The sequence below is a fragment of the Ptychodera flava genome, chromosome 6 (assembly GCF_041260155.1).
Source record: "Ptychodera flava strain L36383 chromosome 6, AS_Pfla_20210202, whole genome shotgun sequence".
NCBI lineage: Eukaryota > Metazoa > Hemichordata > Enteropneusta > Ptychoderidae > Ptychodera > Ptychodera flava.
The window spans coordinates 30,584,427-30,728,605 of NC_091933.1; the positions used below are offsets into that span (position 1 = coordinate 30,584,427).

A 144,179-nucleotide genomic window follows, 5' to 3' on the forward strand; every position below is an offset into this window, starting at 1 on the left:
GATTCATCAGCAGTTATCTTTAATGTCCGCTATCCAAATTTACATAAACAAAGAGTTCTTTATCAATTCTCAGTATTTTATATCTAGTAATATTTCAGTATCATCTTGCTTATAGTTTGCTGTGCAGAGAAACGAAAACTATAGGTCCCGAAATGTTATAACACTGCATGAAAACGCAATAATACAGATAAATTCACATTAATGAGTTGCCTGTATTATGGAATAATACACGTGAATTCACATGAATCCACATGAATACAGGCTTTCTGAATACAAGCAATGGATTATTAACTGTATTCACCTGTATATGCACTATTCAGCTAAAATACAGGCAATAATTCATGCTAATACAGTAAGTATTATAGCGTTTTTATGCAGTGTAAGGGGATTAAAATAGTTGGCATTCCAGCATTTTATCAGACTGTGTAATTACTTAAACACCATTGCAATGACTCACAGCCTTACGGTAAGCGCCATGATTGCAAAACATGAATCAAAAAGGAAATATCGGGAAATGATGAGTTCCGGTAATCGGGAAAGTGATAAGTTTTTAGGAAATTCCGTAAGCCAACGGATGCCTATGCATAAGACCATTTATCGCATGCATCAACTTTAACATATCGAAACTCTTCTAGGAGACATAAACGACGTAACTTGTTACTGTTGTAATGAATATACTGTAAACTTACGAACACATGAAATGATACCAACCGGTTTGTATATCGCTCTTTATCAATATGAATCAACCATACAATCTTAGAACTATTCAATAGGCATTACCCAGGAGTTAAAAAATATACTCTTTGGATCACTAACACAGGAATTCATGGTGGTTTGATACTAATGCCACATCATATCCCCATCACATTTAAAAGTGTTACAAGCAAAGTATTTGTTTGTGTAATATATAATTTAAATACGTGTGTGTCAAAAGGACTGACATTACTTAATTGTTTGATGTTTTACTCATGTTCTACCCATAAAAGTGTGTAGATATCTACAGAGGTCAAAATAGTGCGATACTGTACGCTTGTGATACATCAGTGGAACAGATACGATAAGGTTAGGACTAGTCATGTCCAAACGAAACACGTTACCGTTCACAATACGCACAATCAATAATTTCAGGCCCCATCCGATGGGATTGCCTCCCGTGTGCGTAATGATGTTAAATCGACGGGAAACTCATTGCAGTGAATGATGGTGATGGCAAGAGACACATTCAACGAACAACTAAGATGCGAAGACATAGGTAACTAGACTGTGGTCTCTTTATCATGCAATCTTTCTGAATGACACCTATTTGTATGCTTCCACGAAATTAATCAATTGATATTACCGAGAAGCGAGTGATTTATAATGCGCAAAATACACAAATAGGTGTGACCATAATGACCCATGTTTTGGCGCACATGTGACACATATCGCATACCCTGTAATTTTGTAAATTTGCATTGATGATTCGTAGTCTGGGCTTAGCCAGAAGGGGAACGTCCCTCGAAACCTTACCTGCGATTTTTACTAGAAATAGTGTCCCGTAAATGAAACACCTGTTGATTCCTTACTACTGCATTAGTTGCTGGTACCCTATCAGGGATTGTGGCAGTAGGCCATGTTATCCATGCGACCTTTTAACTTTAAGAAATTGTAGAAATGTTTTACTGCTGTAAACATACTAAAAGGAGAATGTCTGTCCTTTCCATTTACGTTTGAACTGATGCAAGGATGCACGAGATGAAAGAAATGTTGCCAATAATTGCAGAGAATAAGCACATCTGATGGATTCATCAACAGTTATTCTGAAATTTCCACCATCAAATATACATGAACAAAAGTTCTAAAAAAGTTTATATTGAAAAATGTTTAAGTTTTGTCTTGCTTACATTTTGCTGCAAACAGAAATGAAATGTAAAGTTCCCCCGAAATGTTATTAGGGCATTTAAATAGTTGGCATTCCAGCATTTTATCAATATTGTGTGCACATCTTTTTCGATGAGCTATGCATCAACGTCGACTCGAAGTAAATCTTAGTTTAAATAATCGAAGAACAGCCAGTGTACAGACAACACTTGTCTACCAGCAATGATCTAAAAGTTATACAACTAATGAGTATGCTGTGACTGTGTCGGGTTGCTGTTATCACACGATTTGACAACAGCTTAATTGCACTATATGTTACAAGAAGGTTTGTGTCGTAAACAGCTTTGTGAATAAATTTTCTTTCGCTTCCGGCAAAATCTTATCTCTTCTCCTAATTTTAATTCTCGTATAGGTTCAGCAATTAACTAAATTCAAATGACAGAAAGTCATAGAATGTGTGAATAAGCTAATAATTACAGTGTCACACTGGCCACACTGTACGAATAATTAAACGCAGTGTGATCAATGTACCCCAGAAATCTGATCTGATCAATATACCCGAGAAGTATGATTTAAACTTACTAAATACGCAAATGAACTTAACACACAAAGAGACGCAGACATTGTGACCACATCAAATACCGTATTGGCCCCGGCCCATGGTGTCCCAAAAGTACTAGTATTATAAAACTTTGAAAGTCTGGATAGCTATCCCCGAGACGCGTTCTATTTTTAAAGTTCGTAAATAAGTACAGAGCCAAAACAAAGCATACTATAAGTGGTATCACAGAGATTATGAACCGTCATGTCCCAATAAACACGTCACAATACAGAAAATACACAAGCCGTACTTGACATTTGATCTCCCGTAGTAGTACGTACATGTAATGTGAGGTCACATTTTTGCAAGGATTATTACAAAAAAACATACTTCCCATTATTTTCCTTTTCCTTACTTTCTTCTTCCTCCTCCTCCTCCTCCTCCGCCAGCCTCTCTCTCTCTCTCTCTCTCTCTCTCTACACACACAAGACAAAGCAAGGCTAGAAGTATTTATGTTTTATTAAGATTATCTTGGCCTGCCTGCAACCACTGATTATTTGATGTACTATCACACGTGCGAGAGCGTCTGATCTTTATTAACGGGTAGTTACTTAATTACCGATGCAATTACTCACAGTCATACGATATGATTCGAGAACATGAATCTATAAAGAAATGATGAGTTCTGGTAATCGGAAAAGACATAAGTTTTGTAGGAAATTCAGTTAGCCGCTGCATGCCTATGCACGAGACTATTTATCGCATTCATCAACTTTATGCTTGTAAATGTGATGAGGATATGATTTAGAACTAGTATCAAACGGTAGAGGCACCATGGGACAGTGGCTAGGGTATCGGAGTTACTATCGGAGGATGGTCAGTTCGAGACACGGTAGGTCCAGAGTAGTGGACTCACTGTCAGAGGGTGGTGAGTTCGAGACTCCAGTACGGTGTCATGCCCTTGAGCACAGCACTTTTTTCTCCTAGTTGATTCATTGCTCCATTGGATAGTGAGTTACGGGTACCTCATCTTGTGATGGGTTCTCCTTTTGGATTGAGTAATATGATAAATTAAAAATAAAAATAAAATAAACCATGGAAACTCTTCAAGGAGACATAAACTTGTTTCTGATGTAAAGAATACATGACACGAAATTATACCAACAGGCTTGTATTTCGCCCTTTTTTGTTTAATGAACAAGCCATACAATCATAGAACTATTCAAAAAACATAACCAAGGGGTTAATTGGAATTACAATTGACAGACTGTATGGATAACAAAAGTAGGAAACCACGGTGTTTTGATTCTAGTTCCACATCATATCCCCATCACATTTATAAGCACTACAAGCAATGTGTAATCACATCGATTTTAGACATGAACTCGTTATGTAAATCAGCAATCACCCGATGGCGTATGCGAAAAAGAACTAGTATAGTAGACGAAAGCTAACAAGCGTACGTATATAGTACAAAATAATAGTAAATATTACATCAAAGAAAATGAAATGACCTATGTCACAGTATCTAATACAATAAATATTCAGTGGAATTATCTATGAGTAATCTGAAGTTATTGATATTCTTATCTAATGTTAACTTTAAACAACTAACCCTTTCACTACAACGACCGAGTTTAACCCTGTTGTACGGATTAAAGTACCAGAACTCTATCGATATACATGAAAGTTTGCAAAAATAAAAGAGTGTCTGTGTTTATTCATAAAATCTTACGTAATACAATAAAAGAAAATTAAAGTCGGTGTCGTATTTACATAACAACACGATTGGAACTAATTTAGGATAATTGGCTGGTGAAGTAATGTCGATTTAATCTACAAATGTTATCTCATCTGCTTTCCTTTTCATATTACACACTTGTTTTTATAAGTAATTTGCGATATTGCGGCATTCATTATATGGCACCTAATACTTTTGAGAAATTTGCAAAATATGAAAATCCAATTATCCCAAATTAGTTCCAATCGTGTTTAACCAGCTTAACATCTATTACCGTAATGTTAAATGTACATAGTTATGAAGTTTGATGTATTTTGCAGTGTTTTGTTCTGTCTTAAGAACACGGTGTTTTCGGTCATTCCATATTCATGTCAACATACATGGTTTTCACCTTGTTCACAAAGCCATGTAATGTCAGTCACATTAAAGTATCATCGTATATAACTGAATTCTCGTATGGACTTGAATTCTTTTCCAAGTTGTCTTGTAACGGAAATACCTTGTATTTGAACACAGAAAAAAAAACTGTATTTGTCTCGAAAACAATAATCATGATACAAAATACTATCAAAATGTCAGCTGTAGTCTCTCTAAGGACAAATCTTTCCTTTGATGAGGTACCTATCGCAATAATTATGACGTTACTGTGCTATAACATCACGATATGATGGCAGTCCCATCAACTAAGAGACCGTTTTCCGATGTATTTTTCACGGACTGTAAAAGACTCTAGACCCCTCCATCTAATACCTTTGTAAATTTTGGATGTAGTTTTCTTGCTACAGCATTCATATATGCCCATACCATCGGACGCAACTACACTTAAAGACTGACCTAGTTTAGTAATCGGGCTTTGAAATCTCTCATTTCGAATCAATGCATGTCTAACAAACCACATGAAATGCAAACAAAATGCGTCCCTTGAGGGATTGAGTATCTTCTCGTTTCCAGGTTTCTGCAGACTCATTTACGCACGTTCATCAAAATTCCGACCCTGTGTAACAATCATTTTAAAATCTATCTACCAACATATCTATCTATCTATCTATCTATCTATCTATCTATCTATCTATCTATCTATCTATCTATCTATCTATCTATCCGTCTGTCTGTCTATCTATCTGTCTGATAAATATACAGCGCCTAAAATCCAATGGTGCTCAGTGGCACTTTTAGTGATAATTAATGTAATGCTCCCTGAAATATGTGCGTTAAAGCGCCTTTTTTTAAAGTGTTGACATTTGGAGATGTCTTTATGTCGAGGAGTACAGAGTTCTAAAGGACAGGAGCTGCTGATGAGAATGAGCGGCGAATGTAGAAATTCAAATTCCGTATAGGTTTGTGCAGAAGGTACTTATCCGACGAGTGAAGAGTCCGTAAGGAAGAACAGAGTGCAATTTAGTTCCAGGGATATTGTGGAGACTTCAATATCCATACTCTCAGCTGACAAGGAAGTATGTGAAAGTTTATGCAGTCAGTGTTACACATAGAACAGTCTGTTTTACGCATCAATTATGTATCATTTTAATTGCTAAACTAAGGTCTATTGTGCCAACTTGGATAACTGAACTCTCGTAAGAACAACTTCTTATCTCGACCTGAGACGATTACAGATCCACTGTGTTACCATTAACTTTAAAGTAAACTCAGTCTCGTACCTGTTTAAGTTTAGCCAACGACTCAATAAAAACCATACACGTTTGGTTTTCTTGAAGCATTCTGTGATTATTTAAATTGGTATGTATTCCAATTGTCCAATTACATATTATTGTTCAAGCCTGTTCACCTTCTACAGAAATTCACTATGTGCTTTATTGCAGCTCATGGCTGTGAAAAATCCGACGGTGATGGACACACCGACAGTGGCCAGGGTAATGAAACACAGCTGATCAGTTATGATAGCTATTTTCTGCCAACTGTTGCACGTGTACTCTTCATCATCGTAATCTTCTTTGCTCTTCAAGTGTCTCTCGACGCGTTCGATGCCGAGCAGAGTCTGCCTCATGCTGCTCTGCAGGTCGAACGGTGCCTGCATGGAATTGTCGCTAACCCCGAACTTGCGCTGCATTGTCGGTGTGCTGTTTAAGGAAGACGGCAGGGACGGGTAACTCAGAAGTATGCTGTGCTTGGCCAGGTTAGAGCCACATGACGACTCCCCTCTGCTCGAGCATTTTCTGGACCCCTTAACCGGAACATACCACACGAAGCGATGCAACCCAAAGCGACCGAAAAACAGACGATGGACCAATTTGGGCACCGGACTTTTGCGATGATATATGTTCAATACCAAGACAGTCAACAAACAAGAAGTCAGCACAAGACATATTGCACTGAAATAGAAAGTACCTGTAATAAAAGTAAAAAAACGCAAGTATAAGAAAATTTGACGAATATTGAATGATTGTTTTATTCGCTGCATGTAGTTCGCATATATTGTACTTTCTCAAAAGGCGCAATTCCTTATTCCTCGTTTTGTCAAAGATACTTCTTCAGTCGTGGTAGGAGTGTTTTCATACTGTTGCATCATCATAGCTTACGCCAAATAAAAAATATGTGTGTTTCCAGTAAACCGACCTATCTTATATAATTCCCTCCGACTCTAAAGATTTGCACTTTCAACAATCGATCAGGTATGATTTTACCGAATTTTGCGAGCTTTTTTTCTGTGGGTAACAACCAGAGATAACCTGCCTACAATGTTTCCTGACGGACGGCATATCAACGGAAACACACGATATTTTTATGCATTAAGAATTCTCCTAGCAACCATAATTTTGGTTGCTCTATATCACATTCCCATATCTCAAATGTTGTTACAGAGCCGAAATGTGAAAACCCGATCAATGACGAAGATGAAACAGTAGAATGGTATATATTCGCACCGATGGTATGTGACGCATGTGGGATACATTCAATGAGAGAAACATTTACAAATGTGCGCAAGCCCTCTGGTCTCGGATAACATTCACGTAAATTACTTTGGTAACATGCATAGTATCTTTACATTGTGACCATCACATCTCAGTCTTAAGGTAGAAGGCGCCTCGGGACAGATATTCAGACACTAAAATTTCTACAATTCTTTCCATATCTACCACTTGAGGGGTCTCATTTTAAAGATATTGGAGAGAGAAAAACTTTCAACGTCTTAGTTTTTCGAAAATCCGAATTTGAATTTTTCCCCATAGAGTTAATACAGGGAGGGCGGCCATTTTTAATTTTAAATATTGCAAAGTATTGGGCAATGTTTCGCTAGTTCCAAACTTTTCATGGTGACCCCCTCCCGATTTTTATTAATGATTTGGTAAGGGAATGGATGAAAGTTTCATTTAGGAAGGTCTGAGCAAACGTTTAAGTCTTTCACGTTCGAGGCGCATACTTCCTTTAATGGAACAGTTGATATCAAACTACAACTCACTAATCAATGGAAATCTTCCATCGGCAGTTGAAGAAACTCTACTTGATACCCCTGTGTAGAACATTATTAACGTCAGCAAGTTGGTGATTCCAAGCGACATCTTTTCTCCAGACTCCACAGGTATTAAGAAGACGAACAAGCTCAAGCAGGAGATTAGTATGAACGGTACGACAATGAACAACAAGCCGAAACAGGGGCGGCGTTTCAATGCGAGAGTCATCATAGCACCGCTCATCTCGAACGGGTTGTGGGATATCATGCTCTCGAAAGCGTCGATCTCTGCGCTCAGCAACTCCCATTCTCCGTGCTCTTGGTAGTGGTCGAGGTGTACAGACGTGTTGACGAATTCCAGCTGTTTTCTCTCGTAAGACCACGACGAGAAGTGTAGGTTACACACCTGGGTGTCGAACGGGACGTACCTGATATTGAACTTACAGCTGTTCTGGAGGAATACTGGAACTGTCCACAACACGTGGCCGGTATGTGCCACGACGACGTTGGTGTCGGACTTAATAAGTCCATCACTGTTCTGTGCACTGCAATGAGAAAATGCGCGGCCATGTATTATCCAACTAGGATGATGATAATCGCCGAACATTTGTCGTTTTCCAAGATGTAATTTTGAAATTTATGCTGAAGGATAGTCATCCTTACGACAAGAACATTTCTTCCCGTAATATTTGATTGGACCGAACTTCATTTTAGCGGGATAAAAACATAGCAAAATGAATAAGGAATAAATAAAAGATACGAAATCTTGCTTATCATCTTTTTTCGATCAGATGATATGGTGATTTTGTGGAAAATTGTGACAGTACGTTTGCTGTCATTATTTCATTAATTAACTTAATTACTTTACAATACCTATTAATTTAGTATTTTGAGAAGGTTAAATAAGCAAAAAGTCATCATTTATGAGCGAGGCTGGCTGGGTAGGTTTTGTTACAACAACGAAAACACAGTCTTGCCAAATATTAGCTCTGTCAGACTGACTATTGATTTACTTTGATGTCAAAATGCCTGACTGAACTTTTAAATAATTATTAATAAATACGTGAACGTTTGGGTATATAGTATAATGATCTTTTTATCGACTTCACTTCGTCCATTTGGGCCTTCAATATGTAAAGAGTTTGACATCATACCTATTGAGAACGGCCGTATCGGGTAGCCAAACTTTGTCAGCTGGAAATCGTATTTCTGTAATACCGTCGTAATCTTCAGGGTTCCAACTGAGAAATTTATCTTGCCAACGCTGAAAAGTAAGAACATCATTTATGAAGAAGGCTGCTTCTTGAAACGTTTAAACATTTTCAAGCCTACAAAGCTTGCTACATGTAGGGGCATTAATATTTTTTTAAAAATCAAGTTTACTGTACATCCAAAAAAATCAACTTTGCTGTACATCCATTGTGCCGAAATGACTATCTGAGTATAGCCAATAATAGTATGGAAAATGTATCCCCATCGTTACAGAAATTAGAGAATGCTTTATTCTCCCCATTTCAATTTTGTGAGATACTCGAGAACATTAGTATTTGAAATAATTATTGTTCAGGGACTTTCCAAGTTTAATTTCGAACGATTTGTTTCGATTTGTTTCACCGATCTATCGTCACAGTGTTTGGGGAAGTTGAGATCAAAATTTCGTATTTCTAATTTTTGTACATCTAACTTTTGCTCATATTTTAGAGAAAAGTGGAGGGATTGGAAGTCTACGGTAAATAATTTCGTTTGCATTGTTTTCTTATCTACCGTACCATATCTCTGTGAAAAACTGTGAGAAGGGTGGGAACTGAAGTATTTACCTGATTTATATACGCCGTCAGGGTGATCATTTGCTGTTTCTCGTCCTGGAAGATAAGATAAGAAAACAAGACATCCATCAAAGCCTTGCCAGACTCCAAGTGGTCATTGCTGATCTATAGACGGAAAGACCCTCGATGGTCTCTTGTTAATCTCAGACACATATATTGTGCTTGGTAAGTTTGACATTTTACGTCTACCTTTCACAAAAGCGAACATGCACTGCACTTTTCCATCATCCCTCTATGTCTGATACAAATAGTATCATAACGCAATTGTAGGAAAGTTAATTGCACACGCAAACAAATAGACAAAACCCACCATGTCGTCAATTCGGTGTAAACACACGACGAATCCCAGAGCCAATGCATCTGTAGCATTCTTCACCGGCAAAACGTCCGTGTCGTAGTCTTGTAACAAGTCACGCGACAAACGGCTGAACGGGCTCACATCAGAAGCGCGTATTCCTGCAGATGCCAAATTGAGTACACAGCAGTTCATTAGATACGAGATCGCCACATCAATTTGTACTGAATTTATAATGTCACTGTCCATTCTGGGCTCTATTTGTACTAAATGTCAGGTCAACACAGATGATTGCTGTTCGGCCCTACGTCTCGTGCACTTAAGTAACGAGTTACCTGCATATTGATAAGTTGACTTTCGGTTTCCCTTATGCAAGTTTGTGTACTTGAGAGAGAGGGACAAGATATCGATGTGGTGCAGCTCTTGCTATTATTCTATTCTTTGTTTTCTGATCCACATGTCAGTACAATGTACGACAGACATAATGATAGGACAAACGCTAATTAAAATTCTGAACATGGATGTACAAAACGAACGATCCTAAAGTATACAACAAAAAAGCATAATAGCAATGATGATGCTGCTTTCTCTACCGACCAATACATGCATATGAGAGAGAGAGAGAGAGAGAGAGAGAGAGAGAGAGAGAGAGAGAGAGAGAGAGAGAGAGAGAGAGAGAGAGAGAAGGGAACTTCCCCTGACATGCGGTAGCAGAGAAATAAAGTGAAATTAGTTTGTGAGAATACTAGCCATACCTCTATATGGAAAAGGGAGTTGCAATACTTTCTCCGTGCATACGGTCGTTCTACTCGTAAAAGTTCGTAAATATGTACAGAGCTCAAACAATGTAATACGATACACTTGTGATATATCAATGTAACAGATGGGATTACAGAGGTTACGATTCGCCATGCCCCAACTAAACACGGTACCGTTCAGAAAATAAGCTTACACAAACATCAGTACTTTCACTTGCGCTCCGGCGAGTTTGTTATTCTAGTGTGCCATAAAATAATATCAAATCGATGGGAAACTTACCACAATGGATGATTGTGATGAGAAATGCTACATTCAACGAACAACTCAGTTGCGACACCATGATTCACAGCTTGACTGCCGTCTCTCTATCCGGTATTTGCCGTGTGCGTTGCCACCGAATTCACCTTTTTGTATGTTTGCAAATATGTTAATGAGCGGATAATACCGAGAAGTGAGTCATGCATGGTGCATTATAAACAGAAATACGAGACCATGATAAGCCATGTGTCGACACACATATGTCACATATCGCATACCCTGTCATTTTGAAAATTTGCATTGATGATGTACAGCAAAATTATACGACAATAGAAGAGCAAAATTGATGTACGTATTCCAGACGAACCCGCCACAAAAATAATTTAGTTGAAAATGTTTAGAGGTAACTAATTCTTCGTAGCGAAAATTTGAAACATCTGGTCTCGAGTAAGAATGAGCTTTCTGTGAAACGTAGAAACCGTATGCGAGGTCGGGGTCGGAGGATTAGATAGACACTGACAAGAATTCGTGTATTCACCTACCTTGGAGGCAATGCGTTTCAACAACAGCAACAAGTCATCTCGCTTTTCGCTAAGACAGAACATGAAATTTGTGGTATGACATTGTACGTTGTCATGGATACTGTGATCAGTGCATTAATCGATAAATTGGTAACATACATGTAAAGTCAACAACAACAACAACAGCAACAACAACCCGATATTTTTCTTTTACAATTTTTACTGGTACATTTTTCATCACAGCACACCAGCGCGTCCTCAAAACACAGGGTCCCGGTTAAAAACAAAATTTCATAATTATCCTAAAATTTCATATCCTAAAATTTCATATCCAGATTTTAAATACAATACTGTCGGTTCTTATCGACTTTCTGAATTCATGATGCATGACTTGGGAAAACACTATGAAAAAGGGACAAGTCGCGCCGTTTGATTGTGCTATTGTGGAATTAAAGTGCACTACCATGCTAATCCTTTCATGGAATAAATAGGGGACATAGAAATGGAGTATTCCTGGAACAATATTCCAATTTTCCTAGAACGAAAACGTATGATGTATTGGTGGTCGAGTGTGTGACAAATATAGTATATTCTCATTCTGCCTGTTCGAGAATGCTGTACACCTGTTACCAACAAATTTCCGGAGGCTAAGGGTCTGCGCGCTCTCTCCCAGTAAGTTTGACATTTTACATATGACTTCTTTCACAGCAGCTCCCATGATGTGAATGTTTCATAATTTTATACCACTCCAGGTCATGTGACCTATTGTTCTTGCCATCCATTTATCCCTGAAAACACGACTGAAACCTATTGTTCTTATGCAAAAATAAGTAATCAGTCATAATTTTATTCATATGTAAATAAGTAATCACCACACTTTCATGAAAGAAAATCATTATCATATCAATAAAAGTGTAGTGATTACTTATTTAAATAAGAAAAAAGTATGACTGATTACTAATTTGCAAGAGAACAATAGGTCAAGCCGAGATGTCTAAAGCATTCACACACATTCAATAACAAAATGAAGACAATTTGTTCAACTGATATGTTATAGCATCACATTTTATAATTCAATTTTAACTTTCTTTGGACCATGCTCAATGTAAGCAACATGATTTGTTGATGAAGACTGTCCATCTTTAGATTCGGCGTCTTCTTGGGTTGGACCAATCTTGTCTGTTTTGTTACATTGTTTTGTCGTAACTTGAGAAACTGGTTTACTTACAGATTCCTCTGATTTAACACTAGATGGAGGTGGTAGTAATATATTCGACACATGCTTTTGTTGTACAGTAGACATACATTTGAGGCGCGTAAACCGTCATCTGATCTGTGACCTGTTTGTTCTTTGATAAGCTGCTCATCGAATCCCTGATGGTACAAAGATGTTGCCACATTCACCTGAAATTATCAAACACAAGACATATGTGACAAATAGCATGGAAATAAGTACAGCCTTTTTGTAACGTTTGTGGAATAGTCGAAAGAAATTTTGTGATACTGCCGCACACACAACAAATTGTTTTGGTCAATGAATTTAATTTTATAACTTTACAGAATTCGTTTTGTGTATAAATATTTTAGTAAAGGAATAAATTACCTTGCCAGAATATCCAGTGTGCTGGCTGTCTGGCCAAGCCATCTTGCACATTTGCTTTGTGTAAAGACGTATATTTTCTGGCAGGAGAACTTGATTATCCCTTGGCAAGGGTCATCGATAGTACAATCCCGTCCGGTGTTATCATCGCCAAGTACTTTTTTATAAGTTGAAGTACACATCGTGGATTTTATACGCTCCGTAGTAGCGGCTGCTCTCATAGGGCAGTTTGCCCGTGTAAAATCCTCTTTGGTTGTTTTTACATGGCCGTCCATGGAACTCTAGGAAGTCTCTTGGGTCATCAGATCAGACAAGTTGACAAGGTCCATCTTGACCAGTCGAAAACACGAAAATGGTATTGAAAGCCTGATGCATCCACGAGGCAATCACATGCATCTACAGATTGAATTCCTTCTCGCTAGCCAATAGCCAACAAGATAGAGTAAGGCAAGCCATTTTATTTAACCAATCAGACTAAAATAGTTTCCTTCTACACAGGTGCATTATACCACTCTGTAGCTCTTATTCAAATGCAGATTTGCAGTTGACCAGAGCCCTTGTCCTACTTGTCTGGGATAGGTCATTCTCCCAAACTCGCATGCCAGGTGCATAATGACCTCTGTGAACCTTTCGACGTACAATGGGTCACTCCATTCCATTGTGGGTATTAACATCAAAAGTAGACGATTTATTGACAGTAATTTTCAAATTTTAGAGAAGATTGGCCTGTTTTTCGTGGTATAAGTCGTTAATCACACCTCGTTGGTGAGCTGTTACAGCTGTTACAGTTGTAATCACCACACTTATGGTCAGTTCCTGACCATAAGTGTGGTGATTACAACTGTAACAGCACACCTACTCGTGCAATTAACTATACTTACCGTCTGTGTCAGCATATCGCGTTGTCTCACCCAAGTGCACGTCTCTGCACAGTCACTGATATGAAAATCGTAATGTACGTGTGAATTTCCTGACCTTTTAACTTGAATTCGTATCTTATCAAGTGTTAGAGACTCTTATTTTATCAGGCGCAGTGCGATGGACAATTCCCATTACCACAATTTATGTGCATTTTTTTTACAGAAAATATTGGATTTTTAAAAAAGATCCATTCTGACATCATGGCTGTTACACTAAATACTTGAAGCGAGCACATGCTATAGGATGGCGCTCTTGTAAATATCCAGGTTGAAAATAACAACATCTCCTAGGAGGAGGAAGTGTTATTAATTTGTTTTCTGTAGTGAGAGAGGGAGGGAGAGAGACAGACAGACAAACAAACAGAAAGACAGACAGAGAGTGGGACAGACAGTGAGTCAGAGATAGACAGACAGTGGCAGAGACGGAGAATATGTTTTTAATTTCTTGATCAATACTTTTTATTGCAGTATTGATAGTTTACATCATAACAAACAGAAGAAGCCATCTGTGTCTCTTATCCAGCATAAAACTGTAATAAATAGTTGCTCCGTCAGCAGTCTGAGAAAAAAAATGTGTAGGTATCAAGTATACCTCACGATTGATTTCAATCTAATTTAGTAATGGAAGTTCATGTCATCAGTCTAGCAATGCGACCTGTATAGCCATGAAGGTCAAACATATTCTTCGAAGAGAGAGAGAGAGAGAGAGAGAGAGAGAGAGAGAGAGAATGAATCTTATTTTCATATAGCCTGATAAAAAATACCGATATATCAAGGACGGTTTTTATCCAATATATGATACAGTACGATTTTCATCACTTTGTGACCAAATATGTCAATGAAATCGGTAACAGAAGTATCCCTTTAACGTAAACGCGGGGTAAACGCTATTTGTGTATAATGGGGAAAACAAACGTCAGAGATAACTTGCCTGTAAATAATAACACACTCAGATCCATGGGTTTTGCTAATTTGCACATCAGCTTGTAAAACTAGGACTTTCAATATTTTTCCACTTGCAGAATCGAATACGGCAGTACATATGTAATAATAAAGATTACACATAATTGGGATCACAATATTTATAGCAGCCACACTGAACACTGTTTGTAAAAACAAACAAATTGAAATTCTATGCATCACGGGGTAAGAGTGAAAGATACCAAGGCAGAACTTGCGAATTTCGTAAAAAGTTGAGTCCGGCTTATTACTCCAGGCCACTTGTAAAATGGCAGTAGACACATTATAGGTGGATTTCAGTTCAAACGTCTCACGCACCTTGCATACGAACTGCCCAGAAAGAATAAATGGTGCCCCGTCTTTAAAGTTCCGAGTCGTTCTTGAATATGTCATACAGCTCTTTTTTCTGTGGTGTCTAGTATGCAATGTTCCAGTTACTTCTAATCAGTCTTCTATCGCGGAGAAACACACCTGTTCAAGAAAGTAAAAACTGCGTGAATCGTCATTTGCCTCGGGTCAAATTTAGGACTTAGGATCGTGAGAGTAATCTGGTATTAACAAAAGAGGCGATTCGCTGTAGATGGATTGATAATCTGCAAACAGATACTGACACAATTCGATGAAAGTATTCCTTGTGCAAGTAATAGCCCTGAACTCAATAAAAAGGGCCTATCCATTTTGGGGGTTTTACAGTTTACTGGATTAAACATGAAAGGCAATCTAACATAACATTTTAAGGTTCCATATGGTGCAGTCATCGACAAATTTAAATGTAAAGCGTTGGAGCAATATTTTGAATTTCACCCTCTTCTTTTATCATAGTTTTACCGTGACGGCTCGGCGAAAAATAGATGGGCGAAACCAAAAATAGATTTGCGGGTGTTCTTTCTGCGAAGGGTTATTTTTCGATCTCACTCTATTATTTTTACACATTTTGCTTTTGTTTCAAAGAAAGTATTTGATATCGAACGCAGAAAAAGTAAAACGCTCCTTTTTAAGCAATTACGTTGAAAACGTACGTTTTTCGCAAGCACACTGTGCTGTTATCGTGGTAGGGTTTGAAAAATTAAATTGGAAACACCAAGAGTTTAGTAACGTCTTCCTCTCTAAAACGAAAACGCATTGCTGAAGGTGTGAAGACAAACGTGGAAATGAGCTGAACTTGACTTACGAATTCTTGCCATACCAGTATGATAATATTTTACATGAATACTTATGTTTGCATACGAATTATATCAGTTATAAACATGTAAACAGTCCGACCATAGCCTTTTAGATAAAAATGTGAATTTGACTTCAATGAAAAATGATGATCAGAGATATATACTTCCGTTTGATCCATGAAGCCTGAACATTGTCCATTTTCAATACATCTGCACTGAGAACTATTGACCTTAATGTTTACAGAATCATCGTACACAATTTTTAAAAAATGCCGTCTAAATAAACCCAAGTAAAAATGGCAAAATGGCTGACGCAGCTAGTCTAGATTGACTTATCTCCTTTTTTTTACAAACAGGGGATTTGATGGCAAACGCAACCAGTAACTGGTATCCACAGTCTTGTCGTCGCACTTTGTCAGTTGCGTTATACCGTGATATATAACCTTACATTTGCAATGTTATTGGAGCGGTGATGTTACTAATTGCGTCTCCAAATGAGTACCTCATATTTTAACGAAATCGGAAGCCAAGCTGAAGCCCCATTCAACACAGGTACAAGCACTATAGGGAAAAATTGCGAGACTAGAGCGGGAAAATGACGCTTTCTCGCAATCAGTGAGAAGGCTGTTCTTATTCTCATCGCTGTCGGTGAGAAAATTTTAATCTCCACTGGAGATTGGTGAGAAATGCACTCCTTGGCGAGAATCAAGAGTAAGAACAAATTCTCACCGGTGATGATGGAAATTCTCACTAAGTACATTGAAAACTGAAATTCTGATTCTTGCCAATGAATGGGGAGTCTTGCTGATTCTCGCCAATGAACGGCGAGTCTTGATGATTCTCGCCAGTGAATTTCAATTCTCACTGTACTTGGTGAGAATTTCCATTCTCAACGGTGATAATTTGTTCTTACACTTGATTCTCGCCAAGGAGTGCATTTCTCACCAATTTCCAGTGGAGATTAAAATTTTCTCACCGACAGCGGTGAGAATAAGAATAGATTCTCACTGATTGCGAGAAAGTGTCATTTTCTCGCTCTAGTCTCGCAATTTTTCCCTATAGTGAAGTGCAGCCAACGAAACTGTTCGTGAACATTTTTTTCAGCGGGCGGGAAGAAAAAGGCAATTTTCACCGTGGGGGGAGGATAGAAACGTCAGTTTTTGCAGTGCCAGTGGGAGGGGAGTAAAATCCTTGCAGTGCGTACCGGAAATAGTTCAAGGGAGGCGAACGTTGTGATGGATAGAACTTTGAGGTGTCAGTGGTGGGGACTCAGGGTAGTGGGTTGGGAAGTGGGGAGCGGGCAGACCATGGATACTGCAGGACAGTGGGCATTATAATTCTGCGGTTGGGCATATTTTTCGCTTATGATAGTATAACGAAAGTTTCGAACAGCTTTACTTTCCCCTCCAAATTATACGGTCAAGATCACGTGTAAAACTAGTAACATCAGTTAAGAAGCATGTTTTGTGATGATTTTGAAAATTGACCGAATTTCCAGTTGTTTGCACCTGCAACGTGTATTAAATAGAAAAGAAAAGGATGGCAAGTGAGGGCGCTTATCTAAAATTTGACCTTTTGAAAGTTCAGCATTTGGTAAAGGGAAAAGATTGTGTTGTCGCTAAATCAATGTGATGACTGAGCGTCAGGGCTAACAAACCTAGAACAATGCTGTTCGCACAATGTGGTGTTTTTAAGTGATTTCTTGGAGGGTAGGTGGAGAAAGGAAGGCTGGAGACGCTTCTTAAGTCATCGGTGGAAGGGGAAAATTCTACCTTTTTTCCATGACGGGAAAGCTGTAAAAAGCGCGATGGGGTAGGCTGCGAGCGTGATTTCATTGTTGACCGGATTTGCCAACGGTGAGGGCAAATTATATGGCAGGCAGAAGGCAGTCAGTTTTTGTGGTGAGAAAAGGGAGAGCAGGCGGGTTTCTATTGTCAGGAGTGGGGAAACTGAGAAGACTTGGGAACAAATTAATATCTTAATTTCTAATTTTTGAGTGAAATCAACTCCATACACGTATTGCCTGCTTGATTGCCCCTGATACAGTACAAGGCTTTAACATCAATTCCAGTCATACAGCACCATTGACACTATTCCAAATGAAGCATATTAACTTACTTCAAATTTTGTAAAAAATGTCATTTTATTATACATTAAGATATTAAAACATTTGATTAAATACTAAGTTAAGATGATTTGATTTCATTTTTATCACAGTTCCTCCATGGAGGGGTGGTATTTTTATACAAAAATGCTACAAACTAGTGATCTGTAATCATTAAAAAACCCCAGCTGTCATAAAATCATAGTTTTCCTGTGACTGTATATCAGGTAGTTGTGAAGAAATCTCAAAAAGACCACTTCTTCAGTTTTGGCAAAAGTTCATGTGTTATTTTCATGCGCTTGATAAAAATTGTGGAGTTTAGTTGGATTCACATGGTTTTGCATGATACATCACATAAATGATAAGAAAATTCACTACACTACCAAAATTACACGACCAGCTGAACAAACTTACGAAATCTTAGCATGATTTTCTTTTGATACTGATATATTAGATTTTCCAGATTAATAACAACAGCCTCTGTAAAATCTGTCGTGGATAACACTTGCGGAAAAAAACTCTACCACATGTAGAAATGGGAAAACCTATATTAAAATGTTGGCAGCATGCTTCTAGGATAGTTATGTCGTTATTAACACTACTTACAAGCTCTACCACCGTTCTATAACCTGAGTAATACCAGCTGATTAGGGATTGACTATATGACTCAAAGGGGTTGTCAAAAATGTAAACACAAATTCACAACATAGTTGCTAAAAGTTTTGAACACCTCGCTGAAATTGCAAACAAGTTCAAACAACAATGAAAGAAATGAGTGGAATTCTGGGATAGAATCATTGTTTGCCACTTCCAAAACAAAACAAAACAAAACACAAAACAATTCTGTAAATCTTGAAAGGCAATAAAAAACATTGATCATCCCTTACCTATGTCAAATAGTCTATCCCTTCTAGGACCAATGGAAAATTATGCACATTTTAAAAAATTATCACAGAAAGTGTCTTTTGAAAGACTTACTAGTATCAGATTTACAATTGTCATTCTCAATTCCAGAAAACCTCACATCACTTTCACCACCACTGTTAAATCACTAAGTCAGTAGAAGAAGCTTGCCCCCTAAAATTTGGGGCAAGCTAAAATATGATAAAAGAAAATCCTCACAAGATTATGTCATTTATTATATTCATTGCAATGTAGTCATGCATTCATTTGGTGTTAATTATGATTATTTTTAAAAGAGGATTTTAGAGTGAACCTTTAAAATTTGCTGGTACAACCTTTTTCAACAGACACAATGATCTGACCATATCAATACATACACACACACACACACACACACACACACACACACAAACATATATATATATATATATATATATATATATATATATATATATATATATATATATATATATATATATATATATAAACACATGCATATAGATACACACTCACTGACATGTAGAGACAGTAAATTGACATTACATAATAGAGAGTTTTCCCACTTTCCTGAAAATATCAAATGCTATAGATAAAGTGTTCATCAACCAGTTTTCAGATATTTTTTCTTCATCTCTCCTATTACTATTTCTAGGCAAATCTAATTGCAATTAAATTCAAGTATTGGTACCTGAGAAGATAGGAATGTGCTGCAAAGTGTAGCCATGACTGATAAATCCAGTGCATGGTAATTTCACCCTTTCAGCACCATGGTTTGGCCCAAACCTATTGTGCTTGTGGATCAGTTCACAAGGAGTCAGTTGATACACAATTAAACAGTTGAGGGTGAGCCGTTATTGACAGTGAAAACTTGCAAAGAGAAACCTGTATAGTATGTACAGTAAGTCTTGGGAAAGGCACATGTCCTTATTACTGCACTGTCCATAGTAGGCAGCTAAATATATATTCAACCATTGGCTTATTACTAGTAACAAATCGATCCCTTAAACAAGAGTTTCCTGATTTATGAGGGTGCTGGAAGTACAGATTTTTGTACGGTGTGACTCACAAAGTATTTGCCACGGACTAAACACAGAACCAAACTCACCATTTCTTATGAACAGCTGGCAGAAAGTGAATAAACTAATTCAAGCTAAAACATACAAATTATGTGAACACTTGTTGTGCCCTGAGTAATTCATGATATGTTAGGGATTAGTAAGGTTAAAAGACCAGTAGCTGTAACTTTTGACGAATTTGTCATTTTTTCATTATTTTTACTGTGAATGTCAAGTTCTTGTTCTACTCCAAAACACATGTTGAGAAACATGCACATAGCGTTAGCTCATAAACTCAGCCTGTGCAGCAGTAGACTGCATTGTAATTGTTGACAAGAGATTTCTGGTCCGGACTAGAATTCAAATGTCAACAATAACAGTGCATTTTACACCTATGCACGCTGTGTTGACAAGCTGAATATTTGGTATTCAATCGTGTTTCAGGGAGTAGAACAAGAACTTGCTGTTGACCTACAAAACAAACATTGTGAAAAGATCACTAAAATTTACAACTTCTGTTCCTTTACATGCTAAATACAAGCACTTACATAATTGAGATCAGATGCCAGTGACCAGCAAATACCAGATAACCGTGCATCAATATATACATAAAAGAATATATTTACAGCAACGTCAAAAGTTCAATGAAGGATAAAAACTTAATTCTTTTAGTTTGGGGGTGGGGGGGGGGTTTTGATCGATTTAAGGTAAAAATTTTCAGGGGAATGAATATTTTGAAAAAAGAGCAGAAAATGCACACTTTCGTGTTGAATCCAGCGGAGGGAGTTGTTTTAACACAGTGCAGAGCTGCACCTGGCCTAGTTAGTGTAAACAATGCAGGCTGTTGGCTTCTGTTGCACCATAGACGGTGGTTTCTCTACTGCAGGGCTCGAAAATTCTCGCCGCCCGACGCCCGTGAGAAGTGAATTTCTGGTTGCACTCGGAATTTATTTTTAATTATATCTTGCTACATTTCTCGTGCATGTGTAGTCCGCCTGAATGGAGCAGTGTGAACTGAGTTGTTACAACCACCAGGACAGATGAGATAGTGTTTATGCCTCTGGAAGGAGAAACCTGGACTTTATTGTTGTTGTTCTGTTCATTCATTGATAAACTTCAAGTTTGTTGTTAGTATGTTGTATTTACATTGGATGAAACACAAAGTGTGTTCCCAATCTTAAGCCCCACTAGCTGTATCTTTTAGCATTATTTTTATGATTTTACTTTCAAACTAAAATAAGTTTGTGACAATGTAGTCATTTAGGTCTGTGTACACACTGCTGGGGCTATATATGCAATTTTGAACAAGATAAAGATTACACTGCTATTAAATGTTCGCCCAAACATTAAATCACAGCCCCATGCAGAAAAGCTAAAACCCTTGATACTATGCATATCTGCATTTAAATCTTCATATAAACTGCACAGAGTAGTCCAATGTAATGCATAGGGGTGAATGTTTTCAACTATGACATTGTATATTCTGATTCCTTTTTAATATTACCAATTTTTGAAAATGCCAGGAAATCAAAATGACCGTTAATAAAATTTTAATTTACATGTCAAATGTTTCTGAAAGGAATGGTTTCCTAATGCAGTAAAAGCTCATATCTCTTCAGAGGGTAGAATTCAGAGAGGAGAGAATAGGTAGATAATTTAGGTCAACAAATTTCAAGAGTTACAGCTAGTGGGGCCTTAACGATGCGTTACTTTATTTCACCCCTAAATGGACTGATCCTTAGCTTCGCTTTACATAGAAAGAGCCTGGCAACAGGTTCAATATAAGTCAATTAAGTTTCTAAGGGGGGTGGGGGGGGTGGGGGGAAACTAAGGGAATTAAGTTTTTTATCCTACTTGAACTTTTGACGTCGCCCCTTACATCCTTATGAACATCTGACCACCAGCAGCTAGCGGCTAAGTGAAAATCTCTTGTGCTAAATTGCAGAACAAAGTCCCTGTTACTAAACCTTTCCTCTCTTCTTTGCATAAAACCAATATCAAGCAGCTTATGCAGAAATGCATGGAAGTTGAGTAAAGATATTATATTTTTTTACTTGAGTCAGTTTTATTCGTAATACAAATACTCTTTTGCATCAACTACTTTTCTTCACTTAGAGAAACATCTTTGTAAGTTTCTCTGCAAAAAATTGGGCAAAACAGATCATTCGGATATCCCCTAGCCCATAGGCTGGTGGCCAAAAACATCACATATGTTAGGTATCACTTAAACATTCAAGACACTGTAGAAGCAAAGAGTAGATAGTCTAGTCGGGTAAAAAAACTACTGTTCGGTGACAATACTACAATTAGCTTTGTCTCTGACAAGACAGGGCAGTAATTCCAATAGTTACTGTTGTGAATTGCATATGGTACTAATCTTTGAGTTCCGCTGACGGATAAAGAAAGCCATCTTGACTGATCAGGTCCAACTGGATTCCCACTAGGTCCATACTCATTACAGTACAAATCAATGCTTGGACGTTACAGCTTCCTTTATGATGTAAAAACAACACAAGGGATTGGGATGTGATGAACTGTATTGCAGCAAGTTATCAGTCAAACATTCTTCAGTCTCACCACAAACTGACTGTTTTAAAGTTTTTAGGGAAGATGTTCATAGCAACATAAAATCAGATTACTGCAGGCAGAGAAGCACTGATGATGCTGCAGTTTCATCTCTGTTTGCAGGACTGCCAAGGACATCACACAGTTTGATTTCCGTCTCCAGAGGGAGCACTTTGTTCAGTTTGATCTCTTTGGAGATCTGTGTTTGAATTGCCGCTGTAAACGGCATTTGCCAGCGGACTCACTATAGTTTCGTATGTTGGTGGTGGGGTCAACTGGTCATCACAAGGGTCATGACCTTCTAGGAATGCACCATAGGGGCTATTCCTAGCTGCAGGCACTGCATCGGTATATGATGGAGGGCTGTCGGTGAATGGTGGCAGGCTGGTTTCGTTATTCACAAATACAACTTGCGCCGCGGTGACAACGGTGGTGGATGTATTATTGGCAGTTGCTTGCTGGCCACAGCGAGATCTTTTCAAGCATACGATACAACCAGTGAATACGACAAAGATAACGACCAGCGGAATCAGTATGGTAATAAGTCCAGAGTCTGGTGACGAGTCATCACCATACTCATATTTATCTGTACAGAAGAAATATATGTAAATTTTATGCAGAGAGATGAAAAACTAAACTGATGTAATGTGCTAATTTCATGAGAGTCTGTGACTATTATAAAATGTGACTACCTTGAACTTCAAATCCCTGAGCAAACGACGCAAATTTTTCAAAGATGAATGTTTATCTTTAAGGACATATATAACTGACAGACTTGTACATCATTTATTTGACCATGAAAGCAGATGATGTGCTAACACATTAAAGAAAATTGAAAATTGTTGTAGTAGTTTCAGAAATCAGCAAACAGTGTGCATTCTGCATTTGGTTTCACACATTTTCACACAGTCCGAAGCTTTGATCTTAGACTACAATAACGAATATATCAAGATTTCATACCATGCAAACTAACATTCGCATCTGTCACCATAATATTCCGATGTGCAGTAACATTTATTGCTGTATCTGCTGCAAGTTGCTCCATGTTGGTAGTCTGGATCACATTCTGCAACAAAACAGACCAGTTTTGGCTATTTAGAAAAAAGAAAACCATTTCAGTAGTTGCTACAACCTGTTTAATCCAAATAGTACAAAGGCATTGATGAGAAAAGCAGTGAAATGGATGTTAGTCTATGCGTACAATATCCATATGCGAAAAGTCACTTTTTAATTCAAGGACTTCAAGAAACAAGTTTCAAGGACATTTCCAGGTCAAAAATACTATTTTACATGCATCATTGTCATTAATGTATATCATTTTCATTTGTCATTTTCCTTATAACAGAGATCAGAAAAGATGATTTGGTGATTTTTGAAAATAGAGGGAGATCTTATCAACTTTCCAGAAATTTCCAAGACTCAATATCATTTTAAGGACTTTCACAGCGGTTTTAAACTCAAGGATTTCGAGGGCTTTACAGGAGAGTACAGTGACCTTGTTTCTAATTGCACTGTGTCAGAAAAATCTGAATGTGATCATGCTTTAAGTAACACCTGGGGCTCATGTCCTCATCATATCAACTAACCAAAAATACAGCAATCATGGGTGACCTGAAGATCAACTATGATTTCTGAGCAACTGTTTCAGAGAATAAATGCAAAGTTGACAGCAGAATGACAGATGCCGGACAGCAATTGAGATCAATCAAATCTCGATAGCTCCATGTCACCATGCACCAATGGAGCTAAAATGAACAGATTTCTATGGAAACATTATGAAATGATTGTCAACAGTTGCAGGTATCGTCCCTCTTAAGTTTCCCAAGAATAGCAAAATTATCAAAAATCGATCCTGACATTTGGTCCTGCAGCTATTTAGTAATCATAGCAGACATTTTGAGAGGGTAGCAACTGATACACAAAGTGGCAGATATTGTGGTGAAACACGACACACCATGTGAGCCTATGGCCCAAAATTTAACAGGGAATTTTTACCGTGTACATGTTCACAGAAGTCCCCATATGCTCCAGATATAAATCCACAGTCACATCTATATAGTCAATACATGTTCCATCATGCTGACACTGCCAATCACATCCTGGGAAGAAAAATAATTGCACTAAATTAGTCTGAAACCGCATTGTTTGCTTCCAACATCTTGGTTTTTGAAGCTCTGAGACAATTCTATCATTTTGTCAAGTTATTGGCATAAATGGCTTCCATATCTGGGAATTGGTGACCATAAATATGCAGTTATACGTTTATAAATTAATTGATGGTTTGACAGCAGTGAAATCAATCAAAATACAAGCCAAAATATTTTTGAAATTGATGCATTATGTATGTGACCCTGGTATGAGGTCACATTTTGATGGATACTTTGTTAAAACCACACTGAAATATTTATATACAAATTCTTGAATTAAAATTTCCTGAAATTTACCAACATTTGAAATTCAAAATGGCTGTTATATTCTCCTTGCAAACTGTCTGGTAAAATATTGCATTTTTTTATTTAAACAAAAACGCTGATACTGGAAAACTAAGGTGGTTTCATGAAAAATGTTAAGTCCTTTCAGCATCTGTAATATGTCCAGGACATGCAAATGCAACCTCCCTTGAATTGCCAGATTATTTCTCTCCATGATCAAAAACCATGTTATAAATTACATGTACCTTGTATTTCATATTCACATTTGTCTCCACTGTAGCCATATTCACAGTAGCAGAACACCTTATACCGGTAACTATCATAACAATCAGCTCTTTCAGATAAACATCCATAGGGTGGTCCAGATGAGCACTGACCTGTGTAGATCATCAATTTAAAATGTAAAAATATCTCCCTTCCTCCCTCCCTCCCTCTCCTCTCTCTCTCTCTCTCTCTCTCTCTCTCTCTCTCTCTCTCTCTCTCTCTCTGCATATATATGCATATATGCTTATATATATAATATGCTTATATATATATATATATATATATATATATATATATATAATATATATATATATATATATATATATATATATATATATATATATATATATATAAAAACTGTAGGAATTCAGGTGATCCCCAGTGGAGCGTGGAATGGGGTGAAGATAGAAGAAACTTGGGTTGAAACACACTACCACACCTGGTTGTTAGGTTCCAAACGTATTTATTATACCTCAAACACAACGTTTCGCTCTAAATTTAGAGCTTCTTCAGGTGTTTTCTACAATAAAAAGTACGAACATGAAAATTACAATGGTTGAATTGTGTAGGAAAACGAGCAATGTAGAGTTATAAGTCTGTGAAAATCTGGAAATGTACATGAATGACAGGAGAGACTAAAAAATTACAATGGTTGAATTGGATAGAATAACGAGCAATGTGGAGTTACAAGTATCTGAAAATCTGTAAATGTACATAAATGAAAGGAGAGAGACTAACCTCGAGGTTGTGAGTACGGTCAAAACTGTCTGGACCTACGCCGAGAGCTGGAAATTGGCGCGCTGAAGTCCAGGGGGGTCCCTTTAAATACTCAAAAGCTGGTATGTGGGGCGCTGTTAAATGCTATGTAAATTTTGGGCGAATGTTTAGGCCAGCTGGAGACAGTGTGTCAAGTTTTTTGATCCATTGTGATTCTAAATGTTTGCGTAGTTTGTCATCCTCTCTCCTTTCATTTATGTACATTTACAGATTTTCAGATACTTGTAACTCCACATTGCTCGTTTTTCTATACAATTCAACCATTGTAATTTTTTAGTCTCTCCTGTCATTCATGTACATTTCCAGATTTTCACAGACTTATAACTCTACATTGCTAGTTTTCCTACACAATTCAACCATTGTAATTTTCATGTTCGTACTTTTTATTGTAGAAAACACCTGAAGAAGCTCTAAATTTAGAGCGAAACGTTGTGTTTGAGGTATAATAAATACGTTTGGAACCTAACAACCAGGTGTGGTAGTGTGTTTCAACCCAAGTTTCTTATATATATATATATATATATATATATATATATATATATATATATATATATAGAAGAAACTTGGGTTGAAACATATATATATGTGTGTGTGTGTGTGTGTGTGTGTGTGTGTGTGTGTGTGTGTGTGTGTTTGTGTGTGTGACATAAATTGCTGTATTAGATATTCATAAATTCATGTCACTCATAAATTGTTGTGCTAGCTGATGCTTATTTTTCTTTCCATATATAACACATTGACTACATACCCTCATCTTTCACACTGTGTCCTAGATTCTGAACAACATATAAAGTGTATGATGCATTGCGCGAAGACATGAGGGCAAACATTTCTACGAAACTAATCCCTTTGGAAATACAAAATTTAAGTCTATTTATGTAACAGCGAAAGGAAATGGTATGAAGACATAGGCAATAGCTCGGACGGGAGACAAATCTTTTCCGACTGTAACACACAAGATTGCTCATACCAGGGGACAGTATATCGCTGCTTGATTGGCATTTTTGAGAGATAAGCATTTCCTGATTTCAAAAAAGGTCCAGTGTGTACGAAAGTATTTCTGAAAAGAGAAGTTATCGGACTATGTTGCTTTGGAACCACACGGATATCTTTGACAATTGATTCAGGCCAAATGCAGCTAGACAGCTTCAAATGTTTATTACAAAAATGTCCGAGGCAGTTATTGAAACCAGTTTGCTCAAGTAGAACAACTTCTCCAGTAACTCGTCGCAGTTGTTTCAATAGGCCTTTCCCATGAATTGACCTATTCCAGCTGATAATTTGATTCGCAAAACCATCTTCAGTGTAGGGTTTGACTTTGGGTTCAAGTAAAACCACAGGGTAGCCAGGAAGAACAAACAAACAAATAAACAAACAAATAAATAAATAAACAAAAACTATGCAAACATACAAAGAGGCAAACAAATACATAAATAACAAAGAAACATACACACAAACATAAACAAACAAACAATATCATGAATAAATAAACATACAAAACAGATAAACATCTATTCATATCTGTATCTATCTATCTATCTATCTATCTATCTATCTATCTATATATATATATATATATATATATGTGACCCCTTCCGTCGGTTCGGTTGTGTTCGTCGATGTTGTCTAGCATTGCGTTGTGTAGTTTTAATCCAAACCCTCTAGGGTGTCACTTTCATACACTGACTTACTCGCAGACATGGTTAAACACTGCAACTTTAATGCCTTTATTGCCTTTCAGTCAGCGGCTCCATCCGTCCATGGCAGTACCTACTCAAGGCAGCCCTACTCAAGGCAGCCATGTTAGCAAAGAGAGAATTACAATACTTATTTACACAAGTCGACAAAATATGTATCAAAAATATCATTCTAACTTCAAGCAAAACTTACAGTCTCTGTTCAAAAACGCATATCACAGCAAACAGAATCATATTGCGGCACGTTTCACAGTAACTGTACTGACGCTAACAAAATGAATTGTTTCCAAACTCGTCAAAACTGTTTACAGAAATTCTGGGAAAGCAGAGGATATTACTTAGGTTACTGAGCATCAATGTGTTCAAGGCTTAAAGCTGAGAAAGTTCAAATAGCTGACGGCAGCAATGACAAATATGACAAACAATAGCTCGGCCATAGCACTACAATGCAACATGTGACTATCAATAACAAATCCATCCACTCAAAAGAAATGCTCAAAATTCACGAAATCCTAAACATCCTTCATAAATATTACAGTTGAGAGTTCTCTAGACACTAAATATCAATTCCATCTCAGTAATAGACTCGGGATGTCAAAGATTACACATTTTTATGAGCGATTGTAAACAGTGACAGAAAGTTACCAACCTACTCAAGGCAGCCATGTTAGCAAAGAGACCGATGTCACCTCTCTGCCTCGCGAGGGCGCCTTACAATGACGTAACAGTTTTTGATATGCATCACAAAGAGAATGCATGTTGCTGATAACTACAATGCAAAAGAAACTATACTTTACATTGTATCAAAAATCTTGGTCACATACTCCCCCAGTATGACGGCCCGTCATTTTCAGCAATTTTCAAACTGATACAAAGGTTTACGAAAATCAAACTGCTGTTGCTACTTCACTCATTAAAGACATAAAAAATCCATATCTCTCTGGAGGTTTACGTTTTCTCAATGGATATCTACGAGAAGGTATTTCAATAGATTTATAAGTTACATCACACCCTCGTTTTGCAAATTATCAGAAGTGGAGGAAATAGTATGGGTGAATGCACTGGAATCCAATGATGAAATTTCTGAGGGACGTGTTGGCATTGTGTGATCATGTGTTATGTGAGTTCTGGGAGTCTGTGTGGAAACAGTACCATCTGCAGAAACACCATGACTAGACTGTGTCGATGCACTTGACGTTTGTGTGATTTGGTGAGGCAATACTGCATTGTTTTCTGGGATATTAGTTGACACTGGTTTCTCGTGTTGTACAGGTCCTAACTGAACTACCGGCATTCTGGAAACAGCACCATCCTCCTCCTGGACTACAACTTTATGCAGCACTTTAGGAATATCATTTGTAGAAACAATGAACTCTAGGGCATCACCCTCTTTACAGTCCATGATTTCAGTTTCATCTCTCTCAACAGGTTTCATAACAGGATCACTCTTAAAGTCTCTTGTTTCTGAAGTCTCCTCACTTTCAACAGGAAGGAATGAACACTGCTTCAACATGTTCCGGTGCAAGACACGTTCTGTACCTCCTGACTCACTCTTAACCACGTAAACAGGAAGGTCTGGCCTCTTTTCTACAACAAGATAAGGAGTCTTTTCCCAGCTGTCTCCAATCTTGTGTTTACCAACTTCTTTTACACCAATACACGATCACCTACTGAAAGAATGTCCGCCTTTGCTTTCTTATCATACTGGTCTTTCTGTTTTGATCTGGCTTTATTTGCCTGGTCACAAGCTTCTCGATATGCAGTCTGTAACCTTTCACGAAGAGCTTGGGTATATTCACTGTAATCCAAGTGGTCTTTTGTCTCAGATGATGTATTAAAGATGACATCTACTGGAAGACGAGGATTTCTTCCAAACATCAAATAAAAAGGTGCAAAGCCTGTAGATTCGTGACGCGTACAGTTATATGCGTGAGTTAAAGCATCCAGATGCTCTTTCCAATCACGTTTCTGCGATGGATCCAATGTTCCTAGCATATTGAGCAATGTCTGTTGAACCTTTCAGATAATCCATTGCCTTCAAGGTGGTATGGTGTAGTGTGGGACTTGATCGTATTAGTAATCTGACAGAGTTCCTTTATGAGGGCACTTTCAAAATTCCTTCCTGGTCTGAATGCAATCTGAGAGGAAAACCATACTGACACATGAAGTTTTCCACAGAACTTTTGCAACTGTTGTCGCTTTCTGGTTTAATGTAGGATAAGCCTGGGCATATCTCGAAAAATGATCAGTAACAACTAGCACGTTTTCAACACCTCCTTTTGAAGGTTCCAAGGTCAAAAAGTCTATGCACACTAGTTCCAATGGCTCCGATGTAGTGACACTAACTAAGGGTGCTCGCACGGTTTTGGTTGCAGCTTTTCTGAGGCAACGTATTTCACACTGGTCACACCAAGTTTTCACTTGTATGTACATCTTAGGCCCATAAAGCGTGAACATATGAGATCCAAAGTTTTATCGAATTCAAAATGACGCATTTCACAATGAAGTTTCTGGAAGACATCTTGTCTTTATTTGAGTGGCAAAACGAGCTGAAATATTTCACTTCCCTTAGGTGGACAAATCGTCCTATAAAGAACACCATCTCGAGTAACCAACTTTCCCACTGATGTACAAACAATCTAGCTTCTGCTCTGAAATCTTTCATTTGTCGTCTTCCTGGTTTCCTAGAAGAGCGTCTGGCTTGGATAACCTCAAAAATTGAAGAATCCTGCTGTTGACAAAATCTCAAATCCTGTAATGTCATACCTGGCAGTGTGTCTGAATACGAAGGAACAGTTTTTGTACCATCTTCATTCTCTGTCATGGGATTTGCTTCATCTGTGCACTTTGACACATTACATACTGCCTTCAGAGTTTGAGCAACATCTTGTTTAGGTATCCTTGACAATGCATCTGCGTTGGCATTGCTTCTGCCTGGTCGATATTTAATGTCAAAGTCAAACATAGCAAGCTGTGAAACCCAGCGTTGACAAGTGGCTTCTAACTTGGCAGACGACATCACATATACCAGAGGGTTATTGTCTGTAAGCACTGTGAACTGATTTCCATACAGATAATCTCTCAGTTTGTCTGTTACAGCCCACTTTAAACAGAGAAATTCCAATTTGTGTGCTGGATATCTGGTTTCTGGTGGTCGTAATCCATGACTACAATAAGCGATGACTCTATCTGTACCATCTTGTTGTTGAACCAAAACTGCTCCCAATCCCTGAGACGATGCATCAATCTGCAATGTGAACGGTTTGGTAAAATCTGGATAGCCAAGGACAGGTGCTGAAAGGCTTCAAACACTGGAATGCGTCCTCACATGCTTCACTCCAGATAAACGGTGGCACATCTTTTTTTAGACCATTTCCTTTTCGACGTCTACTAGGATCTCCAGAGGTGAGTGTAAACAATGGTGCAGCAATCTTACTGTAACTTTCAATAAATCTTCTATAGTAGCCCATAAATCCAAGGTACTTCAGTAGGTCTTTTCTGTTACTTGGTCGAGGCCAGTCCTTCACCGCTCTTGTCTTTTCAGGATCTGTACTGATACCATCTGCAGACACCACATGGCCGAGGTAATGTACTTCCTTCTTAAGAAGATGGCATTTCTGTGGCTTTAACTTTAGACCATGCTCACGTAGTCGATCAAACACTAGCTGCATTCTATCAAGATGCTCATCAAAAGTCCTTGAAAAGATGATGATGTCATCCAAATATATCAATACAGTGGAGAAATGCTGATCACCAAGGCATGACATCATTAATCTCTGGAATGTAGCCGGGGCGTTTTGTAGACCGAATGGCATCCTGTTTGCCTCATACAATTCCATAGGAGTGGTGAATGCTGTCTTGAGCTTATCTCGTTCCTCAACTTCTACTTGCCAATAGCCAGCAGTGAGATCCAAAGTTGAGAAATACTTGGCACCTCCCAATGATTCTAGAGCATCATCAATGCGGGGTAGAGGGTAAGCATCACGGATAGAATGCAGATTCAATTGTCTACAGTCCATGCATATTCTAGGAGCACCATCTCTTTTCCTAACGACAACAATTGGACTTGCATATGGACTTTTGCTCGGTCTGATAACATCCGCGGTGCCATATCTTCAATGTGTTTCTAACCTCTTGGTACTGAGCAGGAGGAATCCGACGTGGAGGTAGACGGAAGGGCTGGCTATCAATTAATGATATTTCATGTTTAACTGTTGCTGTTCATCCATAATCGAGCGAGTGCTTTGAAAATATGTCAGAGTTCTCAAGCAAGACTTCCAACTTGTGTAGTTGTTCTTGACTTTTAACTGCAGAATCAGTCAAATCTGGGAGAGAATATTTACTTTGTTTCTCATCCTTGATGATGTTGTGACACTGAGAAGATGGTTGGATTTTAACTGGAGCATGTTTCCGTTTATGAATCTGTCTCATTCTGTTTTTCTTCCTTCCTCTTTCTGTTACATCAGGAGTTGAAGAGACTGTGTATTGCCAGTCTTCTCATCAGGTTGACTACTCAAGACAGGAAACTCCTCTTCATCAATCACGGCATGTACTTCAGCCAGATATGTTTTTGGCCAAATAGTTACTGGTCTGGTCAAATAGTTGAACACTCTCACTTTGGTACGCCCATCTTGAACATCATTTAAAACTTTACCAACAGAAATTCCATTTGGCAAATGCTTTGATTGTGGCCCTTCAATAAGAGCTGTGTAGGGCACTCCAGCTGGACCTCTTGGAGCACGACATGGAATGTGAGTTTCTTCCCCTGGTTGAATTACCATAGGACGACGACCACAGTACTTAGCTTGACCAATTCTACCTGTCCTCCCACCAAGTTCAGACTTGCCGAGTTCTCTGTAAGCAGTATACCATACATCTGAGGCTCTTTTGACCTTGCTGTGAAAACAGTGACCATGAAGGGCTCTCAAATCGTTCTGACTTGTACGGATTACATTAGTTCCAACAAGCAATGGTACATCTAGACGATACTCTGTATTGGGAACAACAAATGCTGGCACCTGAGTGTACGTTCTTCCAAGGAATGTCAAGTCCAGGCGAATCACACCACCATGTGGAACATCATGACCTGCAGCCCCTTCTATCAAAACATCCATTTATCTAATCGTCTCAAAACGGACGAACTACGAGCAGACCTACGAGCTCGTACGAGCGAAGTACGAGTGACGTAATGTGCCGTACTTTCAAAGTACGAGTGACGTAATGCAGGTCCCAAAATCGACAAAGTGAGCGTCAAGCTGAGCGTGGGGAAAAAAAAAGACAAAATAGGATTCGAAATGAACGTAGAAACATGCCAAACAGAATGTCAAAGAGGGGTTCTGAGTACGGGTGCTAAAATATAGCAAATATGCGAAATAAACACGTAATGACTTGACTGATTTCAGCTTGAATATAGCAAGTACGGGAACGAGTTCAAAACGTCTTTCACGTGGGTAGGCCCTACTACTGACTTTGCAGCACTATATTTATAACACTGTTGACAAAATCTCAACAACAATAAATTGTGGGTTCATCGTAATTGGTATTGCATGCATTAGTGAATTTTCAAAAATGACATTCATAATTGCATATATTTCAACTTGGGTAGCAAGAAAACCGACGACTCTGAGTGACTGGCATTGGGCGTTCGTTCGTGTGCAAACATCGCGTGCAAGTTACAGACGATGGGCTGTACGGTGGGGTAGGCAATAATAGCGATAAACAAAACGGCCAGTTTAGCCTACCCGGGATATTGTAATACATACGTCATCCACCCTCTGATGTGATTTTCCTCTAATTAACGCCAAATAAATAAATATATTTGTAAAAATACATTATTACGTCGACGCCGACTTCATTGACGTCGACAAATCGACGTCAGCATTTATACTACGACTGATGCCTGGAACTTATCTACCGAACTGAGTGTAGCTAGGTAAGTTTGGAATGTGATGAGTTGGTTTTGAGTGATGTTTTTTTGTTGTTCAGGAGCACGAACGAACGAATTAAATATAGAAGTATCGAGCATCGATATCTTGTATGGCTTCTGCAAGTTCCGCGATGACAAACAGGAATATTGACCCCACAGTGACCTGACTATACCATTATTCAATAGGCGGGGCCGTATTCTCAACAATACACACCAATAATAGTGTGGTTCCGATAATGTGCTTTTTCAAAACTTCAAGTTGAATGCGAGGTCAGAAAAATGTTAGTCTTTAAAATCATTGTTGAGTAGAGGTCATTTTCAAATAGACTGTACAACATGAGGTACACACGGGTGCCACAAAAACACACGCCAACTCATAAAATCCTTCATATTATTCATTGTACACTGTGATTAACATAATGTGGTGATCAGATTATTTCGAGGTCATAAGCTGACTCGCGAGCCACGCAGGTTTTATGTCTGTGAAATCATTGCACTTTCGAATTCGAGAAAGTAAAAAAGATTTACAACGGCGGTAGGTTCAAGTGCATTATAACCAATCGAGGTCTCTTCCTTGATGTTCGGACATTGCAACCTCTTCTTTGGTTCTTCTTTAACAGCTTAATGTTACAATCCACGTCTGCAAAAAAGTCTACCATCGTGGCGTATAATAAGTCAGAGAGTGTCGCGTCGTCTCCAGTCTTGACCCGTACGTACAGACTCGTCCGAAAGTTAAAGCCTAAAAGTATTCCTCCGCGGGGCACTGAACCCGCTCTCACGACCAAAAAAATAATCATACGAAGTTCACACCCGCTCCTACTTCCGAGTTTCGAATATACACAGAAAATGTGTCTAAGCGTTTGTTTGTCGTAAAATCCTTTCACATAAACAAAAATCTTTCATCCATGGAATACAACATAGTCCTAGGCGTATTCATAAAAAATTAGGTCAAAAGGCATGTGTGACTTATAGCTTGCATACGTCACTCGTAATATGAAAGTACGAGCCAGTACTTCTGCTCGTACAATGTCAGTTTCGAGACAATTACATACCTCAAACATCAGTAGATTCAGGTGTCTGGCTTGCAAGTTGAGGATGAGTTGTGTAGAAGGATTCTGTTACTGTAGTCACCTGAGATCCAGTATCTATAAGTGCCTTACATGTAACACCATTAACCTCTACTTCAGTTTGACTTAGTGGTCCTGCAAACTGTTTCACCACTTCACTCTGTTGGCCAGAAGATGAATCAATCTTTATTATGTGTTTGGGACTGCGATAACTTCCACCTGTGAAATGTCCCGCTTTCACAGGCTTTATCCTTTTAAAGACTTGTCTCCTTTGTTTGACTGATCAGGTAGTGGCTTAGAACGGCAGCCTTTTGCTATATGTCCTGGTTGACCACAGCGATGGCAGACATACTCTTTACTACTCTTCTTGACAGTCACTTTACCTTCCAGCTCTAAGATCCTTTTATTTTGCTCCTCTTGATTCATGGCAATTGTTTGTAACAACTTGGTTACCTCTGACAACTGCTGACTATCTTGGGATGCACTATCACCTGCCTTTTGTTTAACAGATGCACTATCACCCTTTGTCACATGAGGCTGTGCTTGACTTTTCCTAGGTTTGGTAAAACTGATCCTTTCCTCTCTTGAAATGTATCGAAGTTCATTTCGCAGCTGACCAAATGTCATCTCACGCACTCTCATAGGTGCTAATCGCTGATATATCTCTTGATCACGCAGACCTTTCATAAACTGATGAGTAAGTTTGTAGTCTCTGTCTGGTAATGGTCTACCATTGTTGAGCTTACTTTCCACTTTCCTGAGTATATCTTCTAGAGCAATTGCAAATGAGCGAGGAGATTCATCAGGGCGCTGTACTCGTTCATAGAAATTTCCCATGGGATCTACTGACCATAAACCATCACCATATTCAGCACGTAGTTCATCAAATGCTCGTTGTACTGTTTGTAAGTTGAGGTGGTAAGTTGAGGACCAACTTCCTAGCTTCACCACTTAAATGTCGAATAACCGTGGAAAACTTCAAAGACTCTGGCATTGGCCCAGCTTCAAACAAGTACTGAATATCTCTAATCCAATCTTCCACCAAGACTTTGCCATCTGGACTACCACTGAAGATTGGTACACCACGTACTTGATGAGAGGATGTAATTCTGTATTCAGGGCATGGCTGAGTCTGTGGATATGATTGTATCTGTTGATTGTATGTGGGCATAGTCTGTGCACGTGACTGTAAAGGAGGTTGCAAATGTGGAGGGCAGTAATTAATCTCCCTTTGGCCTGGTTGTACACCTACATTTTGTTGTTGACTAGCATACACATTTCCACCTGTCATGTTATTTGTTATAGGCCTGTATTGTGTTGATGTTGCACTGGGCAAGCCAATATTTTCAGATGGTATAAAGGGTGCTGAGCTGACATAGGCATTTGATCATAATAAGTCATATGAGGAACATGTTGACTAGGTGGTGGTAATGTGGACTGATTATTACTAGGTGGAGTAATACTGGAATCAGGCCCAACTAAATCAAATGTTAACAAATCATCACCAGGACCTGGTGTATACTACATTTTGTCAATGTTCTGTCAATAAACACTTCAAATATTTTTGAAAATATATGAAAATTTACAATACAAACTCAACCTGAATGAAATCAGATGTACAGAACAATCTTTCAATTGTATTATAGACACTTCAACTTAAGGCAATATAATAGCCAGTATAGCCTTAATATACAGAGTAGGATAATACAGCCTTACTACAACAAAATAAACGGCGGATGTTATCAATTCAATTGTGTAAGAGACACTTTCACCTTAAGACAATGTATTAGCCAGTATAGCCTTAATATACACGTAGGATAGTACAGCCTTAATACGACAAAATGCACAGCAGATGTTATAAACAGATTGCAAAATCAAACTTGAGTCTTGAAAAGTTATACTGGACAACCAACCAGTGGTGTAGCAAATGAAATTTACAGGAAAGAAAATTAAATTCACTCTAACAAAACAAAAACTCGTGAATAATGGAACAGATTTTGAATCATGAAAATGAAAACTTGTCTTTTGTATTTAAGTATTACAATTCTCAAATTCACTCAATCTGTTCAAAGTTTACAACCAACTTCTATTTCAAAACTTTCGAATCAATTAATTCAATCTGAGAACATTCTTACATTGATTATCCATAGCAAAAAAAAAATTGTCGAATGGCTTCTCCAGGGATGTCCGTCTTCAAAGAGAATTAACTTGACTGCGGTAATGTCCAAACCATCTCATCCATGAGCAGATAATTCCACTAACCAAAAAGAATACAAGGACATCCTGGTCTCGGCACCAATGTGACCCCATCCGTCGGTTCGGTTGTGTTCGTCGATGTTGTCTAGCATTGCGTTGTGTAGTTTTAATCCAAACCCTCTAGGGTGTCACTTTCATACACTGACTTACTCGCAGACATGGTTAAACACTGCAACTTTAATGCCTTTATTGCCTTTCAGTAAGCGGCTCCATCTGTCCATGGCAGTACCTACTCAAGGCAGCCCTACTCAAGGCAGCCATGTTAGCAAAGAGAGAATTACAATACTTATTTACACAAGTCGGCAAAATATGTATCAAAAATATCATTCTAACTTCAAGCAAAACTTACAGTCTCTGTTCAAAAACGCATATCACAGCAAACAGAATCATATTGCGGCATGTTTCACAGTAACTGTGCTGACGCTAACAAAATGAACTGTTTCCAAACTTGTCAAAACTGTTTACAGAAATTCTGGGAAAGCAGAGGATATTACTTGGGTTACTGAGCATCAATGTGTTCAAGGCTTAAAGCTGAGAAAGTTCAAATAGCTGACGGCAGCAATGACAAATATGACAAACAATAGCTCGGCCATAGCACTACAATGCAACATGTGACTATCAATAACAAATCCATCCACTCAAAAGAAATGCTCAAAATTCACGAAATCCTAAACATCCTTCATAAATATTACAGTTGAGAGTTCTCTAGACACTAAATATCAATTCCATCTCAGTAATAGACTCGGATGTCAAAGATTACACATTTTTATGAGCGATTGTAAACAGTGACAGAAAGTTACCAACCTACTCAAGGCAGCCATGTTAGCAAAGAGACCGATGTCACCTCTCTGCCTCGCGAGGGCGCCTTACAATGACGTAACAGTTTTTGATATGCATCACAAAGAGAATGCGTGTTGCTGATAACTACAATGCAAAAGAAACTATACTTTACATTTTATCAAAAATCTTGGTCACATATATATATATATATATATATATATATATAATATATATATATAATATATATATATATATATATATATATATATATATGTACATATATCAGCATATCGAAAAATATTAGTAAGAGACAACAGCATATCGCAAAAAAAGACTGAAATAATTGACTGAACCGCTCATGCCACATATTCTACCACGGCGTTATCACTCTTCCCTAGAAGTATAGGGAAGAGTGATACCGCCGCGGTAGAATATGTGGCATGAGCGGTTCAGTCAATTATTTCAGTCTTTTTTTCGATATGCTGTTGTCTCTTATTACATATATATATATATATATATATATATATATATATATATATATATATATATATATATATATATATATATATATATATATATATATATATATATACACATACACACAAACATAAACAAACAAACAATATCATGAATAAATAAACATACAAACAGATAAACATATATTCATATTTATATTCTATCTATCTATCTATCTATATCTATCATGTAAACTAAAATCACGGTCCCTCTATCACAAAATGAACCAGAACCATTTGTTTCACATTAATTAAAGGCAGGGGGCCACCCCTTCTGCGGCTGTGCGACGTTCTTGTTAATAAACATGTCTACCCGGATATTGGCGATGGCTATAGTTCAAAAGTGAAGCAAATTCTGTATCTGATACATGTTTATCAATACTACTAGTTATGTAATTTTCCAATCACTGTAAGACTTAGCCAAATAAACTTTGATTTTTTGGTTGTTTGGTTCATTTTGTGATAGAGTCTTTCAATTGAGGCGGTTTATCCTCTCTCTCTCGAAAACGTCAATTTTCAACACATACAGCGTGCTTGTATCTCATAATGATCAGTGTTAAAACTAAGTTTTAATCTGGAATAGAATTAATTTATCACTTACAAAATCAATTAAAAATTAGTTTTGTATTCGCAAGCTAGTGATTTATATTTAAATGTATCTAAGAGACAGGACAAAACGAAAGCCTAATCGTTTGAAAAACAAAACCTTATAAATGCAAAAATACTATCGAAAGTTACAGATATTGCCCCACTTAAAAGTTGCAAACTTGTAACATTACAATTATGAAAATATGATCGCAGTCCCATAAAGAGGGACCATTTTCTGATGTCATTCACATACTGTAAAAAGCAGCCTCTTCTCATATATATGTGTAACAACTATATTTTTAAATGATACTTTGCCCTATTCCTACGCAATATATACAAATCATAGAAACGGAAGAGTGATCTTGGTGAAGTATCCATCTGCACGACTCAACGAAACCTACAAAATTAACCAGACTTTGAAATCTGGCTTTAAACTTTATCAATATGCATCGAAACATTTCGCAGAGATTTAAACGAAATGTTCCTTTCAGAGTTGGGGTCTGTCTCGTTTTCAAATTTCTGTCAACCATACGCACTTTATAGTGCAAATCGTGACCCATTTTAAACTCTCTCCTGCCATCTTGTACGCTCGCTAGTGGGAGCATATACATATATATCTATGTGATGTACATAGAACTGTGAGCTGTATGTATCCTTAGTGTGATATTCTGCTAGACAAAAGCTTAAAAAGTTAACTTGGTCAACCTGACTCATGCAAAAAAGATAGCTTTAACAACGACTTCTTATCTCAACCTGTGATCACGGTTATTGATCAATAATTTTACAAGTTATATTATTAATTCAATCTAAATTCAAAAGCCCTTATAGGTGTTAAAATTTAGTCACTGACTTGCTTTTGGCCTCTAAGCATTTTGCATCTTGGTATGTAATTTTTCAATTACGTGTTCTTAAACCCCTCCACCTTCTACAGAAATTCACTATATGCTTGATTGCAACTCATTACTGTGAACAATCCGATGGTGACCGACACAAAAACTGTGGTTAGGATGATGAAAAACAACTGATCCATTATGATAGCTATTCTCTGCCAACTGTTGCACGTGTACTCCTCGTCATCACTGTCTTCCTTGCTCTTCAAGCGTCTCTCGACGCGTTCGATGCCGAGCAGGGTCTGTCTCAAGCTGCTCTGCAAGTCAGACAGCGCCTGCGTGGAGTTGTCGCTAACCCCGTATTTGCGCTGCATTGTTGGAGTGCCGTTTAAGGAGGACGGCAGGGATGGGTAACTCAGAAGTATGCTGTGTTTGGCCAGGTTAGAGCCACATGACTCCCCTCTAAGATATTTTTTGCAATCCTTCTCTGGAAAGTACCACACGAAGCGATGTAACCCGAAGCGACCGAAAAACAGACGACGGACCAGCTTGGGCACAGGGCTTTTGCGATGATATATGTTCAATACCAAGACAGTCAACAAACAAGAAGTCAGCACAAGACATATTGCAATGGAAAAGAAAGTACCTGCAATAAAAGTAAGAAAAGCACACATGAGAAAATTAGACGTCTATTGAATGATTTCTGTATTGACAACATACATACATTTTCAGGTTTTTGTACCATCATGACAAGGCATATTTCGTGTTTCCTCTCGGCTTTGAACATTGAAAGTTGAGAACAAGACTATACTAGTTAGCCATTAAAAATGTGTATTTTTCGTGTTTACTTCCCCTTATCTGACATGTTGTTACAATTGCTTATAAAGACCCAAAGGAAAAGATCAAGCAATTACGAAAGATGTAGCGTAAGATGGTGCCTACACTGATTGTAAGTTGAGCATTTGGGGGAAAATGAAATTTGAAAAATGATATAAACTTTTACAAATATGTGCATGCTCTCCTGTTTCGAAAAAAAACATAGTATACGGTTGATAAAATTTATACATATAGTATCGTTGTTACCATCCCTTCGGCCATAAATTTGTCATAATTAATAAGTGAGTCTGCGAAAAGCGTCACTCACCGATTAAGGGAAACCCTCCATCGGCAGTTGAAGGAAGTGTACTTGATGCCCCAGTGTAAAACGTTATTAAAGTCAGCAAGTTGGTGATTCCAAGCGACATCTTTTCTCCAGATCCACAGGTATTAAGAAGACGAACAGGCTCAAGCAGGAGATCAGTATGAACGGTACGATAATGAAGAGAAAGTCAAAATAGGGGCGGCGTTTCAATGCGATTGTCATTGTAGCACCACTCATCTCGAACGGGTTGTGGGAAATCATGCTCTCGAAAGCGTCGATCTCTGCGCTCAGCAACACCCATTCTCCGTGTTCTTGGTAGTGGTCGAGGTGTACAGACGTGTTGACGAATTCCAGCTGTTTGCTCCCATACGACCACGATGAAAAGTGTATTTTACATACCTGAATATCGAACGGCACGTACCTGATCCTGAACTTGCAGCTGTTCTTGAGGAATACTGGAACTGTCCACAACACGTGACCGGTATGTGCCACGACGACATTGGTGTCGGACTTAATAAGTCCATCACTGTTATATGCACTGTAATGAGAAAATGCGTGGCCATGTATTATCAAACAATGATGATGATTATGATGATGATGATGATGATGATGATGATGATGATGATGACGTGACATTTGATCGCTTTCCAAAGATTGCATTGCTCACAATATCACCGTAAATTCCTTTTAATGCTGAAGAATAGCCATTATGATTCTTAAAACAAGACCATTTCTCTGAGTAATAATTTACGGAACAGAAGACTGTGACCGAAAAATATAGCAACAGTGAATACGGAATTGGCAAATCATGGAAAATCAGTGCTGGCCATCTTTTTTCAGTGGGATTCTATGGTTAACTTTCTGTGAAAAAATATGGATCGTACCATTGTAACGGATGAGACGTTTGATATCATTGTCATATTAATAAATTCATTAATTAACCTAAGAACTAATTCGTTATTTTCAATAAGAGTAAATATGTCAAAGTTCGACATCTATCGCTTAGTGTTAGTAATTTTGTAATGAGAATGAAAACAGATGTTTGCCAATATTAGCTGAGATTCGTTTTGTTTATTTACTGTGAATTAATAGCAACCATACCTATTTGTTATCCAAAATTATGAGTCTAAAGTCATATTACACATTCAAAGGATAGGATAAACGCAGTATATCACAAAGTACCGAAACACAAAACGCAGCTAGTAAAAGCCGTGGAAAAAAGATATATGGACCCCTCGTTTAGGTAACAGGACAGTTGCCCCGGGACATTTAGTCCCCGGAACATTTCCAACGTACCATTTACCCCTCCCCCCCCCTTGGCTATTAACCACGGGACACTTACCACTCGGACACTTACCACACGAGACATTTACCACCCGGACAATTACCCCCTCTTGAAATTTATTTTAAAGGACGTCTGATCCATTCATTATTTTCCAACAGTTTTAACTTTGTTTTGACATAGCATAGACACTGTCTATGATTCAAACAGCCTTATGGAGTGTATTCTATATGTTGGTGATGACGGAATTAGTAAATATTTTGTGAAACATCCAACTCACATTCTACCCCTAAAACATAAAAATTGAAGATGTGTGTAACTTTCGATGCAACCCGGTTTTGACTAAAAAAGACAAAAAAGGAAAAAGAGACAAATACTATTAGTTACCTCGTGTTAGGGTCAAGGTTAGGTTTAGGGTAAGCCAACTAAATGATTCGTATACAGACATTATTTTAGTCCGTTAACACCATATAGTTGTTATTTCAATGTCATTTACTATACAATGTATGGTTTGACATACAATGTAAAGTTCAAAATTAACTTCATTTTTCAACTGACAGCCACTGGTGTAGTGGTTAGGATGGGGTCTTAAACTGGCTGTCCCGGGTTCGATTCCCTGATAGGCATAAGGTAAAATTTGGAATGCATAGTATATTGTAACATTTGCGAGGCATAGTAAATCATGTGTCGTCCAGCAGGCGACAGTACTTTAAAAGATGCACACGCAGTGTTTGCGATTGTTCGGCAACCTTTTTTTCATCATTTCTCATTTGACGTCATTTTCGACGAAGCAGTATTGTCGTTATAAATAGTGTTAGGGGTGAATATACGGGTGGTAAATGGCCGTTGGCAATTAGCCGAGGGGTTAATGTCTGGTGGTGGTTGTCCAGAGGGTATTTGTCTGAGTTTTAACTGTACTACAAACCTGGTTAAACAACCAAGAAGTATATCAGGTGTTTCGAAGGGGTGGGCACATCCTGCTCCATATTTGGCATTTGTCATGTAGCAGTCTGTTAGACAGTCCAAATAGGAAATATTTACAGACTGATGTTTTTAATGTCATCAGTGATCATCTGTCTCCGAGACATATCACACTTGTACAAAAGTCCATGATACCTGCCAAAAACGCCTGATATATTTGCAAGAGAGGAAGCTATGAAATCAATATGAGTGATTGGACTTTACATATGTCAGCTACACGAACGTTTGGATTTAGAGCATGACGTCCGATCTTTACATGGAAATCATTTTTGTATAATTGGCCTCTAGATATGTAGAACTTTTCACACATACCTATTGAGAACGGCCGTATCCGGTCGCCAAATTTTGCCAGCTGGAAATCGTATTTCTGTTATACCATCATAATCGTCAGGGTTCCAACTGAGAAATTCGTCTTGCCATCTCTGAAAAATAATAACATCATCTGAGAGGAGGGCTTACCTCTTAAAAAAAGTTTAAACAAGCTATAAATGCAGCATATAGATATGCGCCGAGGCAAACATCAATCATATTTTCATATTTCATAGAGGAAATGGGAGGGGGTTGAAACCAAACGTAAAAGATTCGGTTACTCAGCATATTTATCACCTACGTCACCTTTGTCCCACCGTCATAACTCTAGTGAATTGAATGAGAATTAAAATATTTACCTGATATAGATACGCCGTCAGAGTGATCATTTGCTGTTTCTCGTTCTGGAAGATAAGAAAACGAGATCTCCATCAAAACCCTACAAGACTAAAAGTGTTCATTGTAAATCAGAGTTACGTCTGTATAGTAAGTTTGCTATTTCTTTTGTCGAATTCTCGCGAAAGCGAACATGAACTCCACTTTCCCATCCATCCTTCCATGTCAAATGCTTATAGTGTCATAACACAACTGTAGGAAAGTTAAGTACACACGCAAACAAATTGACAAACCCACCATGTCGTCAATTCGGTGTAAACACACGACGAATCCCAGAGCTAATGCATCTGTAGCATTCTTGACAGGCAACAAGTCGGTTTCGTAGTCTTTCAACAAGTCACGCGACAAACGGCTAAATGGACTCAGATCTGAAGCGCATATCCCTGCAAATTGAGCATACAATACTTTATCAGACGTTTGATCGCCACGTTTACCTTTAAGAGTGGACAGTGTTACCATCCAATCTGGCCGTGCGTCCTAAATGTCCAAAGGTCAACAAATACAATTCTTTTAGATTCTCACTCTCGTGATCAACAGTAGTCTTTTCAATCGGGTTTGAACCCACAACCTACGGTATCAGTCAGCTAGCCGAGAAGCAACAGACAGAACCGCTCGGCCAAATCCGCTAGGTTGTTACATTTTTTTCTGACTGAGACCTAGACTTGGTTCAAGTCGGTGAATTTAAAAAAAATAAAATCATTTATAATAGTTTCTCCTGTGTCTCTCCTATTTCGTACAAACCTATCCGGAATTGGCAGCTCGCGCCAGGTTTTCCCAGCGATGAATGCGTCACGTTTGAGTCTGCGCAGTAGTGAGTTAGTTTCTGCCGGATTCCGGGTGAAACTCCGCTGTATAGCGTTCACTCCACTCATCGCGTTCACCCTACTCATCGCGTCCACTCACGCGCGCGTTTCACATGAAAGCAAAATACAAATCATTGCGTTCACTCCACTCAAACATTCACAAATCACAGACTTGAACCAAGTCTAACTGAGACCCCTCTACACATTGTAAAGTTCAGAGGCACTTACGTTCGCACGTTCGCTATCACATATCGCACAAAACTTTATGGAAGCAATGAATATACATCGCTTAAACTGGGCAATAGACAGCCTCGGGGACAATTCTGTCCACCACAAGTGACGCGGAGAGTTGAATGAGGATTAAATGAATTAAAGTTTGAATTATGCGAGAGCACTACACAAGAGGGAATGCGATGTCGACAAGCACTCACTATAGTTCTATTGTTTAAGTTGCTTTCTGATCGATATAGTGGTATGATATACAAAATAAATTTCGAGAAGATCAACTCTAAATCCTATGCATTACTTCGAAATTACAACGTTGCTCTTCCTCTTTGTCTCTCTCTCTGTCTCTCTCTCACTGTCTCTCTCTCATACAGACGTATAGATAGATAGATAGATAGATAGATAGATAGATAGATAGATAGATAGATAGATAGATAGATAGATAGATAGATAGATAGATAGATAGATAGATAGATAGATAGATAGATAGATAGATAAATTCGCGCTCACCGGGAAGTACAATGCACAGTGTGGTTTCGTAGAACAGTATGTATGCATACATGCGTATAGAGAGGGGGGAAACAGAGACAGAGACAGGCAGACAGGTTGACAGACAGACAGACAGACAGACAGAGACTCGAGTTCGATATATCTGCAAGAGGAACGACGTAAACTTAATAATTTGTAAGGTCACCAGGGACACCTTCAGACGAAAAAATACAGTAGCGTTACTTAATTTTCATGCTTTTCGAGCATTCTAGCCTTAATAGTTCGCAAATATCTACAGAGCCCGAACAAAGCGATGCTAAACGCTTGCGTATAACATCAGTGTAACAGATGATTTTACAGAAGTTAGGATTGGTCATGTCCCAACGGAACACGATACCGTTCAAAAACACATAATCAGTAATTTTTAGGCAAGCTCCGGTGAGTCTGCTTCCAGTATGCCGTAAAATGATGACAAATTGATGGAAAACTCACCACAATGGATGATTGTGAAGAGAAGTACTACATCCAACGAACAACTCAGTCGCGACAACATGGTTAACAGTTAGACTATCGTCTCTCTGCCGTGCGTTCCTTCTGAAGCACAACTATTTGTACTTTTGCGTAAAATCATTGAGTGGATATTACCAAGAATTGAGTTACGTATCATACGCAAAAATACACAACCAAATAGCTATGACCATAATAAGTCATGTATCAGCGCACATGCGTTACATATCGCATACCCTGATATTTTGTAAATCTACATTGATGATTCTTAGTCCTTTGTCACATAACCTACGATTATTACCTTTAAATAGCCTCCTCGCATTAGGCACCTGTTGATTCCCACTACAGCTTTAGTTGCTGGTACCCTATCAGGGATGATGGCAATAGGTCCTGTAACCCCTGACTTTATACTATATAGAATTACAGAAAACGTGTACATAATGGAAAGTGTCTGTCCCTCCCATTCACGTCTCAACGGACACACGAATGCTCAGTAAGAGAGAATAGAAAGATTGCCGACGCATATAGAGAATCAAAACTCATCTGATGAATTAATCGACAAATATTCTTTAATTTCCGTCATCGAATTTACATGAACAAAAAGTTCTTTATCAATTCTCGGTAGTTTATATCTAGTAATGTTTCCGTATTATCTTGCTTATAGTATGCTGCGTAAAGAAACAAAAACTAAAGTTCCCCTGAAATGTTATAAGGGATTAAAATAGTTTGCATTCTAGCATTTTATCAGATTGTTTAAAGGCACTGTTCGCGATCATTGCCTTTGTTCTAGTCTGTAAGAGGATTACAGAGGTGTGATGGCCTTTTGTTTCCCATTGAAATTGTAATGTAGTGGGTAAATTTTTCTGTTGAGACAATCACACAGGCCTTTAATTATATACCATTGCAGTGACTCACAGTCTCAGTCTCAGGTATGTGCCATGATTGCAAAACATGAATCCGTGAGGACATATCGGAAAATGATGTGTTTTGGTAATCGAGAAAGAGAGAAGTTTTAGGAAATTCTGTTAGCAGCCATTGCATGCCTATGCACAAGACCATTTGTCGCCTGCATCAACTTTAAACTCTGAATATTCTTCTAGGAGACACAAACAACGTAATTTGTTGCTGTTGTAAAGAATACATGACTATACATGTTGTAGAATTAAGAACACATGAAATGATACCTACCGGTTTGTATCTCGCTCTTTATTTGTTTCACCCAATATGAATCAGCAATACAATCTCAGAACTGTCCAATAGACATTACCCAGGAGTGAAGCAATATCTTAAAATGAATGCATTTGAGTTGCAATTGACACACTGTATCGATCACTAACATAGGAATTCACGGTGGTTTGATACTAGTGCCACATATCCCTATCACATTTACTAGTGTTACAAGCAAAGTTTTTGTTTGTGTAACCAATTTTGGACATGAACTCTTTATGTAAATCAACGATCAGCCGATGGTATTATTACTGCTCACCGTCTCCCTTCGGCAAATTGTTGGCGAGAGGACTGTATGATAGTGAAACAGAATAGTGACTCAAAGATAATATCGTTTATTTCTTATACTTGGATGATGCATATTCTAGGTGTTGTCCGTTCTTGTAAGGTATTCTTAAACATACCTCCTATATATACAGTGGTTAATATATATTGTTAAATGTAAACTCATCATATCATCTATTATACATGTGGATATAATGCGTAATCAGATGGTCTCACAAACCTTCGTCAATATCATTGTCTTTTTCTGCTTTTTTATGAGTTCTTGACTTTGGGTGGTCACTATAAGCAAAAGGTAACTTGTGTAGTTTGTGTAGAACAAGCGTACGAGTTAATACGAAATACAAGCCAAGATGACATCAACGAAAATGAAATCTCCTCTGCAATAGTATACGATACCATATATATTCAGCGAAATAACGATGAACAAACTAAGGTTTATTAATATTCGGGTGCGATGTTAACATCGACCAGCTGAGTCATTCACTTCAGCGATCGAGTTGTACGATTATAAGTATAAGTATACAGATGTCCTCGTGGGAAATTACAGTGCTCGATGCTAAAGCCGAGCGTTATAAATAATAATACAAAATTACTTCAAGTACAAAGTAATGATATCTGTTACTAAAGTTTCATGCATCCTGCAATCATCAGACTGAAGATTTCCTAACGTATATATATAATATATATATATATATATATATATATATATATATATTATATATATATATATATATATATATATATATATATATAATATATATATATATATATATATATATATATATATATATATATATATATATATAAAGGACTGTCAACAAAACGAGGTACCGTTCACATAACACACAATCAGTACTTTGCGGCCCCATCCGGCGAGTTTGCTTCCAGTGTGTAAAATGATGTTTATAAATCTATGGGAAACTGACCGCAGTGGATTATGGTGGTGACAAGTGTCACATTCAACGAACAACTAAGATGCAACGACATAGGTAACTAGCCTGTGTTCTCTTTATCATGCGTTCCTTCTGAATGACACCTATTTGTGCGTCCATACAATTAATAAATGTCTATTACCTAGAAGCGAGTGATTTATAATAAGCAGAATATATACATAAATATGACCATAATAAGCCACGTGTCAGCGCACATGTGTCACATATCGCATACCCTGTAATTTTGTAAATTTGCATTGATGATTCGCAGTCTGGGCTTAGCCAGAAGAGGAGCGTCCCTTGAATCTTTACCTGCAATATTTACTGGAAATAGGCTTCGATACATTAGGCATCTGTTGATTCCTCACTACAACTTTAGTTGCTGGTACCCTGTCAGGGATGATGACAGTAGGTCCTTTTTCCCATACAAACTTTTAACTTTAACAAATTATATAAATGTTTTAATGCTTTAAACATAATAAAATGAGAGTGTCTGTCCTTTCCGTATGTTTAAACTGACACACGGATGCCTAGTACGAGAGAAAATTATGATTGCCAATGATTGCAGACAATAGCACATCTGATGGATTCATCAACAGTATTCTGTCATTTCCACCATCTCAATATACATGAACAAAGAGTTCTTTATCACTTATAAATATTTTATATTGAAAAATGTTTAAGTGTTCTCTTGCTAATAGTTTGCTGCAAACAGAAATGAAATCTAAAGCTCCCCCGAAAAAGATAGCTTTAACGAAGACTCCTTACCTCGACCTGCGACGATTATTGATCAATAATTTTACAAGTTATATTTTTATTAATTGAATCTAAATAGAAAAGATCCGAAAGGTGTTATAATTTAGTCACTGACTTGCTTTTGGCCACAAAGCATTTCGCATCAAAATAGGTATGTAATTATTCAATTACATGTTCTTCAACCCCCTCCACCTTCTACAGAAATTCACTATGTGCTTGATTGCAACTCATTAATGTGAACAATCCGATAGTGACCGACACACAAACTGTGGTTAGGGTGATGAAAAACAACTGATCCATTATCATAGCTATTTTCTGCCAACTGTTGCACGTGTACTCCAAGCCATCACTGTCTTCCTTGCTCTTCAAACGTCTCTCAACGCGTTCGATGCCGAGCAGGGTCTGTCTCAAGCTGCTCTGCAAGTCAGACAGCGCCTGCGTGGAGTTGTCGCTAACCCCGTATTTGCGCTGCATTGATGGAGTGCTGTTTAAGGAAGACGGCAGGGATGGGTAACTCAGAAGTATGCTGCGTTTGGCCAAGTTAGAGCCACATGACTCCCCTCTAAGATATGTTTTGCAATCCTTCTCTGCAAAGTACCACACGAAGTGATGTAACCCGAAGCGACCGAAAAACAGACGACGGACCAGCTTGGGCACAGGGCTTTTGCGATGATATATGTTAAATACCAAGACAGTCAACAAACAAGAGGTCAGCACAAGACATATTGCAATGAAAAAGAAAGTACCTGTAATAAAAGTAAGAAAAGCATACATGAGGATATTAGTCGTCTATGAATGATTGCTGTATTGACAACATACAATGCGCATTTAAAGGTGAAGTGTACTATCTTGACATTCCACAGTCCTGATTCCTCACCGTTTTCATCATTAAGCGTCGAGAACAAGAAAAATAAACCATTCAAAACTATAGATTTTTCATGTATGCCTCGCCTTATCTGACATGTTGTTACAATTGTTCATAGAGACATATAGAACAAGATTGATCAATTACAAAAGATGAAAAGCGTAAAATGGTGCCTGCACTGATGAAATGGTATGCATTTGGGAAAAGTGAATTTTGAAAAATGATATAAACTTTTACAAATATGTTCAAGCTCTCCTGTATTGAAAAGACATAGGTTGCGTTTGATAAAATCAATACATATGGTATCGTTGTGACTATCGCTTTGGTCATAAATTGGTCATAATTAATAAGTGAGTCTGCGAAAAGCTTCACTCACCGATTAAGGGAAACCCTCCATCGGCAGTTGAAGGAAGTGTACTTGATGCCCCAGTGTAGAACATTATTAACGTCAGAAAGTTGTGATTCCAAGCGACATCTTTTCTCCAGAATCCACAGGTATAAGAAGACGAACAAGCTCAAACAGGAGATCAGTATGAACGGTACGACAATGAAGAGAAAGTCAAAATAGGGGCGGCGTTTCAATGCGAGAGTCATTATAGCACGTCTGTGAAGACCTCAAAGTGGTCCCCGACTTCAAAGTGGTCCCCGTCCTAAATGTCCGGTAAGATAGGGGGTCAAACTCAAGTCTGACGACACCTACCGCATAATGGACGCATTTGTTGTCACATGGACGTTTCTGATGAAATATCAGCTGCTATTTTAGTATTTAATACCTAAAGTTGGGAAAAAATAAACAAAATAAGGGCGGAGCATAGAATTAACAATAGGGAGGGCTAGTGTCTATATCAATCATGACTTATCTATAAATTGACTCATTTGAAGTCATATCGACATTTGGAAGTCATTCTAATCGCTGCTCTTAAATACATAAACGGGTATGAAATACAATTTGCAGCAGTGCTGTGGCGTATCAATCGCACTTGCGGGTCAAAAATTCATCGCCACAAGCCAGCCCATAGACATTTTTGGTAGTTTACTTCGACCGGTACTATAACACTGGTCGGTTCATGACACATTGTCTACTTCTGCTAGCTTCTTCGATAATATAAACATGTATTTTCAACTATTTTCCCGTGAGCCGACGTCCACGAACTCTGCAACGTTTGCCCTCTCGCGTAAAACGTATTGAATTCTTTTGATCTGTCAAAAGTTCAGAACCGAGCAGAAACAGTTGACGGCTCTTAAAAACGGTTGAAATTAGATGTTGCCACATTTGACATAATTAGCGGAAGTAGGAGATGAGTCATAGACAGTCAGAGATAAAGTAGGTACAGTTCATTTATTCAAAGACTAAGCTGTTTCATTATTTTGCGAGGTAAAATAAAAAAAGAACTGATTGGTGTCGTAGTAAACTACGGAAAAGGTCTATGGACAGATTAACAGCGGTTCTGAAGCGATATCCTTTGACACGAATGCGATCTATACGCCTCAGCATTGTGCTACGAATGCACAGATATGAAATACAAATGAGTAGGACTCGGGGCAAAATTTTTAAGAGTGGGTATTTTTCTTTATATTTTTTTAAATATCCATTATGTACCATAGAAAGTCAAGCGATTGAAGTAATACATTACCTAAAAAGTTGAATACAGCAGACGGAGCGTAAAATTATCCAAATTTTCAAGGAGATACTTTGAAGTCAAGAGGACAATTTTGAAGTCATACTGATTGTCTTTATTCAATACTAAAAGTTGGACAAAAAAAGGAAGTGTACTCTTGTCTTATTAATACCTGATACTTCACAGGTCGCATGTTACATTTTTCAAGTCATCACATTCTTTCAATAACATAAACGATGATCAATACAGTAGAGAAAGTGTAAAATCATCCCAAGTATTCGGGACCACTTTGAAGTCAAAAGGACACTTTTGGAGTCAAACTGATTGTGAAGATCAAATACTAAAAGTTGACAAAATCAAAGGCAGTGTAGTAAAGTCCTATTAATAACCTGATACTTCACAGGTCGCATGTTACATTTTTCAAGTCAACACATTCTTTGGATAACATAAACGATTATGAATACAGCAGAGAGAGCGTAAAATTATCCCGAGACTTTGGGGACCACTTTGAAGTCAAAAGGACACTTTTGGAGTCAAACTGATTTTCTTTATTCAATACTAAAAGTAGACGAAAATCAAAAGAGGTGTACTATAGTCCTATTAATACCTGATAGTTCACAGGTCTTTGTTACATTTTCAAGTCATACACATTCTTTTAATAACATAAACGATGTTGAATACAGGAAGAGAAGGCATAAAATCGTCCCAAGTCTTTGGGGACCACTTTGAAGTCAAAAGGACACTTTTGGAGTCAAACTGATTTTCTTTATTCAATACAAAAAGTAGACAAAAATCGAAGGAAGTGTGCTATAGTCCTCTTAATACCTTACACTTCACAGGTCGCATATTACATTTTTCAAGTCAACACATTCTTTCAATAACATAAACGATGATTAATACAGCAGAGAGAGCGTAAAATTATACCGAGATTTTGGGGACCACTTTGAAGTCAAAAGGACACTTTTGGAGTCAAATTGATTTTCTCTATTCAATACTAAATGTTGGACAAAAAAGGAAGTGCACTTTAGTCCTATTAATAACTGATAATTCACGGGTCGCATGTTACATTTTCAAGTCATTACATTCTTTCAATAACATAAACGATGATGAATACAGCTGAGAAAGCGTAAATCATCACTACTTCTTCGGGGACCACTTTGAAGACAAAAGGACACTTTTGGAGTCAAATTGATTTTCTTTATTCCATACGAAATGTTGGACTAAAAAAGAAGTGCACTATATATAGTCCTATTAATACCTGATACTTCACAGGTCGCATGTAAGATTTTTCAAGTCATCACATTCTTTTAATAACATAAACGATGATGAATACAGCAGAGAGAGCGTAAAATTATCCCGAGACTTTAATTGGGGACCACTTTGAAGTCAAAAGGACACTTTTGGAGTCAAAGTCATTGTGAAGATCAAATACTAAAAGTTGACAAAATTCAAAGGAAGTGTACCAAAGTCCTATTAATACCTGATACTTCACAGGTCGCATGTTACATTTTTCAAGTCATCACATTCTTTCAATAACATAAACGATGATGAATACAGCAGAGGGAGCGTAAAATTATCCCGAGACTTTGGGGACCACTTTGAAGTCAAAAGGACACTTTTGGAGTCAAACTGATTTTCTTTATTCAATACTAAAAGTAGACGAAAATCAAAAGAGGTGTCCTATAGTCCTATTAATACCCGATAGTTCACAGGTCTTTGGTTACATTTTTAAGTCAACACATTCTTTTAATAACATAAACGATGTTGAATACAGGAAGAGAAGGCGTAAAATCGTCCCAAGTCTTTGGGGACCACTTTGAAGTCAAAAGGACACTTTTGGAGTCAAACTCATTTTCTTTATGCAATACTGGTAGTAGACAAAAATCGAAGGAAGTGTACTATAGTCCTCTTAATACCTGATACTTCACAGGTCGCATATTACATTTTTCAAGTCAACACATTCTTTGGATAACATAAACGATGATTAATACAGCAGAGAGAGGGTAAAATTATACCGAGATTTTGGGGACCACTTTGAAGTCAAAAGGACACTTTTGGAGTCAAACTGATTTTCTTTATTCAATACTAAAAGTAGACAAAAATCGAAGGAAGTGTACTATAGGCCTATTATACCTGATACTTCACAGCTGGCATGTTACATTTTTCAAGTCAACAATTCTTTTTAATTTTCCCTAAAAGAAGCTGAACATAGCAGATGGAGCATGTAATCAAGTGGAATTTCCGTGGACACTTTGCGGACATTTTGTGTGTCATATGTATTTTTTCAATACAATACCAAATGTGTGATAAATCAGTAGTATTGTAGAATAATCCTACAAGTAACTCTGTCTTATAAACTCAATGCTCATACATACATACATACAATGGACGTTGAGCATTATTTAGCCAAAAAAAATCTTTATTTAATTGTACATAAATTTTAACAGTAGAGTAAAGCACAAGAGCAGTTTTTCTCTATAAAGTAAAATAACTACTTTCAATAACCGGAAAAATGAGATAAAGGGCATCAATTTCACAAAAATAAAAGCACATTACCTAAAGGCCAATACAGTCCTGTTGTGCTATGTAGAGAATAGCTTTTTGTGACACATATGTTTATGGAGATAGATGTACCTTTGATAGCACATTTCAAAAAAATACCGCAATTATACGGTGTCGCTCAAATTTGATCAGAATTGGTATATACCAGTATGGGTACCAAAGATCAACAATAAATGTTGTTTCTATCTGTTCAGTGCAGGAAAATTCTACGTTGATGTTATGGCAATGATTTCTGCACAGTACAACCAGAAAAACAACAAGAAATATTTAAACCAGAAAAACAAGAATGACAAAAGTAATTAAGGTCTAACTTTTGGTACTGGAGGTCAACTTTAGCAACATGCATAGCAGAAACAAGCCCCTCTTAGTTTAGTATAAACTGTCTTCCCCCATCTACTGTCTATGGTTGCAGCTGGTCTGTTAATATGTAACAGTTAATAAACAATGACAGGAAATGAGTCAAGATCAGTGGAGTTTGCCTGTTTCTCACTGGCGTGCCTCCTGCACATTTGCTGGATTCACTTTTTCTTACCTCATTTGCACATTTTTGACACTGATGTGTTCATTTGAACGAATTCACATCTCAACCCCTGCATCTACCTGTACACCAAATACTGAGATGGTAGCTTTGGCGGTATGGGAGCCTTTGTGTGTGACGGACATACATCTGCACATACCCACAAATATACAGACATACAGACATGCAAATCGGATGCAAATGAACTGATTTAGCTTATATGATAACCTCACATTGGTATACCAAATGTGAGCTAAAAATTAAAAAAAAATATTCTCAAATCATATTTTTCATCTACGCAACAAATAGCAAATCAGTAAGTACTGCGGTTATCAAGATATTTGAGTGACTGGACGCCTCACAAACGGACATACATACATACTGACAACGGATGCCGGACAGATACCCATCCCAATAGCTTCAAAAGACTATCATATAGTAGCTAAAATGAAAATTTCACCACAATACTAACGAAAATCACCATAAACATCCCGCATACAGACTTTCAACAAATCTAGACTGCCGTTACAGAGTTTAAGCATTTGCTGGATTTTCTCTGTTTTCTACCACATTTCTTTTTTTTACCTCATCATCATATTTTGAAGACTGACACTTCATTTGAACAAATTCACATCTCCACCCCCAGGTGCACCAGTACACCAATACTACAATGGTAGTGCTGCGGTTTTTGAGTTTTCAATGTGCACGAAGATAGCATGCACACATACTAACATACATAAATGTAGACACCGCTGACCTACCATAAACACTCTTTTTGGTATAATATACATACATGTATACACCAAATGTGAGCTAAAAATTGTCCTGAAAATAGAAAATTGTGGATTTATCAAAATTTGAATATTTCACAATTTGATCATCCCTATGAACCTGTATAACAAATATCAGTGCTGTCAGACAAGGGGTTTTGGTGTAAAAAATTCTATTTTGTTTCAGCCAAACCTTAAAGCCCCATACAGCAGCAAATGTGTTGTAAACCAATCTCAAATTATCCTCAGTTTTCCAAGGGTTTTCTTCAAGTAAGACACATTAAAGACCAAAAAAGTGTACAACACTGTCGATAGCCTAAGAAGTAGCATTTAAATTCAAACTTTTAACATGATTTTAGATTTTCCGAGAATTTCAAAAAAACAAGTCATTGACAATGACATAGTCCCCACTTGTAATAGGAGTATTAGTCTTGATGGGGCAGGGAAATGTGGTCATTAGAAGTATCACTGGAGTGTATATGTTCAGATCTATGGGCACATAGGTCTATGTCATTGTTCCCAATTTGAAACAAGAGGCATGTCTAAGTTATGGTTCTAAATCGGGAAAAAAGATCAGACCTCTAGCTGTATTGGCCAGCCAAGAAATACATATGCGCATAATAAATGAGGTACAAGATGTGACATCTTAAGGTCTATTATCCTATCAAAATTGAAGCGTAAAGAACTTGTGGTTACTGAGTTGTGCATATATATGTATAATCCAGGTCAAAGGTCACCGAGGTCACGTGACATTTTGTCAAAAAAATTGTATTGCTAAGTTATCCCTATATACCAAAAATCAGACCTCTAGCTCTATTGGCTCGCTCAAAATTAGATATGCACATAATTAATGAGGTAAAATATGTGGCGTCATAAGGTGTCCTATCATACCCATATATGAAAGGTTTAGCACTTGTGGTTACTGAGTTATGGACAAATATGTATATTTGACGTCAAAGGTCACCAAGGTCACGTGACATTTTGTCAAAGTGTCTGAGATATCTGCGTGAACGGATGGACTAACGGACGGATATGTCCCAATCTATAAGCCCCCTGGACTTTATCTGTGGGACTAAAAACTGTGTCACTGCATCCTTTTTGCAATATGAATACGATGAGAAACTAAATTTTATTTTCTTGGCTTTATACATGGGAGTCTATGGAGAGCTGCCTTATACATGGGAGTCTATAGTGTAAACTCAAAAGTCCTCTAACACGGCCAAATTTGATCACATTGTGAAACAAATTGACGTGCATCTGTATGAGGTAGGGTACTATCCTTGTACCAAGTTTGAACAAAATCGCTCCAGGCGTCTCTGAGATATCTGTGTGAATGGACGGACGGACACACGCACGGACGGATGGACGCACGGACATGACCAAACCTATAAGTCCCCCCGGACGGTGTCCTTGGGGACTAATAATCATATGACAGGAAAATAAAGATTACAACAAATAGTTGGCATTCGTGTGTTGTGCATTAAGTAAATGGCATCATGCTTGTTTCTGGTATGATCATGGTGTGTATGTGCGGGGAAATACTGTTTTTTTTTAACTTTTCTGTTGGTCGCCAATTTTTGAGTACGTCACCAGTTTATTATTCAGCCTGTTAAAACGTGTAGGCATGGTCCAAATCAGCAAGCAGTGATAACTCTGATCTTTCCACATCATTTCCAAGAACTCTGTTATCTGGAGAGATTAAAATTGAAAAATTTATTACCAGTAAGCAAATCAATCCAGTCATCATTATCAGAAGATAAAATGTATGCAAATTAACATATAATCTCTTTTTTGTATTTATATACACACCAAATATGAGCTAAAAACCGACTCAAAGCAGGTCTGTTCATTATAAGCACATATGTAAAATTATGACTACGGTAAGTATTGAAATGGAGACATAACAAAATACATAAATGAGTACACTTTAGGTGTAACCGTAAAGACTCAAATTGTGTGCTGAACACACATGAGGCTGAGATTGGGGATTTGGCTCAGCGGTTTTATCTATGGCTTCTGTGCTAGGTGACTGGTGCTATACGTTGTGAGTTCAAATCCGACTGAAACCACAATATATTACAAAAGTGTATGGACACAAATTCCATGAGCACAATCATATTGTATTCAGTTTAGATTGTCAGCTTGAATTTACAGCTAGACATCAGTTAAGACTGATGACACAGTCCTTGACGTAAAAGAACTTTGTCATTCAAAGTCACTGAAATGTACGTTGTATCAATGATGTGAAATGACCTAAGTTACAATGAAAACAATGTCAAGGCATGTAGAGTACGAACTCAACACATGGAAACTAGACAATATGGCTGCCTCCAAGTGCTAAATTTGCTTTCCTGTGCGTGCATGATACAGCCTTGGGGCTTAGTGGGCCAGGGTCGGGTGTTGGAGTATATTTCTATTCTTTCAAGTATCATCATAAATTCCTGACAAACTGTGTTTAAAACCCTTTCCCCAAAATACCACGGACAGGTAAAAAAAAATCTAAGTTGGCAAAGAGCAGTCAGGGGGGGGGTCACTTCTATTACTTGCCAATATGTATATGCGCCACCCAATGGGGTGGGTATTTCAGCAACTTGGTCCAAAATGGGGGGGGGGGTGTCAATTCCACTGTAAACCATGGTTTAAATTGGGTTGAAGTTTGAGTGCCACACAAGAACAAATTTCAACAGTCTGTTCCCATCTCGCTAGCAGGGTTCTGAGCTGCACTCAATAAAGCATGGATATCTTTTCTGTGGCAGGGGAACCATTACAGAGACCCCCTGGCTTAAAGTAAATATGGACTTTGTTTTAAAACATTGTCACTGATTTGTCAGAACTCTACATATGGCAGATTTTTGCCCAATAGAAAATACCCAAACAAAGTGGCTCTACTGCTCCTAGTATTATTCAGGTCGACCATGGCCATATGAAGTAGTATTGCTTTACAGACAAACAGCGAGGTTTGTTGTGAATTGTAATTTTAAAAAAAAACCACTCAGACTGTAACTGCAGATAACTGATAATTTGCAGAAGCTGGACCAAAATTTGGTGAGAGTGAAAGGCATTTTCTTTCACAAAATTTGTTAGTATTTCCTCATGATTTTCGGAATCATGGCTTGGCCAGCAACAAATAGCTCTAAATGCAGTATAAGCTTAGGGACCGTCTCAGATTGTCGCAGAAGTTCAAAAAGCGAAATTTATTCGTTTAGGGGGGGAGGGGTTTGACCTCCATTCAATTAGTGAACTTCACTTTCGCACTTCTTTTGTGATCACAAGTTTTCGTGTGTGTATTTTAAATTAAAGAAAAACTGCACACTCGTGCCAACAAATTTGTAACTGTTTCCATCTCGTTTGTGCCCCAAACACAATTTACCGATAGGAACATCGTATCCTAAACATTTCATTCATAAAATTATACAAAGACAAAAGTATCATTTTTTTAAAAATGTGCTATTTATAAGCGTCTGCTCTAACCACTAGATGTCTTTTTCTCACTTGTTATGCACCTGGTCGTAGTCGTTTTCATATGGTTGAACATGCCTGGGCCCCCTTGTCAAAGTTTCTCGCTTATTTACCGCCCCTACCAAGTACAAATTGCGTGTTCACAAAGACAAAGAACAGCACAAGAGATGCAAAAAGGGAAAGTAAAATAAAATGAAACTTTTATGCGGTAAAATGCCCTGTTAGTACTCAAATCTGATCGATTACTTTAATTGTAATGTGGCAAGGGGAATACGTCTTTAGTAGCTATAGCAAAATGCAACATTGTACTCTCGGGCAGACATGAACATTTCGCACTTTTGAAGTTTCGTTTAGGGTAGGGGGGAGGGGGTTTTGATCTAAACGAAAGAAATTTCGTTTCTTGAACTTCTGTGACAATCTGAGACGGTCCCTTACAGTGGTAGGCTTTGCCTGGGCAAATACTTGCTTTTTCCGTTTTAAAAATGTGACGCTATGACTGTTGACCTGGGTCAAAGGTCATAAAGGTCTCAAATGGGGTCCTAAAACAACGAGATTTTAGGTTTAAAATGGGCCCTGGTATTTATACCTGCGGCCGCACACCTCTACTACTTCTCTGAACAAGTACTCCCCCCTCCCCCCGAGAGAGGTACAGCAGTTCTAGCTCTGCGTTATATAACGCCGGAAACACACAGCATCGTACGCAGGGCCATCATTCATTGTGCGATGTTTCTGTGTAAGTTCACAGTGTAATTTGATTTTGGACGAAGACAATCAGCACTCGCACACAGGCGTTCTGTTTACTGGATAGTTTGTATAAGTGCAGTTTATGCTACGTTCCGATGTTCTGTTCCGTAAAAGTCTACGGAACAGAACGTCGGAACCATAGTTGGAACGTAGCATAAAACAAACTACCCAGTAAATAGCTCTGCATGGCCATGGCAGGGCTGTGTGTAGCGGCGCGGCGTTTACACTATAGGGAAAAAGTGCGTGACTAGAGCGAGAAAACTGACGCTTTCTCGCAATAGGTGAGAATCTGTTCTTATTCTCACCGCTGTCGGTGAGAAAATTTTAATCTCCACTGGAGATTGGTGAAAAATGCACTCCTTGGCGAGAATCAAGTGTGAGAACAAATTCTCACCGTGAGAATGGAAATTCTCTCTAAGTACAGCGAGAATTGAAATTCACTAGAGAGAATCATCAAGACTCGCCGTTCATTGGCAAGAATCATAAAGACTCCGAAGGGTCTTGATGATTCTCGCCAGTGAATTTCAATTCTCGCTGTACTTAGTGAGAATTTCCATTCTCACCGGTGAGAATTTGTTCTCACACTTGATTCTCGTCAAGGAGTGCATTTCTCACCAATGTCCAGTGGAGATTAAAATTTTCTCACCGACAGCGGGTGAGAATAAGAACAGATTCTCACCGATTGTGAGAAAGCGTCAGTTTCTCGTTCTAGTCACGCACTTTTTCCCTATAGTGTTATACGACCTCCCAACAAATGTGGTGGGAGGCCGTATAACGCCGGTAACACACAGCCCTGCCATGCAGAGCTACCCAGTAAACAGAACGCCTGTATGCGAGTATGAAATATAACGTCGAGCAACAAGATTTAAATTAATGACTGTTTGAGCTGGTACTCACTCAGTAAACTGCTAGGCCATATGGACATCGCATATCCGTACAGTGATCAGTCCGGGTCAGCTCCAAAATTGGAGACTCATTATGATAATGTATTCCGGCATTCAGCCAATCATCGACCAGATTACATCATTAATAAAGTACAGGTCACGCTGGGTCACAAATTACCCACCAAGTGTGATCGGCAGTTTTGGGCCGCTTATTAAGCCCCTGTCTTGTGAATTTCGACGAATTTCGACAGTCAACATAATCCACGTGTTCTGCAGAAGGTCATGTCCAACAAGGAGTCCGATTAGTGAACAAATATTCGAAATATTGACGATTCATTTCTACCCCCAGTTTATCGATTTCGCTCACGTACCGAGAATCATTTTGTGGATGTTCGTCATCTCTATTAGAAATACTGTTATAAAGGTTATTTGGTAGGTACGCGTATAAAATTTTGCAAGAAAGAAGAGCAATGTCAGAGCTTTAAAACGATACCTGTTTTGTAGTTGTCAAACGCAGACTAAAAATGGTACGCGATTTTGAAAATGTGTTGACAGAGTGGCCACACAACTGTTCCCCATACGGTAGAATTTGTATCGCTGCCATCTCCGATACAAATGGGGTATTCTGAACGATCTGTGTAGGTACACGATTTATATTTCGCAGGACTTCAAGCCAGAGTCTAGGAATCACAGCGATATACGGGGTTTGGTTGTCTTAGCCAGAATAAAACTGGTACGCGATTTTGAAATTGTGTTTTGACAGAGTGGCCACACAACTGTTCGACATTATGACAGAATACGGCGCGGGAGTTCGACACAGTATGGCGTACGTAACGAAGGACGCATGTGGAGGTTGCCAGGAAATACAATTTTTACTGATGGCGCGCTGGCCGCTGATTGGCTAATGAGAGGGGGAAAATATTATGGTATAGCGTCTCCAATTTTGGAGCTGACCCGGACTGGTGATCGGTGGGTCGCGGTCGCTGGTCTCGACCGTGCCGTGTGCAGCGCAATCTCCCATGATGCTAATATGAGACACCCTAACCAGGTGAAAAAATTGGACGCGCAGTTCGCATTGTAAAATGCATCGGAATTTTGAAAAAGTAATAAAAGTGAGCGCATATATCAAAAAGGACCAAAATAACAGATTAGTATTGGCAATGTTACAAAGTTTAACAACTTTATGCAAATATAGGAATGGAAAAATCCCTGGACTGCGTAAAATTTCAGTTCAATTACAACTATGGGGACCACTTTGAAGTCAGGGACCACTTAGAGGTCTTCACACACCACTCATCTCGAACGGGTTGTGGGATATCATGCACTCGAAGCTTGAGGCGTCGATCTCTGCGCTCAACAACACCCACTCGCCGTGTTCTGGTGGTGGTCGAGGTGTACGGACGTGTTGACGAATTCCAGCTGTTTGCTCCCGTACGACCACGACGAGAAGTGTAGTTTACACACCTGGGTATCGAACGGCACGTACCTGATATTGAACTTGCAGCTGTTCTGGAGGAATACTGGAACTGTCCACAACACGTGACCGGTATGTGCTATGACGACATTGGTGTCGGACTTAATAAGTCCATCACAGTTTTGTGCACTGCAGTGAGAAAATGCGTGGCCATGTATTATCAAACAATGATGATGATGATGATGATGATGATGATTGCATTGCTCACATCTTAAATTCCCTTATGCTGAAGAATAGCTATTATGATTCCTAAAACAAGAACATTTCGCCGAGTAATACTTAATGGAACAAACGAAATTCTTTGTAACCGAAAAATATACCAACAGTGAATAAGGAATAGGTAAATCATAGAAAATCCAGTGCTAGCCATCTTTTTTCGATGAGATAATGTGGTAAATTTCTGTGAAATTTTATGATCGTACCATTGTAACGGAGGAGACGTTTGATACCATTGTCCTATTAATTAAATCCACTAATTAACCCAATGAAAACAATTGTTTGCCAAATATGAGCTTAGTCATCCCGACTGCTGACTTGCTCTGAATTAATAGCAATCATACCTATCCATTATCCAAAAATATGAGTCAAAAGTATTACACATATAGGATAGGACAAACACAAAACGCATTCAGTCGTGTAAAAAGATATGTGGACCTCTGGTTAAACAACCATGAAGTGATGTCAGGTGTTTCGAAAGGGTGGGGACATCCTGCTCCACATTTGGCATCAGCCATATAGCAGTCTGTTAGACAGTCCAAAATAGGAAATAGAATCTTGTCAAAATTTACAGACTGTCATCAGTGGTCATCTGTCTGAGAGACACAGGAGGCTATGAAATCAATATGAGCGATTGGACTTTAAAATATGTTAACTGCACGAACGTTTAGATTGATAGCATAACGTCCGATCTTTACATGGAAACCACTGTAGATATGTAGAGATTTTGACACATACCTATTGAGAACGGCTGTATCCGGTCGCCAAGTTTTGTCAGCTGGAAATCTTATTTCTGTTATACCATCGTAATCGTCAGGGTTCCAAGTAAGAAATTTATCTTGCCAACGCTGAAAAGTAATAACATCATCTGTAAGGAAGGGTTTGCCTCCTGAAACGTTTAAACAAGTTACCAAACAAATCACTCGACGTATGGAGGTAATTTAACATTCCTGTAAATGCAGTATATACATTTGCCAAGACGCAAACACCATTGGTATTTTCATATTTTCTATAGGAAATGGGAGGGATTTAAAGCCTAACGTAAAGGATTTGTTTACCCTGCATATTTTTTACCATCTATGTCACCCTAGCCCTACCGTAATATCTTTGTGAAATTGTGGATAGAAAGAGAATTAAATATTTACCTGATTCAAATACGCCGTTAGGGTGATCATCTGCTGTTTCTCGTCCTGAAGATAAAACACAAGGTCTCATTCAAAACCCTACAGGACTACAAGTGTTCATGGTAAATCAGAGTTACGTCTGATTAGACGTATACCATTTAGGACATAAATTTGTGTCCTAAACCCCAGCGTCGCTCACGTTGATTGGTAGGTCTTATGTCCCTATGTCCCATCTGCGTTCATTCATTGGCTGCCTTTATGTCCTCAAGTCTCATTAATATTTACTGTTCCGAATGCAACTCATTCATTGGCCGCCATATGTTCTTGTCCCTGCCTCACTATCGAGTGTTCCTTGTCTCGTTCTGCCATGTGCTCATTACTGTAACGCATCTGCGAGCCCAGCCAATCATTACCAGACTGCTAGAGCGTAGGCGCAACGTTTGTGAAGACAAATTTGTTTTTGCACCTGCGCTGCACTTAATCTCACTGTCAGGAAGCTCCGGCATCAAAGTTGTCTGCATTCCCCTGACACGTGGACATGTGACACGTAGCAATATTGGTCTTATTAGATGTAAATATTTCTGTCAGTAAAAATATGCTGCTTCTTACCAAATGAACAACTTTGGAGTTACACTCTTCAGCCAAAAATTCATTTGTACAACAAAATGCTTGCCATCGGATTGTTTATTAAAGCTCCATTAGCTGTCCCATTTAGCTTTTCTCAGTATTGTTCTCCGTTTTGACTCCAGTTTCTGGTGTTAATCCCTGGGCTATGATGAAATAATTCCAAATGCATACCTTGTCGATGCAGTCTAAATGGATATAATCAGGCGTTATTGTTGAATACTGTATTCAAGTCCGGACTATAATTCATTTATCAACAATAACAATAGTCATTACACATGTACTGGCTGTGTTGACAAGCAGTCGTAGAGTAATGGACACTTTAAATTAGCATAGCACAGGTATTAGGATGAGAAACTATAGTAGATTTACAGAACTAAAATACTGAAAAAATAGTCAAAAGTTACAGCTCATGTCACGAATTGATAATAAAGGACTGCATCATTGATTCCAGATGATCCATGTACATGTATAACGTAGTCAGCATCTTTAATTAGGCTAGCTCTTTAGTTTGTTCGGACATTCACGTTTGTTGATGATTATTTTCGTAATCGTCTACAGATCCAATGTTGGTGTACATATATCATAGAAATGAGCAAGGTAAATCTACTTGTGATCCGTTCAATGCGAATATGACAAGACATTAGCTGTGGAGGGCGATTAATGTGCCTGTTTTGCACCTGTTTGAAGTACTTTGACAAAACTCCGGGCAATCAGAAACAACCCTGCCAGATGCCGCGCATTTCCCGAATAAACTTGAGACTTTGAAAAAGAACACGATACCTTCAACAGAGGAATTCGTTTTTTTTTATTTCTGGCGAATTTTGACTATGCTTTTGGTAGAGGAGCTAGGTAACCACAGAGACAAACAAAGACGGGGGGTGGATTATATGACCATTTAGCAATCGTAAAGAGGTACTATATTTGTCATAAGATTGTCATGGCGATACGTTGTGTTTGAAGCCATCATAATTAGCGGCTTCACAAAGGTTACTGTCAGTCATTGTTCGAAAGTCATGAATGAAACACCTGGAGTCTGGGACTGCTTTGCTAAGCGCGCAGATACATTTGTATATTACAGTAATGAGCACATGGCAGAACGAGACAAGGAACACTCGATAGTGAGGCAGGGACAAGAACATATGGCGGCCAATGAATGAGTTGCATTCGGAACAGTAAATATTAATGAGACTTGAGGACATATAGGCAGCCAATGAATGAACGCAAATGGGACATAGGGACATAAGACCTACCAATCAACGTGAGCGACGCTGGGGTTTAGGACAAAAATTTATGTCCTAAATGGTATACGTCTATTGAGGCGCGACTTAGCGAGGGTCCACTGGACTTTCATGACACGAGTTGAATGGAGGTCACGGTGAATGAACTCTGTTCAATCTGCGTTCACTGTTATTTCTTGTATTTCAAAGACGGGAGTTATTACATGGTGAATATATAATAAGAGCGAGGCGCCAACATTTTGAGGAACGACAATAGCTCGTTCTTTCCAGACAATCAGTAAAATGGGTTATGCAAATATGTCGTCACTTTCGTTAACCCAATCAAGAAAAAGATTGTGAACGAAAGGAACGAAAATTCTTTCGTCGTTTTCGTTCAGCCAATCAGAACAAAGGATTGCATACGAAAAGAACGAACATTGCAGCGTCAAGCCAATCATTGGGCGTGTATCGTTCCTTTCGTTTCGTTGCGTCCATGCATTTAGCAAGTTCGCTATTACGACTAAACAGACGCACGAATGCTTGGAATGAGAGGATAGTAAGATTGCCGATAGAAGCAGGGAATTAACTCATCTGTTGGATTCATCAACAGTTGTTCTTTAATGTCCGCTATCCAAATTTACATAAACAAAGAGTTCTTTATCAATTCTCAGTAGTTTATATCCAGTAATATTTCAGTATTATCTTGCTTATAGTTTGCTGTGCAGAGAAACGAAAACTATAGGTCCCCCGAAATGTTATAAGGGGATTAAAATAGTTGGCATTCCAGCATTTTATCAGACTGTGTAATTACTTAAACACCATTGCAATGACTCACAGCCTTATGGAAAACGCTATGATTGCAAAATATGAATCAAAAAGGAAATATCGGGAAATGATGAGTTCCGGTAATCGGGAAAGTGATAAGTTTTTAGGAAATTCCGTTAGCCAACGGATGCCTATGCATAAGACCATTTATCGCATGCATCAACTTTAACATATCGAAACTCTTCTAGGAGACATAAACGACGTAACTTGTTACTGTTGTAATGAATATACTGTAAACTTAAGAACACATGAAATGATAGCAACCGGTTTGTATGTCGCTCTATGTCAATATGAATCAACCATACAATCTTAGAACTGTTCAATAGGCATTAACCAGGAGTTAAACAATATACTGTTTGGATCACTAACACAGGAATTCATGGTGGTTTGATACTAATGCCACATCATATCCCCATCACATTTACAAGTGTTAAAAGCAAAGTATTTGTTTGTGTAATATATAATATAAATATGTGTGTTTGTCAAAAGGACTGACATTACTTAATTGTTTGATGTTTTACTCATGTTCTACCCATAAAAGTGTATCTACAGAGGTCAAATAGCGCGATACTGTACGCTTGTGATACATCAGTGGAACAGATACGATAAGGTCAGGACTAGTCATGTCCAAACGAAACACGATACCGTTCACAATACGCACAATCAATAATTTCAGGCCCAATCCGACGAGATAATCGACGGGAAACTCGTCGCAGTGAATGATGGTGATGGCAAGTGACACATTCAACGAACAACTAAGATGCAAAGACATAGGTAACTAGACTGTGGTCTCTTTATCATGCATTCTTTCTGAATGACACCTATTTTTATGCTTCAACGAAATTAATCAATTGATATTACCGAGAAGCGAGTGATTTATAATGCGCAAAATACACAAATAGGTGTAACCATAATGACCCATGTTTTGGCGCACATGTGACACATATCGCATACCGTGTAATTTTGTAAATTTGCATTGATGATTCGTAGTCTGGGCTTAGCCAGAAGGGGAACGTCCCTCGAAACCTTACCTGCGATTTTTACTAGAAATAGTGTCCCGTAAATGAAACACCTGTTGATTCCTTACTACAGCATTAGTTGCTGGTACCCTATCAGGGATTGTGGCAGTAGGCCATGTTATCCATGCGACCTTTTAACTTTAAGAAATTGTAGAAATATTTTAATGTTTTGTCTTGCTTACATTTTGCTGCAAACAGAATGAAATGTAAAGTTCCCCCGAAATGTTATTAGGGCATTTAAATAGTTGGCATTCCAGCATTTTATCAATATTGTGTGCACATCTTTTTCGATGAGTTTTGCATCAACGTCGACTGGAAGTAAATCTAAAATTTAAATAATCGAAGAACAGCTAATGTACAGACAACACTTGTGTACTTTCACAGATCTAAAAGTTGTACAACTATATGCTGTGACTGTGTCGGGTTGCTGTTATCACACGATTTGACAACAGCTTAATTGCACTATATATTACAAGAAGGTTTGTATCGTAAACAGCTTTGTGAATAAATTTTCTTTCGCTACCGGCAAAATCTTATCTCTTCTCCTAATCTTAATTCTCGTATAGGTTCAGCAATTAACTAAATTCAAATGACAGAAAGTCATAGAATGTGAGAATAAGCTAATAATTACAGTGTCATACTGGCCACACTGTACGAATAATTAAACGTAGTGCGATCAATGTACCCTAGAAATCTGATCTGATCAATATACCCGAGAAGTATGATTTAAACTTATTAAAAAACAAATGAACTTAACACACAAAGAGACGCAGACATTGTGACCAAATCAAATACCGTATTGGCCCCGGCCAATGGTGTCCAAAAAGTATTATAAAACTTTGAAAGTCTGGATAGCTATCCCCGAGACGCGTTCTAAAGTTCGTAAATAAGTACAGAGCCAAAACAAAGCATACTATAAGTGGTATCACAGAGATTATGAACCGTCATGTCCCTATAAATACGTCACAATACAGAAAATACACAAGCCGTACTTGACATTTGATCTCCCGTAGTAGTACGTACATGTAATGTGACGTCACACTTTTGCAAGGATTATTACACAAAAACATACTTCCAATTATTTTCCTTTGCCTTACTTTTCTTCCTCCTCCTCCTTCTCTCTCTCCCCACAAGACAAAGCAAGGCTAGAAATATTTATCATGTTTTATTAAGATTATCTTGGCCTGCCTGCAACCACTGATTATTTGATGTACTATTACACGTGCGAGAGCGTCTGATCTTTATTAACGGGTAGTTACACGATGCAATTACTCACAGTCATACGATATGATTCGAGAACATGATCTATAAAGAAATGATGAGTTCTGGTAATCGGAAAAGACATAAGTTTTGTAGGAAATTCAGTTAGCCGCTGCATGCCTATGCACAAGACTATTCATCGCATTCATCAACTTTATGCTTGTAAATGTGATGAGGATATGATTTAGAACTAGTATCAAACGGTAGAGGCACCATGGGACAGTGGTTAGGGTATCGGAGTTACTATCGGAGGATGGTCAGTTCGAGACACGGTTGGTCCAGAGAAGTGGACTCACTGTCAGAGGGTGGTGAGTTCGAGACTCCAGTACGGTGTCATGCCCTTGAGCACAGCACTTTTTTCTCCTAGTTGATTCATTGTTCCATTAGGTAGTGAGTTATGGGTACCTCATCCTGTAATGGGTTCTCCTTTTGGATTGAGTAATACGATAAATTAAAAATAAAAATAAAATAAACCATTGAAACTCTTCAAGGAGACATAAACGGCTTAACTTGTTTCTGATGTAAAGAATACATGACACGAAATTATACCAACAGGTTTGCATCTCGCCCTTTATTTGTTAAATGAACAAGCCATAACTCATAGAACTATTCAAAAACATAACCAAGGGGTTAATTGGAATTACAATTGACAGACTGTATGGCTCACAAACGTAGGAAACCGTGGTGTTTTGATTCTAGTTCCACATCATATCCCCATCACATTTATAAGCACTACAAGCAATGTGTAATCACATCGATTTTAGACATGAACTCGTTATGTAAATCAGCAATCATCCGATGGCGTAGGCGAAAAAGAACTAGTATAGTAGACGAAAGCTAACAAGCGTATGTATATAGTACAAAATAATAGTAAATATTACATCAAAGAAAATGAAATGACCTATGTCACAGTATCTAATACAATAAATATTCAGTGAAATTATCGATGAGTAAACTGAAGTTATTGATATTCTTATCTAATGTTAACTTTAAACAACTAACCCTTTCACTGCAACGACCGAGTTTAACCCTGTTGTACGGATTAAAGTACCAGGACTCTATCGATATACATGAAAGTTTGCCAAAATGAAAGAGTATCTGTGTTTATTCATAAAATCTGACGTAATACAATAAAAGAAAATTAAAGTCGGTGTCGTATTTACATAACAACACGATTGGAACTAATTTGGGATAATTGGCTGGTGAAGTAATGTCGATTTAATCTACAAATGTTATCTCATCTGCTTTTCTTTTCATATTACACACTTGTTTTTATAAGTAATTTGCGATATTGCAACATTCATTATATGGCACCTAATACTTTTGAGAAATTTGCAAAATATGAAAATCCAATTATCCCAAATTAGTTCCAATCGTGTTTAACCAACTTAACATCTATTACCGTAATGTTAAATGTACATAGTTATGAATTTTGATGTATTTTGCAGTGTTTTGTTCTGTCTTAAGAACACGGTGTTTTCGGTCCTTCCATATTCATGTCAAAATACATGGTTTTCACCTTGTTCACAAAGCCATGTAATGTCAGTCACATTAAAGTATCATCGTATATAACTGAATTCTCGTATGGACTTGAATTCTTTTCCAAGTTGTCTTGTAACGGAAATACCTTGTATTTGAACACAGAAAAAAAAACTGTATTTGTCTCGAAAACAATAATCATGATACAAAATACTATCAAAATGTCAGCTGTAGTCTCTCTAAGGACAAATCTTTCCTTTGATGAGGTACCTATCGCAATAATTATGACGTTACTGTGCTATAACATCACGATATGATGGCAGTCCCATCAACCAAGAGACCGTTTTCCGATGTATTATTTACATACTGTAAAAGACTCTTCTGTTGTATATTGTAGTATCTGTATCTTTATATACCCCTCCATCTAATACCTTCGTAAATTTTGGATGTAGTTTTCTTGCTAGAGCATCCATATATGCCTATACCATCCGACGCAACTACACTTAATGATTGACCTAATGTAGTAATCGGGCTTTGAAATCTCTCATTTCCAATCGATGCATGTCTATAACAAACCACATGAAATGCAAACAAAATGCGTCCTTTGAGGGATTGGGTTTCTTCTCGTTTTCAGGTTTCTGCAGACTCATTTACGCACGTTTATCAAAATTCCGACCCTGTGTAAACTATCGTTTTAATATATATCTATCTACCCACATATCTATCTATCTATCTATCTATCTATCTATCTATCTATCTATCCGTCTGTCCGTCCGTCCGTCTATCTATCTGTCTGATAAATATACAGCGCCTAATATCCAATGGTGCTCAGTGATAATTAATGTAATGCTCCCTGAAATATGTGCGTTAAAGCGCCTTTTTTAAAGTGTTGGCATTTGGAGATGTCTTTATGTCGAGGAGTACAGAGTTCTAAAGGACAGGAGCTGCTGATGAGAATGAGCGGCGAAAGTAGAAATTCAAATTCCGTATAGGTTTGTGCAGAAGGTACTTATCCGACGAATGAAGAGTCCGTAAGGAAGAAGAGTGCAATTCAGTTCCAGGGATATTGTGGAGAGTTCAATATCCATATTCTCAGCTGACAAGTGAAAGCATGTGAAAGTTTATGAAGTCAGTGTTACACATAGAACGGTCTGTTTTACGCATCAATTATGTCTTATTTTAATTGCTAAACTAAGGTCTATTGTGCCAACTTGGATAACTGAACTCTCGCAAGAACAACTTCTTATCTCGACCTGAGACGATTACAGATCCTCTGTGTTACCATTAACTTTAAAGTAAACTCAGTCTCGTACCTGTTTAAGTTTAGCCAACGACTCAATAAAAACCATACACGTTTGGTTTTCTTGAAGCATTCTGTGATTATTTAAATTGGTATGTATTCCAATTGTCCAATTACATATTATTGTTCAAGCCTGTTCACCTTCTACAGAAATTCACTATGTGCTTTATTGCAGCTCATGGCTGTGAAAAATCCGACGGTGATGGACACACCGACAGTGGCCAGGGTAATGAAACACAGCTGATCAGTTATGATAGCTATTTTCTGCCAACTGTTGCACGTGTACTCTTCGTCATCGTCATCTTCTTTGCTCTTCAAGTGTCTCTCGACGCGTTCGATGCCGAGCAGAGTCTGCCTCATGCTGCTCTGCAGGTCGAACGGTGCCTGCATGGAATTGTCGCTAACCCCGAACTTGCGCTGCATTGTCGGTGTGCTGTTTAAGGAAGACGGCAGGGATGGGTAACTCAGAAGTATGCTGTGCTTGGCCAGGTTGGAGCCACATGACTCCCCTCTGCTCAGGCATTTTCTGGGCCCCTTATTCGGAACATACCACACGAAGCGATGCAACCCAAAGCGACCGAAAAACAGACGATGAACCAACTTGGGCACCGGACTTTTGCGATGGTATATGTTCAATACCAAGACAGTCAACAGACAAGAAGTCAGCACAAGACATATTGCACTGAAATAGAAAGTACCTGTAATGAAAGTAAAAAAACGCAAGTATAAGAAAATTGGACGAATATTGAATGATTGTTTTATTCGCTGCATGAAGTTCGCATCTTCAAGTACTTGTATATTGTACTATCTCAAAAGGCGCAATTCCTTATTCCTCAACATTTAACGTCAAGAACTTGACGGGCGTTTAACTAGGATTTTAACATTTTGTCAAAGATACTTCTTCGCTCATGGTAGGATTGTTTTCATACTCTTGCATCATCATAGCTTACGCCAAATAAAAAATATGTGTGTTTCCAGTAAACCGACCTACCTTATATAATTCGCACTTTCAACAATCGATCATGTATGATAATTTACCGAATTTTGCGGGGTTTTTTTTTTGTGGGTCACATCCAGAGATAACCTACCAACAATATTTCCTAACGGACGGCATATTAACAGAAACACACGATACTTTTATGCATTAAGAATTCTCATAATTTTAGTTGCTCTATATCACATTCCCATTGGAAACATAGGTATCGAATGGGCAAGTGGTGACATTATAGTTCGATTTCAAGGAAATTCGTTTTCGCTTCACTCCATCGCATATCTCAAATGTTGTTACAGAGCCAAAATGGGAAAACCTGATCAATGACAAAGATGAAACAGTAGAATCGTATATATTCGCACAATACAACTCTCATTTTTGAAATTTTGAATGTTTCCCAAATGCGTCACATACCATCGGTGCGAATATATACCATTTATCAACATTTACAAACGTGTGCAAGCCCTCTGGTCTCGGATAACGTTCACGTAAATTACTTTGGGTAACATGCATAGTATCGTTGCGTTGTAACCATCACGTAGCCACATCTCAGTCTTAAGGTAGAAGGCGCCTCGGGACAGATATTCAGACTCTAAAATTTATACAATTTCTTTTCATATCTACCACTTGTGGGATCTCATTTTAAAGCTCTTTGGAGAAAGAAATATTTTCAGTGTCTTAGTTTTTCCTAAATCTGAAATTGAATTTTCCCCCATAGAGTTAACACATGGAGCTCGGCCATTTTTGAATTTTAAATATTACATAATGTTGGGCAATATTTCGCTAGTTCAAAACTTTGCACGGTGCCCCCCCCCACCCCCCCCACCCCCCCGGCCGATTTTTATTGATAATTTAGGAAGAGAGTGGTTCAAAGTTTCATTATAGAAAAGTCTGAGCAAACGTTTAAGTCTTTCACTTTCGAGGCGCATACTTCCTGTAATGGAACAGTTGATATCAAACTACAACTCACTAATCAATGGAAATCTTCCATCGGCAGTTGAAGAAACTCTACTTGATACCCCTGTGTAAAACATTATTAAGGTCAGCAAGTTGGTGATTCCAAGTGACATCTTCTCTCCAGAATCAACAGGTATTAAGAAGACGAACAGGCTCAAGCAGGAGATTAGTAGGAATGGTACAATAGTGAACAGCAAGCCGAAACAGGGACGGCGTTTCAATGCGAGAGTCATCATAGCACCACTCATCTCGAACGGGTTGTGGGAAATCATGCTCTCGAAAGCGTCGATTTCTGCGCTCAGCAACTCCCATTCTCCGTGTTCTTGGTAGTGACACAGAGAAACATAGAAACAGAGTGGCAACACTTGCATGCCTTTTGTTCCATGGTCGTCTCGGTAGACTATTGGCTTTTCATATTAAAATGAGCTTCAAAGGTGTTAAACTTTTTGGAGGCTTTGTTTGTGGTTGATAATTACACGAGATTATGCGAAAAATACGACGAGATGGCATCGTACTGCCAGTCGCGTAGCAACCATAGTTACTTTGTGAGCTCTCAGGCCAGAAACACTGCTTCACGCCAATCAAAACATAACACGCCAGCAGTTTCATAAATATGTCCTTCCTTGACGCACGTGTAAAAGACGGTATGACTGACCGTAAACCATTGAGTAAAACCAGACAGTATCGATAAAAGACTTTCAAATTTGGTTCAAACACACTCATTATATATTCATAAAAATATGAGAGGAATTTTTAAAACGGTAAAACTCACTTTCCTGAAGCTCAAAACACTCCCGTTTTCGCGAGCATGTCAATTCTGCTCAGCACCACACGACAACAACAACACAAACTTTGCCGAACATACTTTCGCTTAACAATTGGCGAAAATCCGAAAATTACCGAAGGATTCATGGTCGGCATTCTTCGGAAAAGAGAGACGAGAGCAACCTGAGGCGAGGCGAACATGGATGGGTTACGTAACCGCTTCACGCCTTAAACAATACCCGTTGCCACTCTATCTATCTTTCTCTATGGTAGTGACGAATTCCAGCTGTTTTCTCTCGTACGACCACGACGAGAAGTGTAGGTTACACACCTGGGTGTCGAACGGGACGTACCTGATATTGAACTTACAGCTGTTCTGGAGGAATACTGGAACTGTCCACAACACGTGACCGGTATGTGATATGACGACATTGGTGTCGGACTTAATAAGTCCATCACTGTTTTGTGCACTGCATTGAGAAAATGCGTGGCCATGTATTATAAAACTAGGATGATGATAATCACCGAACATTTGTCGTTTTCCAAGATGTAATTTTGAAATTTATGCTGAAGGATCGATAGTCATCCTTACGACAAGAACATTTCTTCCCGTAATATTTGATTGGACCGAACTTCATTTTAGCGGGATAAAAACATAGCAAAATGAATAAGGAATAAATAAATGATACGAAATCTTGCTGATCATCTTTTTCGATCAGATGATATGGTGATTTTTTGTGGAAAATTGTGATAGTACGTTTGCTGTCATTATCTCATTAATTAACTTAATTACTTTACAATACCTATAAATTTAGTATTTTGAGTAGGCTAAATATGCAAAACGTCATCATTTATGAGCGAGGCTGGGTAAGTTTTGTTACTACAACGAAAACACTGTCTTGCCAAGTATTAGCTCTGTCAGACTGACTGTTGATTTACTTTGATGTCAACCGACCGACTGGACTTTAAAATAATTATAAATAAAAACGTGAACATTTGGATATATAGTACACCGATTTTTTTATCGACTTTGTCCATTTGGCCTTAGATATGTAAAGAGTTTGACATCATACCTATTGAGAACGGCCGTATCGGGTAGCCAAACTTTGTCAGCTGGAAATCGTATTTCTGTAATACCATCGTAATCTTCAGGGTTCCAACTGAGAAATTTATCTTGCCAACGCTGAAAAGTAAGAACATCATCTATGAAGAGGGTTGCTTCTTGAAACGTTTAAACATTTTCAAGCCTACAAAGCTTGCTACATGTAAGGGCATTGGTATTTTTCATTTAAAAAAATCAACTTTGCTGTACAACCATTGTGCCGAAATGAGGTAAAATCTCGCTGGCTTTTGCTAAAAACAAGTCTCGAAAACGACTATCTGAGTATAGCACATAATAGTAAAGAAAATGCATTTCATCCTCAACCGCATCGTTACTCACTATTGATATTTTAAAATCTCCCCATTTCAATTTTGTGAGATACTCGAGAACATCAGGATTTGAAATGATTTTTGTTCAGGGACTTTCGAAGTTTAATTTCGAACGATTTGTTTCACCGATCTATCGTCACAGTGTTTGGGGAAGTTCAGATCAAAATTTAGTATTTTCAAATTTTTGCACATCTAACCTTTGCTGATATTTTAGAGAAAAGTGGAGGGATTAGAAGTCTCAGGTAAATAATTTCGTTTGCTTTGCATATTATATCTCTATGAAAAACTGTGAGAAGGGTGGGAACTCAAGTATTTACCTGATTTATATACGCCGTCAGGGTGATCATTTGCTGTTTCTCGTCCTGAAGATAAGATAAGGAAACAAGACATCTATCAAAGGCTTGCCAGAAAGTGGTCATTGTTGATCTGTAGACCCTCGACGGTCTCTGGCTAATCTAAGACACATATATTGTGCTTGATAAGTTTGACATTTTACGTGAACCTTTCACAAAAGTGAACATGTACTGCACTTTTCAATCATCCTTTCATGTCTGATACAAATAATATTATTACTCAATTGTAGGAAAGTAAAGTGCACATGCACATAAACAAACAAAACCCACCATGTCGTCAATTCGGTGTAAACACACGACGAATCCCAGAGCTAATGCATCTGTAGCATTCTTCACCGGCAAAACGTCCGTGTCGTAGTCTTGTAACAAGTCACGCGACAAACGGCTGAACGGGCTCACATCAGAGGCGCATATTCCTGCAGATGCCAAATAGAGTACATAGCGGTTCATTAGACACGAGATCGCCATATCAATTTGTACTGAATTTATGGTGTTACTATCCATTCTGGGCTCTATTTGTCCTAAGGGAGCCTTCAGTAATTACAGGGGGGTGGGCCGGGGGATTGGGGGGAGGGTCACTTTTTAGAAAACAGTTCAAGGGGGAGGGTCACTTTTTATAAACCTATCTTGGGGGAGGGTCACTTTTGACAGAAGCTGATATTATGGCCAAAACTTTGATTGTCCGTGTGATATTTCCTGAATAGGAAATCACCAACAAAATACGCACACACTTATAGACCCCCATGCATAGTGAATCGACATTTTGGTGAGATTCCAAAATCAAATTTCTTACACAACCATAGACTTGTAACAATTCTAGTCTAATCAAGAACAATAATCTTATAATCAAGCATGCATAAATGCACAGATTTATCTAATTTTGTCATGACAAAAAATTATTCATAGTTTCATCATAGACCCCAATGCATAGTGAATCGACATTTTGGTGAAATTCCAAAATCGAATTTCTTGCACAACCATGGACTTGTAACCACTCTAGTCTTATCAAGAACAATAATGTGAATAATCAAGCATGCATAAATGCACAGATTTATCTAATTTTGTACTGAAAAAAAATTATTCATAGTTTCATCATAGACCACAATGCATAGTGTATGGACATTTTGGTGAAATTCCGAAATCATATTTCTTGCACAACCATAGACTTGTAAACACTGTAGTCTAATCAAGAACAATAATCTAAATAATCAAGCATGCATAAATGCACAGATTTATCTAATTTTGTACTGAAAAAAAATTATTCATAGTTTCATCATAGACCCCAATGCATAGTGTATTGAATGACATTTGGTGAAATTCCAAAATCAAATTTCTTACACAACCATAGACTTGTAACCACTCTAGTCTAATCAAGAAAATTAATATCAATAATCAAGAGTAGTACACAAATGCAAAGATTTACCTATTTTGTATTGGAAAAAACTATTCATAATTTCATCATAAACACCATGGATAGTGAACCAACTTTTTAGATGAAATTCAGAAATCAATTTCTTGTACACAAATGTTCATTTTACTTCCCTATTCAAGCAAAGTACATTTAAATACATTATCAAACATATATAAAATACAGATATAGCATGTTTTGTGGGGGTAAATTGTCAATAATTTGCCTAATAGACTCCATGTATTATGATTTGATATTTTTGGATGAAGCACTAAATCAGCTACATCTTGCCTTCTTATAGTTGCACAAAATATGGTGACCCTCCCTAAAATGTATGAAATACCATATCTCTTCAAAAATTCTTGCGTGATAAATTGCGACTGTCCCTCCAAAAACACCAGCCCTCCCCTCTGTAATTTGTCCCTAACATAGCAATTGAACCAATTGTTATGTAAATTAGCTGATACTGTTTTAGTTATTCCCGGGGAGAATACCGCAGTGGTTGGGGGGGGGGAGGGTCAAGTTTTAGAATGTCGGACAAGGGGGAGGGTCACATTTTAGACAGGAGGATTGGGGGAGGGTCACATTTTACGGTACAGGTGTTCGCGAAATTCCCCCGGCCCACCCCCCCCCTGTAATTACTGAAGGCTCCCTAAATATCTAGAGGTCAACACAGATGATTGCTGTTCGGCCCTACGTCTCGTGATCATGAACTGAAGTAACGAGTTACGTGCATTTTGATCAGTTGACTTTCGGTTTCCCTTATGCAAGTTTGTGTACTTGAGAGAGAGGGACAAGATATCGATGTGGTGCAGCTCTTGCTATTCTATTCTTTATTTTCTGATCCGCATGTCAGTACAATATACGACAGACATAATCAAAATGATAGGACAAACGCCAATTAAATTCTGAAAATGGATGTACAAACGAACGTTCCTAAAGTATACAACAAAAAAAGCATAATCGCAATGATGCTGCTGCTTTCTCTCCCAACCAATTTATGCATATGAGAGAGAGAGAGAGAGAGAGAGAGAGAGAGAGAGAGAGAGAGAGAGAGAGAGAGAGAGAGAGAGAGTTTTTCACAATGACTTTAATATAAAATCAAATTATTTACAGCAAATCAACTGAATTTTACATACAATCACAAGTAGGACATCAGAAAAATGTCAAGAAAAAACACAATAAAGATAAAACAAACCATCACAGCAACTAGTTAAAAGTTCGTGTGTACATCGGTGACAAGTATCAAAAGAGACAAGAGAATTAAGCAAATCAACGACTTTTCATATCTGGAAACACAAATTGTTGTCTGAGTTTATTTCACAGATAGTATTGTTAATGCACCATATGTCCTTGAACAGTTCTAAATTCCCATTCATTTTGTAGTAGTTATAGTCTATGGTAATTCTACGGCGGACTCGTCGTTTAAACATGTGTAGTGGTTGAGGCAAGGCTTCATCCAGGCGGCAATAAATAGTTGCAATCTTTGCTGTCACCATAAGGAAATTGCAAAGTTGATAGTTGAGCCGGAGTATTTTTGGTCCTTTTGGCATCCCAATGACATACCAACTCAACGGAATTGTGTCAGTGTCTAAAATTGACTGCAGCAATTGATGTAGATATCCATGCAATGGCTGTATCTCAGGACAATCAACAATCAGATGAAGCAATGTTTCTATTTCACCACAGTGTTGACACTCGGCATTCTGTCGTTGGTTGCTAAGATACAGGTAGCGTCCCGTTGCCAAGCAACCATGAATAGTTCTCCATTGAACATCACTGTCACGTCTGCTAAGAGGTTCTGAATAAACTGTGTCAAAATTGACTTTAGTATCATTAGATAAAGACAACAGATCATGCCATGGAGTTGGCAGCCTTTCTAAATGCTTCTTGCTGTACACATTATTTACAAATAAGCAATAAGTCTGTTTTCTACATAACTTACTAAAAGAAATCGGTTCAAGATCAATACCAGGAATTGAAATATTGAAATGAAATGACGTTTTTACCCCTAAATCAGTATTTTGATCTGTGAAAAAGAGATCAAGTTTAGTTTTCCAATTTTGTGGAATAGAATTCCAAATGAGCTGAATTGCTTTTTCCATAATTCTACTGGAATAAATCTGAACATTTCTCTGTAATTCATGTAAAGTCTTCTTTCGTTTCTCATCTAAAACAACAAGATCGCTAATAGTTACAATGCCAGCCTCAATAAAATGTTTTAAATTTAGTGGACGTCTTTGCATAGGGTGCAGAATCAAGGGATTATAAAAAAGAGGTTCTGAAAGAATGTCAACGACATTGGATGAAATCTCACATCGTTTCGTATTAAGTGAAAACCATGTACTAATTAATTGCTTATAGAAAGAGGGACTGCTAATATTCATATCCAAAGTAGACGATAATTCAAGAGCAAAAATTTTAGTACCATAATTTAGATTGCCAACTTTGCTCAAAAAGTACTTTGCATAATGATGAAGTAAAATACATGATCATCGTACAGCAGTTTGCGTATATGCATCAAACGGAAGCTATCGATTTTACTTTGGACGTGAACGAGAGCATGTCCTCCTTCATTAACTGGTAAATACAATAACTCATGAGGGAGCCAATGTCTTCCTTGCCAGAAAATGTTGACAAAGAGAATTTGAATATTACTGACAAGGCCACCGGGAGGTGGCAAACATAAAAACTTATGCCACAGCTTTGATGCAGCTAATTGGTTAATTATCAGCGCCCTTCCTCGATACGAGATAGCACTTGCATATGGCTTCCATTTTTTCAAGGTCTGTTCAACTGAATCCAGTAAACCTTCCCAGTTTTTGGCAGTGTAGTTACTGTCATTGCCTAAATAGACACCTAAGAATTTCAGCCCTTCACTGTTCCAAACTAAATTAAGAGGAGTATCATTTCTTTGTCGCCAACTACCGGCCCAGAGACCTTTGGATTTCTGGAAGTTGATTTTTGCGTTTGAAGCACCTTGATACACACTCAACCAGTGTGACAGACCTTCAAAATCCGATCACAGGTGACAAAGACATTAATATCGTCAGCATAACCAGAAAGGAACTGTTCTTCAGCTCCGGACCCGGTGCTGAAAACCCTTGCAAAGCACCACTCGTCCGCAATTTATGTAACAATGGTTCGATGCAAATAGCATATAGTTGCCCTGAAAGAGCACACCCTTGACGAATACCGCGACCAAACGTAAATGGAGCAGCAAGATCGTGATTCACCTTCAAAATACTCTGAGTGCCATTATAAATAAGTCTGATGTAATTTATGAAACCTTCACCAAAGCCAAAGGCTTGCAAAGTCTTAAACATATAGCTATGATGCACTCGATCAAAAGCCTTTCTTGATCGAGTGCAACGATAGCAAGTGGCTTATGTTGATCATTAGCATAAAAAAGAGTGTCACGAATACACTGAATGTTATTAAAAATTGACCTGCCAGGGAGACAGTACGTCTGGTCCTCGTGAATAATTTCCTTGAGAGCAAACTTGAGTCTTAATGAGAGAGCCTTCGTAAAAATTTTGTAGTCTGAACACAAAAGTGAGACAGGTCGCCAATTTTTAAGAAGACCGTTGTCTCCCTTCTTTGGCAAAAGAGTAATCAAAGCTCGACGACACGACAAGGGAAGACAACCGGTCTGAATCGAATCACTGAAAACATCGTAAAGATCTCTTCCAATAACACCCCAAAAGCATTTATAAAACTCTGAAGGAATGCCGTCAATTCCAGGTGATTTATTATTGCGCAACATTCCAACTGATTTGGCAAAATCATCAAATGTGAAAGGCTGATCAAGGGCTTGCTTGGTCTCATCAGAAAGTTTTGAATATCCGACAAAATTTTATGCACACTGTCGGAGTCGATCTCATCCGGGGTGTAAAGTGTTTTGTAAAAATCCCTTGCAGTTGTACGAATAACCGATTGATCTTCGGTAATAGCATTGTCACCAATTTTAAGGTGCGTGATCAATTTACGAGCACTCTTTCTTCTTTCTAAGTCAAAGAAATAGCGTGTAGACTTATCGCTTTCGTTAATGAATTGGAATCTGGAGCGAACCCAAGCTCCCCTGGCTTCTTTTTGAGAAGTTCATTCAGATTAGCCTTTTTCTGTTCATACTCAGTGTTGTTAATATTGTTGGACGAGATCTTATTTTCAAGATTCGAAAGATCTTGGAAGAGCTTTTCTTTTAGGCCCTGCTCTCATTTGCGACGACCAAAACTGTATGCTGTGAAAGTAATTTTATTTGTAGTTTGGCTGCATCCCACCATTGTTGCAAGGAACCATAATCGGATTTTTTTGTTGTCCAATCCTGCCAAAACTCAGCAATAAGAGACTTATAAGACTCATCATCCAAGAGGGAGGTGTTAAGTGCCCAACAAGCACTTTTATGTTTCATTTGTTTTTGAGTGATACGCATTTGAATCATACAATGGTCAGAAAATGTAACAGGGATGATCATTGCAGATTGCACCCTGTTAGTTATGTGTTTACTGACATAAAAGCGGTCAAGGCGCGCATGCGCGTTGTGTCCATGCCATGAGTAATTACAATTGGTAGGGTGAAGCTGTCGCCAAGTATCAACCAATTTAAATCTGTTAATAAACGTTGCAGAAATGAAGAGGACTCTGGGTGTGGTTCCCGGCCACTTTGTCTATCAACTTTGGCGTCCAGTGTACAATTAAAATCCCCACCCAAGATGATGGGGTCCAAAGAATTCTGAAGGCGATTGAGAAGGCATTTTAACTGCTGGAAGGCAGCTAGACGAGCTTGGCCATCATTGGGTGCATACACATTGATAAAATGATACTGATAATTGTTAAGCTTGGCATGAACGTGTATAAGACGACCTGGAATAATATCTTCCTTTTGTAACACGTCAACTTTTGCTTTCGGATTGAACAAAATTGCAACTCCCCCAGAAATGTTATTGAGATGTGAAAATTCAATGTGTCCTCTCCAAACAACTCTCCACAAAGATTCATCATTAACGGACGTGTGTGTCTCTTGAAGGAACATACAATCACTACCATACTGAGATTTCAGAGACTCCAGTATGGTGTAACGTTTCAAAGCATCTCTACAACCACGGGTATTAGAAGAGAGAATTGACAAATAGGACAGAATTACAAGGAGAAACGGTCCAAAAATGAGCTTCCTAATTTTGTGAAGGCGAAAAGTTGAAGAAGACTAGAACAGTGGGACCAAACTATTTTTCCTCATGTCACTTCTCACTTTTTTCATAAGTTTACTGATTCTCTGTTTAAGTTGTTTATCTGTCGATGGTGCCTTCATAGCAATTGACAGGGCTTCAAGTAAATGATTCTGGTTTGGACAAAATTCGCGTCCACGTTCAACATGATTTTTTAGATTTTTTATATTCTCAAGAAAAAGCTTGAGTTTTTCTTGTGTTGGTACATTCAAGCATTGTGACATAGGCTGTGGGTCAATATGGCTCTCTTGTTCCTGAGAAGATTTTAAAGTTTCAACATCGGAATCACTATCAGATCCACTTAGTGTATGAGAACATCGAAACGACCTGAACTAGGGATGATATTAGCATTTGCTGACAGAATTTCACCAGCCTTCAAATTCCCATGACTGTTAGCTGTCTTTCGTGCAGGAGATTGAACTTTAGTAAAATCATCACCAGAACTGGGTGGTAATTCTATGGATTCATCCTCAGATTCAATGGCCTGAAATTTATTTTGACTGTGAGAAATGTCATCATCATCACTATCATCCTCGACATTGTCTCTTGATCGTTTTACTGACTCTGTGGACTGAGCATACTGTTGGGAAACCATAGTCACATCTGTTTCTAGCGCTAGGGCAGCTGTACATGTCTCATTTGCATTTGTTCAATAGCTGCTGAGTCATTATCTGATTGTTGATCATCTTTTTCACTCCTAATATCATCAGAATCAGGAGAAGAATTCAATTTGGTAATATTATCATGAGATAATTCATCATCATCCGCAGTTTTTGTTTCCAAATTGTCACCCTGTTCACTAGGTTCAACCACTGCACTACTTTCATCAACAATTTCAGATTGGGATGGTACTTTAGAAATACTAGGTTGTTCATTTACATTGTTTGGGCAGTCCTTTCGAACATGACCTGCCCGATGACAAAGGAAGCATTTTATTTCATCAGTTGATATGTATACAGGATAGTATTTGCCATCGTGAAGTACTCTGATGACACCATTGAAATTTTTGAACTGTGGCTTCAAAACAATGAACACCTGTCTACGGAAAGACTTGACATGTTTCAAATCTTCCCGACGACAACCAAGTGAAATATGACGAAATGTGTGACTTAGAACTCTGCCGTAAGGCAATAAGTCCTCATAGAGACGTGAATTTGAGATAAACGGAGGGACATTTGAAATAACAACTCTAGTAGCGGGTTGAACCATCGGTGTCGGTTGCAAAAACATGTCATTTATATGAACACCTGCTGAACAAACTTGTGTGACCTGAGAAACTTCTTTCACAAACACAATGACATTTTTGTTCATTCTGGACGCAGCTAAAACAGCGTCAGAATCAACAATTTGAGCAACACTTTCAACATATTCATTAACTGACGTACCTTCGATACTTGTAAACTTCAAAGCATGCTTCATAGACAGATTAGAAAATCTATATTCAATCTCATCCTCGCAGTCCAAGGCTAAAGCATTGGGCTTGCTGGCAGCCATATTGGCTTGGCCTGCCAACCGCGCCTTCAACAAACCAAATCTCCTTCAATCACGTAAACACCAGAACAAAATACACTCAAAAAGTAACCGAGGTAAAGAACATACAAGAACCAACCTAGATGGACAGATCTTGAACGAAAAAGGTTAACCACACGACCAAAACCAGTCCAAAAGTCGGAGCTCTCTTTCCCATGTGTTCACCGCATGAGGACGAGAGAGAGAGAGAGAGAGAGAGAGAGAGAGAGAGAGAGAGAGAGAGAAGAGAGAGAGAGAGAGAGAGAGAGAGAGAGAAGAGGGAACTTCCCCTGACTTGCGGTAGCAGAGTTATAAAGTGAAATTAATTTGTGAGAACACTATCCATACCTCTAATGGAAAAGGGAGTTGCAATACTTTCTCCATGCATACGGTCGTTCTACTCGTAAAAGTTCGTAAATATGTACAGAGCTCAAACAAGGTAATACGATACACTTGTGATATATCAATGTAACAGATGGGATTACAGAGGTTACGATTCGCCATGCCCCAACTAACACGGTACCGTTCAGAAATACACAAACAGTACTTTCAGTTGCCCTCCGGCGAGTTTGTTGTTCTAGTGCCATAAAATGATATCAAATCGATGGGAAACTTACCACAATGGATGATTGTGATGAAAAATGCTACATTCAACGAACAACTCAGTTGCGACACCATGATTCACAGCTTGACTGCCGTCTCTCTATCCTGTATTGGCCGTGTGCGTTGCCACCGAATTCACCTTTTTGTATGTTTGCAAATATGGTAATGAGCTGTCAATACCGAGAAGTGAGTCATCCATAGTGCATTATACACAGAAACAGACAATTAACTACGAAACCATAATAAGCCATGTGTCGACCACATATGTTACATATCGCATACCCTCTCATTTTGAAAATTTGCATTGATGAATAGAAGAGCAAAATTTGCTGTATGTATCCCAGACGAACCCGCCACAAAATTAATTTAGTAGAAAACGTTAAGAGGCAACTAATTCCGTGGTGGCAAAAATTCCAAACATCTGGTCTCCAGTAAGAATGAGCTTATTGTGAAATGTAGAAACCGTATGCGAGGTCGGGGTCGGAGGTTTAGAAAGACACTGACAAGAATTCGTGTATTCACCTACCTTGGAGGCAATGCGTTTCAACAACAGCAACAAGTCATCTCGCTTTTCGCTAAGAAAGAACAGGAATTTGTAGCAAGACATTGTACGTTGTCATGGATATTGTGATAAATGCACAAATCGATAAATTGGAAACCATACATGTAAAGCCTGTGCTCGCACGAATCCTCTCTCTCTCTCTCTCTCTCTCTCTCTCTCTCTCTCTCTCTCTCTCTCTCTCTCTCTCTCTTGGAGTCAGGTGAATGATTATCAACAACAAAAACAACAAAACAGCAACCCGATATTTTTCTTTTACAATTTTTACTGGTGCATTTTTTATCACAGCACACCGACGCGTCCTCAAAGCAAGGGTCAAAACGAAAAATATTGGTTCTTTCCGGTTGAAAACATAACATATCATAATTATCCTAAATGTCATATCCTAAAACTTCATATCCAGATTTTAAATACAATACTACCGGTTCCTATCGACTTTCTGACTTCATGATGCGCCGACTTGGGAAAACACTATGTAAAAGGGACAAGTCGCGCCGTTTGATTGTGCTATTGTGGAATTAAAGTGCATTACCATGCTAATCCTTTCATGGAATAAATAGGGGGACATAGAAATGGAGTATTCCTGGAACAATATTCCAATTTTCCTAGAACGAAAACGTATAATGTATTGGTGGTCGAGTGTGTGACAAATATAGCATATTTTCATTCTGCCTGTTCGCGAATGCTGTACACCTGTTACCAACAAATTTCCGGAGGCTAAGGGTCTGCGCGCTCTCCCCCAGTAAGTTTGACATTTTACATAAGACTTCTTTCAAAGCAGCTCCCATGATGTGAATGTTTCATAATTTTACCGTCTGTGTCAGCATATCGCGTTCTCACCCCAGTGCACGTCTGCACAGTCACTGATATGAAAATTGTAATGCACGTGTGAATTTCCTGACCTTTTACTTGATTCGTATCTTATCAAGTGTTAGAGACTCTTATTTTATCAGGCGCGTTGCGATGGACAATTCCAATTACCACAATTTATGTGCCTTTTTTGACAGGAAATACTTGATTTTTAAAAAAGATCCATTCTGACATCATGGCTGTTACACTAAATACTTGAAGCGAGCACATGCTATAGGATGGCGCTCTTGTAAATATCAAGGTTGAAAATAACAACATCTCCAAGGAGGAGGAAGTGTTATTAATTTGTTTTCTGTAGTGAGAGAGGGAGGGAGAGAGAGAAAAGAGAGGGAGAGGGGGAGACAGAGACAGACAGACAGACAGACAGACAGACAGACAGACAGACAGACAGACAGACAGAGAGTGGGACAAACAGTGAGCCAGATAGACAGAGAGTGGCGACAGACAGACAGACAGACAGACAGACAGACAGAGAGTGGGACAGACAGTGAGCCAGATAGACAGAGAGTGGCAGAGACGGAGAATATGTTTCTTAATTCTTGATCAATACTTTTATTGCTGTATTGATAGTTTACATTACAACAAACAGAAGAAGCCATCTGTGTCTCTTATCCAGCATAAAACTGTAATAAATAGTTGCTCCGTCAGCAGTTTGAGAAAAAAATGTGTAGGTATCAAGTATACCTCACGATTGATTTAATCTAATTTAGTAATGGAAGTTCATGTCATCAGTCTAGCAATGCGACCTGTATAGCCATGAAGGTCAAACATATTCTTCGAAGAGAGAGAGAGAGAGAGAGAGAGAGAGAGAGAGAGAGAGAGAGAGAGAGAGAGAGAGAGAGAGGAGAGAGAGAGAGAGAGAGAGAGAGAGAGAGAGAGAGAGAGAGAGAGAGAATGAATCTTATTTTCACATAGCCTGATAAAAATACCGATATATCAAGGGCGGTTTTAATCCAATATATTATACAGTACGATTTTCATCACTTGGTGACCAAATATGTCAATGAATTCGGTAACAGAAGTATCCCTTTAACGTAAACGCGGGGTAAACGCTATTTGTGTATAATGGGGAAAACAAACGTCAGACATAACTTGTCTGTAAATAATGGCACTCTGATATCCATGGGTTTTGCTAATTTGCACACCAGCTTGTAAAACTAGGAATTTCAATATGTTTTCCACTTGCAGAATGGAATACGGCAGTACATATGTAATAATAAAGATTACACATAATTGGGATCACAATATTTATAGCAGCTACACTAAACACTGTTTGTAAAAACAAACAAATTGAAATTCTATGCATCACGGGGTAAGAGTTAAAGATACCAAGACAGAACTTGCGAATTTCGTAAGAAGTTGAGTCGACCGGCTTATTACTCCAGGCCACTTGGTAAATGGCAGTAGACACATTATACGTGGACTTCAGTTCAAACGTCTCACGCACCTTGCATACGAACTGCCCAGAAAGAATGAATGGTGCCCCGTCTTTAAAGTTCCGAGTCGTTCTTGAATATGTCATACAGCTCTTTTTTCTGGGGTATAGAATGCAATGTTCCAGTTACTTCTAATAAGCCTTCTATCGCGGAGAAACACACCTGCTCAAGAAAATAAAAATTGCGTGAATCGTCATTTGCCTGGTGTCAAATTTAGGATTTTATAGGATCGTGAGAGTAATCTGGTATTAACAAAAGAGGCGATTCGCTATATAGATGGATTGATAATCTGCAAACAGTTACTGACACAATTCGAAAAAGTATTCCTTATGCCAGTTATAGCCCAGAACTAAATGCAAAGGGCCTATCTATTTTGGGTTTTTTACAGTTTACTGGATTAAAAATGAAAGGCAATCTAACATAACATTGTAAGGTTCCATATAGTGCAGTCATCGACAAATGTAAAGCGTTGGAGCAATATTTTGAATTTCACCCTCTTCTTTTATCATAGTTTTACCGTGACGACTCGGCGAAACATAGATGGGCGAAACCAAAAATAGATTTGCGGGTGTTCTTTCTGCGAAGGGTTATTTTCGATCTCACTCTATTATTTTTACACATTGTGCTTTTGTTTCAAATAAAGTATTTGATATCGAACGCAAAAAAGTAAAACGCTCCTTTTTACGCAATTACGTAGAAAACGTACGTTTTCCGCAAGCACACTGTGCTGTCATCGCGGTGTACAGAGTTTAAAAAATTAAATTCGAAACAGTAGGAGTTTAGATATGGCAAAAGTTCAACATGTCTTCCTCTCTATAAGGAAAACGCGTTACTGAAGGTGTGAAGACAAACGTGGAAATGGGTTGAACTTGACTTACGAATTCTCGCCATACCATTATGATAATATTTTACATGAATAGCTTATGTTCGCATACGAATTATATTAGTTACAAACCTGTAAACAGTCCGACCATAGCCCTTTTAGATAAAAATGTGAGTTTGACTTTAATGAAAAATAATGATCACAGATATGTACTTCCGTTTAATCCATGAAGCCTGAACATTGTACATTATTTTGACCTTTATGTTTAACGAATCATCGTACACAAGTTTTAAAAAAATGTCATACCCAAGTGGCAAAATGGCTGACACAGCTAGTCTAGATTGACTTGTCTCCCTTTTTACAAACAGGGGATTTGATGGCAAACGCAACGAGTAAGTGGTATCCACAGTCTTGTCGTCGCACTTTGTCAGTTGCATTGTACCATACCGTGATATATAACCATAGGGGATTCAATCTCCGATGATGACGATGACGATGATTAAATATTTAAAAATGAAGATAAATAAACATATATTGGACTCAGTAATTTGTTGTTATTGTTGTTGTTATTGTTGTTGTCGTTGTTGATACTATTTGCAGAAAAGAACAAAGTAGGCCTATGCGCTGCAAATTTCAACACAGCCTAACTATACATGTGCGTCGCAAATTCAATACAGCCTAACTATACATGTGCGTTGTTGCCTAACTATACATGTGCGTTGCAATTCAATACAGCCTAAGGGGCAACGTCAAAAGTTCAATGTAGGATAAAAAACTTAATTCCCTTAGTTTCCCCCAAACCCCCCCACCCCCCTAGAAACCTAATTGACTTATATTGAACTGTTGCCAGGCTCTTTCTATATAAAGCAAAGCTAAGGATCAGTCAATTTAGAGGTGAAATAAAGTAATGCATCGCTAAAGCCCCACTAGCTGTACTCTTGAATTTGTTGACCTCAAATTATCTACCTATTCTCTCCTCTCTGAAATCTATCCTGTGAAGAGATGTGAGCTTTTACTGCATTAGGAAACCATTCCTTTCAGAAACATTTGACATGTTAATTAAAATTTTAACAGTCATTTTGATTTCCTGACATTTTAAAAAATTGGTAATATTACAAAGGAATCAGAACACACCGTGTCACGGCTGAAAACATTCAACCTTATGCATTACATTGGACTACTCTGTGCAGTTTAAATGAAGATTTCAGTGCAGGTATGCATAGTATCAAGGGTTTTAGCTTTTCTGCATGGGGCTGTGATTTAATGTTTGGGCAAACATTTAATCGCAGTGTAATCTTTATCTGGTTCAAAATTGCATATATAGCCCCGGCAGGTAGTTAATAATAAGTGTGTACACAGACCTAAATGACTACATTGTCACCAACTTATTTTAGTTTGAAAGTAAAATCATAAAAATAATGCTACAAGATACAGTTAGTGGGGCTTAAGATTGGGAACACACTTTGAGTTTCATCCAATGTACATGTAAGTAACATACTAGCAACAAACTTGAAGTTTATCAATGAATGAACAACAACAACAACAATAAAGTCCAGGTTTCTCCTTCCAGAGGCATAAAAACTATCTCAACTGTCCTGGTGGTTGTAACAACTCGGTTCACACTGCTCCATTCAGGCGGACTACACGTGCACCAGAAATTCAGAGTGCAACCATAGACAGTAGAGAAACTACCGTCTATGGTGCAACAGAAGCCAACAGCCTGCATGTTTACACGAACTAGGCCAGGTGCAGCTCTGCACCGTGTTAAAACAACTCCCTCCGCTGGCTTCAACACGAAAGTGTGCATTTCTGCTCTATTTTTTCAAAAATATTCATTCCCCTGGCAATTTTTACCCTAAATCGATTTGTAGGATAGAAACTTTTTTTAGGTCAAAACCCCCCCCCCCCACCCCAAACTAAAAGAATTAAGTTTTTTATCCTTCATTGAACTTTTGACGTTGCCCCTAACATTAGGCTGTATCGAATTTGCAACGCACATGTATAGTTAGGCAGCAAACGCACATGTATAGTTAGGCTGTATTGAATTTGCAACGCACATGTATAGTTAGGCTGTATTGAATTGCGACGCACATGTATAGTTAGGCTGTGTTGAAATTTGCAGCGCATACTTTGTTCTTTTCTGCAAATAGTATCAACAACGACAACAACTATAACAACAACAATAACAACAAATTTACTGAGTCCAAATATATGTTTATTTATCTTCATTTTAAATATTTAATCATCGTCATCGTCATCATCGGAGATTGAATCCCCCTATGATATAACCTTACATTTGCAATGTTATTGGAGCGGTAATGTTACTAATTGCGTCTCCAAATCAGTGTCTCATATTTCAACGAAATAGGAGACAAAGTTGCAGCCCCGTTCAACACAGGGTGCAGCCAACGAAACTGTTCGTGCACATTTTTTTCAGCGGGCGGGAAGAAAAAGTCAATTTTCACCGTGGGGGAGGATAGAAACTTCAGTTTTTGCAGTGGCAGTGGGAGGGGAGTAAAATCTGGCTGTGCGTAACGGAAATAGTTCAAGGGAGGCGAACGTTGTGATTGATAGAACTTAAGGTGTCAGTGGTGGGGACTCAGGGTAGTGGGTTGGGGAGTGGGGGCGGGCAGACCATGGATACTGCAGGACCATGGGCAAATATAGGCTAATTCTGCGGGTGGGCATATTTTTCGCTTATGATAGTATAACGAAAGTTTCGAACAGCTTTACTCCAAATTATAAGGTCAAGATAACGTGTAAATTAGTAACATCAGTTAAGAAACATGTTTGTGATTATTTTGAAAATCGACCGAATTTCAGGTTGATTGCACCTGCCAACGTGTAATGGGAAAGAAAAGATGACAAGTGAGGGCGCTTATCTAAAATTTGACCTTTTGAAAGTTCGGCATGTGATAAATGGAAGAGATTGTGTTGTCGCTAAATCAATGTGTTTGACTGAGAGTCAGGGATAGCAAACCTCGAACAATGCTGTTCACACAAAGGAAGGCTGGAGACGCTTCTTTAAGTCATCGGTGGAAGGGGAAAATTCTATTTTTTTTCCATGACGGGAAAGCTGTAAAAGCGCGATGGGGTAGGCAGCGAGTTCATTGTTGACCGGATTTGCCAACGTTGCAACGGTGAGGGCTAACTATATGGCAGGCAGAAGGCAGTCGGCTTTTGTGGTGAGAAAAGGACGAGCAAGAGGGTTTTCATTTTTAGGAGTGGGGAAACTGAGAAGACTGGGGAACAAATTAATATCTTAATTTCTAATTTTTGAGTGAAATCAACTCCATACACGTATTGCCTGCTTGACTGCCCCTGATACAGTACAAGGCTTTAACATCAATTCCAGTCATAACAGCACCATTGGCATTGTTCTAAATGAAGCATTAACTTCCTTGAAATTTTGTAAAACATGTTATTTTATTATACATTGAGATATTAAAACATTTGATTAAATACTACGCTAAGATGATTTGATTTCATTTTTATCACAGTTCCTCCATGGAAGGATGGTATTTTTATACAAAAAAATACTAAAAACTAGTGATCTGTAATCATTAAAAAACCCCAGCTGTCAAAAAATCAAAGTTGTTCTCATTGTAGACCCTGTGACTGTATATTAGGTAGTTGAGAAGAAATCTCAAAAAGACCACTTCTTCAGTTTTGGCAAAAGTTTCATGTGTTATTTTCATGCGCTTGATAAAAATTGTGGAGTTTAGTTGGATTCACATGGTTTTGCATGATACATCACATAACTGATAAGAAAATTCACCACAATACCAAAATTACACGACCAGCTGAACAAACTTACGAAATCTTAGCATGATTTTCTTTTGATACTGATATATTAGATTTTCCAGATTAATAACAACAGCCTCTGTAATATATGTCTGGGGTAACGCTTGTGGAAAAAAACTCTACCACATGTAGAAATGGGAAAACCTGTATTAAAATGTTGGCAGCATGCTTCTAGGATAGTTATGTCGTTATTAATGCTACTTACAAGCTCTATATACGTTCTATAACCTGAGTAATACCAGCTGATTAGGGATTGACTATGTGACTCAAGGGGTTGTCAAAAATGTAAACACAAAATTCACATCGTTGTTGCTAAAGTTTTGAAAACCTCGCTGAAATTGCAAACAAGTTCAAACAACAATGAAAGAAATGAGTGGAATTCTGGGATAGAATCATTGTTTGCCACTTCCAAAACAAAACAAAACAAAACAAAACAAAACAAAACAGAACAAAACAACTCTGTAAATCTTGAAAGGCAAAAAAAAAATTTTGATCATCCCTTACCTATGCCAAATAGTCTATCCCTTCTAGGACTAATGGAAAATTATGCACATTTTAAAAATAATCACAGAAAGTATCTTATGAAAGACTTAATAGTGTCAGATTTACAATCGTCATTCTCAATTCCAGCAAACTACACATCACTTTCACGACCACTGTCAAATCACTACGTCAGTAGAGGAAGCTCCCAAAAATTTTGGGCAAGCCAAAATCTGATAAAAGAAAATCCTCACAGGACTGTGAGATTTATTTATTATATGCATTGCTATGTAGTCATGCATTCATTTAGTGTTAATAACGATTATTTTTAAAAGAAGATTTTAGAGTGAACCTTGGAAATTTGCCGGTACAACCTTCTTCACCAGACACAATGATCCAACTATATCAACACACACACACACACACACACACACATATATATATACAAAACGCATGCATATACATACGTACACACTCACTGACATGTAGAGACAGTAAATTGACATTACATATTAAAGAGTTTTTCCACTTTCCTGAAAATATCAAATGCTTTAGATAAAGTGTTCACCGACCAGTTTTCTGATATTTTTCTTCTTCTCTCCTATTACAATTTCTAGGCAAATCTAATTGCAATTAAATTCAAGTATTGGTACCTGAGAAGAAAGGAATGTGCTGCAAAGTGTAGCCATGACTGATAGATCCAGTGCATGGTAATTTCACCCTTTCAGCACCATGGTTTGGCCCAAACCTATTGTGCTTGTGGATCAGTTCACAAGGAGTCAGGGGTGAACTGGTTGATACACAATTAAACAGTTGAGGGTGAGCCGTTATTGACTGTGAAAACGTGCAAAGAGAAACCTGTATAGTATGTACGGTAAGTCTTGGGAAAGGCACATGTCCTTATTACTGCACTGTCCATAGTAGGCAGCTAAATATCTATTCAACCATTGGCTTATTACTAGTAACAAATCGATCCCTTAAACAAGAGTTTCCTGATTATGAGGGTGCTGGAAGTACAGATTTTTGTACGGTGTGACTCACAAAGTATTTGCCACAGACTAAATACAGAACCTAACTCACCATTTCTTATGAGCAGTTAGCAGAAAGTGCATAAACTATTCAAGCTAAAACATACAAATTATGTGAACACACACATGTTGTGCCCTGAGTAATTCATGATATGTTAGGGATTAGTAATGTTAAACAAGGCGACCTAGCGGCCGATAAAGCTCCGCTGTGTTTATGTAGAGAATAACTATTTTTGACACATGTTGATGAAGAAGGTGGCAATCTTTGCTAGCTCAATGCAGTGGCCAAAAAAAAGTGGCTAAAATAGCTGCAAAAATACACAATTGAAGATTTCATCATACTTTGAATATATCATATCGGATCATCCCTAAGAACATGTCAACCAAAGCTATCTGATGCGTAGTTTTTGAGAATAAGATTTTCTTACCAAAATGGCAACAATTGCCCCCAAAAATAAAAATTGCAGATTTCATCGTAATCTCAAAAGATCAAATTCAGTTCATCTATAGAAACCTGTCTACCAAATTTCAAAGCTGTTAAATCAGTACTTTTTGAGAAACACATTTTTTGACTAAAATGGAAAAAATTGCCCCAAAAATTCAAAATTGCAGATTTCATCATAATTTCAATAAATATCATTTAGTTCATCTATAGAAACCTGTATACCAAATTTCAAAGCTATCAGATGAGTAATTTTGGAAGAACACATTTTTTGACCAAAAATGGCAAAAATTGCCCCCAAAATACAAAATTACAGATTTCATCGTAAATTCAATATATATTACTTAGCTCATCTGTAGAAACCTGTATACAAATTTCAAAGCTATCAGACCAGTACTGTGAGAGTAACACATTTTTTGACCAAAAACAGAAACAATTGCCACAAAATTACAAAATTGCAGATTTCATCATAATTTCAATAAATATCATTAAGGTGATCTGTAAAAACCTGTATACCAAATTGCAAAGCTATCAGATGAGTAGTTTTGGAAATACACATTTTTTGACCAAAAATGGCAAAAATTGCCCCAAAAATACAAAATTGCAGATTTCATCAGAAATTCAATATATATTACTAAGTTCATCTATAGAAACCTGTATACCAATTTCAAAACTATCAAACCAGTACTTTTTGAGAAATACATTTTTTTACCTTAAAATGGCAAAAATTTCCTTAAAAATGCAAATTTGCATATTCTGCACAATTTGAACAAATCTGGAATAGATCATCCCTAGGGACATATGTACCAAATATCAAAGCTATCAGATGAGTAATTTTGAAGAAGAAGATTTTTAAAGATTTTTTATCAAAAATAACAAAAATTGCCTTAAAAATACAAATACGCAAATTTCACCACAATTTGAACAAATCTGACTGAAGTCACCCTAAAGTAAACTGCATATCAAATTTCAAAGCAATCGGACAAGTGGTTTCAGAGAAGAAGATTTTTTTACCAAAAACACCAACAAATGCCCCAAAAATACTTGCGGTTCAGAGGAGAAGGCAATTGTTGACAGACGACGGACGACGACGGAAAATCAACCTATTTGATAAGCTCCACGTCGCTGACAGCGGAGTTAAAAACCAGTAGCTGTAACTTTTGATCAATTTTTCATTTTTTCACTATTTTTATTGTGTATGTCAAGTTCTTGTTCTACTCCCAAACACATGTTGAGACATACCAACATGCACATGGCGTTAGCTCATAAACTCAGCCCGTGCATGTGTAGACTGCATTGCTATTGTTGACAAGTGAATTCTGGTCCGGACTAGAATTCAAATGTCAACAATAACGGTGCATTTTACACGTACCGGTGTGCACGCTGTGTTGACAAGCTTAATATTTGGTATTCCATCGTGTTTCGGGGAGTCGAACAAGAACTTGCTGTTGACCAACAAGAAAAAAATTGTGAAAAGATCACTAAAATTTACAACTTCTGTTCCTTTACATGCTAAATACAAGCACTTACATACTTGAGATAAGATGCCAGTGACCAGCAAATACCAAATAACCATGCATCAATTATATATACAAAAAGAACATATTTACATCCTTATGAACATCTGACCACCAGCAGCTAGCGGCTAAGTGAAAATCTCTTGTGCTAAATTGCAGAACAAAGTCTCTGTTATAAAACCTTTCCTCTCTTCTTTGCATAAAACCAATGTCAAGCAGCTTATGCAGAAATGCATGGAAGTTGAGATATAGATATTATTTTGTACTTCTGTTTCATTCTTAATACAAATACTCTTTTGCATCAACTACTTTTCTTCACTTAGAGTAAGTTTCTCTGCAAAAAATGGGCAAAACAGATCATTCTGATATCCCCTAGCCCATAGGCTGGTGGCCAAAAAACATCACATGTGTTAGGTATCACTTTAAAATTCAAGACACTGTAGAAGCAAAAAGTAGATAGTCTAGTCAGGTAAGAAACTACTGTTCGGTGGCAATACTACGATTAGCTTTGTCTCTGACAAGACAGGGCAGTAATTCCAATAGTTACTGTTGTGAATTGCATATGGTACTAATCTTTGAGTTCCGCTGATGGATAAAGAAAGCCATCTTGACTGATCAGGTCCAACTGGATTCCCACTAGGTCCATACTCATCACGGTACAAATCAATGCTTGGACGTTACAGCTTCCTTTTATGATGTAAAAACAACACCTGGGATGTGATGAACTGTATTGCAGCAAGTTATCCGTCAAGCATTCTTCAGTCTCACCACACACTGACTGTTTTAAAGTTTTGGGGAAAAATGTTAAAAGCGAAATAAAATCAGATTACTGCAGGCAGAGAAACCACTGATGATGCTGCAGTTTCGTCTCTGTTTGCCGGGCTGTCAAGGACATCACACAGTTTGATTTCCGTCTCCAGCGGGAGCACTTTGTTCTGTTTGATCTCTTTGGAGATCTGTGTTTGAATTGCCCCTGTAAACGACATTTGCCAGCGGACTCACTACAGTTTCGTATTTTGGTGGTGGGGTCAACTGGTCATCGCAAGGGTCATGACCTTCTAGGAATGCACCATCGGGGCTATCACTGGCTGCAGGCACAGCATCGGCATACGATGGAGGGCTGTCGGTGAATGGTGGCAGGTTGGTTTCGTTGTTCACATAAGTAACTTGCGCCGCAGTGACAATGGTGGTGGATGTATCATTGGCAGCTGCTTGCTGGCCACAGCGAGATCTTTTCAAACATACGATACAACCAGTGAATACGACAAAGATAACGACCAGCGGAATCAGTATGGTAATAAGTCCAGAGTCTGGTGAGGAGTCATCACCATACTCATATTTATCTGTACAGAAGAAAAATATGTAAATTTTATGCAGAGAGATGAAAAACTAAACTGATGTAATTTGCTTATTTCATGAGAGTCTGTGACTATTATAAAATGTTACTAGCTTGAACTTCAAATCCCTGAGCAAATTGACGCAAATTTTTCAAAGATGAATGTTTATCTTTAAGGACATATATAACTGACAGACTTGTACACCATTTATTTGACCATGAAAGTAGATGATGTGCTAACACATTAAAGAAAATTGTCCTAGTAGTTTCAGAAATCAGCAAACTGTGTGCATTCTGCATTTGGTTTCACACAGTTTCTTTCACACAGTCCAAAGCTTTGATCTACAATAGTAACGAACATATCAAGATTTCATGGCATGCAAACTTACATTCACATCTGTCACCATAATATTCCGATGTGCAGTAACACGTATTGCTGTATCTGCTGCAAGTTGCTCCATGTTGGCAGTCTGGATCACATTCTGCAACAAAACAGACCAGTTTTGGCTATTTAGAAAAATGAAAACCATTTCAATAGTTGCTACAACCTGTTCAATCCAAATAGTACAAAGGCACTGATGAGAAAAGCAGTGAAATGGATGTTAGTCTATTCGTACAATATCCATACATGTATGCTAAAAGTCACTTTTTAATTCAGGGACTTTAAGGAGCAAGTTTCAAGGACGTTTTGAGGTCAAAAATACTATTTTACATGCATCATTTCATTAATGTATATCATTTTCATTTGTCATTTTCCTTATATCAGAGATCAGAAAAGATGATTTGGTGATTTTTGAAAATAGTGGGAGACCTTATCAACTTTCCAGGAATTTCCAAGACTCAATACCACGGAGGTTATAACCCTTTCACCCCCAGTTCCCTGTGTACAGGTCCAACTTTACCACAGAAAACAATGGATTTGGGACAAACCATGATGTGAGAGGGTTAAACTCAAGGATTTCAAGGGCTTTACAGGAGAGTACAGACCTTGTTTCTATTTGCACAGTGTCAGAAAAATCTGAATGTGATCATGCTTCGAGTAATACCTGGGGCTCATGTCCTCATCATATCAACTAACCAAAAATACAGCAATCATGGGTGACCTGAAGATCAACTATGAATGATTTCTGAGCAGCTGTTTCAGAGAATAAATGCAAAGTTGACAGCAGAACGACAGATGCCAGACGCCAATGGAGATCAATCATATCTAGATAGCTCCGTGTCACCATGCACCAATGGAGCTAAAATGAACAGATTTCTATGAAAACATTATGAAAATATTATTGTCAAAAGTTGCAGATATGGTCCCTCTAAAGTTTCCCAAGAATAGCAAAATTATCAAAAATCGATCCTGACATTTGGTCCTGCAGCTATTTAGTAATCATAGCAAACATTTTCTCTACAGATTTTTGAGAGGGTAGCAACTGATACACAAAGTGGCAGATATTGTGGTGAAACACGACACACCATGTGAGCCTATGGCCCAAAATTTAACGGGGAATTTTTACCGTGTACATGTTCACAGAAGTCCCCATATGCTCCAGATAAAAATCCACATTCACATCTATAGTCAATACATGTTCCATCATGCTGACACTGCCAATCACATCCTGGGAAAGAAAAAATAATTGCACTTAGTCTGAAGCCGCATTGTTTGCTTCCAACATCTTGGTTTTTGAAGCTATGAGACAATTCTATCATTTTTTCAAGTCATTGGCATAAATTGCTTCCGTATCTGGGAATTGGTGACCACAAATATGTAGTAATACGTTTATAAATTAATTGATGGTTTGACAGCAGTGAAATCAACAAAATACAAGCCAAAATATTTTTGAAATTGATGCATTATGTATGTGACCCTGGTATGAGGTCACAATTTGATGGATACTTTGTTAAAACCACACTGAAATATTTTTATACGAATTCTTGAATTAAAATTTCCTGAAATTACCAACATCAAAATTCAAAATGGCTGTTATATTCTCCTTGCAAACTGTCTGGTAAAATATTGCACTTTTTTATTTAAACAAAAACGCCGATAGTGGAAAACTAAGAAAGTTTCATGAAAAATATTAAGGCCTTTCAGCATCTGTAATATGTCCCACACATGCAATCTCCCTTGAATTGCCAGATTTGTCTCCATGATCAAAAACCGTGTTATAAATTACCTTGTATTTCATATTCACATTTGTCTCCACTGTAACCATATTCACAGTTGCAGTACACCTTATTCAGGTAACTATAATTATAACAATCATCTTTCAGATAAACATCCATATGGTGGTCCAGATGAACACTGACCTGTGTAGATAATCAATTTAAAATGTTAAAATCTCTCTCTCTCTCTCTCTCTCCTCTCTCTCTCTCTCTCAGATAATCTCTCTCTCTCTCTCTCTCTCTCTCTCTCTCTCTCTCTCTCTCTCTCTCTATCTATCTATCTATCTAAGGTTGGCACTAGGCTTTGTAGTTTGTTCCTGTATTGCACACAATGGATACATTTTATTCACGTGCAGACCCACTTTCTTTAAGTGCAATAAAACACACTGAACTCCCCCTAGCATAAGTGGAATCACCGCATTTTTATGACATTCGCCACATACCGGACAGTTTGGTATGCATCAGCATGCAATGGTAGATAGTGAAACCATCAATTCATTCAACAACTTTTTATTTTCCTGAGTTTTCTCAATTTAAAGCTGATGGGAACATGAAAAACAGGCAAAAACCACAAGAAGTGGGTCAATATAAAACAATGTGCAACGGTCACGTCTCCAACCAGTCTACACTCTCTTGTTTTGATACAATGTACATACTAGTAAATCAAAATGTTTGCTATTTGTCATGCACATGACGTCACTGCAAAGAAGTTCAAACGAAACACCGCCGCTCAGAAATAGACTGCATCAAAAATGAAGGTTCAACGATAAAAAGACAAATTCATTTTAGAGGGCAAAAGTATGTGTCCCACCCCCCAACCCCCCCCCCCCCACCCGTACCCTTTTTTGTAACACACATCGTCAGGTTCCATGTTCATATGAGCATACCCTTCCATATTTAACATTTCTTAGGCCGGGACAGCAGACGACAGTTCAGAGGTGCTCACGTGCATGTTCCATTCCAGCCACTGCGCTCATGTACACAGCAGTCATAGCAACTTTCCATCGCCCTTCTCCACCGCATTTGGCATACACACAACAGAATCATGGCAAATACGCACTGATAAGAACTCTGCCATGCCACGTACAGTGGAGAGTGACCAGGGGTGAGAGAAAGAATAATCAATGGGGTGAACCAGCGGAATTGACTGTTTTTTTTTCTTTTGTATTAAATTATGCCTTATTTCCGCTGAGGCTATTATTTTTGTAAATCACGATGTAAGCTCTCCAGCGGCAACCAAAACAAAAACACGACATCGTGTTTATGTCAGCTGCATGTTAATTATTTGACACCTTATACACCTTCATTTAAGAACAACAGAATGCCCGTGATGTACCTGGCACCTCAAAAAAAATGTTGGCGATACATGTACTTACCATTTTTAGAACAATTCAGGGACGAGTGTATTTCATCTGAGTTGTCACCACAGTGATCATATCCATCACAAACAGCTGATATGCCAACACAGACATCTGAACTGGCACATTTGTAGTAGCCTGTAGGACATCGCTGGCCTGGATGGAGTGAAAGTACATCATCATGTTTAAAGTTTCCACAGAATAAAATGCACTGGCAAAATGCAAATAGAGAAATGTCTTCATCTCAGTAAACAAGAAACATGCTCGAGTGTTATACTATCAGTGTTTTTATGGATGGGGGAAAAAACAAGCCGATGGCTAATTTGCATATGATTTGCATAATCATTTGCATATAATTTACATGATACCCACTGGCTCTTTTGTTGCCAATGAGAGAGCTATTTTGACAGTCAACCACACATTGTTACAGAATGAATAAACATATACCGACATAACTGGATAAAATTAAAGCAGGAAATTAAAGAGCTTTGTTTTTCACACAGTACATTGCATTTCTGGGATTAAGTGAAATCAAGGCTCTTCATTTTTTTCAACAATTTTTAAAGTAGTTTATTAATTGAAAGATAAATTTGGGCAAACGAAAATGAGCAATAAAAGTAGGTCACCCGACTACTATTCTTGTTGTAAGCTCTTAACCAACTATGCTTTGCATTTTCCGTTTGAGGTAGAAGGCCCCTCCAGGACAGAATTTAGATACTCAAATACTTGCAGTTCTTTACTGATCTACCACTTGTGGGGCCTTGTTTTAAAGTTCTTGGTGCAGGAAAAAATTTTACTGACTTAGTTTCCGAAAAATCTAAAATTTCATATTTCTCCATAGAGTTCACACAGGGATGTCAGTCATTTGAATTTCAAATATTGATAAATATTGGATAATTTGCCTCTCCAGTACCACAATTTGCATGGTGATCCCCGATTTTTATTCTTGATTTTGAAGAATATTTGAAAGATTCCTTAAAGACAGTTTGAGCAAAAGTTTGTCTTTCAGTTTTGCTGCATGTACTACCTTAAAGAGGACTTTGAAAGACAAAAAATATCTTAATATGCTACACTCATCTTATATGCTGCAAATATCATTCTACGGTCTTTTAAATGAATATAAAAATACAACCAACTGACTACTGGCATAAAATTTTCCTTCAGATGCAGTAAAATTAATGGTAAGCCTTGCAACATGCCACATATTCCTCACAAAATGTAAATTTTGGGGCACTCAAACAATGATGTACATTTGTATGCTTATAATTGTTGGAAGTTTCTCATTACATCGTATATGCCTCATCTCTAAAGTGGTTTGATGACTCATTATAAATTGATGGACAAAATGCAGTGCTACAAAATAACTTTTGACACCAAAAGGTAATACGCACGTCAAAATTGAAAGACTAAACTTTTGCTCAAACTTTCCATAAGGAAATGTTCAATCATTGGCCTTTTGAAATTGAAAATTAAAATTACGGGTCGGCATGCAAATTTAGTTACCAGAGAAACAAATTGCACAAAAGTTAATTACACTTTAAATTCAAAATGGCTGCCATTAACTCTATGGGGAAAATTAAAAGTTTCTATTTACACAAAAGTAAACTGGTGAAAACTTTAAGTACCCTATAAGCTTCAAAAGAGCCAAAAAAGAGGTTAACCAAGAATACATAGTAAAAGTTTTTTGGTCTGAATATCTGTCCTAATACACATTCTACCATACCGGTAGTCTAACACATATTAAAATTTCAATACATGTTAACCAACAGATACGTTGGCCAAGTCCTCCTACATGTATAGGCCATTAAATCGGCCAGTCTGAGGAAGCCTTTAATTAATAATCAATATTAAAATAGAAAATGGCTCCTAGGATACTATGGAATTGTAATATACCTCATGTGTGTCTCAATCTAGTTTAAGTTGGACGTGGAACATATAATATTAATCCCTTAAACTTACGTGATCGAAGAATGGAAACCCAGGTGTCACTGTAGTCGTGATACAAACTGTCCATCGTCAATGTAATGTGAAGATAACCTGAAGTGCTGAATACAGTTGTTAAATCTGTCAAGTTTGTTACCTGTCTCAGAAGTGGTGCTTGAGATGTTATACCGTCGCGTATTTCGAGAGAGATGGGATGGGTTACTGAAACAGAATTATTGTAAACATCAAATCAAAACAGCAAAAAGCAATCCTGTTGTTTTATTTTAAACACTCTTTGCAGAAAAGCGAAAATGGAAGAAACCAGGTACATGTATCAATATGACTTTTGAAATGACAGAATTGACTTTCTTAGTGATCGCAAATTCATTTACACGGGAGTATTAGTACATAATGAACACCATGCATGTTCTTCCCAGCTGGCAAGGGTTTGTACTTATCGGCGGTGAGACAGTCAATAATTTGAGAGAGGAAAAAATGATATCATCTACCATGGTAAGGCATGGGTGATCATGAGGCCACATCCCTTACAAGTGGAGTATGTAGTGATACAGGTACTGACCTTGCATTATGGATATGTTGTATCTGTTGTTCAGTCAATAATTATGATTCTTATTCAATTCACTGTTTTCTCTTACATTTATTCATTTATTGATTTATTTCTTTGTGCATGTGTTTGGTTTTTGTTGTTGGTTTATTTGTTTATTTGTTTGTTATTTATTTCTTGTTGGTTTTGTTTGATTTATTTTCGTCATTTCTTTTATTTGATTTTGGTTTGGTTTGTTTGGTTATCCAAGTTTCCCTGGGGCTAATTGTAAGATCGCATTTGTGGGGATCATGAAAACAACCAATCACTTACTGTTGTGATCAGGAACACGAGGAGGGGCAAGTGACAACTGGTGTCCAGGTGCAGCTTTCACAACATCAACGTTGATGGTTGTCTTGTTTTCTCTTATGTGATGTCCATAGTAAAATCCGTGGTAATATGGTCTGGTGTGTGAAGTAGAAATAACCTAAAGAGAAAGTACTACAATGATAATATCACTAAAATAATTACAAGTTGACTGTGGTACAGTTCTCCCTCTTTTGAAAGGGACAAAGTCAGCCATTTTTCATGAATTTGTTTGGTACAAGATACTACTCATATTGTTTGGCATGTTGAAAGATACTGAATGAATGAGTGACCATGCATATATTCGGCCCCAGTTTTAGACAAATGAAACCATGGTGAAAATGAATTAATGGTCATCTCATTTAGCAAAATTTGTATTGCTAAGTTATCCCTTTATACTAAAAATCAGACCTCTAGCTCTATTGGCTCGCTCAAAATTAGATATGCACATAATTAATGAGGTACAATATGTGGCGTCAAAAGGTGTCCCATCATACCATACATGAAGGGTGTAGCACTTGTGGTTACTGAGTTATGGACAAATATGTATATTTGAGGTCAAAGGTCACCAAGGTCATGTGACATTTTGTCAAAAAAATTGTATTGCTAAGTTATCCCTATATACCAAAAATCAGACCTCTAGCTCTATTGGCTCGCTCAAAATTAGATATGTACATAATTAATGAGGTACAATATATGAAGGGTAGTAGCACTTGTGGTTACTGAGTTATGGACAAATATGTATATTTGAGGTCAAAGGTCATCGAGGTCACATGACATTTTGTCAAAATATCAGAGATATCTGCGTGAACGGATGGACTCACGGATGGACGACAGACGGACATGACCCAATCTATAAGCCCACTGAACTTCATCCGTGGGGACTAAAAATTGTGTCACTGCATCCTTTTTGCAATATGACTACGATGAGAAACTAAATTTTATTTTTCTGTGGCCTTATACATGGGAGTCTATGGAGATCTGCCTTATACATGGGAGTCTATGGACGTGTAAACTAAAAATATGCAAATTTCACCCAAATTTGGGAAAGGTCACTCCTATGCACTTCCATACCAAGTTTCAAATCAATCGGACTTGTGGTTTCAGAGAAGAAGATTTTTTGACCAAAAATGGGAGAAAATTACAAAAAAATTCATGAAAAATAGCAAGTCCAAGATACTGACCAAGATGTGCACAATCATTTCAGGTCAGCCCAATTAAAGTACTTACGTGCTAATTTTCCATGTTATCTGCTAAGTGGTTATTGAGTTTTTTCAATTTTGACTGTTTTTACATTTTTCACTTAATTTGCATATTTTTGCAATGACAACTTCATTTGAATAAAATCTCATCTACAGCCCATCATCCATGTACGCACCAAATATTAAGATGAAATGTGCAGCGGTTTTGGAGTTTTTGATGTTGATATACAGACATACAGACACACAGACATACAGACATACAGCCAGTTCCCTAGCCTATAAGAATAGCTTCCATTGCCATATATACATATGGCTATGGGAGCTAAAAACACTGGCCATGCTGATGTCATCTTATGAATAATACTGCCATATCAGTAAATACAAACATCATGATTCTGGGTGAAACTCCCCTGTATTAAGCGTTCACCCAACTCATTGCGTCTCCCCACTCAAACATTTCAAATAACAAGCGACCTAGTAGCTGATATAGCTCCACTGTGTTTATGTAGAGAGTAACTATTTTTGACACATGTTGATGAAGAAGGTGGAAATCTTTGATAGCTCAATGCAATGGCCAGAAAAAAGTGGCTAAATAAGCTGCAAAAATACACAATTTCATCATACTTTGAATATATCACATCGGATCATCCCTAAGAACATGTCAACCAAAGCTATCCGATGAGTGGTTTTTTGAGAATGAAATTTTCTGACCAAAAATGGCAACATTGCCCCAAAAATACAAAATTACAGATTTCATCAGAAATTCAATATATATTACTTAGCTCATCTGTAGAAACCTGTATACCAAATTTCAAAGCTATCAGAACAGTACTTTTTGAGAAACACACTTTTTGACCAAAAATGGCAAAAATTGCCCCAAAATAACAAAATTGCAGATTTCATCATAATTTCAATAAATATCATTAAGTTCATCTGTAGGAACCTGTATACCAAATTTCAAAGCTATCAGATGAGCAGTTTTGGAAATACACATTTTTTGACCAAAAATGGCAAAAATTGCCCCAAAAATACAAAATTGCAGATTTCATCATAATTTCAATAAATATCATTAAGTTCATCTGTAGGAACCTGTATACCAAATTTCAAAGCTATCAGATGAGCAGTTTTGGAAATACACATTTTTTGACCAAAAATGGCAAAAATTGCCCCAAAAATACAAAATTACAGATTTCATCAGAAATTCAATATATATTACTAAGTTCATCTATAGAAACCTGTATACCAAATTTCAAAACTATCAGACCAGTACTTTTTGAAAAAAACATTTTTTGACCAAAAATGGCAAAATTGTCTTAAAAATGCAAATTTGCATATTTCTGCACAATTTGAACAAATCTGAAATAGATCATCCCTAGGGACATATGTACCAAATATCAAAGCTATCTGACTTGTAGTTTTGAAGAAGATTTTTAAAGATTTTTTTACCAAAAATGACAAAAATTGCCTTAAAAATACAAATATGCAAATTTCACCACGATTTGAACAAATCTGACTGAAGTCACCCTAAGTAAACTGCATATCAAATTTCAAAGCAATCGGACAAGCGGTTTCAGAGAAGATTTTTTACCAAAAACACCAAAAAATGCCCCAAAAATACAAATATGCAAATATCACCACAATTTGAACAAACTTGAGTGAGGTCACCCCAAGTGAACTGCATATAAAATTTCAAAGCAATTGGACTTGCGGTTTCAGAGCAGAAGGCAATTGTTGACGGACGACGGACGACGACGGACGACGACGGAAAATCAACCTATTTGATAAGCTCCGCGTCGCTGACAGCGGAGCTAAAAAACAGAACACAAATCATCCATCATCCCACCCGCACATTCACAAATCACAGACTTGAACCACATCTAATACTCACCATAGAGGCGGAAAGGGTCGGTGTATGGTAAGTACTCAGTTGCCCAATACGTAGCTCTGAACCCCGGTATTTTCAGTAAATTTTTGCCTGTGACTTCGTATCTCACAATTAATGTTGACGTTGTTCCAGAATCGTGAAAGATATTGAAAAAGTTACCACATTCTTCAGTCTGCAACATATCTACGCCACTGCTATTTCGTTTATAAATCTGTAATCAAAGTAAGAAAATGACCAGATGGAAACTCAAATAGAGACACACATTTGTAATCTAAAAGAAATCATTTTAGATGTAAGCTGAACAGGGCAAAACAACACAGCAGTCTGTAAACAATTTACATAAGATTCTGGAACAGTTTTTGTTCATCGGGTAGAACAGTAATCTTTAAGGCCTGTGTTGGCACCAGATTGTCTTATCAGAAAATTTACTCTCCAGATTACAATTTCAATGGAAAACAAAAGGCTATCATACCTCCATAACCCTCTTACAGACTAGAACAAAGGCGATCCCAGGGATCGCAAACAGTGCCTTTAAGCTCCTATCTGGTGTGGAAAAAGAACGACCAGGAAGTTTTTTTTATCATCAGTTTGACGGGGATAATCTTGCAAACATCTGCAAGTCACTTAAACTCACAAGTTTTTGCACACAAGGTCTAAGAAAGCAACTTACGGATATTTTCTCTCTGCAGCCATATCCATAGTTGAACATTTCATGAGTGACAAAGTCAGTGAACTGCAGGGTGACGGTGCCACCGTTGAGATTGTCTATGATGTACGTGCAGTTGTATGGTCCGTCGGGAAATGGCCTGGGAAAGTAGGGCGATGTGAAGTCTTTCATCTCATTCTTCGCATGAAGTGTTCTAGTTTGACAAACTTTGACATAAAAAAAAATTATGTAATTTAAGTGGTGCAGACAGTAGGATATTCAGCTTTATTTTGATACCTGAGCAAAAACTTCCACAAAAATGTGATTTTTCCAATCATATTGGGAGTAGCAGAGGTAATACATGTATGGTATGATGCTTTGATTATGAAGCATAGCAAAGTCTAATATGTTATCACTGTTATCATTACAGGAAAAGAGCTTTCCTGTTTCAGCTTGTCTTTTTACAACTTTCCCTCATTATATTAAAACAATATAAAGCTTTGTGGTTACACAGATCTATATGTAGTTTGCAAGTCCACAGAGCTAGCCCCCCCACCTTCGAGGTAACAGCTGCCCTTAGCTACTTATGTAATGCTGACATATACATCTTGCTATGCATTATTAGTATCTTTAGCCATCTTTCTGTTGCACACGGCACTAATAACGTCACTACGCTTTTGTTTCAGGCTCCTTTGTCTAGTTCACTCATTCTCAGCCATGCTATTGGATCCATTCAAAAATAGATGTTAAGTAATGTGTCGTGGCTTCCGCTATCTACGTTCCTCTCAGCTTTCTTTGGTTTCCTTCGATGCAGCGAATTCACCTGCTCCACACACTCCTTTAACCCAGCATAAAGTTGTGTGTTCATGACCTCAGGGTTTTGGCCGACTTTTAAGGCAGTCCAGATATGCTCTCTCTGTGAACATCAAAAAAAAGATGAAATTGGGAGTGGTTTCCAGCTTTGTCTGTTTGCTACCAATTCAACGCTCCTCCCAGTCTCAACAATCCATCATTTCCTGGTAGTCTGACGTAAAATGTGTGCTTCACCCGAAGAACCTTGGTTAATGCTTCCAGAAAGAGTTCCCCTGTACGCTGCGTCACTTTCATCCTTCTGCTTCGCTCGTTGCTTTCAGGAGTTGGGTTCCAAACTTATTTGTATGCTGGTTATTCATTCCGCATTGGGGCAGCCACCACAGCAGTGCACGCCCACCTTCGTGACCACCTAATTCAAACTCTGGGTAGGTGCTAGGTCCAGCGATTGTAATACAGGACTTATATTTGGACACAGAAAGCCTACTTCATCATGCATCCAACGCGTTGACTTCTTCATAGGAACATTTGACATTCTGCATTTCAGTTTGCTGCCTTCTGGAACTTTTCATTTTTAGAGGCACCATGCACCTAACCTCGTACGCCACCATTTTGAATTTTCCATGCTAGGGCCGTACAGGCCCCTGTCATCCCTCCATTTCGCCACATTTCACGCTGGGGCTGTACAGGTGCACCAGCCTGTCACTCCAGACCACCAACTCCAGCCGGGCTAGCTGTGCACTTATGCCGGATGCCACCCAGGCTGGGGCCATCCCGCCATCTACATGTACACTGTTATACGCCACCATTTTGCTACATTCCATACTGGGGCCCTGCAGGGGCACCTAGTGACCTTGGATCATAATTCTACTCTTTGCCACCCATGGAGTTACTGCAGCAAGATCAAATATCAAGTTTGACGTGAATTACCGATCAAAGTCTCAACATCATCAGAGTCAGACTGTCCTGAAACTCGTAAAATCACTGTAAGCATTCTCTTGGCTTAACATCTTGTGTAGCAGCATGTACTTATAAACAAATCATGGGGAGACGTTATCACGGTTAGAAGGTCTTACATGACCTTGAACTTTTACATGTGTCCCAGTACCTTATGACATACATTGAAAAGTACAAAATTTCTGAACAGATAGATATTAACGATTGGCCCATTTTACATGTGTCCCTGCTCTTCAGGATATCAACCCTCTTTCCCATATATTGTCTGGTATATCTGCCCACAAATCTTATTGGATACTGGGGGATCTGACGGGTTATCCTCCGGTCTGGCAGTGAAAAAGTTACACCAGCTAGTTTTTCACATCTGATCAGCATTCATGAGCTGAGGAATATTAATGGTACTGTGCTATATATATCATCAGACATATTTGAAACCATAACATTTACCAAGTATGTCTGAGTTGTGCTCTGACTGTGGGTTGCAGGGTTGAACATTGATACTTAATCAGACAAATTGTCTGAAACGCTGTTGCAGTAGTGAAAACAGTGCTTCCGCTGACAGCTTACCAAAATCGCAAATGCGAGAAAAAGTAGCATTTGGTGAGAAGATTGTTGCATCAAACAGCCAAACTTGCAAATCAAAAACTGCACCATGATGTCATATGTATATAACTTAGTCTGTCCGCATGCTATACTGCATCAATTTGACACACAATGTGGATGTGCATTAGCTCTGTGCATCTGTGATCCTATACGCAGGGAGCTTTTATTTGTATCACCTACAGGAATGAATAAATTTGTAACGAAATAGCTCATGCACATACACAACATGTGCCTCATGCATAAATGTACCATATGACTAGTTGAATAAATGATGCAATTAAGTTTTTGCACTGGACTACGTGAAATGTGTCGACAGATTACTTTAATAGTCAAGTAACTTAATTAGTGCAGCCATAGACTCCTTGTCTGTGGGGCAGTGTAGCAGCCATGATGTCGTCAACAGTGAAGGACTGTAGTGACGGTGAAACTACATGTAAGTCAAAATGGCAAACTTCCCTTTTTGACTTTGGCTACTCCACCAAATTGGAGAGAATGGGAGAAACCTCCCCAAATGCAGGTTCCAAGCACCAGTAAAGCTAAGAAATGGGAAAAAATTATGATCAGTGTAGGAAAGTCGACCAAGAAAGGAAAGTGGCGGCATATACATGGCTATTTTAGAACATAGTCAGAGTGTGTTCCTAGATGACTAAAATCTTTGTGATGCATTAATAATTGCTGCCAACAAGAAAAATATCTTTCCTGACAGTAAGGGTTAGAAACTTGTGTGAATTGGCCTCCTTAAAATTAACGAGAATTTTCAGTGTATTGTGACAAGACGTCGTCAAAAGAATCAACAGAGAAGGCACTCGTCTGATTGAATAGGTATACTTCTGCATTCATATTGTGCTAATTCACAACCCTATTTGCGATATTTTGGACTATGAGCATGTAACTGGATCATCAATGACAAAAAGTTGTTTCTCCATATCAAAAGGGTGTATATTTGATTTGTTTTGGTTCTGTTTACACAAGAGACATGAACATTGAGATTTATGATCCATGATTCCTGTGGCATGATTCAAGCCGGCTGTGAATACGCACAGGGGCAGTGGTAATGACCTCTGACCTCAGCGCGATCGATACACCATCTCATCACTGCTCATGTACATTCATGGCTAGATTCTAGAGTAAACCAAATATATGCATATGAAGTAAAAAATCAACTCTATTCAACTGCAATAATTGAAAATCTAAAATGCCAAGATTTCCCATGTCTTAGAGTATTTTGATTTTGAACGTCTACGAGATTGGACTTTCAAGATTCATTTGGAAAAATACACTGGACAAGGTTTCTGCATTTAAATCACCCACAAGTCCTGATCTACTCAGTTACATTATCGGTTTAGCTTATTGAATATCTGCTTCTAGCCAAATTTGCTAGAAGATTTTGGAACCCAGGGGAAACACAGGAGAAAGGCACACATTTCATGGTTTGTATAAGAAACAATTTTTCAGAGCAGCATTTATAGTCAGAGATGGTCATTCAACTTACCGTAACTCTTCACTTGTTCCATGGTTGCCATGACAACCATTAACAGAAAGAATCTCTTCATTGTTGAAAGTCACTGAGCAGAGCAACCTGAGAGAAAAACAATATGGAAATTTCACCACAATTTGAACAAACCTGATCATGGTCACCCCTAGGAACAGTCACACAAAGTTTCAAAGCAATTAGAAAAGGTGTTTTAGCTAAAATGGAAAAAAATTACCCCAAAAATACAAGCAAGCAAATTAAACCAGAATTTGAAAACACCTAAATGGAACTAAGATTACCTAAAGAAACCTGCATGCTAAGTTTAAACCAAATCAGGTCTCTTGTTACAAAGCTTAAGCTATTTGCATGATTTTTTTCCTTGTTTTACCTAATATTTGCATATTTTTGACACTGAACTCAAATGTTAATTTACTTGCAAAGAATTATGAAACAACAACAGGAACAACAAGCATTATATTACTAAGTTTACTGTGACCTAACCTTCAAGCACTCATGGTGCTCAAGGGGCATAAAGGAAGTGTGTCATCATATTATTGTAAACTGCTTTTCTGGCCAGAATGAGAACATCTGGCATCTTGTTGTAAGAAGACCACAAATGGTATGTCTGTGAGAGTGAGTGAGTGAATGAGAGAGAGAGAGAGAGAGAGAGAGGGGGGGAGATGATAGGTCTATCATCCATCTTTCTCTCTCTCTCTCTCTCTCTCTCTCTTTCTCTCTCTCTCTCTCTCTCTGGAACAACCTATTCATTGATCAGATCATAGGATATTGTTCCTGATAGACTTGCATACCTTCAAACTTTATGTTCTCTGCAGTTTCTTGCTTACAACATCATTCCTGAACTTACAGGGAAGGGGCTGAATGCTGCATCTACAGAGATGAATGTATACACAAACAGAAAAACGATGAAGGAGATACATATCATGCAGTGAACAACGCTGCATTCTATACTGACCTGGCGCTTTGATAGGATCAAAGTTTCCCTTCAATTGCAATGCGGAATTTAAGAGTGATATTACAGAGGTAGAAGTAAAAACTCATTGAGACGATTGGCTATCTTTGGAATTAGAATCCACTGTGCTGGTCATGCATCATACATGTATGAACACTAATGGGCTATAAGACAGAGTGGCTCAATTTTTATGCAATGGAAAAAACTGTATGATTTACAATTAGACAGTGAAAATAAATATACATTATCGCCGGATTAACTTTGACAAAGTCAACAAGACTACAACAACAAAATGTTGGCTTCTTGTGTGTTGTGCAATCAAGTAAAGTGCATCATGCTTGTCTCTTTTATGATCACGAAACACCGCATTTTAGTACTTTTCCTTTGGGGCACGTCCATTTTATGAGTGCAATACGTGTTTATTGTTTAACCCGTTGAAATGCGTAGGCATGGTCCTAATCAGTGAGCAGTGAATTGTACTTCAATATAGAATCTAAACTAACCAACTTAATTTTGAAAATAAAATCATGAAAATGATGCATAAAATTCGCAGCTATTATTAAATTTAATTGGCCATTCCAGGGAGCGAAAAAACTAAAAGCTTAATTTCTGTCGATGTAATAAAAGATTTAGACATTAGTTAGCATTCATTAATGATATACAGTACGATGCACACCTAATGAACATGTCATTTTATGTGGTATTTCTGCCGCTACACACACACCCACTACAGCTGCACCTATATTTGCCAGTACAGAAAGATTTCACTATCCTTAAAATTGATTTTGATGTGATTTTCATTCATCACAGTAGAGTCATGGAGAAACATAAGCATACTCTCACTGAATTCACTCAATAAAGAGGGTAGAAAATTACAAAATGAGTCAAATTTCCAAACGGACAATGTAATCCTTCATTATATTTTTCATATCCCTCCACTTCTGAAATCATAATATAAACTGAGAGAGAATAAAGTCGTGTGAAGTGACAGCTGTTCATTGTGCTCAATTCAGCTGCTTGAAAGCAATATAACAGTCTACAATGTTTACTGAGACACGGATTAAAATAACGAATCTAGTGAGTTTCCTAACCGAAGGGGTAGAGCACTACCTAGTGACTGGAGGGACTGTGGTGGGTGGAGTGACCACGAAAGAACTGATACAATGAGGTATTTGTTCAAAGGTGACTTGTAATGTTCACTGTATACAACTATCTGCTTATCTTTTGCTACGCACATTAGTGAGTCTGGGGAGAACACGTACTGTAAATGGTCACATCGTGTTGCTTGTTGATGTTCAGTCAAGTGCTTGGCCAATACGATTTGTCTTCAAAAGCCCAGTCATGGCGGATCACGACAAATATTTTCTCAGAAAATTTCTGGTCGCGTGGGCAGTACTCGGCGAACATTTTCTGCCTGGGCGCAATATGAAGGGCACGCACGCACAAAGTGGATCGTGAGCAGAGGTTCAGTAGTTTCGGCATGGAGGTAAAAGCGAGATTTATAATGGGGAACGACATCGAGAATGCAAGTATTTTCCTGCTTTTCACACCTGGGTATAATGGCCCGAAAGTGTGCCACGCATAAACTTAAGCGAAGAGGTTTGCCGTGAATTGTGGCGTAACCCGGAAGTGAAAGTGTTCAAGTTCGCTATAGATTTACATACTTTACATGTATAACACAGGGTATCGGGATATGCTTACGTTTACCATATACATGCCCCAGAAAATCAATGATTTATACATCTTGAATTATTTCTCCAGACCCAAAAAAGAGTAGTTCAGAAGTGAAGTAATGTACACGCCTCTAGGCTTTACGACACAACACACGGCCATCATCGCCATACAAGTGCTTGGAGTTGCCAATGTCATACGCTGAAGGTATCCTACTACACTGTACACTCTACACGCCTGTACACTAAACTGCCACCGTTTCGTAATGTTCAATGTGTTTGCTACCGTGTTCTACGGGCTGGAATGTTTCCACCTCTAACGCACTGCGAAAGATGGTGAGATACCGACAGCAATTTGGCGATATTATTGGGGTGAAACAAGAGTGCGTATGAACAGTTCAATGTACATGTATCGACTGTAACTGTCCTCCACTGAACGAAAGCACACTCTGATTTGAAGCAGTCAAGGAAACGAAGACATCATCGTCCTTCAAGAGACTAACAATTCACAAAAACATAAAGATAAGTACCTTTGCGAAAAACCCGTCATCCACGGTTCAAATTCGAATATCAAGGCTGAGCGCACAAGGACATCATTCAAGCATATCGCATTGACCCGAGCTGAAGTGAAATCAAAGTGTCAGAGGTCATGGGAATGATTACCCATGGTTCCATCGATCGAAGACTGCAGTAGCGAAAAGATCAGATCAAGCTTCGATCCTTTATTGAGATCGCATGCCTTGCGGGATTTTGATTTTAAGTACGTTATATAAAGAAGGCATCATAAAACTGCAATTTCTGTAAACAGACACTACCGACAAAATAAAAATATAGCCTTGAGGAAAAGAAAATAAATGTGTATCGATGTACACAAACATGACAGTAATATGTGAATGAGTTATAAGCTTAGGGATGGACCATTAGACCTTGGGAGGGGGGTGGTCACAATGCAATTGTGAAATTTTTTTTTTACTATTGTAAATTTCTGAATTTTTTTTTTTTTCCAATTGAGATTAGCTGTGCAAATTTTTTTTTCAGAGTAAATTTCAGATTTATAATTTTTTTTTTAGTTGTCGCTGTCTGAAATTAATGAGGGCAAAGATGTGGTGCCAAGCACCACAAGCGGCCACGCAAGCGGTCAGGGGGGGAGGGTCAGGAGAGGGGTGTCCCCTGCTGCTGTTGGAGCCTTTGAAAAATAGAGATTAAAATGGTGTTATTTGGTGGCACTTGGGGAGTATTTTTGTGGGGGTGGTCAGGAGGGGGTGTGCCACTCCTGCCGTTGGAGCTTTTGAAAAATAGAGATAAAAATGGTGTTATTTGGTGGCACTTTGGGAGCATTTTTTCGGATTACACATCTTCCTCTGAAACATGGTCTTCTTGCTCCTCAGTAGCTTCCTATAGTTTGAAAATTGACTATTTTGGTTTCCTGGCTTCCCTTTCTACTGCTTGGTGAAATGCCAACATTCACCCCACCAAACATCATGCATATCTCATGATTTACAATTGAGTTTGACAAGCTGAGAAGTTAAAATAAGCTAATTAATATAGTTAAATTTGCATATTTGTGTTTTTAGAGCAATTGTTGCCCTTTTTTGATCAAGACATCTATTTCTCTGTAGCAGCATGTCCAAATTGATTGGATGTGTATAGATGTGTTGAAATTTCAATATTGTCTTTTTAGGGCAATTTATGCTATTCATGGTCAAAAAAATCTGTGTTCTCTGAAAGGGCTTGTCCAATTTCTTTGACATTTGCTACACAAAAACGATTATTCATGCAGATTTATTCAGTATTTGCTATCGAGAAACTTTCAAAGTTTAACCCTTTTGTGTGTTTTTGTGTTGGGATTTGTTGGATAGATGGCATTCTACGTAGTGTATTGATGAATGTTAAAACATGTGTTGCTGTTGTTTTTTGAGGCTGTTTTTTGAGAAAAAGAATTGAAAATGCCTTTTTAAAAGCAAAATAATACATAATGACTTGATATGTTGTTTTATCATTATTGACGTGTTTCTACTTGTTCACCCATTCTTGCTTTCATCATTACAATAAATGCTGTGAAAAAAATGAAACTGATGTGGCCTGCATCTGTTTACCTTGATCTTAAAAGGCAAATATAACTTTCTGTCTTGACAGCCATACCATAGTTTCAATGTTTTACCTAGTGTACCTGCTTGGTTTGTATACAGGAAACAAGTAGAAAACAGGCTCTATAATTTCATAATTTTCAAGTGATCAGAATACAAAAGTCCTGAAAAGATAAGATAATCACAACTTCCAGTATAAGGGATACAGTCACTCTAAATGTATAAATTAAAATTAAAAATGTGCCGGGAGGATGTACTAAAAATACAGAAAGTTGCTTTCTGTCGGTAAAATCTAAAAAAAAATTCAAAATTTTAAAGACTTTTGCAGATTTTTTTTTACGCCTTTGTCTTCTTCTTATTTTTTTTTATTTTGCAAACTAGTTTGAAGATTTTTTTTCCTAACTTTCTGCTCTGAAATTTTTTTTTCTGTTTTTGACCACCCCCTCCCAAGATCTAATGGTCCGTCCCTTAGTAGGGGAGTTTCATATCTTGCGAAGGGGATAGTGTAGGTTATGAGACTACTGGACGTTTTTATTGCTTTACAGCTTGTTCTCTCATATTAAACAAGCTGAAACTGTAGTATTTTCCTGTGTAGAGTCGTTAATATGTTCAATAAAGTTTGATGTTTGTGTATACGAGTTAGGTTGGGGATGTAACGCATTGGAGAATTGATTCAGGATATCTAAACGCTGGTGATAAGTACCGGGGATGGGGGTTTTAACTCAATGGAAAGAATTATTTCGATTTCATGAAAATAAGACGATGATGCAAATCTTATTTACGCCTAGAGCCTCATACGCAGATCTAGACTAGTGACTGTCGTTGGGTAAAGATGAGGCATATTTTTTGCGTTTTACATGAAACAATGCAGTGCCAATCATTTTTTACTTTGAATGCAACATCTTTTCATCAGCTGCTTTGAAGACATTACAGTTGATGGCAGGTTTTTCTCGATGTAACTGCGTTCGCGCGACATCGGACACTATTTGTCTATTTGCTGTATGCATGACTGTTGTCATACATGTCAGCGTATATATATATATATATATATATATATATATATATATATATATATATATATATATATACACATACACATACAGCGATGTTATTGAGTGCTGCCCCGTAGAAAGGAAGCTCAATCCTGATGATATACAAACTGGGTTAGTGATATCAATATTTCATAATTACGAGTTTTTATTTTAATAATTATGAAAATAATATGATATTTTAAACTATTCATTTCCAGTTGGCCTTTGCCTTTCATGCGAGGGAATGTCTACATAGTGTAAAGGGGAGGTATAAAACAATTATAATATTTCCCATATTCATATTGAGATGGAGAAGAACACATGCTGGTTATAGTCTTTTCTTGTTGTTATAGAAATTTAGATAAAAAGTGTTTTCCATTTCCTTGGGTAACACTTGTCAACCGTGTTTATAAAATTCTTGATTTAAGCATCCATTATGCTATTGTTACATTTTATGTAATGATAAGAGAGAGACGGGGGAGGCAGACAAAGAGACAGACAGAGACAAAGAAAGACAAGAGACAGACAAAGAAAGACAAGAGACAGACAAAGAAAGATAAGAGACAGACAGAAGACAAAGTCATAGGGAGGAAGGGAGGCATGTACCATAGAATAGACGATAGACCAGTTGACTAGCTATCTGTCCTAATGAAACATACCCCCTCTCCATGCCACTATTTCATATCTTAGCCTTGGCAGTGTGATAGCCTGAAATGTTTGCCCTTGGTGTAGGGGTCCTATGCCATCTCACTACTTATTAAGGTATAATGCGACTATGGGGATGGATATTTGAACTCTCAAACTTTGTCAATTCTTTTCTGATCTACCCCTTGTGAGGGTTCATTTTAAAGCCCTTGGTGTAGTATTTTTTTTGCTACTGTCTGATTTTTTCGAACTCTCCATAGAGTTAACACAGGAGGTGGTGACCATTTGGAATTTCAAATATCGGTAAATCTTGAGTAATTTGTTTCTCCAGTACCAAAATTTGCACGGTGATCCCCAATTCTGAACCTTGATTTTGAAAGAGAATCGTTGAAAAATTCCTTGAGGAAAGTTTGAGCAAAAATTTTAGAAATGTTGGCTCACAGTCATATCTTTTAATACTAAAAAAAAGTCATTTTCTCAAACTTTTAAAATGTTCCTTAAAATTGTCCCGATATGTATCAAGTATTTTGCACCTATGATAATCCACGACAAAAATCCTGTGATACAGAATATTTCACAGATAAAGTATTCTGGAAGGAAGGCCGGATGGGTGTAGTGGATGGTCAGCTGTAAGTTCCTGGTCATTAGCAGATTAGAATAAACTGCCACCTGAAAAAATGCAAACAAAAAGAAGAGTTCTTATTGCCTTATAATGAAACTCATGGGACGTTATCAGCCGAAAGAAAACAAATACTCAATATGCACCAGACTTTGTGTAAATTAGCCCGTCACATGAATAAGTATAGTGAAGGGGGAGGAGACAAAATAAAAACAAGTATAATAGTGCGATGATTTTCTCTGAAACTATCCATCGACGTAATCAATAAAATATATGGCACTACGTAAAATAAAGTCTCATTCAATTTAACCAAATTTAGTAAAGGTGATTATTACATCATACAAAGCAAATTAAAACACGCATAAGCTTACTGGCCTCAAAATAAACGTAAACTAAAGAACCGTAGAGCCACAGAGTACCCAGACATTTGGTTGTTGCTGTTTGTATTGTTGTTTATGTTTATTAGTCGTGCTGTTGTTGTTGTTGTTGACCAATAAAATTCAACGAACATAACTGTTGTGTTGCTGTTGGTTCAAACGTAATGTAGATGTCATAAGAAACGCTACAACTGAAAAGGACACTATCAGTCCCCGCCAACGTACACTCTCTTCATCCATTTTCGTCACAGAATAGGGTGGTAATAACTGCTCTACATCTTATCCTGCGCTGACGAAAATGTCCTTCGCCTAATTACGTACATAATATTAAGTTTTCTATCGGCCTTCTTGTCCTTCACGTGCACCGTCCTCTATATCCCTCCTTTCAGTTTCTGCTGCTAGAGGAACCATTATTTTCTCTTTCCTTTATTGTTGGTGAGAGATATGGCACATGTTACAGTGCATTAATATTAAATAAACATGTTACTACTGAAGGGAATTTGAGTTCTGAAAATTAGCCATTGCATGTTAAAATATTATTATTATTATTAATATTATTATTATCCTATAAGAGTCTGGTTTCCCATTAGTCACTATTATAAAGAAAGCTGCCCTTCAACAAAGCTTAAATATGACAATGATCGCAATACAGCTTTACTTTGTCAGTTTCAACGTCCATGTTTATCCCTGTTCGAAGAGACGGCATTTCCATTATACACGAGCGTAACTCGATAATGCCACGCAAATTCAGCTATTGATGAGAACCATGACCGTGGCGAATCGAGAAAACACAGTCAGAGTCATCTTCCACCTAATAAATGTCATGGAAATAGAGTTTCCTGTCAACTGTTCAATCATAAAACGCCTCAATACTCAACCGCAATTAAAAGCGCAGCATTTTCATTACGGGTACAGTACTGTATCTATTAAAGTTTCTTTTTCTAATTTTGACGTGCCATGTCTAAAAGTTAATGCATGTATTGCGACATTTTTAGCTCACTTATTCACACACATGAGCTGATGTCGCAGCGATGTCCGCCTACGGTCTGTCTGTCTTCCAGATATCTCAAGAACAGCGTATTTGATCAGATTCAAATATGGTAGGCCCTACATAGAATACTGTTAGGGAATAGCAAGAACAGATAACTTTTTCGTGGTTGCGTCTTGCATTAATTAATGATTTTAGAAAAATATAATTGATATATATTGAGAATGGCGGCACAACATTTGATGAGATTTGCGCTACATATGTTGATAACACTAGGAGTTATATGCCATGAGTAATACAAAGGTGTGAAATGAAAGTTAATTGCTATATGCATATTTGATGAACTTTTATTATTGCCTGCATACATGGATTTATGTGCCTCAGAGCAGGTGACGATTTGCCCGACGCCAGGAGGGCAAATTGTCTCCTGCTGCGAGGGCACATATAACAGTTAATGCTATATGACATTGAGTGACATGCAGGGCATATTCAAACATATTTTAACGAAAGTCAAAATAGCAGTGCGCGCATGGATATTTTGCATCTAGCGTTCAGCGTCTACTTTGACGCCGAAAACGTCGAAGGGTTTCACTGGACTGGGTAACCATGGAAACCGGTCAGTACATCGCTCACCAGCCCGCTAACTCCCCGGATGTTCCTATTCCAAATCAATGCACTGATTTGCACTCACATCGATGCACGTAATAAATCTTGATAGACGACCAAATTTGACAAAACTTGACATGTACATGGAAGATACTATGTCTAAGCTATAAGGGACTGGTCAGTTTCTTCGGCCTGGAATGGATTCATGGGGTCACTCTGTTTTTGAAATGCTAAATAATGTTGGGAGGGAAGTTCAGTTCACAACACGGGCTCATACTTGGCAAAGCCTAAAATGCATCGCACTAGCTACGAAATTCAACATTCAGTTGCATTTTTGGCGAATGATTCGGGCGCGTGACTTTAATATATCATACAATGAGACAATGATATTGTATTGGTGAAAGACATTTTGCATTTCCATATCGCCTGATTGATAATTTGCGTTTTCAATGAACATTCAAGACTGCAAGGGCTTGAACAAAGTTGATAAAAGTGCTACGTATAGTTATGATAAAGTTATATAATAGTAATAAAAGGCATTTGCGTCAGGTAATTTATTATTTGCGTATTTAGCGAGCTTTCCAAGTTTGGCTTAAAAAGTTGGCAGGACTTGACCAAAGGCAATTACACTTGCTATGTAAAGTGGTGATACAATGACAAAAGTCAAATAGGTTTAGTATTTTCATTTCAGCTACTTACATATTTGTGTACCTAATGATTTTCGAAATTAATCTACGGTGAACATTGTTCTTGATATTGATATTGATATTGATCATAAAAATATCAATGAAATTTCAAACTTGTGGTAAACGTTTCAGTTTACAGACAACTGCAACATATACTGAAATACTAGCATTCTCGGTTCATGTCTGGTAATGAAACTGCTGTAGATCCTTTTGGTCAATTCCAGAAATTACAGGGGAATGCCAGTGTTGTTTTTTTGGGGGTTTTTTTGGCGGGGGGGGGTAGCAATTTTTCGCACAAGCTTTTTCAAAAGGTCGTGAAATTTCACGCATGCCTTTGGAGAGAGTCACCATTTTTGCACAGCTATTAGAAGGCAAGATGAGGCCGATACAGTGCTTCGTCCAATATATCAAATCATTATACGTCGGAGTTTATTGGGCATACTATTTACAATCCCTCACAAAACAAGCTATATCTGCACATTTATATAGGTTTGATATTTTATGTAAATGTACTTTCCTTGAAGTGGGAGGTGAAAAATGCACCTATGTACAAGAAATTGTTTTGGTTTTTTTTATTTCATCGAAAATGTTGATTACAATTATACATGGAAGTCTAGGAGAAAACTTTGAATACATGTATTTTGTCCAAATGTACTTGAGTAGAATATGGTGGTTACAAGTGCATATGTGTACGAGAAATTTGATGTTGGAATTTCACTGAAAATATGGATCCACTGTACATGGCAGTCTATGACTAAACAATGAACATTTTTTCCAATATAAAACTAGCAATATCTGTACATTGGTATACGTTTGATCACTGACATAAATGTAGTTGATTTGAATAGGGTGGTTATAAGTGCATGTGTATACCAGAAATTTGATTCGCTTCTCATGGTAGTCTATGGTGTCATCTTTAAACTTTTAAACACTATCCCTGACAAAACTTGCTATATCTATGCATTTATATGTAAATTTTGTAAAATGTTGACTTTTAGGCTGTAATAAGTTTATTGACAAACAATAATAGTGCCCTCTGTACAATTGCAAGCCAAAATATAAATAAAGGTCAACAGTACAGCTGTTGTCACTTTTAATTTTGAATAGCCAATTGTACTTCAAATAGTATATAGAATTATTTATCTTGAAATGTGATCTTTTTCACCGAATTTGATGAAATCTTGCATAAAAGTGATTATTTGTAAAGGTAAAAAACTATTCGCTTAAGTTCAAAGGTCCAATGAGAAATTATATGTCAATTAAGATATAACTGATTTGACGCATATGGAAGGTCTCTGTTTTTTAGCATATGAAAATTAGGGAGGGTCACTAAGTCTTGTTTTCTCGCATACACTTTTGAAGAGTCACTATTTTTCGCATATAGTGTCTTTTTTGGAAAACACAGCCCCGCCCCCTGTAATTTCTGCCCAGTCCCTTACTGCAACTATATCACTCGGTACCATAGAAGAAGCAGGTATAGTTTCTAGTTTGTACACGGTTGAAATTATCACCGAGCAAGGCTGACAAAACAGCTACCATTTCGTTACTGTACTTCGGGAATTACCCCTCATAGAGGGCTAAAATAACGCACAGTCCCGTTCCAAAGGGTCCGGTGCACATACTTAGTCCACATCGGAACTACCATGGATGTTGATGAAGCCAATGGTGAGGGCAGCGTTCAGACAAGAACACAAACCTATCAAAGCCTCAACACACGGCTCGGCTGAAGAAACCCTGTTCGCTCTGGTTGAGAACGGATCTGTATTTGACGTGAAACGGTTTCTTGAAGTAGGTATACACCGATATCTTTGTAATGCTTTTCATAGCGTTCTGCAATTCTGGCATTGCGGCTCGACCGTCAAGTCATGATTTCAAAAACGGTCTGACAAAATCAATCTATTTTAATGAGTAAACAAACAAATATAACTTCATCCTAGTCACAGAGAAGAGTGAAAAGGAACTGACGACTTAACTAGTTATTTTTGGATAATCGTAGACAGATATCAATACTGTGCGGACTGTATAATAATTTCATACATCCGATTATCAAGCTACAGAGACACGTTTCCATACCGTTGTATATTAAAATCACATTGATTGTAATTGTTGAAATGATGAAAATCTCGGCATGTGACAATAAACACTTGAGTGTGTTATCTGTTCCGTCGTTGTGTAGTTCGTATATTTTTTCATCTCTCCAAACAGAGAAATCAAGGTGTGTATTTGGACGCCATTGTAATGAGGCAGCCTTTTTCGTGTTCGGCACTCCAACTAGCTGCGAGGCAAGATAATTTCTGTATGATTAAAACGCTACTCGATGGCGGAGCAACGGTGTTGAATAAACCGGACTGTGAATTGGGTAAGTGAAATAAAGATGACTTGATGAGCGCGCAAAGGATGCTAACGCGTGGAAAGAGCTAGCGAACATTTCAATCGATTTTTTATTTTCAAAAGATGAATGATTACTGATACTTTTAACATGACATGTCATTGTTTAGAAAATCGTGACCTTTCCAACTGTGTTGATAGAAACACTCGTGCTTTAATGTCAGAGATATCATGATCGACGAATAACATTCCTGATAAATAGTGCACGTTCATAGGCTATCAATGGATAGAACCTCATTGTCAAGGGATATTTGCCCCCCTTTCCTGCGCCAAATTACGAAATCGTGTCATGAGACATTATACTGCAGAATTTGTGTAATCACAGTTGGCATCATTAACACAATTCAGAGGAATCTCGCTACAGTGGAATTTGATTGAGTGTCCGGTTTGCCTTGCAGAGCTCGACCAGTCTACATGTTGCTTATCATTAGAAAAGTAAACATTTGCAACAAATTCAGTCTTCGTCTTTGGTTGGTGTTAGATTAAAGCGCGCAGCAAACGTTTCCCATACACTGTCTCGTCACGATCACTGCAGTCGTTTCAGCATGTCACTCACAACAAACATAACACTGCAGTACATGCACATCACCAGTTTTCTTTAGGTGTTTACTTTTAAATTGGGAACTTTATGAAGAAACAAGTAAATTCTTTTTAAAAACTTTTCTTCTTCTCTCGATGTCAGCAATCACGGCAACAGTTCCTTCAGCATGCAGTCTGTAGCATTGCCAGTGCAGTCTACTCTATCAACAAGTTTGACACCATACAACACTGAATATTGTCAACCAGAAAATGCTAAACTCTCCTGCATGAAACTTTAATCCCGCTTTACCTTTTATCTCCGCTAAATGAAACTTTCTCAATTGACACTTCTCTGAGCTACAAAATAGACTTGAAGATTTTGCACATGCAAGTGCAATTCAAATCAACACGGTACATTTTGTGCCATTGAATAACACACCCAGTGTTTCTGAATAATTTACAATATTTTGGCACTTAATTTCCCGGGCAACATCATACACGGCAACGGGTTAGCATTGAGGGGACGGTGATATCTCTCCGCAGCCTTCAAAATATTCTTTACCCAGTGAAGAAATACAATGTTCTACTATAATAAAACGCCCAGGGTCAGTCCGGTTGATGTTGAGGACTTTCCTCGAGATATAGATCCGACACTCGAAAAATATGCCAGTGAGTTTTGTCTGAGTTGTACCAAATCAAAGTACACAAACAGCTGAAAGAAAACTTTGATGATGTACTATAGCTATAGTGCGGTGTCAAGCTTGTTGTGCATGAGTGGCATGCTGAAACGACTGTAACGAGTGTAGACTAGACAGTGTATGGAAACGTTCGCCGCGCGCGCTATATAATCTAACATCAAAGACTCAATTTGTTGCAAATGTTTACTTTTCTAATGATTAGCAACATGTAGACTTGTCGAGCTATGCAAGGCAAAACGGACACTCGATCAAATTCCACTGTAAATTCTTTCAGAACATCTCAGTCACCCCTGTCACTCAAAAGATTTGTCGGAGCACCTTGCGTTCATTGAGTCGTACAACGCCATCACAAGTCCCTCGTACATCGCCCTGACCAGTGATGATCCTCTATGCACTGCGTTCGAGCTTGTTGGAGAACTGAACGCACTGATTGACAAGTCTGATGAAGATCCATTTAAGGTGAGCCAAACTAGAAAATTATTGTTTCCAGGTCCAATTAAAGAAAACCGCATCTTCGTTAAACAAACAGTGATCTTCGTGCAGGTAAGAGATCCTCTCTAGAAACAAGAGACTTTATTATGCCTGAAAAGACTTCCAAGTTTGGATCGGATAATGGTAAAAATATTCATAAGACAATGTGTAGAGTTGCCGCCATCATCATTGATTATACTTTCCCGGACTGTAGATATGCATTTTGAAACATCTGGAATATTCCAGGAGACATTTTTGAATTGTGAAGGACAGAGGTTATTGAATGCATTTACGTGTACTTGCACAATTTGGACGTTTCCATAACATTGCTTTCCCAGAACGAGTATGAAAAGCTACGAGACAAGCTGGAAGACTTTTCGACAGCGCTGATGGGTAAGTGTTCTTCTACAAACGAAGTGTTGACGCTTCTCCGAGGAAAGAATACCAACAAGGACTACATCTCATCGGACTATCACTTCCCGACGCTGGATAAAGCAATAGAAAATAATGCTAAAACGGTAAGGTGTTTATAACTGTTCAGACTTGATTTTATTCGACACTGGAAACTCCAGACTTTTTATTGAAATAGGAAGATAGCCATGAAAAAGGCATAAGATAGCCATGAAAGAGGCATAAGTATAGCAGATCAACAATTACATCTCAAGCAACTGTGTCTGAGTTCCCTTTGATTGATTGAAAAGCGCCCTCAGACATGCAGATAACAATGTCAAGAGCATTTGTACCCTCATTCATCAGGTGTAGCACGGGGGAACTATGGATGCGCAAAACCATTAAATGCTAGTCGAAAAATTATACTTTTTTTTAACGAGAAGAGGTAACTTGTACGGCATGAAATAAATTCATAAATTCATCATGATATTCAACCGTTTAGGAGGCTCTGTACATCTTTTTTCATAAATTTTGTATCATTTGAGAAGGTAGGGACGTATATCATAACAGCTGACGTACTGGAAACGCAGTTCCTTAGTTTCAGAGTCATCCCCCTTCCAACCCCCCTTGAAAACAAATGTAGAAAGCTATGTTGTTTATAATCTTTGGAGAATGCGAACTTGTTTTTCACGCACGCTGTGCAAAATCAACTAATATAAATAAACTGTACGTATAAAGTTTTTCAACGTTCAGAGTAGTCTGCTCTCTTCTCTCAGACTGCGAATCTTGTTTTGTTTTTTTGTTGTTTTTTTCGGTTGTCGTAATGTGTGTCCGATTTTTTCCCCATGAACGTGGATTAGAACTGCGTCGGAGCCGTTAGTAACATTAAGTGGTCGTCGGAACTGCGCATGTGCAACTTTCTTGTTTACAGACAATGTATTTCACGCACTATATATAGCTGCATCATGTCAAAATAGCTGCAACATAAGACTTGGTTCAAGTCGGTGAATTTCTAAAAATAAAATCATTTGCAGTAGTTTCTCATGTGTCTCCCCCTTTTTTTCATACAAACCTATTTGGAATTTGGCAGCCCGGGCCAGGTTTTCCTAGCGATTTAACGCGTTCCATTTGAGTCTGCGCAGTCGTGAGTTAGTTTCCGCCGGATTCACGATTCCGGGAGAAACTCCCCTGTATAGCGTTCACCCCACTCACGCGTTTCAAATTAAAACAGAACACAAATCATCGCATTTACCCCACTCAAACACTCACAAATCACAGACTTGAACTAAGTCTACTGCAACATTTATATTTTACGATACACATTAAGACCAACATGTTTTAACTTTCATCAATCGCCAACGTAGCTTGGATACAGTGTTTATATTGGTCATAGGGGTCCCTAGCGACCTTTGAGCGCCCTTCCGACGACCACCGCCCTTTAAAGGGGTTCGTCGGAACTCTGCTCAGAGGTTGCCAGGGACCCCAACGACCGGTAAATACTGTATCTAGGGTACGTTTGCGATTGATGAAAGCTAAAACATGTTTGTTAACAATGAATATCGTAAAATTTAAATGCCGCAGCAATGTTGACGTGATGCATCTAGATATCATGCATGAAATACATTGTTTGTAAACAAGAAAGTCGCGCACGAATATAGTTTCCCGTGTCTCTACTGACATCCTTTGTCCTATGTTATGGTTTCATGGTCTAATGAATTTATTTCATATTATTTTTTATTACGGCAGCTGAATCTTATCGAGATTTTGACGTGCTACGTTCCCCTTAAGGAAGTATGCGCCTCGAAATTGAAAGACTTAAACTTTTGCCAAAACTTCCTCAAGGAATCTTTCTACCATTCTCTTTCAAAATCAGGAATAAAAATCTAGAGAAACAAAGCACCCAAGATTTACCGATGTTTGAAATTCAAAATGACCACTATCCCTGTGTTAACTCTATTGAGAGAAATAAAATTTTTGCTTTTCGAAAGACTAAGGTGGTGAAAAGTTTTCTTACGCCAAGAGCTTTACAACGAACTCCCATAAGTGCCAGTGGTAGATCAGAAAAAAAGTGTAAAAGTTTGAGAGTACCGAATATCTGTCCTTATGGTTTTTGCGTTTATAGTGTGTCAGCTTTTACGATCGACGGTCCCTTAGTTACGTTCGTTAGAAAGTTAAGACGTCATTTGCAGAATTAGTAGTCAAGTTGACAGAATCTCTACCAATAGAGAAGACACTGAAATCAGTTATGTGATTTCCACCATCTGTAAGAAGTATATGTCAGTCAATTAAGTGCTGCTCGTGTGGTTCTAGGACAGCCTGCCCCCTTGACGTTTATCCACCGATTATAATCCCAACCAATATTCCTAATCCCAGCTGCTGATATGAGCTGCAATGTCCAGATCCCGAAACCCTCTCACAAATTGCAAACCTCAATAAGTTATCTTCGTGGTTGATTATGGAAGGTACTTCATAGCTTTGGAGAAACGTAAATAACAGCAACATTTTCGCTTTCCTTCCTTACCTATGACACTTACAAATAATTTACATAAGCCTTATACTCAAGCTCACATACGCGCCCACATGCTCATGTATACGGGGAAACACAATACGCTGGTCGTTTTTTTCTTATTTTTCTTACAGTTTACAGTGGATCCAAAGTGTCAGAAAGTTTTGCTGACGACAAGTTTTTCGTCCGTGCTTCCAAAATGGGCATACAGCAACAACGGAGCCCTTTACTTCTCCTATGTGGTGTGCTTGGTGGTAATTTGTGGTCTTCTACAGCCCTTTCTCGCCATTTTGTGTATTTTGGTACCCTGCGCTAAACTGAACGACAAGCTAAGAAATCCATGGGCTAGGTTTCTTTTAGCGTTCTTTGCCCACGTTCAGTTCAGCTTTATGTACATAGTTACAACGGTGTCATTGCTCTACCTTGCCATAACTAACTCGACAATTACAACCCTTGGCTACTGCTATGCATCGTACATGCTGTCGTACGCCATCGGTTTCATCATCGCCGTATTAGTCGATATGAAACTAATCGGATGCAAGAGATATATGAGTTGCATTTGGAACATTGGGAACGTGGCCCTGTTGGCATATTTTGGCGCGCAGACAATTCTCGTGTCCGTATACTACTACAGGTCTTATGACAATTCCAAAGAGGCCGCTCTGATCATAGTGTTTGGCCGATTCATGGGGTCTATGGGTTGTCTGTTGAATGCTTTTTGTATGTTTAATTACATACAAGTGACTTCACAACTTGGGCCCATGTTGCTAAGTCTAAAGGGTGTTTTGCCAGATGCCTTGAGGTTTTTCTGTGTTTTTGGCGTAATGCAGTTCGGTTTCACCGGGGCACTGTACATACTCTACTATTCAGGATTGGATGATTCAACCAGGTAAGAATTTATGACGTCACATAGATCGATCAATATTGTGCTTGGTTACATGTTACGGGGTAAGTTTCAGAAAAAAGTTGAAAAAAACCCCGGATTATATAGGTAAGGAAGTAAGCCCCTCGAACTTGAAATACTTTACCCAAACTTTAACACTTAATGAAACTTGCAACCATTCTATTGGCAAAACAAGAATAAAAATCGGGGGTCACCATGGAAATTATGGTACTATTGAAACAATTTACCTAATATATTTACCGGGACATTTGAAAATGGTTGCTTTGTGTTATCTGTGAGGGGAAAAATGTAATGATTATCTTTCATTTTCGCAAGACTGAGACTGCGAAAATTTTCCTTACTTCAGAAGCTTCAAAATGAGCCCAACAAGCAGTAGACCTAATAAACTTGTAAAATTTTGGAGTTCGAAAATCTGTCCCGAAGGAGCACACTGTCCCGGATGAGAGCCCCGAAGTGCAGTTCGGGTAACCGAGAATTTACCATGCTTGATTATCTGGCGTCCACTTTCAGTTTTATCTTTATCTCAAGAACCCCGGCACATTCTGCTATTAAGTAACCAACAGATATAAACAGAGTTTGCTTCCCCGTCAAAGAAAAATTTACAGGTCCTAATTTGCTAATAATATTAACAAACAAATCATGGCTCTTTCGCTCTTTTAATTTTTGTTTCGATCTTTGAGTGAGAGGGTAGCTCTGCTGAGAATTTTCAATTTCAAAAAGAGTCGAAACGACTGGTTTCGAGGTAAGGCCAACTCGCAAAATTTGATATTTGGAACTAGAAGTTTCTACATCAGATGCCTATTTTGAATGAGTGAAACAAGTAAAAGCCAAACTTTTCACGGTGGAGTTACGTGTAACAGGTTAAATGGGAACAGCAGGTTTTAAAATACGAAGAAGCAAAACAGACCAACAGGGTAGTGTAAATTACAACCAAACACAAAAGACATAACAATAATTTGCAATTTGCTTTCTATAGAAAACGTATATTCTTTTGCTCACTATATTCATTGCTTTGGTAAAGGTTGTGCGCCATGTGTGACAGCGACTCAGAGTATGTGAGTGCGAGTGATTCATGAACTCTACAGCGGGTGGAGGGGGTCGCAGTCAGAATTATTGTAACAGCTTTAGCTCGATCATTTAACCACTCTTTTTTAAAAGTGGGGATTTGGCCAAGCGGGTTTGACTGTGATGTCTTCGCTAGGTGACTGAGTGCCGTACGTTGTGAGTTCGAATCCGATCGAAAGTCTACTGATTTTCATAATTCAAACTGTGAATCATAGCCGTCAATTCTTGTACATTATTTTTATGATTCTTGCTGCAATAGTTTCCCTCTTCAAACCCGACAAACTAAATCATTCATCAAAAATATCCTGATTGTTTGAAATACTCTGCACGCAGTTTGTTCGGTGTTTCTACAGTATGTCATCGTACAATGCCACTTAAAAATCCATCTACTGAGAATATGCTTACAGTCCTCGCTTACGATACGTTCTCACTTAAGTGCAGTACATTCACAATGCTGAATTAACAAAAAGTGTCCTAACTTCCGGCATGACATATGATTTGGCTTGACATATGATTTTTCTCCGCTCTGACTTTTTTAGCTAAAAACACGTATGTAAAATATCATATTCTAACTGCCAGCAAATACAGTTTTTTCTCTGCATAACTGAGGGGTTTAAAGTGCCTCGCATTTTTGTCTCTCGTTACAGCTACTTTGACACCGCTTGGAGACTTGCTTGGGCTCTCTTTGGCGTCCATGACATGGAAGCATTGCATAATTCTGCTCAACTAGGCTGTACAAGCAGCAACACCAATCACTCATCCCATAATTCAACTCTTGGTGAAGATTGCCCGATTCATGTCACAGAGACATCAGTCTACATACAAAATTTCTTGGCACTGTACATCTACATCGGATACTGCTTTGTCGTTATCCTGGTGTTCCTCAACATATTTATCGCTATGATCGCCACAGCCTACTCCAGAATACAAGTGAGAATTCGCTTGTATTAATTTATGTGTTTATTTCGATTTTGTGTTTGTTTTATCGGGGATAGAGGCGTGATACCTAGAAAAACTCCAAAACAATACACGAACAGTAAAATGTGAGACATAAAATTGAAAGAATTAACAGGAAAAAGATTAGTTTTGCATATAAAATGAACTAAGATAAACACTCATTTACGTGTTAAAGATTTTGAGGCTAAAATAGAATGGGGAAACAAAAGCCAACTTTGTGTTTTTAGCACCCTGAATCGAATTTAAATTCTACGTATCTAAAGATACCACAGGTAACATACCTGATCCATAAACGATGCTAGATCGCCAGAAATCTTTGCAGAAGCTGGTCCTGAAACAGCTTAGAAAGATACAAGAATTTCTGCCCAAGCGAAAGAGAGAAAAAATAGAGAACTATCGAAATGTACAAATTACTAAAGAATGTGGGAAAATGTGCCATCATCTTTTTATATACCATGTCAAATGAATATGACGTGGTATAAGAAGGTCTGCAGGGAGCTATGTGTAGCCCTCTGAGATATCAGGAGGCTGCATACAGCGCAGACTCAGTCGCCGGAAGTATTTTAGAAACATGAGTGAATGTTTCTAGGCACAGCAATAGTATCCACTCATCCGTTTTGGATTTTTTCCACATTTCATTTCGCAGAGCCATTTATGACAACAGTTTCATTAAAAGTAAAACGAATAAAAAATAACTTTCTAAGGATACATATACTATACTCAACGGCAGAAATATCCATAGAGCGATGTATTTAGTTCAGGTATTCTATGTTTGTTATAGCGGAGAGCTGTTTTGTCGTACTATGCATGCATAATTCCCTTAATCCTGCTAAATCGTTTTATAAATAATGAAACAAAACATTTAAAAAAACACTTCCAATGTTTAATCTTCCTACCTCCGCCATCACCTATTAAAAGTTTAATATAAAAAATTGTGACGTCTCTGTTGCGCACAACTTACAAATCAACAAGGAAATCCTCAATGTGACGTCTGTCATGTCTTTATCTAAACACAGGATAACAGAGAGAAGGAGTATAAATTTGTTTGCATCTCTACTTCGATGTTGTACGCACGTCGACCGTTTTCCTTGCCGCCGCCTTACAACACATTCGAACTGATTCGAAATGTACTGGTGAAGTTTGTTCGCAGGCTCTGTTCAACCTCCCGTAACAAGGTAATTACATCATCAATCGAACTTTTTTATTTATTAGTTCTGGTTGATATATCTCGACTTTTCAATGCGAAATAGAGTCACTGAACACCCTTGATGGTGTGCCAATGTATGTTTACAACGAAAACTTGTTTATTGTTTATGCATGCATTTGAGCGTGAAAATAAAGTGACTTTTAATTTCAATGTCATTTGATTTCAATAGACAACACCGATCACAAAGGTGGAACCATGCAATTACGATCGGGTATGTAATAAATTCTCAACTTATTTTAACATCAAGAAGGTCTGTGATTTATTTAGCGTCCCTTTTGTTTTCAGAGGACAAAATACCTCGTCTATACATATAATTGAACGTGTTGTCAACGCAAGCTTGCAAATTAGAAAAGCATTTCAGATGTAGTTGACATTTTCTACTACCGACTTCAAAGGTGTGTCTGGAAACACATCTAGCCGACAATGTTGACGTATTGGCTGTGTTCTGTTCTGGTATTTCTTTTGTGTCGTCATCTGATGAAAATATATCCAATACAATACAATACAATACAATACAATACAATACAATACAATACAATACAATACAATACAATACAATTATACAATACAATACAATACAATACAATACAGTTAAACAATTATACAATACATACAATACAATACAATACAATACAATACAATACAATACAATACAATTGTATAACAGTACAGTACAGTACAGTACAGCACAGTACAGTACAGTACAGTACAGTACAGTACAGTACACTGCAGTACACTGCAGGAGAGTTCCATGAATATCGGCCAATGATAAAATACATCAGGAATAACGTAATTTGAAGTCTATATGTTCACTGATAGCAACCCATTCGGATACATTCTATCCAAAATCGACAACTTACAAACTTGCGTCCTGATTGAACCTTATTTTCAAATTTTGTTTATTTTCTGTTTCATTTCAGCTCATCAAGAAACTCTTGTACATGTACTTCACAGAAAGATCCCGTAAACAGTATCACTAGAAAGAGTATGCGTGAACTGTGAAGTGACATTGTTCGAATTCACAATACACGAGCAGTTAGTTTTACAGTCTCACCTTCGAAACGTACTGTTTTCACGGCGAATGGCTGGGAATGCATGATGATGACAGCATACTGGCCAAGTACAGTCATTGACAGAATAAGAATAGCACATGGTATCTCCGTGCTGGAATTTTAGAAGAACACATTATCCACAGATAGTCTACATTTTGGTTCTGTATGATTGATCGATAGGTTGCCTGGCGATTGTCACAATTCTCCTTACTTTGGTCTATTTGTGTGTAAAAAACGAGCCGAATGAACTGAGTCTTTTTACACGAAGTTATTTCAGTGACAATTTTCACACCTACTTAAGACTATTCTAAAGTGTTTGTACTTCACCATATCACATTTCTATGAATGTTTCGTGATAATGAGGCGTTCTGTGACCCAGAAACAACAACTTCCCGTGTTTGCCATGAAAATGGAAATCACTCATTTTTTTAACGATTTATTTGTGGATTGCATACGTTTTATATTTTCACTAATAATACTTCGAGCATTGATCTGATCTTTCATGTAAAGTAATAGTTTTACCGAAGCAATAGGATGTAAATTATTTGCATTCTCATATAGTTGCATAGATATTTACTGAATTACACCGCATATCGCCTTTTCCATGGCAAGGGAACAAGTTCCTAACATTTCGCAACAAGTCTTGTATAACTTCATCTAACTGTCGACTATTCCACAGACCCTATCTAGTGCCCGTTGAGTTGCGTATTTGTATCGACAACTTTCAAAGTATTACCATATAATAAACTCCATTAAGGACTGTTGCTGTCTATTCGTATCAATAAAACACACTATTACAGTAACGGTAATTTTTAACTCGCCTGATTCTAGGATTTCAGTGAACTTCTCAATGAGCATTTTACCCTTCGACAGATGACAATGTAATAATCTTTATAGCAATTTATTAAATGAGAAATCTTCTTCAGAAATAATTTTATATAAAAACTAGTTTTGGATTCAGAAAAACATCAGAAATATTTAGAAACATCAAAAGGTACACCTGTCGTTATGCTGCAAGATGGCTGTGTATGTGACCACTTCTAATACAATGCTACTACCCTCGTTATGTAAACCATGAATTCAAGGGACGAGGTATTTATCATTTTGCCATGTCATAGGAAAATGCATCATTTTTAATTTTCACTGGAAATCAAGTACAATGCATATAAACGTTGAATCGTAGCCAGTCTCAGATAAAAGATTACTGTTCTGTACGGCGATGTTCCGAAAGTTGTAGCAAGAGCCGTATGCGTTAAACCTAACAGCAATTATTTCTGGAAGATAAATAGGCCGTTGTTTTCTGCGTACTGAGTAGGGCTGGACACAGACCCTCAGGCCTCACGGAGTGTGGGATGAAGTATGTTTTGTGTCCGGCTCTTTCAAGCCAACCATCAATATCAAATGATGCCCATCATCATATTGAAAAATAGACGAAAAGTTCCAAAGAGAGCATACGTGATCCATGATGATATAATGTCAGTTGATGTGCCATTTAAAGTGTTAACCACCAAATTGTTTACTTTGCACAATATCACTAATGACAAATGTACTATGGCAAGACCAAAGAATAGTGGGTCACAGTCAGTCATGTTACAGTACACTAATATTTAATAAGCCTGTTACTACCGTAGGAAATTTGAAGTTCAGAAAATAAGCCATGCTGCACTTCAATATTATCCTAGGAGTAATGTTTCCCCTCATTAATAAGTATAAAGACAGCTGATCTTCAAACAAACTTTGAACACAACAATACAAAGAGGAATTTAAAATTGGCACTGCCTTTCTTTTGTCAATTTCCACCGTCCATGTGTATCGCTGTAAGAAGACACGGCATTTCCATTACACATGTGAACTACTCAATGATGCCACCCACACTAAGCTATTGATAAGACACGTGACTGTGGCGAATCGAGAAAACATACTCAAAGTCATGTAAAACCTCATCAGAATTATGAAAATAGAGTTTCCTATCAAAATGTTTAATCATAAAACGCTTCAATACTCAAGCGCAATAATCAGCCAAAAGATTTAAACAAGCGCAGCATTTTCATTACGGTGTACCTATTAAAGGTTCTTTTCTAATTTTGACGTGCCACGTCTGAAAAGGGTAATATTGAGACGTTTTAATGAAACTGCTGTACATCTCTTTGGCATTGTGACATGTTCGTCAATTCGCTTGCTTCAGCCAGAACAATCGGTCTTGTCAACTGAAGGAACTATTGATGGCAAGCTAATGGACACGGGACCCTTTGGCGCTATGCACTGCATGACGGGCTATAATTACAGTCAGTATATCACTCGGGACCGACGAAAAAGCATCTACGCTTTCCATTTTAAATTATCACCCAGTAAGGCCGACAAAACAGCTACGATTCCGTTCTTGTATATCGAGAATTATCACCGATAGAAAAGGTTAAAACCACGCACAGTCTCGTTCTTGTGTGTCCAGTGTTATACTTAGTTCACATCATAGCAACTATGGACGTTGATGAGGCAATGGTAAGGGCAGCGTTCGGACAAGAAGAAAAACCTGTCAAGGCCTCCACACACAGCTCGGCTGAAGAAACTCTGTTCGCTCTGGTTGAGAAAGGGTCTGTATTGGACGTGAAACAGTTTCTCGAAGTAGGTACACCGATATCTTTGTAATACCCTCCAAAACATTCGTCAATTCTGACATTGACCATCCAGTCATAATTTGATAAACGGACGAACAAACTAGATCTATGTTAATAAGTAAACAAACAAATATAACGTCATCCTCGTTAAGAAAAGATTGAAAATCAATTGACGACAAAACTAGCTATTTTTATAAAATCATAGAAAGATGACAGGACTGAGCGGACTATATAATAATTTCATGCATCCCACTATCAAGTTGAAGAGATTTTTTCCGTGCCGTTGTATATCAATAACTTCACATCGATTTTACTTGCCGAAATGCTGAATATCTTGGACTAGGTTTAGCATTTCAGAACAAACTTTTGTTCCAAACCATAATTTTCATAGTTCGACTGAATATTTACATTCAAATTACCGCATGGAAAATTAGGTTTCAATGTTAAAAAATGGTAAATAAACAAATTAGGGTTTTATGTTTACCGTCGATGAAATGTGCGAATATTGTTTTGAAACAACTGCAGTTCTTATAATTTTCGTAACTCCAAACAGAAGAATCGAGGAATATATTTGGACAGCATTGTAACGAGGCAGACTCTTTCGTGTTCGGCACTCCAACTCGCTGCGAGGCAAGATAATTTCTGTATGATTAAAACGCTACTCGATGGCGGTGCAATGTTGTTGAATAAACCGGACTGTGAATATGGTAAGTGGAGAAAAGAGGATTTAATTGGTGGAGCTGCATGTTGCCAACACAGTTTTTTTCAAAGCAATATTTCTCATCAAAGATGGCAAGGAAACCCCTCACACTATATATTTCAAAATGCAGAGACTCTAAAGTTTAGTATGGTAGAAAAAGTTTACTCGAAGGACGAAGTGGGTGTATATTTAGGGTAAAAAACCTAAACTTTAGTATTAATGATAAAATTGAGACTAATTTCTAAAAAGTAATATTTCACTTGAAAGAAGAGTATATGTAGAAAAAAAGACTATTTTATTTTGCATTATCTATCCTCATTATAAAATGGCATGGGTTGAAAGACTGACACTCAAAGAAGTGATTAAAATCATGATTAACAAAATTAAAATGCCTCTTATTCAAAAAATGTAAGAACTTTATTGCCAAACAAAATAGTTGGTTTATTATATAGCATTTTGAAAACATCATGTGAAAATTTCAGAAAATTTGACCCAGCCAGACTAGAGTTAAATTCTTTGGAAATCTTGAAATTTGGAGAAAAGAGAAGGCAGGAAATCGGGTGATTTGCATACATTTGCATGAATTAACATTTTTTATCGTGCAACTTACGATTGCTTGACAAGCTAAAAGGTGAACCCATACAATATTTTATTCTTGGGTTAAGTTAACTAAAATTGGATGAATATTTGCAAAAAAAAGTGATTTTTGAACAAAAAACGCTGTGTTGGGTGCAGCGACCCTTAAGGTCGCAAACGCGCGCCAAGCACTAGCGAACACTCCGGTCGATTGTTATATTTTCATGATGAACCATTACTGATACTTTAGACACGTCACCGTTTAGCGGACCATGCCCTTTCAAACTGTGTTTGTAGAGAACGTGTGTTTTAATGTAAGATATATCCTGACAGAAGAACAGCATTCCTGGTAAATCGTGCACATTACAATAGATAGTACCTCGATGATCAGTGTAATTTCAGTGACACCGATTGACGAAATGGTGTTTTTAAGGTACTATACTTCAGAGTTTGTGTTATCACAGTTGGCATCGTGAACACAATTCAGAGGAATCTCGCTAAATTCTTTCAGAACATCTCAGTCACCCCTGTCATTCAAAAGATTTGTCGGAGCACCTTGCGTTCATTGAGTCGTACAACGCCATCACAAGTCCCTCGTACATCGCCTTGACCAGTGATGATCCTCTGTGCACTGCGTTCGAGCTTGTGGGAGAACTGAACGCACTGATTGACAAGTCTGATGAAGATCCATTCAAGGTGAGCTAAAATTCGATAATTATTGTTTCAAGGTCAAATTAAGGAATACACCAAAGCCCAATGTTCTTTGGGCAGGGTAAAGACCCTCTCTCGAAACAAGGAGACTGTATCATGCTGGCCTGCCTGCCAAGACGTTCACGTTTGGAATGGATGATGGTAAAATCCTGCAAAAGACAATGTATAGGGTTAACGGTTGTAACCTTCACCATTGATAATACTTTCAGAACTGTAGCAATGGATTACAGATTGATTTTGAAACAACTTGAATGTTCCAGGAACATTTTGAATCATGAAGGACAGTAGATATCAAATGCTTGTAGGCCTAAGTGTATACTTACACACGTTTGGACATACATGTTTTCCAAAAACATTGCTTTCCCAGAACGAGTATGAAAAGCTACGAGACAAGCTGGAAGACTTTTCGACAGCGCTGATGGGTAAGTGTTCTTCTACAAACGAAGTGTTAACGCTTCTCCGAGGAAAGAATACCAACAAGGACTGCATCTCATCGGATTATCACTTTCCGACGCTGGATAAAGCAATAGAAAATAATGCTAAAACGGTAAGGTGTTTATACTTAAGGCTTGATTTTATTCGACACCGGAAATTTCAGATCAGTAAATTTTTTTATTGAATTAGGAAGATAGCCATGAAAAAAATAAGAAACGGGCATTAGTGTAGCATATCGTGATAAACTATTACGTCTCAAACAACTGGGTTAGATTTCCCATTAAGGTAATATGCACCTCGAAAGTGAAAGACTTAAACTTTTGCTCTAACTTTCCTCAAGGGATCTTTCAATCATTCTCTTTCAAAATCAAGAATAAAAATAGGGGGTCACCGTGCAAATTTTGGTACTAGAGAAACAAATTACCCAAGATTTACCGATATTAGAAATTCAAAATGGCCGCCATCCCAGTGTTAACTCTATGGAGAAAAATAAAAATTTTCGAATTTCGAAAAACTAAGCCGGTGAAAAGTTTTCTTTCACCAAAAGCTTTAAAATGAACCCCCACATGTAGTATATCAGAAGAGAATTGTAAAAGTTTGAGAGTCCGAATGTCTGTCCCCGAGGTGCGTTCTACCTTAATTGAATGAAATGCGTCCTCAGACAGGCAGATATAACTAAGGGTTTGTACCCTTATTATTCAGGTGTACCACGTGCGAACTGTGGGTGCGCAAAACCATCGAACACTGGTCGCAAAAATGATGCTTTTTTAACAGGGGAGATGTTGTACGGCATAAAATAAATTGATCCTATAATCAAGAAGGCTCTGTCAATGTTTTTTTAACCTTTATATCTGATTCATTTTACAAGTAGGTGTTGTCGATCATAAAGCTGACGTACTAGATGCCTTAGTTTCGGTGTAACACCCCCCTCCCCCCCCAAAAAAAAAGACAACAAAAACCAAAACAACCAAATTAGTTCCAGGAAAACTGCATTGTTTATTATATATGGAGAACACAAAGCAGTTTTTGACGATTGTTGTGCAAAAACTTCACTTGAATATAAATAAACAAACTTTACTTTGACAGCTTTCCAACATTAAAAGTAGTCTAGATTCTTCTGTCAGCGTTCAAGTTGTTGGTTGTCACCGTATTTTCTTGATGACTTTGGAGTAAGTATTGCGTCGGAACTGTATTATAACATCTAAATGAGTCTACATGTTTAAATACGCACACGAATAATGTGCTGTGTACTTATTGCTATCCTTTACAATCCCAGCTGTTGACATGAGCTAGAAATGTCCAGGTGTTAACAGTCCTGGAACCCTCTCAAATTGCAAACCTTAAAAAGTTGTGTTCATGTTTGATTTTGGAAGGTACTCCATGGCATAGGAGAACAGCAGCGGTTTCGCTTTTCCTTCCGTACCAATGACATTTACCAAAATCTTAGATATGCTTAAGCTCACATACGCATTCACACGCCTATTCATGGAAAACGCAATACAATTTTTTTTCTTATTTTCCTTACAGTTTACAGTGGATCCAAAGTGTCAGAAAGTTTTGCTGACGACAGGTTTTTCGTCCGTGCATCCAAAATGGGCATACAGCAACAACGAAGCCCTTTACTTCTTCTATGTAGTGTGCATGGTGGTACTTTGTGGTCTTCTCCAGCCCTTTCTGGCCATTCTGTGTATTTTGGTGCCCTGCGCTAAAATGAACGACAAACTGAAAAATCCATGGGCTAGGTTTCTTTTAGCGTTCTTTGCCCACGTTCAGTTCAGCTTGATGTATATAGTTACAACTGTGTCAGCACTCTACCTTGCCATAACTAACTCCACATATACCACCCTTACCGGCGTCTATGAATCGTACATAATGTCGTACGCCATCGGTCTCATCATCACCATAGCAGTAGATATGAAACTAATCGGATACAAAAGATACATGAGTTGCATTTGGAACACTGGGAACGTGGCCCTGCTGGCATATTTTGCCGCGCAGACAATTCTTGTTATCGTGTACTACCACAGGTCTTATGACAATTCTGAAGAGGCCGCTCTGATCATAGTATTTTGCCGATTCATGGGGTCTATGGGTTGTATGATGAATGCTTTTTGTATGTTTAATTACATACAAGTGACTTCACAACTTGGGCCCATGTTGCTGAGTGTGAAGGATGTTTTTCCAGATGCCTCGAGGTTTTTCTGTGTTTTTAGCGTACTGCAGTTCGGTTTCACCTGGGCACTGTATATACTCTACTATTCAGGATTTGATGATTCAGCCGGGTAAGATTTTTAGACGTCACATACATCGATCAATAAAATGCTTGGTTACAGGTTGCATGCAGAGAATTAGTTTAGTAAGGGGTTGAAAACTGGTACAAAATACCTTGGATAAAAAGTGAAAGTGGTACGCCCGTCGAAATCGAAAGACTTTGCCCAAACTTTAATAATCAACGAAACGTTTAAGCATTCTCTTGATAAATCATAAATAAAAATCGAAGTTCCTGCCCAAAATTCGGTGCCATTGAAACAATTTACCTAATATATTCATTGACGTTTGAAATTCTAAATGGTTGTCATCCCTTTGTTTATTCTATGGGAAGTAATGAAATACTTAACTAAGATTGCAAAACGCTCATTATTTCAGGAGCTTCAAAGTGAGCCCTTACAAACAAGTAAACCAAAAAAAAAGGGAAACTTTAAATTTTGGAGTCCGAAAATCTGTCCCCGGGGCGCACACTACGTTAATGAAAAGCCTTAAACATTATAAGTGCCAGTAATATCATTACCATGCACGCTTAACTCGCTTACCAAGACTGCACTTCGGAACCGAATGAAAGGCCCGAAGTGCAGTTAGGGTAACCGACATTATACCACACTAGGTTATCAGGGATCCACTGCATAAATTACGACCGGACACAAAAGATTTAATAGTAATTTGTAATTTGCAAGAAAACCTAAACTCCTTTAATACATTGAAAGTGGTGGATTGTAATCGTTAATTCTTATACATTTATACTTTTGCAATTGTTGTAGTGGCTTCCCTCTTCAAACACGACTAACTGAAACCGTTCACCAAATACCGTAATTGCTTGAAATAATCTGCAACCTGTTTTAGCGACGTTCCTCATCGTGCTATGCACCGTAAAAATCTCCAATCTACTGAGATCATGCTTATAGTCCTTGCCTACAATAAGTTCTCACTGAACGCAGGCAAGTCACAGCCGGCTATGACACCGGTCTGGAATCACAAAAAAGCGTCCTAACTTCCGGCTTAACATATGATATAGCTCCATTCTGATTGTTTTTCGCTGAAAAAAACATAAAATATCATATTTTACCTACCAGCAAAAATACAGCTATTTTCTGCATCACTGAAAGGTATAAAGTGTGTCGTGTTTTTTTTCTCTAGTCACAGCTACATTGAGACTTCTTGGAGACTTGTTTGGGCTCTCTTTGGCGTCCATGACATGGAGGCGTTGCATAATTCTGCTCAACTAGGCTGTGCAGGCAACAACACCAATCACTCATCCCATAATTCAACTCTTGGTGAAGATTGCCCGATTCATGTCACAAAGACATCAGTCTACATACAAAATTACTTGGCACTGTACATCTACATCGGATACTGCGGTATCGTTATCCTGGTGTTCCTCAACATATTTATCGCTATGATCGCCACAGCCTACTCCAGAATACAAGTGAGGATTCGAATGTAATTTATTCTATTATGTGTTGTAAATATGCACACGATGTCCGGTAAAAGACTCCTAAAACAACGCACACTATAATACTATTAATTGAAAGTATACACAGGAAAAAATCTAATTTTACATTAAAGTGAACTAAAGTAAACACTCATTTATACGTTCTGGTGAAAATGAAATAGGGGAACAGAAGCCAACTTTGTGTGATATTTAGCACCCGATTTCGGTCTAAAGTCAAATCTCTAAGGTATCATATGTAACGTCTACCTGATGTATAAAATATACGAGATCGTAAGAAAATGTGTTCACCAGAAGATGACCCTGAAACGGTTTCATGTAAAACAGAAAGATAATTCCTGTCGAAACGAAAGCGGGAAATTAAAAAAAATGTAGAGACGTATCAAAATGTATAAATTACTGGAGAATATGGGAAAATGAGCCATAATCTTTCTACATATATAGCTAGACTATTATGTCAAGTATATGATGTGGTATAAGATAGTCTTCATGAAGCCATGTGTACTCCATTGAGATATCGGTGAGGTGCATGTAGCGTGGACTCTGTCGCTGTACGTATCAGAAACAAATGCCAATGTTTCTAGGCACAGTAATAACATCCGCTCATCCGCTTTCTGATTTTTTCCTCTTTTCATTTTGCAAGGTCTTATATAACAACAGTTTATTTAACAAAATAAATGTCTTTGTAATATAACGTTTCACGGATACGCACGTTCGTCAGTTGCAGAATTACCTGTAGAGCAATGTATTTATTGGGTACTACTCTTTGCTTAATAGGTAGCGGAGAGCTCTTTTATCTTACTATGCAGGCATAATTCCTTTTATTCTACTAATAACTTTTATAAAAAGTAACAAAACAAGACAAAAAGCTTGTGACATTCTATCTTCCTACCCCGGTCATTACCTAATATAAAACATTGCGATGTCTCTGTTGCGTACAACTTACCAATCAACAAGGAAATCCTCAATGTAATGCCTGTCATGTCTTTATCTAAACACAGGATAACAGAGAGAAGGAGTATAAATTTGTTTGCATCTCTACTTCGATGTTGTACGCACGTCGACCGTTTTCCTTGCCGCCGCCTTACAACATATTCGAACTGATTCGAAATGTAATGGTGAAGTTTGTTCGCAGGTTCTGTTCAAGCTCCCGTGATAAGGTAATTACATCATCAATCGAACTTTCTTATTTTTTTTTAGTTCTGGTTGATATATCTCGACATTTCAATGCTAAATTCAGTCACTCAATAAGCATGATGGAGTGCCGGATATACAACGTAACTTGTGCATTTTCTATGTCTGCATTTGGTGTAAAAATAAACAAACTTACTTTCAATTTTAAATTTCATTTGATATCCATAGACAACGCCGATCACAAAGGTGGAACCATGCAATTACGATCAGGTATATTATATTCTCAACTTATTTTACATCAATGAAGGTCTGTGATTTATTTAGTTGCCCTTTTTGTCTTCAGAGGAGAAAATAACTCGTCTGTATATTTAAATGAATGTGTTGTCAACCCAAACTTTCAAATTACAAAAAACTTTCAGATGTTGTAGTTTGACATTTCGTACTACCGAGTTCAAAGGTGTCTCTGGAAAACACATCTAACCGACAATACAATACAATACAATACAATACAATACAATACAATACAATACAATACAATACAATACAATACAATACAATACAATACAATACAATACAATACAATACAATACAATACAATACAATCCAGTACAGTGCAGTACAGTATAGTACAGTACAGTACAGTACAGTACAGTACAGTACAGTACAGTACAGTACATTTTGCCTTCAGAGGAGAAAATAATTCGTCTATACATATAAATGAAGGTGATGTCAACCCAAGCTTGCAGATGTTGTAGTTTGACATTTCGTACTACCGAGTTCAAAGGTGTCTCTGGAAAACACATCTAACCGACAATACAATACAATCATACAATACAATACAATACAATACAATACAATACAATACAATGCAATGCAATGCAATGCAATGCAATGCAATGCAATGCAATGCAATGCAATGCAATGCAATGCAATGCAATGCAATGCAATGCAATGCAATGCAATGCAATGCAATGCAATACACACAACACAACACAACACAACACAACACAACACAATGCAATACAATACAATACAATACAATACAATACAATTATCTTGCACATTTCTGGGTTTTGATAGCTATGAATATCTTCCAATAGTAAATTACATTAGGAATTATGTAATTTGTTGTCCCTATGTCCACTTATGGCAACCCATTCAGAAGTATCCTATCCAAAATCGACAACTTAAAAATTTCTGTTGTCATAGAACCTTACTTGCGAATTATATTTTTTTCTGTCTCATTTCAGCTCATCAAGAAACTCTTGTACATGTACTTCACAGAACGATCCCGTAAACAGTATCACTAGGAAGTGTTTGAGTGGACTGTGAAGCAAAATTGTTCCAAAAACATGAGCATACAGTTAGTTTTACATTCTCACCTTCGTAATGTACTGTTTTCACATCGAATGGCTGATAATACATCGTAGCGTAATGGCAAATTACTGTCATTTACAGAATACCACATGTCTCCGTACTGGGTTTTTTGATGAACACTTTATCCTCAGATGGTGAACATTTTTCAATGCAAGATTTTCTTGACGTCACCTTATCACATTTCTAATTTGTTTTTCGTGATAATGAGGCGTTATATGACTCAACAACAACGTGAAAATGAACCAATGACACTTTCTCCTTTGAGTTTTAAACGATATAACTGTGGATTGCATACGTTTTAAATTTTTAATTATAAAACTCCTGCCATTTAATCTAAAATGCTCTTTCATGTGAAGTAATAGTTTTACCGAAGGAATACGATGTAAAGTATTTGCATTTTCATAGTCGCATATATATTTACTGAATTTCACCGCATTTTGCGTTTTCCAAGGGCAACAAGTCTTGTCTAACTTCGTCTTACTGTCGGCGGCCCAACAGACCATACCTAGTGTGTGTGTTTTGTATCGGAAAATTGAAAGTATTTTAGCATAATAATAGTCTCCATCAATGTCTGAAGTTATTTTATTCGTATCAAGAGAACATAATTCCCATTAGTAGTACAGGAGATTGGCCATGGAAATTTTGAAACTCGCTTGATTCTAAGATTTCAGTGAACTTCTCAATGAGGATTTTACCCTTCGACA

At 37.9% G+C, this 144,179-nt stretch overlaps 5 protein-coding genes across 11 annotated transcripts; 1 reads left to right on the forward strand and 4 right to left on the reverse strand.

Moving 5' to 3' along the window:
* Positions 1-2,940: 2,940 nt before the first annotated feature.
* LOC139135456 (neuronal acetylcholine receptor subunit beta-4-like) lies at positions 2,941-13,472 on the reverse strand. Of its 4 annotated transcripts, XM_070702845.1 has the most exons (8): positions 12,814-13,472; positions 11,557-12,614; positions 10,711-11,512; positions 9,688-9,833; positions 9,369-9,413; positions 8,706-8,815; positions 7,561-8,096; positions 2,941-6,488 (listed from the first exon to the last, which is right to left on the reverse strand). In XM_070702845.1, exons 3-8 carry the CDS (start codon positions 10,769-10,771, stop codon positions 5,932-5,934), a joined length of 1,455 nt encoding a protein of 484 aa, XP_070558946.1. In that variant the 5' UTR covers positions 10,772-11,512; positions 11,557-12,614; positions 12,814-13,472; the 3' UTR covers positions 2,941-5,931. The 4 variants fall into 4 exon arrangements, with proteins under 4 accessions (XP_070558946.1, XP_070558948.1, XP_070558947.1 ...); XM_070702847.1 differs by lacking the exons at positions 11,557-12,614; positions 12,814-13,472 and adding an exon at positions 10,008-10,120 and having other exon boundaries at positions 10,711-11,515; XM_070702846.1 differs by lacking the exons at positions 11,557-12,614; positions 12,814-13,472 and having other exon boundaries at positions 10,711-10,835; positions 11,232-11,514.
* An 8,324-nt stretch (positions 13,473-21,796) lies between these two features.
* On the reverse strand, positions 21,797-113,650 carry LOC139135457 (uncharacterized). The gene is made up of 12 exons (XM_070702848.1): positions 113,538-113,650; positions 111,177-111,255; positions 110,386-110,472; positions 106,548-106,750; positions 105,881-106,088; positions 102,758-102,911; positions 101,917-102,102; positions 99,976-100,113; positions 25,158-25,289; positions 24,476-24,579; positions 23,441-23,546; positions 21,797-23,066 (listed from the first exon to the last, which is right to left on the reverse strand). Exons 5-12 carry the CDS (start codon positions 105,881-105,883, stop codon positions 22,618-22,620), a joined length of 1,272 nt encoding a protein of 423 aa, XP_070558949.1. The 5' UTR covers positions 105,884-106,088; positions 106,548-106,750; positions 110,386-110,472; positions 111,177-111,255; positions 113,538-113,650; the 3' UTR covers positions 21,797-22,617.
* On the reverse strand, positions 38,662-45,939 carry LOC139135459 (neuronal acetylcholine receptor subunit alpha-7-like). Its single transcript, XM_070702854.1, has 6 exons — positions 45,731-45,939; positions 43,959-44,104; positions 43,685-43,729; positions 43,329-43,438; positions 40,757-41,291; positions 38,662-40,258 (listed from the first exon to the last, which is right to left on the reverse strand). Exons 1-5 carry the CDS (start codon positions 45,789-45,791, stop codon positions 40,829-40,831), a joined length of 825 nt encoding a protein of 274 aa, XP_070558955.1. The 5' UTR covers positions 45,792-45,939; the 3' UTR covers positions 38,662-40,258; positions 40,757-40,828.
* Positions 68,680-85,564, reverse strand: LOC139135458 (neuronal acetylcholine receptor subunit alpha-5-like). 4 transcript variants are annotated; one of them, XM_070702849.1, is made up of 8 exons: positions 85,519-85,564; positions 84,674-84,722; positions 84,162-84,317; positions 75,674-75,819; positions 75,368-75,412; positions 74,693-74,802; positions 72,868-74,089; positions 68,680-71,604 (listed from the first exon to the last, which is right to left on the reverse strand). In XM_070702849.1, the coding sequence occupies exons 7-8, from the start codon at positions 73,223-73,225 to the stop codon at positions 71,051-71,053; spliced, it is 912 nt and encodes a 303-aa protein (XP_070558950.1). In that variant the 5' UTR covers positions 73,226-74,089; positions 74,693-74,802; positions 75,368-75,412; positions 75,674-75,819; positions 84,162-84,317; positions 84,674-84,722; positions 85,519-85,564; the 3' UTR covers positions 68,680-71,050. The 4 variants fall into 3 exon arrangements, with proteins under 4 accessions (XP_070558954.1, XP_070558950.1, XP_070558953.1 ...); XM_070702853.1 differs by having other exon boundaries at positions 84,162-84,286; XM_070702850.1 differs by having other exon boundaries at positions 84,162-84,286; positions 85,519-85,543.
* Positions 113,651-134,541: 20,891 nt separating the features above from the next.
* Positions 134,542-137,879, forward strand: LOC139134326 (transient receptor potential-gamma protein-like). Its single transcript, XM_070701207.1, has 4 exons — positions 134,542-134,825; positions 135,372-135,525; positions 136,606-136,790; positions 137,173-137,879. Exons 1-4 carry the CDS (start codon positions 134,682-134,684, stop codon positions 137,422-137,424), a joined length of 735 nt encoding a protein of 244 aa, XP_070557308.1. The 5' UTR covers positions 134,542-134,681; the 3' UTR covers positions 137,425-137,879.
* Positions 137,880-144,179: the final 6,300 nt, after the last annotated feature.

Excerpts from the sequence above, each read along its gene's own strand:
- LOC139135456 (XM_070702844.1), bottom strand. The coding sequence starts at position 10,584 with ATGGCGAATCGTAACCTCTGTAATCCCATCTGTTACATTGATATATCA. Across the intron at positions 9,414-9,687 it reads TACACCGAATTGACGACATG|GACGAGAAACAGCAAATGAT; the intron begins GTGGGTTTTGTC and ends CTTATCTTCCAG. Across the intron at positions 6,489-7,560 it reads TGGAAGATTTCCATTGATTA|GTACTTTCTATTTCAGTGCA; the intron begins GTGAGTTGTAGT and ends CTTTTATTACAG.
- LOC139135459 (XM_070702854.1), bottom strand. The coding sequence starts at position 45,791 with ATGTTGTCGCGACTGAGTTGTTCGTTGGATGTAGTACTTCTCTTCACA. Across the intron at positions 44,105-45,730 it reads CTTCACAATCATCCATTGTG|GGATATGCGCTTCAGATCTG; the intron begins GTGAGTTTTCCA and ends CTCAATTTGCAG. Across the intron at positions 41,292-43,328 it reads GATACGGCCGTTCTCAATAG|TGCATATAACAGTGATGGAC; the intron begins GTATGTGTGAAA and ends TTCTCATTACAG.
- LOC139135458 (XM_070702849.1), bottom strand. The coding sequence starts at position 73,225 with ATGCAAGTGTTGCCACTCTGTTTCTATGTTTCTCTGTGTCACTACCAA. Across the intron at positions 71,605-72,867 it reads TGGAAGATTTCCATTGATTA|GTACTTTCTATTTCAGTGCA; the intron begins GTGAGTTGTAGT and ends CTTTCATTACAG.
- LOC139135457 (XM_070702848.1), bottom strand. Across the intron at positions 102,103-102,757 it reads TCGTGTTCCTGATCACAACA|TAACCCATCCCATCTCTCTC; the intron begins GTAAGTGATTGG and ends ATTCTGTTTCAG. Across the intron at positions 25,290-99,975 it reads CCTGAATTGTTCTAAAAATG|GTCAGTGCTCATCTGGACCA; the intron begins GTAAGTACATGT and ends TGATCTACACAG.
- LOC139134326 (XM_070701207.1), top strand. The coding sequence starts at position 134,682 with ATGGACGTTGATGAGGCAATGGTAAGGGCAGCGTTCGGACAAGAAGAA. Across the intron at positions 134,826-135,371 it reads ACGTGAAACAGTTTCTCGAA|AAGAATCGAGGAATATATTT; the intron begins GTAGGTACACCG and ends AACTCCAAACAG. Across the intron at positions 136,791-137,172 it reads CTGATGAAGATCCATTCAAG|AACGAGTATGAAAAGCTACG; the intron begins GTGAGCTAAAAT and ends TTGCTTTCCCAG.